This window comes from Papaver somniferum, chromosome 3, assembly GCF_003573695.1.
Source record: "Papaver somniferum cultivar HN1 chromosome 3, ASM357369v1, whole genome shotgun sequence".
Taxonomy (NCBI): Eukaryota; Viridiplantae; Streptophyta; class Magnoliopsida; order Ranunculales; family Papaveraceae; genus Papaver; species Papaver somniferum.
The window spans coordinates 74876763-75020941 of NC_039360.1; the positions used below are offsets into that span (position 1 = coordinate 74876763).

General features: G+C 36.4%; 9 protein-coding genes, 2 long non-coding RNA genes and 4 pseudogenes across 42 annotated transcripts; 7 read left to right on the forward strand and 8 right to left on the reverse strand.

Annotated features, from left to right (window-relative positions):
- Nucleotides 1-14581: 14581 nt before the first annotated feature.
- Nucleotides 14582-19118, reverse strand: LOC113356509 (serine carboxypeptidase-like 42). 2 transcript variants are annotated; one of them, XM_026599665.1, is made up of 10 exons: nucleotides 18338-19118; nucleotides 17597-17704; nucleotides 17387-17479; nucleotides 17077-17169; nucleotides 16796-16881; nucleotides 16376-16654; nucleotides 16158-16291; nucleotides 15490-15582; nucleotides 15273-15386; nucleotides 14582-14965 (listed from the first exon to the last, which is right to left on the reverse strand). In XM_026599665.1, exons 1-10 carry the CDS (start codon nucleotides 18588-18590, stop codon nucleotides 14941-14943), a joined length of 1278 nt encoding a protein of 425 aa, XP_026455450.1. In that variant the 5' UTR covers nucleotides 18591-19118; the 3' UTR covers nucleotides 14582-14940. The 2 variants fall into 2 exon arrangements, with proteins under 2 accessions (XP_026455450.1, XP_026455449.1); XM_026599664.1 differs by having other exon boundaries at nucleotides 14582-14960; nucleotides 15269-15386; nucleotides 18338-19115.
- A 698-nt stretch (nucleotides 19119-19816) lies between these two features.
- Nucleotides 19817-21349, forward strand: LOC113359618 (guanosine nucleotide diphosphate dissociation inhibitor 1-like). The gene is made up of 7 exons (XM_026603220.1): nucleotides 19817-19822; nucleotides 20046-20126; nucleotides 20212-20274; nucleotides 20428-20529; nucleotides 20617-20741; nucleotides 20857-21067; nucleotides 21245-21349. Exons 1-7 carry the CDS (start codon nucleotides 19817-19819, stop codon nucleotides 21347-21349), a joined length of 693 nt encoding a protein of 230 aa, XP_026459005.1.
- Nucleotides 21350-27439: 6090 nt separating this feature from the next.
- Nucleotides 27440-30028, forward strand: LOC113359619 (annotated as a pseudogene).
- A 759-nt stretch (nucleotides 30029-30787) lies between these two features.
- Nucleotides 30788-33190, reverse strand: LOC113359620 (very-long-chain (3R)-3-hydroxyacyl-CoA dehydratase PASTICCINO 2A-like). Its single transcript, XM_026603222.1, has 9 exons — nucleotides 33133-33190; nucleotides 32955-33021; nucleotides 32264-32375; nucleotides 32065-32172; nucleotides 31934-31987; nucleotides 31735-31805; nucleotides 31554-31635; nucleotides 30951-31051; nucleotides 30788-30854 (listed from the first exon to the last, which is right to left on the reverse strand). The coding sequence occupies exons 1-9, from the start codon at nucleotides 33188-33190 to the stop codon at nucleotides 30788-30790; spliced, it is 720 nt and encodes a 239-aa protein (XP_026459007.1).
- Nucleotides 33191-35168: 1978 nt separating this feature from the next.
- Nucleotides 35169-39729, reverse strand: LOC113356510. 23 transcript variants are annotated; one of them, XR_003363028.1, is made up of 8 exons: nucleotides 39288-39729; nucleotides 39064-39088; nucleotides 38778-38828; nucleotides 38358-38546; nucleotides 36609-36664; nucleotides 36354-36409; nucleotides 36203-36263; nucleotides 35169-36051 (listed from the first exon to the last, which is right to left on the reverse strand). It is a non-coding gene; the product is annotated as an uncharacterized LOC113356510 (long non-coding RNA). The 23 variants fall into 23 exon arrangements; XR_003363024.1 differs by having other exon boundaries at nucleotides 38766-38828; XR_003363022.1 differs by having other exon boundaries at nucleotides 38358-39088; nucleotides 39328-39417; nucleotides 39521-39729.
- Nucleotides 39730-40467: 738 nt separating this feature from the next.
- On the forward strand, nucleotides 40468-43501 carry LOC113356512. The gene is made up of 4 exons (XR_003363030.1): nucleotides 40468-40817; nucleotides 40996-41026; nucleotides 42763-42927; nucleotides 43248-43501. It is a non-coding gene; the product is annotated as an uncharacterized LOC113356512 (long non-coding RNA).
- A 3400-nt stretch (nucleotides 43502-46901) lies between these two features.
- On the forward strand, nucleotides 46902-78092 carry LOC113359621 (annotated as a pseudogene).
- An 821-nt stretch (nucleotides 78093-78913) lies between these two features.
- LOC113359622 lies at nucleotides 78914-81191 on the reverse strand (annotated as a pseudogene).
- Nucleotides 81192-81336: 145 nt separating this feature from the next.
- Nucleotides 81337-91914, forward strand: LOC113359623 (annotated as a pseudogene).
- Nucleotides 84177-89036, reverse strand: LOC113356513 (very-long-chain (3R)-3-hydroxyacyl-CoA dehydratase PASTICCINO 2A-like). 3 transcript variants are annotated; one of them, XM_026599668.1, is made up of 8 exons: nucleotides 86076-89036; nucleotides 85866-85970; nucleotides 85671-85778; nucleotides 85543-85596; nucleotides 85347-85417; nucleotides 85165-85246; nucleotides 84529-84623; nucleotides 84177-84431 (listed from the first exon to the last, which is right to left on the reverse strand). In XM_026599668.1, the coding sequence occupies exons 2-8, from the start codon at nucleotides 85959-85961 to the stop codon at nucleotides 84359-84361; spliced, it is 579 nt and encodes a 192-aa protein (XP_026455453.1). In that variant the 5' UTR covers nucleotides 85962-85970; nucleotides 86076-89036; the 3' UTR covers nucleotides 84177-84358. The 3 variants fall into 3 exon arrangements, with proteins under 3 accessions (XP_026455453.1, XP_026455452.1, XP_026455454.1); XM_026599667.1 differs by having other exon boundaries at nucleotides 84177-84425; nucleotides 84523-84623; XM_026599669.1 differs by having other exon boundaries at nucleotides 84177-84429; nucleotides 84523-84623; nucleotides 86076-89031.
- A 3500-nt stretch (nucleotides 91915-95414) lies between the features above and the next one.
- Nucleotides 95415-112056, forward strand: LOC113356514. 7 transcript variants are annotated; one of them, XM_026599675.1, is made up of 7 exons: nucleotides 95415-96057; nucleotides 96166-96242; nucleotides 96349-96419; nucleotides 96678-97527; nucleotides 97659-98181; nucleotides 98298-98413; nucleotides 102532-103226. In XM_026599675.1, exons 5-7 carry the CDS (start codon nucleotides 97860-97862, stop codon nucleotides 103081-103083), a joined length of 990 nt encoding a protein of 329 aa, XP_026455460.1. In that variant the 5' UTR covers nucleotides 95415-96057; nucleotides 96166-96242; nucleotides 96349-96419; nucleotides 96678-97527; nucleotides 97659-97859; the 3' UTR covers nucleotides 103084-103226. The 7 variants fall into 7 exon arrangements, 6 of the variants coding, with proteins under 6 accessions (XP_026455460.1, XP_026455455.1, XP_026455456.1 ...); XM_026599670.1 differs by having other exon boundaries at nucleotides 96678-98181; XM_026599671.1 differs by having other exon boundaries at nucleotides 96683-98181.
- LOC113356515 (very-long-chain (3R)-3-hydroxyacyl-CoA dehydratase PASTICCINO 2-like) lies at nucleotides 103594-105994 on the reverse strand. Its single transcript, XM_026599676.1, has 8 exons — nucleotides 105637-105994; nucleotides 105420-105531; nucleotides 105225-105332; nucleotides 105097-105150; nucleotides 104901-104971; nucleotides 104719-104800; nucleotides 104081-104177; nucleotides 103594-103983 (listed from the first exon to the last, which is right to left on the reverse strand). Exons 1-8 carry the CDS (start codon nucleotides 105705-105707, stop codon nucleotides 103913-103915), a joined length of 666 nt encoding a protein of 221 aa, XP_026455461.1. The 5' UTR covers nucleotides 105708-105994; the 3' UTR covers nucleotides 103594-103912.
- On the forward strand, nucleotides 108981-109442 carry LOC113359624 (uncharacterized mitochondrial protein AtMg01250-like). Its single transcript, XM_026603223.1, has one exon. The coding sequence runs from the start codon at nucleotides 108981-108983 to the stop codon at nucleotides 109440-109442; it is 462 nt and encodes a 153-aa protein (XP_026459008.1).
- Nucleotides 112057-112306: 250 nt separating the features above from the next.
- LOC113356516 (very-long-chain (3R)-3-hydroxyacyl-CoA dehydratase PASTICCINO 2-like) lies at nucleotides 112307-114840 on the reverse strand. The gene is made up of 8 exons (XM_026599677.1): nucleotides 114373-114840; nucleotides 114157-114268; nucleotides 113962-114069; nucleotides 113834-113887; nucleotides 113638-113708; nucleotides 113456-113537; nucleotides 112820-112916; nucleotides 112307-112722 (listed from the first exon to the last, which is right to left on the reverse strand). Exons 1-8 carry the CDS (start codon nucleotides 114441-114443, stop codon nucleotides 112652-112654), a joined length of 666 nt encoding a protein of 221 aa, XP_026455462.1. The 5' UTR covers nucleotides 114444-114840; the 3' UTR covers nucleotides 112307-112651.
- A 2478-nt stretch (nucleotides 114841-117318) lies between these two features.
- LOC113359625 (probable E3 ubiquitin-protein ligase LOG2) lies at nucleotides 117319-120740 on the reverse strand. Its single transcript, XM_026603224.1, has 2 exons — nucleotides 120538-120740; nucleotides 117319-117589 (listed from the first exon to the last, which is right to left on the reverse strand). Exons 1-2 carry the CDS (start codon nucleotides 120738-120740, stop codon nucleotides 117319-117321), a joined length of 474 nt encoding a protein of 157 aa, XP_026459009.1.
- Between the last annotated feature and the right edge of the window lie 23439 nt (nucleotides 120741-144179).

Genomic DNA, 144179 nt, shown 5'->3' on the forward strand with positions numbered 1-144179 from the left:
ATATTAAGAGTTCGTCTGAGAACATAGAATAGAAAAATACTAGGCGTGCAATGTGTTAGCAAATAATGCCGGTAATAGATAAAATTCACATAATATTTGGGATTGCTATTACACGCACCATTCTGAGTGAATTTCATACATATATTGCTCAATGAGCGAAGAGGTGTTTTTGCACTCATCACTTTTAAATGGCTTTATCCCCTTGCAGGGAGACAGCGCATTAAATCCAGGGTTTTATAATTTTAGCCCTGAACTAAAAACCACCATCAACAGGAACCCAAAAGGTTGAGTTTGCGAACCTAGTGAAGAAAAAAAATCTCTTGTGACTTTTTGAATATTCGAACCTAAAGGCTTGAATATTTCCTATAACTTTGTTTACATTTGAGTTCGCAAACCTACAACTATTTTGAATTTTATTTTCTCTCTTATGTGCTCACGAAATCACTGCTTGAGTTCGCAGAACTAAAACCTTAACGTGTCAACCTAATACACTATTGGGTTTGGACCCATTCATTCTTCTTTAATTTTATAGGCGAACTTTTGCACACGCTTACAAATTTCTTTTTCTTAGATAATTCGTTCGTATGGAAAGTTTTAATCTAAGAATCTTCCTAGCTCGAGATTCAAACTTTTAGATATTTTCACACTGTTGACTCTTTGTACACATTGTCTATTCTTAGTAGGTTGGAGTTATCTTTAGTAGTAATTTTTTTCATTGAATTTACTTGAATTAACAATTGTCTACAAATTCAAATTATGGAAAGAACCTCACTGCAAGTCTAACTCTTTCCAAAATAATATTTTTTTGTATTTAAGGAAACAACTTAGATTCAGCAATCGAGAATTAACTTTGGTTGTCAGAAATTCATTATTTACACCTTATGCGTCCCATCCTTGATTGAATATTATAAAAATACTGAAAACGCAATCCCTACACTTTCGTATCTTGTTTGCAAAAAAAAAAAATCCTCAAAATACCCAGGATGTTCGTCATCTAAGGTTCGACTTAGAAAGATACATGAAGACAGATAATTTAATTTTTGTTTGTTTTATTCTTTATTCTAAGGTCCTTGTCTTATGATATAAGGCCTTTCAAGAATTATTGATCAAATACATTTGATAGAAAAACTTAAAATACGATTGAGTATAAATTTATCTATTGAAATCGTTTTTGTAACTTTTCCATAAGAATTCATCTTGGACTTTGATCAATATTTATCTTCTTGTGGAAATAGTTGATTTGGTATCCTTATAACTTTTGAAGAGAATAACTCTTATCTTGGAGATTTAGATTCATCCAAATCAGGGAATAGATTTATGTTATTTTGATCTAGCATCATAAAGGAAATAATCAGGCGTCATGTTGGAGAAAGGTTAGTGATGGTCTTCTCGACGAACTATGGAGAAACTCTTAGGTGTGTAAAGGACATCAGTTAGGGGAATCAAGTGCGCAAGTTCTTGCGAGAATCAAGAGAAGTAGGGCATAACTATAGCAAAGTAGCTTGGATAGTTTATTTTTTTCTCGACAACATTCCAAAATAAAGTCAAATAATACACTATATCTTTAACCTGGATGAGGTCCTGTTTTTTTTTTTTTGTCGTTTGGTGTGTGCTTTGCTTTACTTTTAATTTAAGTATCATATTGGTTTTATCTTTATAATAAAAAGTACAAGTTGTACGTCAATCCTCATGATTCAAGAATATTTTACTAAAATTATTCTAGGAGTTTCTTGTTTGCTTTACTCCTGACTAAGGTTCAAGCAAATATACTTGTGACCAAAGCAAGTTCGTGAACTAGTTTCTATGTTTAAGAATTACTTTGACCCCCAAGCAAACTAAAGTTCTCAACATAGGTTAATTTTAAAAAATGGAAACCTTGTAAGCACGTGAGAAGTTTTCCTTGTAATACAAAAAAAGAATATGCACTTGTGTATTTGTCGATTAAGAAACCGTGCATAAAATTTAAGTCATGAATAACCAAGTATGGTTCATCAACCATCAAGCAACGTTGGGTTTCGATAACACCAAAAAATAGACCAGTTCGTGAACTAAGATAAGTGATTCGTGAACTCAATACGTTTGTAGTGTCCAAGAACATACTCAATTTTAGTGGCGTAAACATGAGCCATTTTTACGGCGATCAGAACAGCAACAAACGACAGCGGACAAAAGTTTGCTTAAAGTCAAATTCATAAAACCTCATTCTTTTCACCACAATTTGGATCGAGGCACCAACGTACTTGTGAGATATGATCAAAAAAATCAGAGCCCTACTACGATCTATTTTGCATCATACAAACCACCACATTTATGGAGAGGCCAACCAGGTGACGGATACACTAGCAAATCAGGCGGCAGGCAGAAGTCAACAAAAATCTTCTAGTGGCATAATATAGTAATATTCATCTATTTCTGATGAATTTACAGGAAGAGCTGATATCTAATTTTTTTTGCTTAATACAATGAATTCTAGTGCTATAAAGTGCACAAAAGTACATGACTAAATGTGATTGAAACGTCATTCAATTACAACTATATAGTATGACTATCTACCACTATATAATTAAGACCACTAAACATAAAATTTTGGGCCCTAACAAGTAACAATGTGAGTCTCTAAGCAATAGCCTAGCTGGCCTGGTCCATAAGAAGGCTCTGTATATATAGATATGTTCTTTAAACTGTTACAACTGCAACAAGCATTTTTAATTTTGTTTCTTGATGCTATAATATCAATGTGTGTGGTTTGTTTAAAGGATGAAAATGGATCTTGAAGCGGAATCCAGCATCTACATTTCCTACATTTTTTTTGATCGGCAAAGAAATACATTTCCTACATTTTGGTTTGTGTATCTGTTGAGCGACCTTTTTATATAGTTTGATTGAGAGAATTGGAAATCTAAGGTTTATAAAAAATGTCTCAACTGATTTGAGCTAGTCTGTAGGGATCTATTGAGTAAACATCAAAGGAAACAAGGGTCGTTTGTTAATTGGAAAAACTGGCCTGGGAAGGTATCTATCTCTATGTCATTTGGTTATGGATAATATCATCCTATGCTTAGTAATTCTTCTATTGCAGGCAATTCAAACTCATGATTATCATTTAAAGAATGCATTGGTTTTGCACCTAACATTGAGATTTATGCTCTCTGGGTATTTACAATGTCTATGACAAATGATTGCATTCTGAATTTCAGTCCAGTTATCAGTCCAAGTTTTACAATATCTATGACAAAGGAATGCATTCGTTCAGTGGTATAGGGAAATCATGGACAAGTTGCAAATGAAGAGAGCAAATATGAAGTAAAAGCTGCTTAGCACCAAAAATAGCTGGTGGAACAATACTACTCCCTCCGTTCTTTTTTAATAGGCCAGTTTTTTTTTTAGCGAAATTTAAGAAAATTAAGAGAACTAATCATTGAAAGTGGTCCTCGTGACACTTGTCAATAAAAGAAGTGAAGTGAAATGGTCCCCATGACACTTGTTAGCAAAAGAAGTAAAGTGAAGCGGTCCACATGACACTTGTCATCAAAAGAAGTTAAGAGAAAAGTGGTCCCAAAAAATAAAAATAACATTTGACTTTCCCAATTAGGAAACTGGCCTATTTTTTTGAAACTTTTATTTATATAAACTGGCCTATTAAAAAAGAACGGAGGGAGTACATTGAATCTGTGTGGACACAATTTGGTTCAACCAAACCAAACCAAACGGAAACCCAAATTGTCAAGCTTAAACTGATCAATTATCAGATGATTGTTTAATCTCATTCAAGTTATTAAAGTAACTACTTCTTGTCCTTCTATCTCACACTTGTTTTTGCACATGATTGTTTAATCTTCACTGAAGCAAATCCAGCTCAAATAAGTAATCTCAACTCTATTATTGAGAATTTTAGCAAAATTTTAGGACGAGCTATTAACTTTGATAAATCAGAACTAGCATTCAATCCCAAAACTAATAGTCAATCTATCAATACTATTACTAATACTCTTAATATTAAGAGATTAGGTCTTCAGGACAAGTATTTAGGAGTTCATTTGCTTCTGCAAGGAAATAAAATTGAATCCTTTAGTGGTATGATTTTGAAATTAGATTAGGTAATTGGAGATCCAAACATTTAAACCTTCTTGCTAGAACTATTTTAACTCAAACAGTTTTAGGATCTCTTGCTATTCATCAAATGTCAGTTTTTCCTATACCTAAGAAACTGACAGACAAGATGGACATCATTCAAAAGAGGTTTTTATGGAACAACGCTAGTAATTCTAGAGGTGTTCCCTTAATTACTTAGACAACTACTTCTGGTCCAAAATGTAAAGGGGGTCTCAATATTAGGCAGTCTGTTATTTTTAATAAGCCTCTGTCGACCAAACTTGCATGGAGAATGCTTAATGAACCCGATTCTTTATGTTTCATTATCCTTACGCATAAATATTTCAATAAGTTTGACCCTTTAACTGATGATGTTAGCTCAAATGGATCTTGGATTTGGAGATGCATCAGTCAAAGTTTAGAGGTAATTAAGAATCACTACTGTTGGGAAATTGCTAATGGTAAAAGTATAAACATCTGGAAGGATGTTTGGATACCAAGCCTAGTGCTAGAGTCAATTCCAGATTTAGCAGTTTAGGTATGGTTACTGTAGAACAACTCATTGATAGTGATACCAAAATTTGGGACATGAATATATTGAATTCTTTGTTCTCTGCTATTTTGTGCATGCAATTACTAAAATTAGTATTCCTATGATTGGCAAAGACCAAATTAGATGGACATGATCTAGAGATGGTAAATTTTCCAGTTAAATCTTCTTATAATGTGTTACTTAATAAAGGTCTGGATAGAAACAACTCTTCTAATAATAATATTTTTCCTTGGAATAGATTATGGAAGATGCAAATGTTAAAGCATATCTCGGTCGACCTCGCGTGCGTTGCTATCTCAAGCATGTTTGTCAATGTTAGTGATTAAAACTATAAGTCTTGATTTCTAGTCTACTATAGCTAAGTCTCGGGCTAGGATAGAAATTTTAGTTGAGCTCAAGGACTTCATGGCGATTCATCATACAACGACGAAGACCTACTCAAGGAACCGGTGGAACTTTATCAACAAAAAGGTATTCGGAGACTTGAACTTATCTATCACTCAAAAGTCTATGTATCTCTATCTCCTACTTCTTGAGAGAAAAGTCGTGGCTATATACACTTTATTATACACACTTGGTATTTCGAGCCGAGTATATATCGCCTATCTATATCTCTAAATATTTGTTGGTAAGCGTTTCGCTTCGATCACGTTTATCTTTACCTAGTGACGAAAGTCATGAAACGTTTCAATCATCTTGAAAATTGCTTTGACGAGAAATGGTGTAACAACTATATAACGTCCTCTAAGAATGTTCCAATGATTGGAATGAGAGTTTAGGTGACATAACCATTGATGGATATAAGCATTTTTGTGGAAACACATATATGCATAAGTCTTATTCCTTGATCCAAAGTTTGCGAACTTTGTTGATCGAGAGAAACCGGAGGAATTGGCTCAGCCAAGTCCGCGAACTCAGTTTGCGAACTCAGTCCAAGAACTGACGGAAGTTCCCTTCCCGAGAATTTCTGCTGGAGTTTCAAATTCGTTTGCGTGAGTACCATGTCCGCGAACTGGCGGAAGTCTCCTAGCCGATATTTTCTGCTGAGTTTGGAAACTCTGCCCGATTGTCTTTAGGTCCGCGAACTTGTTTGTGAACTTGAGAAAGGTTATGTATCTAAAGATGACCTTTGAACTAATCTTTAAAGACTAAGGAATGCAGTATGCAAACCGTGGCTATAAAGTTCATGAGACGATTCAAGTGAATCAAATCATCTTTGCTTCAATTGTGTCTTGTGTAGTACATGAGATTTCCTTGCAATTGAACAACTCTTAACTAGTTCGTTTGAAGTTAATTGAACTACTTATGGTGAAGAAGAACATGGTTGATATGAAATGATCATATGTCTAACCATTTTGGTTGACTATGTTAAACCAACAAATGTACACGTTTGGGTGTGTTTACACAAACCTAGAAGCCTATGTTTTTGTGTGTATAACAAGCTAAGTTTTCGATCTAACGGTTGACAAATATTAGATTGAATCCAAATCAGGTTTTAATTTAACGGTGAATATTGAATGCTTTGTTACTAAGTAACCTAGATTTCAAACCCTGATTTGAAAGACTATATAAGGGGAATTCTGGCTCTTGTGAAAAACTAATCCCCACACGCCTCGTGTGATACTAGTGCACTTGCTAGAGTAGATTCTCCATTAACCTTTGGTTTTCTTCTCTGAAACCAGGTTAACGACTTAAAGACTTCATTGGGATTATGAAGCCAGACCGATACTACTTTTATCGTAGTTGTGTGATCTGATATTGCATCTTCTATCGTACGAGTACAATCTTTGATTGGCTTGAGATTTATCTCTGATAGGCAAGATAAAGAGGTCACAAACATCTTCGACTCACTGTTTGTGATTCCTCGACGTCCTCCTGTTTTATAACGAGTAAGATTGTTGTGAGGTGATTGATTAATCTAGATTTTTCTTCGGGAATATAAGACCGTATTATCAATTGGTTCCTGTTCACCTTGATTTCATATCTTAAGACGGAGCAAAACCTTAGGGTTTATCTGTGGGAGACAGATTTATCCTTTGATAGACTTTTCTGTGTGAGACAGATTTGTTTATTGTTAAGCATGCGATTTTGGATCGTAACAACTCTTAGTTGTGGGTGAGATCAGCTAAGGGAATCAAGTGCGTAGTATCCTGCTGGGATCAGAGACATAGGGAGCGCAACTGTACCTTGGATCAACGGGAGATTGATTGGGGTTCAACTACAGTCCAGTCCGAAGTTAGCTTGGAGTAGGCTAGTGTCTGTAGCGGTTTAATACAGTGTGTGTTCAATCTGGACTAGGTCCCGAGGTTTTTCTGCATTTGTGGTTTCCTCGCTAACAAAATTTCTGGTGTCTGTGTTATTTCAATTTCCGCATTATATTGTTTTATCTTTATAATTTGAAATAATACAGGTTGTGCGTTTAAGATCAATCAGTTGGAAATACGACCTAACGGTTGTTGATTGATATTGATTGACACTTGGATATTGGTCTTTGGTACCATCCAAGTTATTCCTTGTGTTTGATTAAAGACTCGTTGATTTCTATTAGCTCGAGTAAATCAAAACAAGATAGAGATATTAACTCCTTGAGATACTTTTTACTAGATTGAGTCTGACTGTCTAGTTGATTCTCTAGCAAAGTATTTCAGAGTTAGTCCATACAGATTGATAAGCGAAATATTAGGTGGTGGTGTTAGACCCCCCGCTTTTTCAATTGGTATCAGAGCACGCAAACACGTTTAAGACCTAACAAGTCTGTATTTGTAGCGATCTGACTCTATGGACAGAGGTGCTATCTCTACTAACGTACCACCAGTCTTCGATGGCTCTAATTACTTATGGTGGAAAATTGTTATGCGAGCTCTCATTCAATCGCGTGATTTTCAATCATGGGTATATGTTGTTAATGGCTATGATGCACCTGTTGTGGCAGTTGGAGACGGAATCGTTCCCAAGAATATTGGTGAATATAATCCTGTCGAGGTTCTTGCTGCAAAGAAAAAATCCGAAGGTTTAAATGCTATCATACATGCCATTACCCCAAATCTTCAGCACCATGTGTCTAATTGCAGTCGGTCTAAAGATGCTTGTGATATCTTAGAAAGCGTTTTTGAAGGTAATTCCAGTGAAAAGGAAGCTAGGATTCAAAACCTTAATTTCGATTGGGAAAACCTTCGTATGGCACATGAAGAGTCATTTGATGAGTTTAATCACAAAGTGTCTGAAATTGTTAATGCATCTTTTGCATTGGGTAAGACTAATCCTGAAAAGGACATTGTGATGAAAATTCTCAGATCGCTGCCATCTAGATACGAGTCTAAGAAGCATGCCATCGTTGAAGGAAATAACCTTGATAATCTTTCCAGGAACACCTTGGTTGGAAAGCTAAAGATCTTTGATCATGAGCATACATCCAAAATTGGTAAGGATGTCGCCTTCAAAGCACAAAAGAACACGAAATTGCTTGAGAAAGGCAAAAGTGTTTATGTCTCTGGGGATGATCAGTGTGAGGATGATTTTTCGGATGAAGATCTCGATAAATCTGTCTCCTTGATCACAAGACAGATTAGAGATCTTCTACTGAAGAGAAGTAAACGGTTTTCAAGAGACAGGCCTAAGTCGTCAGTTAAACCTCACAACCACGCTCCTCCTAAATATAGGGATGCTGACGAGGCTGATGACGAGGATATGCCACAGTGCTTTAAGTGTAAAGGTTTTGGTCATTTTTCAAACGAATTCCCTAATCGCAGAAAATACACTGGGAACAAAGGTCTTGCTGTTACACTTGATGAGATGTCCGAAACCTATGAATCTGATGAAGATAGGAAATCAAGTGTCGGTCTTCTATGTAAAAATATTGATTTTGATAGTTGTATAAATACATATATCAACCTTTATGGTTTCGTTTAAGAAGAGAATCCAATAAAGCTGGAAGATTCAATTAATCCACTGCCTGGAAACTCCGTTTATGATGTTTCAGGATCCACGATGTGCCTAGCTGCTTGAACAACTCAGATTCCTGAACACTATCCAAGATTGACGTGCTCGTTTTGTTCGATGAAGGGACACGAACTATCAAGGTGTTACAAGTACAAACATCAAGTGAGGCACGCCAACAAACTTCAGCGAAGAGCAAATCAACTAGCAAGGAGGCTTAAACTCGCCCAGAAGACTGCTGAGGTATGTAGGATTTTATCTTCGCCTAAGAAGTCAGTTTCCATGGACAGAACAAGACCATTTTAGAAGAAAGTATGGTCAAGTCGTTTTGATAGACAAACGTCAGAGGATTCCTCTAATGAGGAAAATGGTGGACAAATTGTCGTTCACCACAACGCAGCCTGATTGTTTTGTATATCTTGTCTCATGTGTCTGATCAAAAGAGACAAGATCCTGTACCGTCCAGGCTTTAGGAAAAGTTTTTTGTTCTTTTCTTAGGTTTTTTTTTTTTGTCTATCAAATAAGGGGTTATTATCGACAATTCTTCTCTTCATAGGGTTTAGAGTTGGACGTCTACGAACCTATTAAAAGGTTGCGAACCCTACATTCCTTTTTCCTTTTGATATTCTTTATACTTTAGACTGCTTGTGAAGTTTGTGTTTTCATCACACGAAACCAGGTGCTCATTGTTGTTCTCCAAGCGTCATGTATCTAGATTGTAAAGATGTCAACATGATTGTTAAGCCATCAATCAAGGAAAAAGAAAAATCTCCAGTTTCTCCGTCCCGGAAAAGAAAGAGGAGGAATACAAGAAAACCAAGGGCTGTTCCATCTAACTCTCAGAAGTTTTCCAATGTTCTTTATGAGTTAAAGGAAATAAGAAGGGAGATTTGTGAAATAAAGGCTTTTGTGTCAAAATCTTTGGAAATTCATAGGACCCTAATTCGACCTCTTCAACCAAGACAGTTCGTGGGTATTGACACTTATCTTCGTGAACCTTATGTCCCGATGGTTGTTGATAAAAAGGAGTTCGGGAATGATAAAGAATTTCTCAAAGGAATCGTTGCCTAGTATGTCTTCTTTCTGGCTTAGTTGGAAGAATAACTAGTGTTTGAATAGCCATGATTGTGACTACACATAGCTATTATTTTCATCTTATTTTTTTTTAGGTTTATTTGGTTTTATATTCTAAAAAACTTTTTGAGATGATGGTTGCAGTATTAATCTTCATGGTTTGGTATATTGCAATATTTTTATAGGATATGTATGTTTGCGTCCGTGAACTTGAAGGTCCCATATTTTTGTCAAAATTAAAGTCGTTCATAAATTGGTATTCGTATTGTTGAAAGGACGAATAGACTTTTGACATATACAAAAGTTAATTAAGCCTATATAATCAATTCTTTGATGGAAGATAGGTTAAAATCTTTTGTGTACAAGGATGATGTCTATTATTGTTATGCAAAATAATGATTTAAGATAGAATAAATCCTTGTATATTCTGCAGTATTGATCTTCTCTGGATCCATATATTATGTATATACTGCAATACTCCGTAAGGTTCTCCTTTTGTTGAGTATATGAACGGCTATGCTAATCATGTTCTATTGGTTGGATTAGTCGTATATTCCGTAAGGTTCTCCTTATGTTGAGTATATGTACGGCTATGCTAATCATGTTCTATTGGTTAAATTAGTCGTATGCTCCGTAATTTCTCTTATGTCGAGCATATTCAATTAAATTGATCACTTTTTGTGTATTAATTTGGTTGTGTATTCCGATTAAATTAATCATTGTTTTACTTGTGGTTAATTTGATTGAGATTTCGGATATAGAAAATCATTTCTTTGGTTTTTGGTGTCCAAATAAAAATCCTTCTTTTCTTTCGAAATCAAGGTCGCTCTTGCTGTTCTTTCGGGAATGACATCAAATGGGGGAGAGTTCTTTTGAACTTGTGCTTAATGGTAATATCTTGCGGGGTGTGCGGCTGTGGAATATTATAGGGGTTATCTTGTATCTATAAACTCCTTGATGAATGCATTTAGCTTCGGATTTATGATTGCATCTAAATTAGTTGGTATGTATTCTTCTTTTTAGTCTATGAAACGTCTCTTTCGGAAATTTCATTAGGATCTCGTTCTTGTTCCTTTGTCAATTTTATTGACAAAAAGGGGGAGAATTAATATGTAGTTCACACTATGTGTACATATGGTTTTCGGATCATTGTGTAAGGGGGAGTGGTTTCTATGTGAGGTGGAGTATTGACTAAGGGGGAGTAATACATATCACCATAGTGTTATTGTCAAAGTTGTGATGCAATTGGACTTTGGTGTAATATAATAATGTTATGACACTGTATAACAATGATCGAGAACTTTGTTTTCTCATTGTTATAGCTACGGATCTTCAACAACGGTGATGCTAAACTTACAACCTTTGGGATCATTGGAGTACTTGGAAGCGACGAAGATTTCGAGTAATGTTGAAGATTAGACATGTAGATATGAGCTATTTAAGTTTCATTATCTTTTTTGTATTCCATATGTATGGGTAGTTTTATCACTAAAATTTACAAAGGGGGAGATTGTTAGAGCATAGCTCGGTCGACCTCGCATGCGTTGATATCTCAAGCATGTTTGTCAATATTAGTGATCAAAACTATAAGTCTTGATTTCTAGTCTACTATAGGTAAGTCTCGGACTAGGATAAAAAGTATAGTTGAGCTCAAGGACTTCATGGCGATTCATCATACAACGACGAAGGTCTACTCAAGGAACCGGTGGAACTTCGTCAACAAAGAGATATGTGGAGACTTGAACTTATCTATCACTCAAAAGTCTATTTATCTCTATCTCCTACTTCTTGAGACAAAAGTCGTGGCTATATGGACTTTATTATACACACTTGATATTTCGAGCTGAGTATATCTCGCCTATCTATATCTCGGAATATATGTGTTGGTAAGCGTTTCGCTTTGATCATGTTTATCTTTACCAAGTGACGAAAGTCATGAAACGTTTCAATCATCTTGAAAATTGCTTTGACGAGAAATGGTGTAACAACTATATAACGTCCTCTAAGAATGTTTCAATGATTGGAATGAGGGTTTAGGTGACATAACCATTGATGGATATAAGCATTGTTGTGGAAACACATATGTGCATAAGTCATATTCCTTGATCCAAAGTTTGCGAACTTTGTTGATCGAGAGAAACCGTAGGAATTGGCTCAGCCAAGTCCGCGAACTCAGTTTGCGAATTCAGTCCGCGAACTGACGGAAGTTCCCTTCCCGAGAATTTCTGCTGGAGTTTCAAATTTGTTTGTGTGAGTACCAAGTACACGAACTCATTCCGCGAACTGGCGGAAGTCTCCTAGCCGAGATTTTCTGCTGAGTTTGGAAACTCTGCCCGATTGTCTTAAGTCCGCGAACTTGGTTGTGAACTTGAGAAAGGTTATGTATCTAAAGATGATCTCTGAACTAATCTTTAAAGACTAAGGAATGCAGTATGCAAACCGTGGTTATAAAGTTCATGAGCCGATTCAAGTGAATCAAATCATATTTGCTTCAATTTTATCTTGTGTAGTACATGAGATTTCCTTGCAATTTAACAACTCTTAACTAGTTCGTTTGAAGTCAATTGAACTAGATATGGTGAAGAAGAACATGGTTGATATGAAATGATCATATGTCTAACCGTTTTGGTTGACTATGTTAAACCAACAAATGTACACGTTTGGGTGCGTTTACACAAACCTAGAAGCGTATGTTTTTGTGTGTATAACAAGCTAAGTTTTCGATCTAACGGTTGAGAAATATTAGCTTGAATCTAAATCAGGTTTTCATCTAACGATGAATATTGAATGCTTTGTTACTAAGTAACCTAGATTGCAAACCCTGATTTGAAATACTATATAAGGGGAATTTTGGCTCTTGTGTAAAACTAATCCCCACACGTCTTGTGTGATACTAGTGCACTTGCTAGAGTCGATTCTCCATTAACCTTTGGTTTTCTTCTCTAAAACTAGGTTAACGACTTAAAGACTTCATTGGGATTGTGAAGCCATACCGATACTACTTTTATCGTAGTTGTGTGATCGGATCTTGCATCTTCTATCGTACGAGTACAATCTTTGATTGTCTTGAGATTTATCTCCGACAGGCAAGATAAAGAAGTCACAAACATCTTCGTCTCATTGTTTGTGATTCCTCGACGTCCTCTTGTTTTATAACGAGTAAGACTGTTGTGAGGTGATTGATTAATCTAGGCTTTTCTTCGGGATATAAGACTGGATTATCAATTGGTTCATGTTCACCTTGATTTCATATCATAAGACGGAACAAAACTTTAGGGTTTATCTGTGGGAGACAGATTTATCCTTTGATAGACTTTTTTGTATGAGACAGATTTGTTTATTGTTAAGCCTGCGATTTTGGATCATAACAACTCTTAGTTGTGGGTGAGATCAGCTAAGGGAATAAAGTGCGTAGTATCCTGCTGGGATCAGAGACGTAGGCACCGCAACTGTACCTTGGATCAGTGGGATATTGATTGGGGTTCAACTAAAGTCCAGTCCGAAGTTAGCTTGGAGTAGGCTAGTGTCTGTAGCGGCTTAATACAGTGTGTGTTCAATCTGGACTAGGTCCCGGGGTTTTTCTGCATTTGCGTTTTCCTCGTTAACAAAATTTCTGGTGTCTGTGTTATTTCAATTTCCGCATTATATTGTTTTATCTTTATAATTTGAAATAATACAGGTTGCGCCTTTAAGATCAATCAGTTGGAAATCCGACCTAACGGTTGTTGATTGATATTGATTGACACTTGGATATTGGTCTTTGGTATCATCCAAGTTATTCCTTGTGTTTGATTAAAGACTCGCTGATTTCTATTAGCTCGAGTAAATCAAAACAAGTGAGAGATATTAACTCCTTGAGATACTTTTTACTAGACTAAGTCTGACTATCTAGTTGATTCTCTAGCAAAGTATTTCGGAGTTAGTCCATACAGATTGCTAAGCGAAATATTGGATGGTGTTGTTAGACCCTCGCTTTTTCATCAATTACCTCCTGGAGTTCAGCATTTTCTGTGGAAGTGCATTCATAATGGTCTTCCAACTTGGGATAGATTTATTAGATATTTGAGTAATTATGAAACTGTCTGTCCTTTGTGTGATATCCATGAGGAAACTATGAACCATTTACTCATTCAGTATGATCTAAGTAAGAGAATATGGTTTGCTATGGATAACAATTTTACTATGACTATGAGTAATATTAACTTGTTGGACTGGTTTGATCAAATGTTCATGTCTCCTGTTTTTCATGATAAAATTGTTCATCAAAGAATCAGGTTTGTTTCTTACATTATCTGGTATATATGGAAACTCGGGTGTTCCATTATGTTTGAAAATAAACAGTTTAAACAAGTTGAATTTATCTCTGCCTTAAATCAATTCATATATGATTGTGAGTCTTCAATTGTTCCAGCTCAGCAGCAATCAGGTGATGTGCATAGAGCCTCTGATGTGATCGGATGGAATCCTCCTTGTTTAAATTTTGTCAAAATAAACTTTGATGTGTCTTTTATAGATGGAACTACTCCTAGTGGAATTGGCCTAATCTTGAGAAGTTGTATAGGAAAATTTGAAGGAGCCAAAGCGGAAAGGATTCAGGTAGTCAATGAAGAACAAGAAGAAGTTATTGCTGCTTTAGAGTCAATCAGATGGGCTATGGAGTAGGGAATAAAGAATTTGAATTTAGTTTGTGATAATAAAAATGTAGTTAATGCCGTTAATGGCAATCTGAACTATATTAGCTGGACTACAAATAGTGTAGTTCGGGAATGTCTTTTCCTGTTAAAAACTTTTGAGAATTGGTCTTGTTCTTTTGTTAAGACTTAAGAGGGATGCAAACTCGGTAGCAAACACCCTGGCAAAACATGTTAGAGCCAATGGTAACGGTCTCTGGTACCTTGTTCCTCCAAATTTCCTTCATGGAGATTTAAGGAACGATCTATTTATTGATCTGCTAATACCAAAACACACTATTACCCATCTAAAACAGGTTGCATTGCAGGATCTGTTCTTTCATGAAACTATTTGACTATTTCTCATTTTACCTTCCACAAAAAAAAATGAGAATTTTTTTCTCGTTTGCTTATTCATAGAAAAAAATGCTGATAAACAAGATCATGTTTGTGTTGCGATATGTTTAAGCTTTTTAGTCATCAGATGGTTCAGAAACAGGCAATCTTCTTCCAGAGATAAAAGAGCTAAACAGATGCAAAGCTCTTGATGGTTGTGCATAAGGTACCATATGAGAGGCGCCTCTGACAGTTGCAAACGTCAATAAGTTCCCGTACTCAGTTACCCATCCTCCAACCTGTTCACCAAGCAAAATACCAAAACAAAATACGGATTCATGTTTTATACTACATATAACTGTATGAATTCAGGGCGCACAATTGTTCTATCGATTAAATCTCCTTTTATAGTAAAAATTTTGGTTTATGTGTTAATGAAACACAACTACTCACTGCTCATTTTAAATACTGAGTTACATGTATATTGTTTGTAACACATCCATAATACTTGTCGTGAGAGATCTAGGGATCTAGGTTCCAAATGAGGGATAAAGTTGTCAAGGATACCACCAAGATGAAAAGATAGAAGAGAGGACATAAAGCATACCTGTTTTTTGTGAAACCAAGCACTGTAGGGAAGAGTGATCTTGAAGTTCAAATCTTGAGCAAGCTCGCGGACAAGTGTTCGGGAACCCAATAATGGTACAACAGAATCCTGATCTCCGCTGTAGTTTAAACAGAACATTATTTGATCATTTACCATAAAGAATTAAAGATACTTAAGATTGTGCATTTACCTATATCATCATAAGATTCAAGAAAACTCACCTGAAAATCCAAACAGGTATATGGTGTTGAATTATCCTTTTGAGAATGGGAAGGATGTCGATGTTGCCATCAGTGTCACTATAATTAAGTATACTGCATTTGCACAAAAGGAAAAACTTGTCATGAATGGCATTGAACGTCACCTAAGGACTACTCTAAGGATCAGGCTCTTCTTTGCCATGTAACAGATTACTTCTAGAAAGGACAAAAAAACAAGAGAAATTTTGTTTGATAACTTTGTGTGAGATAAATTATTGAGAACGGTTCTCAGCAATGAGATACCTGAAAGCCCAAGATATACTTTAGCATAAAAATTACTATTGTCTATTAGTAATAAAGCAAGATCTAACTGCAACACATAATCTAACTGTCAATCTTCGTGAATCAGGACCCACAAACAGAACAACAGCTTAAGTTTCAAAATATAGTGATAAAAAACTGCTACACAATCTAACTGTCAATTTGCATAAGCACCCACGAGGAAACAGGATATTTGGCAAGCATATATTTTCGTTAGTAGGTAGGAAGTTCAGAGAACTTTTTACAGATTACAAGCGATAATGAACATGAGAAGAAAAATAACCTATTGAAGAACTTCTGATAGCTCAAGTGACATGTAAAAGAATAAAAGGATTCATATCTATTATTTGCTCAGAAAGAATAGTTACCTACTACACATACTCCAGCTATAATTCAAACCAGTCCGATTTGCATGAAGAGCATGCTGAACCTCGGGAAGGTTGAAGTAGTAGCGTCTTTCATAGCTCATGCACACATCAACTCCAACACTGATTTTCGTAGCCTGCAAGGAACGTTAAAATTAGGCACACAACTTATCCAATTCGCGTACATTTGAGAGCAATAATATAAAGAAGAAAACATGTACCATTTTTCGCAGGCGTAGCTCTTGCTCTACAAGGGACGGGTAGCAAACATCAAGTATGACGTCGTAATTGTCAATATAATTACCAACAATTGCATTTGCTTCGCCAATAGCAGAAATGCATGATTTGCTCACATTGTGAGGACTATCGAACGTATAATCATCAAAACTGCATTCGTTCATGATTGTAAGGCCGACCTCATCAGAGATCATCCCATGAGACCAAAAGTACTCGTACGTTGCAGGGACATCCTTGTCAAGGTTGAGAAGTGGATTTCCAATCTATTTGGAAGAAAAAATGATAGACCAGGATCAAGGACACAGTAATTCAGTAAGTCTGATAAAATAATGGATGCTGAAATAAAAGTTTCAGTAAAACATTATAAAGAATTCGGGTGAAACAGTTTGTCAAGTATTTCTTACAGCTAATCCTTTGATATTGAATTTGAAGTCACTTGAATACTTATTGTGGTCCAGAAGAGCATTAGCCAACTGTGGTATGTAATGTCCTGCAACATAAGCACCGCATTAAAGAAAAATTGGAGATGAAATTCTCAACAAGTTTCAACAAAAAAAAAATCAGCAGAAAAATGTTATAGCGCAATATTCTTATAAATTTGGCACATACTTGCATTCATTTATTCATTTGGATTCTTTACAAAAGATTTGAAAAATGACGACAAAAGGTGTATAGAGATTTAAACCTGCATAACTTTCTCCGGTAAGATACAAGTCTCTGGACTTGAGTTCTGGAAATTTTTCGAACCACCCCATTAGAAATAGATGCATATCTCTAGCTGCAAAGGAAAATTCAAAAAAGGTTGAGGCATTACTTGTCTAAACTAACTTAACCCACACAACAGATACTTTTCATTGACATTTAAGGTTCCTTGAAACCGGCTTCCAACTTAACAAGCAATAACTCTTCCAACTTTGTCTTTTTTCACTCTTAAATGTTGATTGTTAGCAAACAAGAACTGAAAATCTAATTGTGCAAACATCATATTCACATACCAGTGGCAGCATCCCCAGTAGTATAATCCGAAGTAGTATTTGAATAAGACCATCCAACCCCAGCAGGTGATTCAACAAAGAGAAGATTTGATGCTATAAATTGCAAAATACTTCACTCAGTTAGTATTCAAAACTCCGGCTAACAGATATAACCATAAACCTTAAATTGTCTGATTAAGCAGAACCATTATAAACATTAATTACTCAAACCTTTGTTCCATGATTTTGGATTTCTCCTTAGTGCCCGACCGTCTCCTCTGGGAAAAAATGGGCCTAATTCGGTAAATGCACCTCCTCCCATTGAGGAGCATCCTGGGCCTGTACATAAGATTGTTATATTTGTCACTCATTCCCAAGAATCTCATTCTTATAACTTTTAGTTCCATGAAAGCTAAAATATGGGTTACAAAAATCAAAACAAATACTTTTCTTGTTTTCGAGAAACTAAAACATGGATTGTCTAAGATATCAGTGATTTCCTTTCAAAGTGATAAGCTAATTGGTTAGTTGATTTCAGCTACCAGTCAATTTAAAATCTTGCCCACAAAAAGCATATAGATGAATTCAATCTTTGAACCCTTTTCTCTAGTTAACTTGTTATCCCTCAGGGTGGGTTTCTGATTTCTATTAACAATTGGCACTATAGTAAAGAAATACCGCTATAGTTTAATCTACAAATAACCATACATGAAATTAAAAATCATAATCAATGAAGTCAAATAAAAGATTCCAAATTAACATCTTTTTCTACTAGTTTCAAGAGGCAAGAATCAAATAACCCAAAATAGAAGAAAACACAAGTCTACATAATCAAGAAAGAGCTGCAGATTATAAAACAAGAATATACCAAAATCTCCAAACCCCAAGAAAAAGAAATCATTTAAGATACTACTAATAGAAGCACATGGAGAACTACACTAGCAAAATATAAAGAACAGAAAAAAGGCAAACCTCCATTCAACCAGAGAGTAAGGGGTTTTTTAGCTGCATCTCCTTGAGCTTCAACATAATAGTAAAACAAACTCTTCCCAGTTTTGATATCCACATCGATGTAACCAGCAAACTGTCTGAAATCAACCTTTGGTTGCCCAGGCAAATTCACCACAAGATCTTCCATTGGGTACCCATTTACAACATTACCAATACTGATAAAAAACAACACTCCCAATCCCAGAAGAAGAACAGCAATATCCCTACTACCCATCTCACTCAAAACACAAAATCCAGAGAGTGAAGCACAAAAAATCAATGAAGCAACTAACAGATCCTATCTATCCAGTATATTTATAACAAAAACAAAAAAGAAAAGAATTGTTTAAAGTAAGTTATCTATATGAAAAATTCAATCGAGAAACGTGAAACGTGAAATCCGCATTATTTCCTCATATAAAATGAAATTCTCATTTTCTTTTAAAGACTTTAACTGAAGAGTTTTAGAATTATTAGCTGCAGCCTCTCTTTCTTCTCTCACTCAGAAAACAGAATCAATCTAATTTTGGCTCAAAATCAAAAGAGGCGGAAAAGAAAGAAACTTTGTTCCTGTATTGTGGGGTAAAGTCGGGTCAGCTACTGCTGCAACTCCACAGTGGGTAGCAGTGAGGATGAATATTCATCATCTTCTCTCTGGAGCTACACCTTAGAGTTGTTGTCAGGAGAGATGGGGAGGAGGAGCTTTTAAAGTTTGAAATTTTAACTAAAAGGAAAAAGTTGGAGATCAGAGACGCAAATACTGACTGAAATCGTGAGATGGTGCTCTCTCGAACATGTCGCCCATCTTGATTTTTGTACACCCACGTTAAAGTGAGTGGGAGATAAAATTTAGCGTCTATTTAAATGGAATCAGTGGTGGAACTAGTGGTAGGGGCTCCGGGCAGGTCCATGATACGCACTCGAGACAAAGGCACAGTGGGCCGCTTCCATTCTACACTGGATCATTTTTGTCTCCGTTATTAAACCGTTAAGACTGGAGAAGAGCACATACAGTTGGGGCATGGGATCGTGTCCTAGTACAATTGTCATACGATTGTGATTGTGATTGTGATTGTGATTGGACACTGTTTTATTCTGGTTTTACTATCTCGTAACTACTTAGTTACGGTGATTTCTTCATATTTAACACATCATTTATATGCGCTTAGCACTTTAATTTCGTTTTTTATTTAATTTTGTGAGTTCTTATTAACGTTTGCATGTCATTTCGATCTCATATTTTATTTAATTTTATAATAAGAGACAAGGTTTTAGTGTAAAATAATACGTTGATTACTTAACTAAACAAACAAGAATGTCTAGTTGGTATTCATTAAAAGAGCACGCATAAAATTTGATTTGGTCTCTTTCTTGAGGAAGAAAGATATTGGAAAAAAAAACACAAACATAAAAGGAGGATATAGATTGTGATTTAAACTTTATCAGGGCAACTCTTATGGTATGGAGGTCAGGGGCGGAGCCAAGAATCAAGGGAAGGGGGTGCAAAAATGTACTACGGGGAACAAAAAAGAAATTAGGGGTGCAAAAAAGAAAAATTGGACTTACATATACAAAAAAAAAAATTTGATTGGGTCTAAAATAGGCTTTGGAGTCAGCTGGGCAGGGGTGCAAGTGTAACCCCTGTGTAGTTTGTACTATACTGATTCTTTTTTTTTCATGTGGCTTTAAGCTTTATGCAGAGTCATTGGCACGTTTTCAAGGAGGATCTCCTTATATCTATCCACTTTATGGTTTGGGTGAACTCCCACAGGTTAGTGTTGTCTGTAGTTGATACGGATTTGTCAGGAAATGATAAAGCTTAGGATTTAACACTGTATATGCATCTTAATCTCCAGGGATTTTCTCGTCTTAGTGTTGTTTATGGTGGAACTTACATGCTTCACAAGCCCGAATGCAAGGTACAATTTGTCACTGAAGTAAATTGTGGATTGCAAACTCTTGTAATAAAACATAAAATATATGAATGCATTTAGACTCGTTGAAAATTCAGCAATGCCAACTAATACCTGAACATGAATAACATTGATTAGTACCTTACGCGCAAATAACAGGTAGAATGCGACGGTGATGGGAAAGCATACGACGTGACATATGAAGGGGAAACGGTTAAAGGCAAGAAAATTGTATGCGACCCTTCGTATTTTACTGACAAGGTATATGTCAATACCCGATCTTCAAATATTTTTCCCGTCAACAGTCTCGCATAACAGGTTCTGAAATTCCATGTATGATGCAAACAGGTTAAAAAGGTCGGAAGAGTCGTGCGTGCAATTTGCATAATGAGTCATCCTATCCCAAACACCAGTGATTCTCACTCAGTTCAAGTGATTCTGCCTCAGAAGCAACTTGGGCGTAAATCAGATATGTAAGTTTAACTTCTCTTTCTTTGTTTCTTGGCGCTAAACTTAAGTCACCAAGTACTCAGATATGTCACTGGAACTTTAGGTCTCTTAGAAATGTGCAAATAATCGTTGATGCAGGTACCTCTTCTGTTGCTCGTATGCGCACAATGTTGCACCAAAGGGAAAATACATTGCTTTTGTATCAACTGAAGCAGAAACTGACCATCCCGAGACAGAACTGCAGTCTGGAATCGAACTACTTGGACCTGTTGATGAAACATTTTTTGACATTTATGACAGATATGAACCCACTAATAAGGACATAGATGACAACTGCTACATATCTACTGTAAGTATGCAAAATATTTTGCGGACGGATAAACGCATTTCCACCTCTATCTCACCTTTTCTCTTATTGCATCAAAACTAATAGAAAAGTGAATATCAAGTACCCCTAATGTTCCACATTTCGTGAAAGTTGATTTACGAAAAACTAATCATATGCTGAAATTTCAACCTTTTACAGAGTTATGATGCAACGACACACTTTGAGTCTACGGTCACTGACGTGATTGCAATGTACAATCGAATAACAAGGAAGGTAATGTTTTCTTGTAATTTGGTAATGTAAATTGTCCATAGTTATCAAGATTTTCTGAGGATTATTTAACTTGATTACTTGTTTTCAAGAAAACATGAGTAATATCCATCGAATATCTTCATCACATTCTAATATCGCCAACTCAAGAGAAGCCTAGAAGGACGCTCAAATTTTGTTTCTGTCAGTCCCCTTGTCATTTTTTTTTCTTTTCCTGATATTTCTTCATGAAATTTTTTTGAATCAACAAGTTACAGGAAGGATAAATCCTTTACTCGTCCCTGTTTCTAGCGCCATTATGTAGTTGCAGGAAATCCTACAACACACCCTTTGTATTATCATGACTATGATTTCTAGATCTAAACTTATTTGATATGAAAATAAAGATAAAGATAATGAAAATAGAAAATAAGACACAAGATTTACGTGGTTCGATCAATTTGATCTACATCCACGGGGTTAGGTTTTACTATGATTATTTGTAATTACATCTTGATTACATGGAGACTCCATTAATGAGTATTTGGATCTCTAGGTTCTTGAAGGAGGAAGAAGAAGGAGATAATAATAATACAACCAATTCTACTTTCTCTCTCTACAGAATGTATCCTCTCCTAAAGTGTGTCTCTCTTTCTGATTATCTATCCTTTCTATCTCTTGCCTTTCTCTTTATATAGGATTCTACCTAGTGGGTGAAAGCTCATATGTAGTGGAGTACAGCTCATATTATCTCGCGCCAAAACTACATTCTCGCAAGCTCTCTCTATAACTTCGCAGGCTCTATCCAAAATTTCGCAAACTCTTACCGTTGTGAGATATTTGGATCCTACATCTTGCCTCTTTTTCCTTGAATATTGCTTGAAGAGCGATCTTTAAGGAAAAATCCACTTTGTAGTAGTAGTTGTTGGAGGAACGAGCGAAAGAATATTGGACTTGAAAAGTACGTACTTGCCTCTACTATTTTGTGAAGTTCCGGAACGTTGCGAAGTAAATAAGAAGTATCATCTCTTTAAGTATGCGAAGTATGAAGTATCCTTGAAGAAGTATAAGAAGTACTCAATCCTCGAAATATAATAAGAACTCTGCGAAGTAAATAAGAAGTATCTGTCCTTGAATAATAAGTATTGCCTCTATTCGTGCGAAATTATTACTTCATTTTTGGTGAGGATTCTTGTTGTTGTACGTCCACTTTGGAAATGATTCTTGCCGAGGAGATAAAGAACATAAAATGTTTTCTTGGTAATCCATAGTTGCCTCTGTTCTTTATCTATGAAGGTAGAATCCTTGAGAAAATGTTGAATGTGCGAATTGTTTCCTCATTCTTATCTTGCCTCTGTCTCATGTGTTGTGCTCATGCGATAGTATAATCTCTTCAAGTTTCTTATAATTTGTGTGAAATAATTGAGCGAAATAATCATATCGTTCGGAATAATCACATTCTGCAAAATTCTGACACATTCTGCGAAATTCTGAATCACTATGCGGAATTCTGAATCACTATGCGAAATTCTGAAAAATCCTGCGAAATTCTTAACAATTCTGCAAGATTCTGAATAATCCTGCGAAATTCTGAATAACTCTGCAAAATTCTGAATAATTCGGCGAAATTCTGAACAATTCTGCGAAATTCTGAATAACTCTGCGAAATTCTAAACAATTCTGCGAAATTCTGAACAATTCTGCGAAATTCTGAATAATCCTGCGAAATTCTGAACAATTCTGCGAAATTCTGAACAATTCTGCGAATCTAATGCTTATGTGATGATTATGTTAAAATGTGTATGCGATGTTTATGCCATGAAATGCTTGTGCAATGCTTTTATGATGCGAGTATGATGCTTGTATGATGAGAATGCTTATCTATTGCAATGTAGAGTTAATGTTTGCGTTACTTATCTCATTTTGCACGCTAAAATTGATGTAGCTTTAAATTGCCTCCATTCTCTATTTCTCTGGCTTTTTCTTTAGTGTATGCATTCCTCTTCGTGTAGTTATTGTTCCTCACAAGTTCTTACTTGTGTTTCATCTTTCTTTTTTCCTGCACTATTAGTATCTTATAACAGTATGATCATAATATCAAGTCTGCGCCATTTTCACTGCCTCAGTTTCATTTCCATATACATATTCGCAAGCTTGTTTGCTTACATATAATCATTATCGCAAGCTTACTTGCTTACTCATTTTCTTATGTGGTCTTATTTTGCCTTCCTAGTTAAAGGTCTTATTTTGCCACCTCTTGTCATTGCGACAAAATCGCAGGACGTCTTTTCACTTTCATGCAAACACCCATTGATTTTGCCTTAACTTTCTCTTTTGTATTATTGCCTCTTCAGGATTGTTGCGACAATATGACAGGCCTAAATATTCTTGCGAAAAGAAAGCCCCATGACATTGCTGTCTTGCGACGAAATCGCAGGACGTCTTCACACTTTCATGTAATGACCCATTGATCTCGTCTTATCTTTTTCTCTAGTATTATTGCCTCTTCAGGATTGGTGCACAAATATGACAAGCCTTAATACCTTTGCGAGTAAAAAGCCTCATAACATTTGCGTCATAAGACACTTATCAGCTCCCTAATGGAGGGTGTCGCCCTTATCTCCCCCCTGGTTGCCCCTTCAAGGAGGCGTACTTCTACCATACAAGGTTAGCTCCTCCCATCCAGTCTTAACAACAACCAGTTGTTTTCGCAGCCTCTTATCCCTTTTACCTATAAGGCTTATGGTTACGAGACTGCACCCTAAGTGGGGTTTTCTTCGGGCCGAGTGCAGTATAAGCCAAGACTTGTGAAGAATGGAAAGGTACGCTCCAGACGCCCCTGGCACTCTTGACTCAACCGTGTACCTCGGCGCCTTGATCAGATTTCGCACTCCTTGGGAGAGTCCTTATTACCTTAGTCGCCCAACCTAAGTCATATGCTTAAGATGAGAATCCAAGATGCCTCTCCCGGATGGGCTTTATTGACCCCAAATCTCCATGATTCAGGTTCCAGGGGCGGTGTAACCTTTTCCCTGAGTCATGCTACAGGTACCCCCTTCTATGACGTACTTTAGGTCTTACATTTGCCTCTTGCGAAATTTTATTCGCGAACTAGGGTGTACGCCATAAAGGTTGGCCCCATTCTAATCTTAGATTTTTATGGATCGTAGATTGTCTATTGCGAAATTTTCGCGTTTCTTTGTTCTTTTATTCTTTCATTCATTCTTTCATTTCTGCCATCTCTTTCATTCATTCTTTCATTCTCATAATATCATATCATTTGAATCAAAATAAATATTCAAGAGAAATTACAATACATGGTAACTCTGAGAACTTTGTAGTTGTGAAATCTTTGTAATTCTGCGATTCTATCGCGTTTTGTAAATCAAATCAAAAATCTTTTTATTCTCTGTAAAAGAAATTTTCTAGAGAAATATATAAATTGAATCTTCTTAGTTTTCTGTAATTTTGAAATCTCGCAATCTTTGTAATTTGAAGTCTTTGTAATCTTGAAATCTTAGTAATCTTTATAATCTTTGAAATCTTGAAATCTTTGTAATCGTGCGATTGAATCGCTTTTTGTAAATCAAATCAAAAATCTTCTTATTCGTTCCTAGTATAAAGTAAAAATGTTCAAGGAGGTGGTACTTATCTTTCATATGAGTCGCTGTTGTTGTCAAAGAAGTGAATAAATGCCTTGAAATGTATGAATTTCGCGCAGCAAAAAGAAGTGTGAGAAGTGATACTTGAACCCTTGATCTGCTTCTTGGATTTCCTCGCACCATACCAACTGTGCTAAGCCTCTTTTGTGAAATAATCAAAGTTCTTGCGAAGTAATCAAATTCCAACTGTGTAAGAGGCAATTCTGTATAAATTTCGCATAATAAAAATAAACATGCGAGAAGCAATAATTGATCCCGCGACCTGTTGCTTGCATTCATGTCTCCTGACCAACTGTGCTAACCCTCTCTTGCAAAATAATCAAAGACTGTGCGAAGTAATCAAATATCAACTCTGCGAAATGAATATTTGCGAAGCAAAAATTATTTGGTCACAGGGAGAATCGAACTCATGTCCTCTAGTTTGCATACTCTTTCTCTGACCATCTGCGCTACTTGTTGCTTGCGAAAGAAACACACAATGTTGTACTTTATTCCATTTCTTCTCCTTTAGGATTTCAAAAATGTGCGAAAAATTAAGCTTGATGAGGGATTCGAATTCGAGTCTTACAAATCACTCTAGCGAAGCTTGACCAACTGTGCTACCTCTTTTTTGAGAACTAATGAAACAATACTGCGCAATTATTCATTTTTTCGCTATCTGTAAAAGGAAGAAAACTATGCTCGCATGGAAGTTCGAACTTGCGACCACGAACGTACATATTGTTCTCTTGACCAACTGTTCAAGAATCTCTTTACGAAATAAACGCACAATGTTTTTCTCTTATTCTTTTATTCTCCCATGCAAATGAGAAGAAAATGAAAAATATGTGTCTATGTGAAATTCGAACCCGTGACATATCGCTTACTCGCTCCTGCTCAAACCATCTGTGCGAATTTCTGTTTGTAATAGAAATTGCAGCATCTTCCTCTTATCTTTTCTTCGTCCTTCCTTAACTTCTTTCACATTTGCCTTCTTCTCCTGAACATGAAAATCTTTCACTGAAACTTCCATTTCTCCTTAAATTTCACCACAACAACTAATTTTTCTCTCACTCTTTTCGTGTCTTTGAATTGTTGATGATGTTTACTCCCTGAAAGTGTGATTTCTTACATAAAATTTCCATTTTTGAACCTAAATTTTGTAAATCTAGAAAAATATGAACATTAGCTAATCTTCATGAAAATTTTTTGAATCAACAAGTTACAGGAAGGATAAATCCTTTACTCGTCCCTGTTTCTAGCTCCATTATGTAGTTGCAGGAAATCCTACAACACACCCTTTGTATTATCATGACTATGATTTCTAGATCTAAACTTATTTGATATGAAAATAAAGATAAAGATAATGAAAATAGAAAATAAGACACAAGATTTACGTAGTTCGATCAATTTGATCTACATCCACGGGGTTAGGTTTTACTATGATTATTTGTAATTACATCTTGATTACATGGAGACTCCATTAACGAGTATTTGGAGCTCTAGGTTCTTGAAGGAGGAAGAAGAAGGAGATAATAATAATACAACCAATTCTACTTTCTCTCTCTACAGAATGTATCCTCTCCTAAAGTGTGTCTCTCTTTCTGATTATCTATCCTTTCTCTCTCTTGCATTTCTCTTTATATAGGATTCTACCTAGTGGGTGACAGCTCATATGTAGTGGAGTACAGCTCATATTATCTCGCGCCAAAACTACATTCTCGCAAGCTTCGCTACCTTCTCGCAAGCTCTCTCTATAACTTCGCAGGCTCTATCTAAAATTTCGCAAACTCTTACCGTTGTGCGATATTTGGATCCTACATTATCTCCATTATAGCTGCAGTTTGAGCAAGTAACAGAGGCTTTTCAACAGCATTATAAACATGCTCATGACCTGATTCTTTCAAAGTCATCAAAGCCATATACAAAACTTGAAACCTATAAACAAATTCACATACAAAAAGTCAGATTCGAAACTACCAAGATCTCAACAAAAACAGAGAATTCTATTAAAAAGTTACAAAATCAGATAGAAACAGATTTAAATTACCAGCTAACGAAGATAGTTCAATTGTAAATAGTAAGGTAGATACGTTTCAGAACTGATAAGAAACCTGCTATTATTAACAGTTGGATTTTTTTCTAGGGTTTACAGGAATTGGAAACGGGGATTTTAATTTAGTACATATAATAACAAACAAGTGATGTAAATAAAGGAATGCAATTAATTAATTTAGGTGTGAAGATCCAACTACTTTCTACTAATGCTAATATACTACTACCAGTATGAAATTGGTCTTCAATGTTCTAACCATCAGTAAGTGAAGGGAACAACGGATTTTAACTGCAACGGGTGGAGAAGTAAATGTGGGTTTTGCGATATTAGAACCTTTGTTTTGGATTGAGAATAGACTATGGTGGACCAAATCTAAAAAGGATGGAGTAGTAAATAGTTTTCGGAATGGTTAAAAACTTCCGGTGCTCTCTGGTCTAGTCCGTGATAATGGTTACATTAAGGGGCTCATGCACATTGTCCAGTATTTTTGTTCCTGATTTCATGGATTTACATTGTGCATTTCTTGTATGTGAGGGTTAAAACTTTGATTACTCACCAGAAATTTGTTTGTCACACATTTAGTATTTGAGACCAATCACAAATGTTGATCTTCATGTGACACATTGTTGTCATGAGAGAAACTCACTATTGACGGTTCATTTATTTATAAACAAAATGAATTCTTCACCTATCTAATCTTCATTGATGTTTATAATCGTTTGAATGGAGCTTTTGTAGTTACTTCCGGATGGTGTTTACTAGGCCATAAAGAACGGACAATAATAGGTTACTCCTTACAAAGTTCTTTATGTATGTGCAATATTACGAGGAGAATGATCCATAATCTCATGAAGGGATTGATCTGAACAAAGTTACATCACAAGAAGTTATTTTGTATATATCTCAATCTCACTCTCTTTTTCTTGAACTGTTTTTTGTTTACTCAAGTTAGAAACTCTAGTAGTTCTTATCAAGCGCAATTGTATTATCCTGAAATTTGTACTTTCGTGTAGGAAATATGTATTATAAGATAATACGGTTGACTTTATTGGCCACGCTTTGGCACTACATAAAGATGATAGCTACTTGGATGAACCTGCTATGGGATTTGTCAAGAAAATGAAGGTAAACTTTTTTTATCTTGAGAAACCTACCAAGTTGGTTTTTGCGGTACAGACATCCATCCAACTCCAACTATATAGTCTACCTTTGCCTCTTGAGTTTCTATCTCAGTTTTGTGCTAATGAAGAAAAGATGATTTGGTAGTTAGTGCACTGAAAATGTTTCATGTGAGGGGAACAGTAGGTGTTGAATGAAAGAGTCCATGGACCATTCATTTTAGAAACACAAATCTTAGGACCACAACATAGGACCGTCGCATGCTGTAGTTTTCAGTAATCGGAATAATGATTCACTCACTTTATGGTTTCAAATGTAAGGCAATACAGAAACAAAACAACGTACATTCAGACGAAACACTGACCATGTACTAGTTATCTGTTCCAACCTCAATGTCTCAATGGCTACAATTTATCAGTGTAGTTTGTACTACTACTGATTCTTTTTTTTTTATGTGGCTTTAAGCTTTATGCAGAGTCATTGACACGTTTTCAAGGAGGATCTCCTTATATCTATCCACTTTATGGTTTGGGTGAACTCCCACAGGTTAGTGTTGTCTGTAGCTTATACGGATTTATCAAGAAATGATAAAGCTTAGGATTTAACATTGTATATGCATCTTAATCTCAAGGGATTTGCTCGTCTTAGTGTTGTTTATGGTGGAACTTACATGCTTCACAAGCCCGAATGCAAGGTACAATTTGTCACTGAAGTAAATTGTGGATTGCAAACTATTGTAATAGAACATAAAATATATGAATGCATTTAGACTCGTTGAAAATTCAGCAATGCCAACTAATACCCGAACATGAACAACACTGATTAGTACCTTACGCGCAAATAACAGGTAGAATTCGACGGTGATGGGAAAGCAAACGGCGTGACATCTGAAGGGTAAAATGCCAAAGGTAAGAAAATTGTATGAGACCCTTCGTATTTGCCTGACAAGGTATATGTCAATACCCGATCTTCAAACATTTTGCCCGTCAACAGTCTCGCATAACAGGTTCTGAAATTCCATGTATGATGCAAAGAGGTTAAAAAGGTCGGAAGAGTCGTGCGTGCAATTTGCATAATAAGTCATCCTATCCCAAACACCAGTGATTCTCACTCAGTTCAAGTGATTCTGCCTCAGAAGCAACTTGGGCGTAAATCAGATATGTAAGTTTAGCTTCTCTTCCTTTGTTTCTTGGCGCTAAACTTATGCCACCAAGTACTCAGAGATGTAACTGGAACTTGAGGTATCTTAGAAATGTGAAAATAATCGTTGATACAGGTACCTCTTATGTTGCTCGTATGCGCACAATTTTGCACCAAAAGGTAAATATATTGCTTTTGTATCAACTGAAGCAGAAACTGACCATCCCGAGACAGAACTGCAGCCTGGAATCGAACTACTTGGACCTGTTGATGAAACATTTTTTGACATTTATGACAGATATGAACCCACTAATAAGGACATAGATGACAACTGTTACATATCTATTGTAAGTATGCAAAATATTTTGCGGACAGATAAACACATTTCCACCTCTATCTCACATTTTCTCTTATTGCATCAAAACTAATAGAAAAGTGAATATCAAGTACCCCTAATGTTCCACATTTCATGAAAGTTGATTTACGAAAAACTAATCATATGCTGAAATTTCAACCTTTTACAGAGTTATGATGCAACGACACACATTGACTCTACCGTCACTGACGTGATTGTCAATCGAATAATAGGGAAGGTAATATTTTCTTGCAATTTGGTAATGTGAACTGTCCATAGTTATCAAGATTTCTGAGGATTATTCAACTTGATTACTTGTTTTCTCATTCTGACAAATGTTGAATACTAATCGCTTCCCTTTGTTCTTCATTTTGCAGGAACTTGATCTTACAGTAGACCTAAGTGCTTCTGCCAATGAATAAAATCCATCGAATAACTTCATCACATTCTAATACCGCCAACTCAAGAGAAGCCTAGAAGGACGCTCAAATTTTGTTTCTGACAGTCCCCTTGGTCATTTTTTTTTCTTTTCCTGATATTACCTCAATTTAAGTAATGAAATATTCATTTATTTTCCCTTGAAGAAGTTTTTTCATCCTAAAACTTATAAGGTTACTGTACTCCAGAACTGCTTGTTATCCTCCTCTTATGTTTGTCGTCTGAGTTTGTGGAATGTTCCACTGTTTTATCAGTAATGGTAAGATACAAAATTAATATAAATCATCTTATTTTCAAAGATTAACATAAAATGGGTGTTTCACCATTGGTTGTGAGCACATGAAGTTCAAAATAACTCCACCGAAATTCTTTGAGAATGTTTCTGTAAAGGGACGAAGGAAGAAATGAAACCGATAATTACTTGGGAAAGAATGTCAGGTGAGACGAATTTATGTTGTTGAGATGACGAGAACATTTCAAAAATACAAAAACAAAATCTACAAGGGGAGAATGTAATAGATTGAGCCCTCAATAACCAATGCATTAAATTATCAACCTTCGGATACAAAGAGATTGTTACAGATGAACAAGTACAAACCAATAAGATAAATCAAGAAAACACAATAAGGAAAAGAAGAAGAGCTGAGCTGGATACAATGTTAATCTGGCAAACCATATTCCTTTTCTTTTGACAAGTGATCTGGTTAACCATTTGATCGCTATAAAAGATCTTTACGGCTTGTTTACTCTCTCTTAGATTTGGCGAGAGCTTTCTTTCTCTGCCCAAGCATATATGGATGCATATGTGGACTACCTGCAATAAGATCAAATTGCAAAATTATGTCTCAGTCATTAATCTACAAGGAATAAAACAGCTCGAGTCTGAAGGAGTTAATTTGTGATTACGTGCCTGGGACATAGATACCGAGGGCAATAATTGCAGCATAGAAGTAATCAAATGAGAAGTTAAATTGGTTTGGCATCCTGATGCAGTATTTCTCACATTCCTGCAAAAATTATCAAAAAGATTGAGGTGAAGAAGATACCGAACAAAATTAAAACCCACTGTTTTGACAGTTTAACACAAGTAAGCGAGGATATAAAAAGGCCTGTTGTATTATACACCTGACTGTCAATCATCGACTACGTAGACACTGATATATGTATTGATAATGCAGTAGGACATTTTATTTTTTTTATGGAAAGTAGGACAAATTCTTAATTCTTGGAGATTAGGCAATATGACAAACTTTTCTAATCCTGAGTTATGGTAGTTTTCTCTATTTTGCATGACTAAAAACTAGACTTGTGGCAATGAGTTTAGATATCAAGGAAGTTTTCTTAGCCGTGTCAGTTCATTTTAGGAATCTGCAAAGGTCTCTCTAGAAGATCATTACATTGTCAACAACTAAGAGGTTTACTTTCTTGATAAATGAAAGTTTACAACTAAATTTTACGGCAAAAATTGATACATTAAACATGCAGAAGAGACCTGATTAAATTCATTACCTTTATGTACTGCAGGCCGATATATATTAGACCAACTTCGCTGGTAATTCCAGTTGGATACAATACCAGAAAGGTGCTATACCTGCACAAGCATCAATGTACTGAATGAAATGATGAAATTTTCCTAGAAGAAAGGGAAGAACGATATATGTCATGTTTATAATCGAGGAATTGATTATACCTGAGCCACAACAACCATGAAGGTGCAAAACCAAGTGCCTCTGTTGTACCAAAGAAAGAGTATCTGATAATCTACACTCAACATGAAACATTACAAAATTAGAAAGATATGCAAAAAACAAGCACATGTCAAATAATTGAATGCAAGTATGAAATAATATTGATTATTCTTGCACATTCCAATCATGTAGAGCTCATACCTCGGTAATCGACCAACTTATTACCAAAGAACTAACTAGCACATGCGTTCGGTTCTGCAAACCAAAACATTTACTCTGTCAACTTCTAATATACAATAGTTTAGCTATAAAATGATTGTAAATCTGAATACCTCAGGAAAACTCCACAAAATTCCCCAAGTTACAAATAATCTTGATCCGATCTGTGGCAAAGTTGTTGTAATTGGAGATCTTACCAAGCCTACGAGACCATGAAGAATCTATCAACAAGGCAAACAAACTTATCAAAGAAATTCCAAAAATACAACCAAAAATGAATCTCTTTTTACACCAGAGTTCGTTTAAGTTTACCTCCATTACAGCTGCAGTTTGAGCAAGTAACAGAGGCTTTTCAACAGCAATATAAACATGTTCATGACCTGATTCTTTCAAAGTCATCAAATCCGTATACAAAACCTGAAACCTATAAACAAATTCACATACAAAAAGTCAGATTAGAAACTACCAAATTAATATAAATCATCCTATTTTCAAAGATTAGCATAAAATGGGTGTTTCACCATTGGTTGTGAGCACATGAAGTTCAAAATAACTCCATCGAAATTCTTTGAGAATGTTTCTGTAAAGGGACGAAGGAAGAAATGAAACCGATAATTGCTTGGGCAAGAATATCAGGTGAGAGGAATTTATGTTGTTGAGATGACAAGAACATTTCAAAAATACAAACAAAATGTACAATTGTTTTCTTTTTTGCTTGAGGAAATTCAGTAGAAAAAGATTTTCTAAAATCAGCATCAAGGGGAGAATGTAATAAATTTAGCCCTCAATAACCAATGCATTAAATTATCAACCTCCGGATACAAAGAGATTGTTATAGATGAACAAGTACAAACCAGTAATATAAATCAAGAAAACACAATAAGGAAAAGAACAAGAGATGAACTGGATAAAATGTTAATATGGCAAACCACCTTCCTTTGCTTTTGACAAGTGATCAGATTAACCATTTGATCGCTATAAAATTCCTTTACGGCTTGTTTACTTTCTCTTGGATTTGGCGAGAGCTTTCTTCCTCTGCCCAAGCATATATTGATACATATGAGGACTACCTGCAATAAGATCAAATTGCAAAATTATGGATCAGTCATTAATCTACAAGGAATAAAACAGCTCGAGTCTGAAGGAGTTAATTTGTGATTATGTGCTTGGGACATAGATGCCGAGGGCAATAATTGCAGCATAGAAGTAATCAAATGAGAAGTTAAATTGGTTTGGCATCCTGATGCAGTATTTCTCAGATCCCTGCAAAAATTATCATAAAGATTGAGGTGAAGAAGATACTGAACAAAATTCAAACCCACTGGTTTGACAGTTTAACACAAGTAAGCAAGGATAAAAAAAGGTCTTTTACATTATACACCTGACTATGTTCAAAACAATTAAAATAGATAAATAAAATAAAAACCTAATTATTTACAAAATCAGAAATACTAATTACAATATTCCACAGCCGCTCCCCGAAAGCGGCGCCAAAAATTGATAGGATCCGGAGATGCCTATATGTTATAAACTGCAATCGCACGATGTCCAACTAGTAGACAGAGGCAAGTACGGGTCGTTCCCACAAGGAGCGGTGGAAATATCAATAATCAATATCTCTAATCGACTAACACGAACGATGTTTTTAGATTTTTAGAATCGAATAATAAAGATAATTAAAAAGAATAACTTAAATGCAATGAGAAAGGGAGTCGGTAACCAGGGTCTAAGGTATCCACCATTACTTCTATTTGGTACTGAAAAGAATTCGTAATCCGAAATATGCATCTACATCTTTGTTCTATTGCAACACCTATTATCAGTATACTTTCTCTAATATGACTTGTATCTCCTAAGTATAACCCATCAAAGTATTCCAAGCATGGGATATCAAATTATAATGACAAGAAAATTATTGAAAGATAATTCGTAGGTCCACAATTGTTATTTGCCTCTTCTAAGCGTAACCCATCAAATGATTTAACCTAAGCATGGATTATCAAATACGATAACAAATAAAATTGCAAAACTAGACATATATGCACTTAGGCTATTTGTCTCGTACAAAGCCGATGAAGCAACAACGAATATTCAACATCAAATCAATAGAGAATAAGTATAGAATTATTTGAATTAATTCATAATTACCTTAAACCAAATATCATCAATTTAATCATGATCTATTGCTAAAAAATGGTTTCAACTAAAGAATCCTAGTTACAAAATTCTAGCTAGACATGGCTTTCTCAACAGCATAAATATATATAAGATAATCGCAAGCAAGTCAAAACGGATGAGAAATTATCAAACTTCAAACCCTAGCCGAGCCGTAGCCGCAACCTTCTTTCGTCCCTGTCTGTCACTGACAGGATTCCTCCCCACTCCAGGCGGCCTCCCTTCCTTTGTTTCTGTTCTTCTCAATTAGATTTTGTGCCCGTGCTACGCTCGGGCATTTTTGTTCTTTTAGCCATATTTTTTTTTATCAGGTGTCGTGTGATTTCATCCCACCCCATCACGGTATATTTTTTATTAGGTGTGGCTCGGCTTCGACACCGCCTCGCCCAGTCCCGATGCATTTTTGATTTGGTGTTGCATGGCTTCGCCCCGTCCTTCGCGATGCTTTTTGATTAGGTGTGGCTTTGCCTCGCCTCGCCCTGTCCTGATTTGATTTGGTAAAGCTCGGCTTCGCCTGGTCCCGTCCCGATTTGATTTGGTAAAGCTCGGCTTTGGCTTCGCCTCGCCCCATCCCGATTTGATTTGGTGTGGCTCGGCTTCGCCTCGCTCGTCGCTATCATTTTTGATTAGGAGTGACTTTGCCTCGCCTCTCCCCGTCCTAATTTGATTTGGTAAAGCTCGGCTTCGCCTCGCCCCCTCCCAATTTGATTTGGTAAAGCTCAGCTTCGGCTTCACCTCGCCCCATCCCGATTTGATTTGGTGTGGCTCGACTTCGCCGCGCCCTATCCCAACGCATTTGATGAACCTGGTAATCGATAATGCCAGTAGCAACTTCTCGTGGGACATCACAATCTCGACTGTGTGGCTTTAGTTATGATGCATCAAAATTCTAACTTTCATATAAATTACAGAAAACTAAACTGACTTTAGAAAATCAAAAAATGAAAATGAATGCAGGTTTGATAAGCAAATTAAAGGCCGTGTATAAATGAAGAATGAGCCAAACCTGCTTATACTGGAAATTTTGTTTTGAATTGGAGTCAATAAAATGTGAAAGAAAAAAGAATCATAAAAGAGACAGTAATAAAACTAATAAGAACTTAGACATTATACTCTCTCCAAATATACATTTTCAGAGCTTAGGGATTAAGTATACGGTATACATAATGATTCTATAATTAATATCCTTAAATGTATTGAAGTTTGATTGGCTGTGATATGGCTTCAAAAAGGTGTCTTCCTTCATCACTGAAAAAAGTCGATCCTTTTCTTGCACATGGGCATCTTTCACTCTCTGCATGAATACCCTAGCCAGTAATTTATGGCAAAGAGACTATACAACTTACTATTAAATCATTATGAGAATTAACGTCGCTAGTGTTTCCAAAGACGTAAAAAGGTGTCATGAGAGGAACAATCAGAACGCACCAAAGACTGCATTGCACAACCCTGATGCCGACATTTAGTGTGCAAGTTCTGCAAGTAGACGCATCATCTATAAAATATGAAAAAAGCTAGGAAACCCACATGTTATGCTTCCAGAAGCAAATGCAATGCCATTAACATTTACCAACTTACTAAACTTGGTCCATAAAACCACATTTTCATCTGCTACTCTTCTATTCTCCTGCTCCAAACTTAGTCTTACACCTTTTCTCAAACGTCTCAAGATTTCTGTACTACTTTTGGCATTCAGTCTTGTATCCATTGTAGAGGGCTTTGTCCCTTTTGTGAAGCCCAGTGAGTACCTGTCTGCCAATTGCATAAACACGACTGATATAAGAACTGAGAGCTAAAGTGATTTGTTCACAGTTTTATTCTCGTACCGACATTAAATTGTAAACACCCTTGGGGTACACTTTACTGGAGTGAGTATGGACATATTTGAATTAAGGTAAGCTTGATTTCCAACCTTCTTTTTCCTTCTGAATGAGCAAAGATGATAGATCAATAAATCAATGAAAACCCGATTCAGAAACTGTGAAAACTAAAGTAAACATCGGATATACATAACGAATCTATGTTAACTATGCATAGAATATTTGATAACCTATCTTGTATAACTGATCTTTGTACCTCTTCTCAACTTCTTCCAGATTTATCACGTCTTTGTGGTACTTACATACGATACACAGATCTGCACACAAAGTCAAGGACCTAGATTTAAGTCTGCAAAGAAAAAGAAAGGAACCTTAAAAAAACTGCAATCAAGTGTGTAGTTTTTTACCAATATAAAAGGTATGCAAAGTTGCATAGAATGACATTTCAGTGAGATTAATAGATCTGCAAGGTAACCACATCAATATCAGAATATCAGAAAATATGCATGCTTATGATAAGGTCCAGATATATATGGTGCATTAATGCTCCATCAGTGTTGGAAAATATAAGATATCATGAAGGAATATTGGTTGTAATACTCATTGGCATTCCATAATATGGCTGCATCAACGATAACCAAAATGACATTGTGGGCACGTACTCAAAGTAGTTCATATATTAGCGTAGTAAGAACCCTCTCTGTAATCTGCACCACATCTAAATAAAAATGAAAGAAGATAAGTAACTAACCTTAAAAAAAAAAAAAAAAAAAAAAACAATTGCAAAAAAAAAACAAATGGTTGCGTAGTAAGAACCCTCTTTGTAATCTGCACGGGCTCAGATTCACCATCCAAAGAAAAGTCGAAGTTGGGGTTTTCCTTTTATGTACGCCAAAAAAGTTGGGGCTTTGCTTTATGTACCCCACAAACACTATTCTTTCATGGTTAATTTTGAGAAACAGTGTCGCTAGCGTTGAGCAGATTCGAGAAATACATTAGACTTCAGACGTTTAATTTATTAGTACAATCTAAATTGAAATAAGTGCATGGCGTTCTTTTTCTGGCGCCTACTGGAAATATGCTATATATAGCGCTAGATACCACATTAGATGTCATGACAATCAGTTTGTTCCTAAACAATGCTCTCCTTACGTATGAAGAAAGCCAAGAATTAGGCAAAGGGAAAGAGTACATATGACCAAATTTTTATCTCAACTACTCAACCTAGTGCATTGTCATAAGAAGCAACGAAGAATCAATCAATAAAACAATTTAGTTTTAAATTAGGCCTATGCCTAATCGTACATGATATGCAAACACACCTACAGGCTACAAAACCTTAATACCCATAAAATAATTAACAGAGTTAAAGAGCACATGATTGCTAGATTAAGGAAGTAAATTTCAGATTTCCACTACAATTAAATTACCCATTCAGGGAGTAATTACAGGAAAAGAGACATGCTGATATTGATTGTTTGTTGAAAGATGTTTAGGTAAATATTTAAAGTAATAGTAAATCTTTCAACTGCATTCAGTGGAAAGATGCACATACTCAGAAATGAAAACTAAGAAAATAATGGAAATCAACTCGATGTTTAGGTAAATATTCCCTGTCTAATTTAGCCATTGGAAGACACTAAGAGATACTCTAAAAATGTTTATTTTGATTGTGTAAGCAGACCACTATATTGTTACTTTAAAAAAACATAGCAATACCAAGTACAAAAGTACTTCAACTCTCAATCACACTGTTCAGAACCGATTTTTACTTGCTAAATCAGTATGAAAATCAAACCAAAATTTGTTTATTATGGGTATAGACTATAGATGAACATTGAGATGACTGCTACATAAAAAACATATGACTAATTACCTTTACTTGAAGCTGAAGCTAGCTTAGCAGCAGTATAAACTGGAATTTTATTAGTTTTCCTAGCTTGAATTGGTTTAGCATTAATACATCTAAAGAAATATGTTTTCCAATGCAACAAACTTTAGATGTACAAATGCTAACCAAGTTCAGTCAAGAGCAGCAGTTTTTTTTCTCTGCAGCAGGGAGAGTTGAGCATGAATGAATGAGAAAGTGTTTCTCCCTCAGTCAGCAACTAGATTACTAAATTTTTCTCCCTTGGTCAGCAAAAACAAAAATCCAATCACTTTTGGTCCAATAAACAGTTTTCCACTTTTAGTCTTAATAAATTAACCATAAGTGAAGCTTAGAATTTGGCTATACCTCACATGAAAAAGCATTATCAATATCCCCTGGCTAGTCGTACTACCATCTGACATGCTACGTACGTAGTGGAGATACCAAACATGCTTGTGGTCTTGAGTTTCATATAAATGTTAAAATATGTGTTGAACCAAAAATGAGTGTTCATACCAAATTTACATAGATTTTGATATACCTTCATCTACGTTCCTTATATTTGCCTCTCTAAACACAACACAACTTGTAGCAGCAATCATTGCTCCAAATCAGTTCTTGCCAGCTCCCTCATTGCTGCAACCAATAGCACATGGACCCCAATTCTCTATTATCATATGCGCTCCCATTCCCGCAGCCATTAGTACAAATTAGTACGCTTTCAAGGTACCTACAAAGCAAAAATATCTTGATCCTGCTAGGAGACCTAATTCAGTCCTGACAACGTTATGTTTAGCAAAACTAACTAACTATACACAAAAGAGTTTGCACATAACAATCACGAAGACTAAATTTTTTAGCAAACATCTATAGTATAGATATCACTACATCTACATACACTATCCAGGTGACTTGATTTCTATCACCCATACAGAAAGTGTAAACTTACAGGAAGTCCTACCAAGATCCTCCTAGTTGCCAGCATAAACCTCAAGTCAACGTTCAATTCAATCTAAGATGGTAAACAGGCAAAGTAAATCAGGAAAAAAAAACAGTAAAAAATGCTTGATGGAGATACTTTTCCTTGGCTCCGTTCTATTGGAAGCTGCATAATACACAGTACATAAAGCTATTTTTGAACTTAATATTATTGACCAATAACCCCAATTAAAGACCCTAATCCTGTCCATTGCATAATTTACATTATTCAAACAAACAAACAAAGAAAATCAAAAGCAAATTCGTACCTGGTTGAGAATTCTCGTTTCGCAGCTGTTAACAAATCAATAAAACAGTGAATCAATACCACAATATACGAAGAGGAAAATAACTCAATTGGCAGAAAGAAAAAGAAAGCAGAACGATTAAAAATAGGTAGAAGCCGGGAGGGGACTAAGAAAGAGCGAGGAAGATGAAGGGATGCGGCGGATAAAATAACTGGAATAGATGCTTTTTTGAGAAAATAACTTACCTCGAAAATAAAATCAACACACATTAGGGTTAGGCTTTACCAACAAATTATGAATCGTATCTGATCCTTTTGAGAATTGCATGGCAAAATAATTACTCCCTTTTTCAGATTCCCTATCAAAGTATATCGGCTGCGACAGAAAAACAAAATAAATCAATAGTAAATCAGAAAAAAAGAAGAGAGAATCGAGAAGAAGATAGACGGAGAAGTGATTAGGGTTATGGAGATTCAACTTCGTTCAACAGGAAACTTGTTTTTTTTCTTCTTTCTGAAATATATATCTTAGATGTAGGTTTTGAGATCACATGAGTTGGGAACTATGGTTATGGAGAAGAATCAAAACAAATACGATGAACAAAGAGATGGAGAAGGAAGACAAAGCTAGAAAGAATTTGTTTTGCGGGACTCTTCTTCGTGTTTTTTTTTTGTTTTCGTGTTTTTTTTTGTTTGTCTTGTTTTTTTTGTTGCGATAAATACAAAAAAAAATTTATCTTGTGAAAAAAATATCCTCCCGAGAAAAAGTGAAACGGATCAATTCTATGAGTGAGTGAGGGTCATCATCGAAGGAGGAGGTAGGTATTCCCACAGCGCGACGCATGGCCTCGAATGGCTTAGAATTTTAAAGGTTTAGGTTCTGTTTATATCATCTGCTGCGGAGAGTCTAAACTCTAAGCAAGGCCCAGTCCAGACATACCAGCGATATCCAAGTCCAGCCCATCACCACTGGCTCCTTTGGTCCGTGCAATCTTCTTATGTGAAAAATACTATAAACCCCCTTCTATATGGGTTCAACATATAGAAGCCCCACTAAATGAACCATACATTGTCAACTCCATACTTTCAGAAAATGACATTACCAGACCCAAAATATCAAATTTTCTTCAGATCTGGTCCATAATTGATTATTATAAATTTAAGTAATGACAACACTACCCTTTAGTATATATACAAGAGGAATATCATAAGATAATTTTCATTTCTCTATTCTCTTTCTCTCTCTTCTCCAACCTCTTTTTCTCTCGACTCCAGGGAAAATAATTTCTAGGGTTCTATGATTTTTAATTGTAAATCGATTTTAATTCAATAAGTTGATTCAAAAAAGTTCATGTAAGATTCGAGTTAATTTTAGGTCCATTTAATTCTGATCTAATATTGTTTAGGTTGATTTTATTCAGATCGGGGAAGAAGAGAGAGATCTGGATTCTTTTTTGGTTTAAGAAATATGATTTTCCATGAATCAATCGATTCATGTGTTTTGAATCTAGGCACGTTGATTTGATTCAGATAATTATAATCTCAATTAACAAGTCCAATCAACAAATATTTTATTATTTCATTTTCTTCCTTTCTTCTCTCTTCTCTGCAACTCACATAGATGTTAGCGTTTGAAGAAATTTTCAATCTCGTCTTGACACGATTCGGCTTTAATGTACATCATCTTAGTATAAGTTCCATATTCACTGAAACCAGATCTAATATTTATGTCAGAATTGAAGATTTTTGAGATCGAGATATTCAATCAAATATCAAGTAATTATCATCTTAATAACGACTTTAATTAGTTTTCGTCCTATGATTTGTTAATTTGATCAACAGTTCTTTTTCTTCATTTTAATGAGTTAAGGTTTTCATGTTTTGATCTAGTTTATTTTCGGTTTTAAATTAATTGGAATACTAATCATTTTTTTTATCTCCTTATTCATTACAGGGACAGTCTTTTACACAATTTGGACATGATGGTAAACTCAATAAACATTTTCGTTGAATTTTTTTATTGTGTTTTTGGTACTTGATGTGATGATTTTTCAGATGATTTTTACTTTTGGGTTTATATCTTTCTTTGGTTGATTTTTTTTTTTTTTTTTGTAATAAGTCTTGGTCTACTGTAGTACTGTCACATGTAATGTTTACCACTCGTGTACTGTGAGAAAGTATGAGCTTATCTCATACTTTTTTTAGTTAATCTATTACCAATCAAATTTGAATATGTAGAGAAACAATCAAGTTTTAGATTTTTAATTGATATGATGGGACACACGTACAACCATACTTTATCATATGATACCATATTGATATTATTTAGTTACTGCAATAGTTTGTCTCTTTGTAAACTGCCTGGAACTTCATTTCGCATAAAGTATGTCGTGTTCTTTTATTAGTTTCATTTATGTTGCTTCTAGACACTGGCCAATCTTTTCAATGCAGCTGATGCAAGTTCATTAGTCCAACAAGTAAGGAAATATGCAGATGACGAATTGGAAAAACTAGGTGTGATAATTATTCATATGTGTATTTATATTTTTCGTCATTCCAGTGGATTCTCTTAACATGCCTGGTCTAATTTTAAGTTCCAAAATTAGATTTTTAGTTTGTGTACTTATAAGGATGAAATTAGCCTTTTACTTTGTGTATATTAAGATCTTATTTCAACTCTGTAGCAACCGTTGGGTCGATTTGCGAATCGAAAGGAACCATTACATTAGAATAGTGATCTTTAGGACGCCATCAATTCCCTGCATTTTCTGTTCACTATAGATGCTTTGAATTAGTACTAGTATAATAATTTATTAGTTGTGGCATAGTTCAATGAATATGATTGTGAAATGTACATTACTGTATTTTGGTTAATTTTATGACAAGACGAGCGCATCATGTTTGAGAAATTAGATCCAACAAAAAAAATTGTTTCAATGCCTGGATATATTTAATAGGTGCTAAAGAAACAATATTGTTATCTAGTAGATATATTTTGTGTTTTAACGTTTATAGATATCCGAGTTTTGTTGATAATGGATGCCAATATGCATGTGTAACCGCTGATTACACATGCTAATATGCATGCGTAACTGTTGATTACACATTTATTCTCTTGCCATGATGTTGGTTCATCGATGTCTATATTTTCTCAATGTTGGTTTGTTGGTGTCTTCACATAATGTTTTGTTCATTAACTGCGGAAGATATAAATCCTAGAAAATAAATTAATCATATGCATGTGTAACTGAACGTTACACAAGTCAGATGCATGTGTATCTCCTAATTACACATGTTATATTCATATGTAACTCTCAGTTACACAAGTTATCTGGTGTGTAACTAAATATGAAGTTTATGTATAAATCTGATATTCAGTGTTTATAGAGTTCAATGAAAAGTGTATTTCACTTTGATTGTTTGATTGTTATTGTAATGTTATTGGTTGAATCTTTTTAATGGATTTGTTCTTTGTTCTGATTCTTTAAATGGTTTTGTCATTGAAAACCATGAGAATAGATTTTGAGATGAACAATTTGTTTTTCCAATATAGATTTTACTTTATGAACTATACGCATGAGATTTACAGGTGAACCATTGTGCCATTTCTTAGCCGTGTCATTTCTAGTTGGGATGTTGGCTAATACTTTGTAAGCATGACTTCTTGACATCTCAGGTTGTTTCTTAAAGTAGTAAATGAATCCTGAGCTCGTTATTGTAGGCTGAAAGTGAGAACTTTCGAACTGAAGCTCAAGTTGCTTAATGCTAGTGGACCAATCTTTTGCTAGTTTCTCGACAGAATCGGGTCACTTGCCAAGTGAAGTGCAGTTATCTGATATAATCTTTCCAGACCCTTTATATTTATCAGATACAAAAGAGGCCGATGGTGAGCTCCTCCCAGACTTAGCTCCATTATACTGATTTTTCGTTTTTTGTACTATCTAATTTGTTCTTGTCTTGTTCCTCAATTTTTACTCATTTTCATGAAGCATATAGATATTTTGACATGTCGTTCGACACAAATTAGGTCTGCTAAATCTGTAGCTTCTAAAAGTTCATATGAACAGATGTGTAATTTCTAGTTACACAGGTTAATTAGATGTGTAACTTTTACTTACACATACTGATTGAATGTGTAACTTCTAGTTACATAGATTTTACTTACATATAGTAATGGAATGGTTGTTAATATCATCAATTTGACAGGAAGTGATGCTGGTAGAGAATGATGATATGAGCCATGGTGGTAGTTGTAGCTGGTAGGATAAATGTTGTTGAAGGTGTGCACAGTGCTGTTGGACATGATGTGAAGTTACAGGTGCTCATAGTGGTCCTGGTGAAGTGCAGATACAATTGGAGTTGCTGGTTTAGATGCATGTTTATGACAGCGAAGTGCAATAACAGGTATTTGTGATTCTTAGTTTGCAGCTGGTTGGTTGTACGGGTGCTAGGAAGATATAGATGTGGTGGCTGTGGTAGGCAGTGCAGGTGATGGTGCTTAGAGAGTTATGGCAGGTGTTATACTGAAGAATGGTTGCATCTGCTGGAGTGCCTACCACAGCCACCACACCTGATATGACATGTGTAACTGTTGATTACACATTTCATATGCATGTGTAACTCCAAACTACACATGCATTTTTATGTGTACTAGTGGATTATTTCTAGGATTTTTCCATATCTAGTGTTTTAATTCGTTTATTGTGTTCAAACAACCAATTACTATAATTGTAGTAATTGATGAACGGACAAATTATTGTAAATGGAAAATTAAAGTAATACATGTATTTTATGATGAATAACTTGTAGATAACCTGACATATAGCATGTGTAATAAATAATTACACATGCATATGGATGTGTAACTTGTAGATACACATGCCATACGCATGTGTAACTTATGCGTACACACATGTAACTACAAAGTACATATCTATGTACAAATGTAGCTTTGTGTATTGAATGTGTAACTTCTGGATACACATGTCATATGCATGTGTAACTTCTGTGTACACATCCATATGTTGGTGGTGGTCGGCAGTGGTTGTTGGCGGCGACGGTGGTGGTCAGAGGTGGCTGGTGGTGGTGGTCGGAGGTGGTTTGACTGACGGTGGTCGGAGGTGGCTGGCGGTGGTGGTCGAAGGTGGCTAGTGGCGGTGGCGGTCGGAGGTGGTTGGCGGTGGCTGTGGTGGTTGGAGGTGGTTGGAACATCATCACATAATATTTCAATAATTTTGGGCCTAATTTTAAATTTTATTTAATTATGGGCTTGACAAGATGCATAAGGGTATCAAGGTCTTTTAATATTTTGGGGCCTAAATTTAAACTTCTTTTAATTAAGGGTCTGATATTATGAGTTATCCATGGGTTGGACCTTAACCAAAGTTTCCCTCTTCTTATTCCTTGACCTGCCAAATCGTGTCACCACCAATCACGAAACAACTTACTGCCAATAATCATGGATGATTCCACCTGTATTCCTGGCTGCGAACTGACCAGACAACCACCAATACCAGCAAACTCTTCTAACATTTCTGTGAGCCATTCTGTCTTAACCATTCTCAATCCCATTGAACAGACACGCATCTTTACTTCTTTACAGTTTCATTTCTTCATTGAGAATTTCGATTCGTCTCCAACTCGGATTACATTTCAGCCATTAGCTCACAACTGCAACTCGACTGCCGCCTCAAACAGTTGTGTGCAAAACCAATTCAACAAACTCAAGATCTGCAGCTAATTCTTTCTTCATCGAGTATTCATTCAAGGACATACGGCCATCACACAAAGTCCATCTCAGAAACGAGCTCAAACAGCAACCACCAGCTGCAGCCAACAAATTCTCGTCAATCTCCGTGTTCCCATTGCAGTCGAAACTCATGTTAGAGATACCAACCATTCATACACAGCAAACCCCAGACTCCATATTCTTCTCAATCATCAGCTGCAATCAATCCATGCCTGACCCCAAAACAAAGTGTGAGTTCACAGTAAAGACCAATCTCCCTTGTAGACAAAAATCCGTCTCCACCAGTCGACACATCTTCATTGCTCCACAGATTGGAACCAGCTCAATCAATCAAATCCATATTTCAGTTGCAGTCGTTGTTTTATCTCCACCATCATCACTGCCCGTTTTTCCAGCCACCACCATTGACTGCAATACGTCAGTTATCACAAAACCAGCCAACATACGAAACCCTTCTCCATCTCATTTATGAACTTCTAGCCACCAAAACTCATTGTAGGTACCTGTGGACACCAACACAACTCCTTGGCTTTTAGCATTTCAACAGTTCAACTCAATCACTTCCATGGTCATCTAGATCTCGACATCCACCGAACGCACAACACACAGCGTTTCCACTCCTTGTAGCCTCAGCATCAGCGTCGTTCGTTTCCGTTCAACTAAATGTCACACTTTTATCAACTTAACCACCATGTTAACGGGTCCATCCTCATCACCACTGCACAACTCGATTTAATACCATCCATTCGCAACATAAAGACCCTGGCTTCGCTGTCGTTTGCTGCCATCTCCGCTGCTGCAACCTGAATTGCCCACAGACCACTTCGCAGTATGAACCAAAGGTTAGCTAGCTCCCTGACCACTTCGGTTCTTCCCAGACTCGGCTACAGCAAGCACTAATTATTTCTCCTTCATTTGATACACACCAGCATACACATCTTCGAAATCTTCTCTTTGTTCTTTCTCGAAAACAGCCTCGGCAACCATCCATGCAATTTCTTCTTAATTCCGGCAGTATAGCTCACTTGAGGCATCAGCAAACACCACCAGCTGCAATTTCTTCTCGAACGCCAACTGCAGACGCCACCAACTTCTTAATTCCGGCAGTATAGCTCCACTCGAGTCTTCACCATCTTCTTGTTTACCCTCTGGTGGATTACACGAACTTGCTTGGGCAAAGACAATTTGTTGTACCATATGATTGTTGTCGTGACATGGCTTTGGTGTAATGGCAAATGAATATTATAGTGGCTGTCTTTTTCCGGTGCCGTGAGTGACATAATGCTTGTTGCAAACGCCGGTTTAGCTTCTCATTTAGCCATTTGTTTCCACATGATTGGATTCACATGCCCTTTCTATAAAAGCACTAAAACAGAGTGATTGGTCAAAAATACCGAGTTCTAGCTAATATAAATATGAGTATAAAATGTAGCATTTTTGTGTTTATCAACTGTCAATCATCAACCACGTGAACAATATATGTATTGAGAATGCAGTAGGACATTTTATTTTATTTTATTTAATGGAAAGTAGGACAAATTCTTAATTATAGGAGATTAGGTAATAGTACAAACTTTTCTATTCCTGAGTTATGGTAGTTTTCTATATTTTGCATGACTAAAAACTAGACTTGTGGCAATGAGATATCAAGGAAGTTTTCTTAGCCGTGTCAGTTCATTTTAGGAATCTGCAAAGGTCTCCTTAGAAGATCATTACATTGTCAACAACTAAGAGGTTTGCTTTCTTGATAAATGAAAGTTTACAATTAAATCTTACAACAAAAATTGATACATTAAACATGCAGAAGAGACTTGATTGAATTCATTACCTCTATGTCCTGCAGGCCGATATATATTAGACCAACTTCGCTGGTAATTCCAGTTGGATACAATACCAGAAAGGTGTTATACCTGCACAAGCATCAATGTACTAAATGAAATGATGAAATTTTCCTAGAAGAAAGGGAAGAACAATATATGTCATGTTTATAATCGAGGAATTGATTATACCTGGGCCACAACAACCATGAAGGTGCAAAACCAAGTGCCTCTTTTGTACCAAAGAAAGAGTATCTGATAATCTACACCTTTGTTTTGGATTGAGAATAGACTATGGTGGACCAAACTAAAAAGGATGGAGTAGTAAATAGTTTTCAGAATGGTTCCAGACTTCCGGTGCTCTCTAGTCTAGTACGTGATAATGGTTACATTAAGGGGCTCATGCACATTGTCCAGTATTTTTGCTCCTGATTTCATGGATTTACATTGTGCATTTCTTGTATGTGAGGGTTAAAACTTTGATTACTCGCCAGAAATTTGTTTGTCACGCATTTAGTATTTGAGACCAATCACAGATGTTGATCTTCATGTGACATGTCGTTGTCATGAGAGAAACTCACTATTGACGGTTCATTTATCTAGAAACAAAATGAATACTTCACCTATCTAATCTTCATTGATGTTTATAATCGTTTGAATGGAGATTTTTTAGTTACAGCCGGATGGTGTTTACTAGGCCGTAAAGAACGGACAATAATAGGTTACTCTTTATTAGGATGTCCGTAAAGAACGGAAAATAATAGGTTACTCCTTACAAAGTTCTTTATTTATGTGCAAGATTACGAGGAGAATGATCCAAAATCTCATGAAGGGCTTGATCTGAACAAAGTTACAGCACGAGAAGTTATTTCGTATGTATCTCAATCTCACTCTCTTTTCCTTGAACTGTTTTTTGTTTACTCAAGTTAGCAACTCTAGTAGTTCTTATCAAGCGCAACTGTATTACCATGAAATTTGTACTTTCGTGTAGGAAATATGGATTAGAAGATAATAAGGTTGACTTCATTGGCCACGCTTGGCACTACATAAAGATGATAGCTACTTGGATGAACCTGTTATGGGATTAGTCAAGAAAATGAAAGTAAATTTTTTTTTTATCTTGAGAAACCTACCGAGTTGGTTTTTGCAGTACAGTCATCCATCCAACTCCAACTATATAGTCTACCTTTGCCTCTTGAGTTTCTATCTCAGTTTTGTACTAATGAAGAAAATATGATTTGGTAGGTAGTGTACTGAAAATGTTTCATGTGAGGGGAACAGTAGGTGTTGAATGAAAGAGTCCATGGACCATTCATTTTAGCAACACAAATCTTAGGACCACAACATAGGACCATCGCATGCTGCAGTTTTCAGTAATCGGAATAATGATTCACTCACTTTATGGTTTCAAATGTAAAGCAATACAGAAACCAAACAGCGTACATTCAGAAGAAACACCGACCATGTACTAGTTAAATGTTGCAACCTCAATGTCTCAATGGCTACAATTTATCAGTGTAGTTTGTACTATTACTGATTCTTTTTTTCATGTGGACTTAAGATTTATGCAGAGTCATTGGTACGTTTTCAAGGAGGATCTCCTTATATCTATCCACTTTATGGTTTGGGTGAACTCCCACAGGTTAGTGTTGTCTGTAGCTGATACGGATTTGTCAGGAAATGATAAAGCTTAGGATTTAACATTGTATGTGCATCTTAATCTCCAGGGATTTGCTCGTCTTAGTGCTGTTTATGGTGGAACTTACATGCTTCACAATCCCGAATGCAAGGTACAATTTTTCACTAAAGTAAATTGTGAATTGCAAACTCTTGTAATAGAACATAAAATATATGAATGCTGAAAAAACGGGGGTCTAACAACACCACCCAATATTTCAATTAGCAATCTGTATGGACTAACTCCGAAATACTTTGCTAGAGAATCAACTATATAGTCAGACTCAATCAAGATAAAAAGTATCTCAAGGAGTTATTATCTCAATCTCTCAATTTGATCTTTACTCAAGCAAATAGAAATATGCGAGTCTTTATAAAAGAGAGATAACTTGGACGGTACCAAAGACGAATGTCCAAGGATCAATCAATATCAATCAACAACGAAAGGTTGGATTTCCAATTGATGATCTTTAACGCACAACCTGTATTATTTCTATTATATAAAAAATATAATGCGGAAAAGAAATAACACAGACACCAGAAGTTTTGTTAACGAGGAAACCGCAAATGCAGAAAAACACCGACACCTAGTCCAGATTGAATAGACACTGTATTAAGCCGCTACAGACACTAGCCTATTGCAAACTAACTTCGGATTGTACTATAGTTGAACCCTTATCAATCTCCCACTGATACAAGGTACGGTTGTACTCCTACGCCTCTGATCCCAGCAGGACACTGCATACTTGATTCCCTTAGATGATCTCAGCCACAACTAAGAGTTGTTGCAACCCAAAATCACAGACTTGAAAATAAACAGATCTATCTCACACAGAAAAGTCTAACAATGGATAAATCTGTCTCCCACAGATAAACCCGAGGTTTTGTTCCGTCTTTTGATAAATCAAGGTGAACATGAACCAATTGATAATCCGGACTTATATTCCGGAAGAACAACCTAGATTAATCAATCACCTCTCAACAAGCCTTCCTGACTACACAGGCGGTTTGCCGAGGAATCACAAACAGTGAGACGAAGATGTTTGTGACTTCTTTATCTTGCCTATCGGAGAACTCTCACGATCTCAAGCCAATCAAAGATTGTACTCGTACGATAGAAGATGCAAGATCAGATCACACAACTACGATAAAAGTAGTATCGGTCTGGCTTCACAATCCCAATGAAGTCTTTAAGTCGTTAACCTGATTTTAGAGAAGAAAATCAAAGGTTGATGGATATCGACTCTAGCGAGCGCACTAGTATCATACAAAACGTGTGGGGATTAGTTTTGCTCAAAGCTATATGTCTCCTATATATAGTCTTCAAACCAGGGTTTTGCCTTAGTTACAAAGAAATCCTTATTCACCGTTAGATGAAAACCTGATTTAGATTCAAGATAATATTTCTCAACCGTTAGATCGAAATCATAGCTTGTCACACACACTTAGGTATACGTTTACTGGGTTCGTGAAAACCATGCCCAAACGTGTACGTGTATGTTGGTCCAACACAGTAAACCAAAATGTTAACCCTATGATCATTTCATATTAACCTTGTTCGTCTTCACCATAACTAGTCCAATTGACTTCAAATGAACTAGTTAAGAGTTGTTCAATTGTTATGAGATCTCATGTATTACACAAGACACAATTGAAACAAAGATGATTCGATTCGATTGAATCGGCTCATGAACATTATAGCCAAGGTTTGCATAAAGCATTCCTTAGTAATTTAATGATTCATGTTCAGAGCACATCTTTAGATCATAACCTCTTAAGCTCACAAACAAGTTCGCGGACTTAAGTACAATCGGTTGAGTTATCCAAACTCAACAAAACTTCTCGGAAAGAGAACTTCCGCCAGTTCGCGGACTGAGTTCGCGGACTTAGCACACAAACGAGTTTCGGAAAATCCAGCAGAATTTCTCGGTCGAGAACTTTCGTCAGTTCGCGGACTGGGTTCGCGGACTTGGAAGGCCAATTCCACAATCCTACCGATTTATCTTGATCAACAGAGTTTGAAAACTTCGGTTCAAGGAATACATGGTTACGTAATCTAAACTCTCATTCCAACCATTGAAACATTCTCAGAGGACGTTATTCAGTTGTTATTCACAAACCTTTCTCATCAAAGCAATTGAAATGTTTCATGACTTTCTTCACTAGGTGAAGATAAACTTGATCAAAGCGAAAAGCTTTACCAACACACGATTTCGAGAAAAAGATAAGCATTGAATACTCAACTCGAAATATGAGTGTGTATGATCCAGTCTATATAGCATACGACTTTTGTCTCATAAGAAGTAGGAGAAGAATAGATAGACTTTTGAGTGATAGATACCACATACCTTTTTGTTGATGAAGCTCCACGGTTCCCTGTGTATATCTTCGTCGTTGTATGATGAGTCGCCATGAAGTCCTTGAGCTTACTACACTTTCCTATCCTAGTCCGAGACTTAGCTAATAGGCTAGAAATCAAGACTCATAGTTTTGATCACTAACATTGACAAACATGCTTGATATAGCAACGCATGCGAGGTTGACCGAGCTATGCTCTAACAATCTCCCTCTTTGTCAATTTTAGTGACAAAACTATTATACATATGGAATACAAAAAATATAAACTTTAGTGGCTCCTATTCCATAGTGTAATCTTCAACATTCCTTGAAATCTTCGTCCTTCCAAGTACTCCAATGATCCCAAAGGTTGTAAGTTTAGCACCATCGTTGTTGAAGATCCATAGCTACAACAATGAGAAAACTCGAGATTCTCAATCATTATTATGCAGTGGACATCAAAGTCCAATTGCATCACGACTTTAACAATAATACTACGGTGATATGTATCACTCCCCCTTAGTTAATAGTCCATCTCGATCATGGAAACCACTCCCCCTTACACAATGATCCGAAAACCATATGTATTTGTAGTGTGACCTACAATATTTCTCTCCCTTTTTGTAAATAAAATTGGCAAATGTACAAGAACGGGTTCATAATGAAATTTCCACAAGAGACATTTCATAAACTAAAAGAGAAAAATACACACCAACTGAATTTAGATGCAATCATAAATCCGAAGCTAAATGCATTCACCAAGGAGTTTTAAGATACAAGATAACCCCTTTAAAATTCCACATCCGCACTCCCCGCAAGATATTACCGTTAAGCAAAAGTTCAAAAGAACTCTCCCCCATTTGATGTCATTCCCGAGATAACAACAAGAGCGACCTTAATTTCGAAATATAATAAGGATTTTTAATTGGAAACCAAAAACCACGCGAATGATTTTTTATATCCAAAACCAAACCCATGATTAATTTAATTAAAATACGCAACTAAATCAAACCACAAAAGTGATCAATTTAATTGAAAGTGCTCAACATAAGTAAACCTACGGAGCTACGACTAGGTTAATCATATGGAGGTGACTAACTTAACCGTTCAAATACTCAACATAAGGAAAACCTTACGGAATATGAGAATACTCAACATAAGGAAAACCTTACGGAATAAGTGAATACTCGACATAAGGAAAACCTTACGGAATATATGACTACATTAACAAATAGAACATGATTAGTATAGCCGTTCATATACTCAACACAAGAACTTGTGGAATATATGAAAACTCAACTAGATTAATTACAAGAGAACCTATAATTAATCTAATCGGAATACGAACAACCAAACTAATCACCGAAGTAATCAATTTAATTATTTTGGGCTCAACATAAGAGAAATTATGGAACCCCAACTAAGATTACCATAGAACATGACAACCTTAACCGTACATGTACTCAACATAAGAAGGAAAACTTATGGAGTACAAACTAAATAACCAAACTAGTTGATTAATTTAGTTTCTAATGCTCAACATATATAACATCTCACGGAACAACCAACAAAGCCAATAAGAAAAATCGACTTAGTCGTATCGTGCTCAACATAAGACACACAATGGAGCCTTCACGGTAATACATAATAAAATGGATCAATAAAGATCAATACCGCGTGGATAACATACAAGGATCTATTCTATCTTCCATCATTATATGCATAACAACATAATAGACTTTATCCTTGTCAAAACAATAGATTTCATCCTATTTTCCATCAAATTCATGACTGCATAGGCTTAACTTTTGTATATGTCAAAAGTCCATTCGTCCTTTCATCAATATGAATACCAATTCATGAACGACTTTACTTTTGACAACATATGGGACCTTCAAGTTCACGGGCGCAAACAATACATATCCCATAAAAATACTGCAATATAACAAACCAAGATTAATACTGCAATAACCATCATCCTCCAAATATTTTTAGAATTTAAAATCAATAAACCTAAAAAATAACATAAGAAGATGAACACAAAAGATAGCTATGTGTCACAATCATCGTTATTCAAACGCTAGTTATTCTTCCAACTAATCCAAAAAGAAGACATCCTAGGCAACAATTCCTTTGAGAAATTCTTTATCATTCCCGAGCTCCTTGTCATCAACAGCCATCAGAACATAAGGTTCACAGAGATAAGTGTCAATACCCACGAACTGTCTTGGTTGAAAAGGTCGAATTAGGGTCCTCTGAATTTCCAAAGATTTAGACACAAAAGTCTTTATTTCACAAATCTCCCTTCTTAATTCCTTTAACTCATCAATAACATCGAAAAACTTATGAGAATTAGAAGGAACAGCCCTGGGTTTTCTTGTGCTTCTCCTTTTTCTTTTCAGGGACTTAGACACAGGAGATTTATCTTTTTCCTTGATTGAAGGATTAACAATCATGCTGACATCCTTTTCTTCTGACGACATAGTGCTTTGAGAACAGTTATTAACAACTGGATTTGTGTGATGTAATCACTTAACTCAACAAGAAACATATAAAGGATGTCAAACAGGAAAAAGGAATGTAGGGTTCGAGACCTATTGATAGGTTTGTACACGCCCAATTCTAAAACTCTATAAAGAGTAGAATTGTCGATAATAACCCTTTGTTTTATCTAATAGACAGAAAATAACAAAATTACGAAAAGAAGAAAACTTTTCTGAAGCCTGGATCAGTTCTCGATCTTGTCTCTTTTCAACTAGGCACATGAGACAAGATTTTCCCAACAACACAATCAAGTTGTGTTGCGATGAACAACAATTTGTCCATCTTTTTCCTCATGGGAGGAATCCTCTGATTTTTGTCTATCAAATCGACTTGACCATACTTTCTTTTCAAATGGTTTTCTTCTATCCCTGGAAACCAAATTCTTAGATGAAGATAAGATCCTACATACCTCTGCGGTCTTCTGAGCAAGTTTCAGCCTCCTTGCTAATCGATCTGGTCTTCGTTGAAGTTTGCTGGCGTGCCTTACTTGATGCTTGTACTTGTAGCACCTTGATAGTTCGTGTCCCTTTATCGAACAATATGAGCACGTCAAAGGATAGTATTCAGGCATCTGCTGTGTGCAAGCATCTAAACAAACAGTTGATCCTGAACTATTGCTGACAGGGTTTCCAGTTATCGGATTCAAGGAATCTTCCAGCTTGATTGGGTTTTCTTCTTCTCCGAACCCATTGAGGTTGATATATGTATTGCTACAAGTATCAAAATCGATGTTTTCACCAATGAGACCTACACTTGATTTCCTATCTTCTTTGGAATCATAGGTTTCAGACATTTCATCAAGTGTTACAGCTAGATCTTTGTTCCCATTGTATTTTCTACGATTTGGACATTCGTTAGAAAAATGGACACAACCTTTACACTTAAAGCACTGATGCATGTCCTCGTCATAAGCCTCGTCAGCATCCCTATTTTTAGGAGGTACGCGACCGCGAGGTTTGTCTGATGACCTAGGTTTGTCTCTTGAAAACCGTTTGCTTCTCTTCAATAGAAGATCCCTAAACTGTCTTGTGATTAAGGAAACCGAATTGTCAAGGTCTTCATCTGAAAAATCATTCTCAGACTGATCATCCTCAGAGACATGAACACTTCTACTTTTGACCATTAACTTAGTGTTCTTCTGTGCTTTAAAGGCAACATCCTTTCCGACTTTGGATGTATGCTCATGGTCAAAGATCTTAAGCTTCCCAACCAATGTGTTTCTGGAAATATTATCTAGGTTATTACCCTCAACGATGGCATGCTTCTTAGACTCGTATCTAGATGGCAGCGATCTGAGAATTTTCATCACAATGTCCTTTTCAGGAATAGTCTTACCCAACGCAAAAGATGCATTAACAATTTCAGACACTTTGTGAAAACTCATCAAATGAATCTTCATCTGCCATACGAAGGTTCTCCCAATCGGAATTAAGGTTTTGAAGCCTGGCTTCCTTTTCACTAGAGTTTCCTTCGAATACGGTTTCTAAGATATCCCAAGCATCTTTAGACCGAGTGCAATTACACACATGGTGCTGAAGGTTTGGGGTAATGGCATGTATGATAGCATTCAAACCGTCGGAATTTTTCTTTGCAGCAAGTATCTCGGCAGGAGTATATTCACCAATAGGTTTGGGAACGTTTATATCGCCAACTTCCACAACGGGAGCATCATAGCCATTAACAACAAATACCCATGATTGAAAATCACGTGCTTGAAGGAAAGCTCGCATAACAATTTTCCACCATAAGTAATTGGAGCCATCGAAGATTGGTGGTACGTTAATAGAGATAGCACCTCTGTCCATAGAGTCAGATCGCTACAAATACAGACTTGTTAGGTCTTAAATGTGTTTGCGTGCTCTGATACCAATTGAAAAAGCGGGGGTCTAACAACACCACCCAATATTTCTCTTAGCAATCTGTATGGACTAACTCTGAAATACTTTTCTAGAGAATCAACTAGACTCAGACTCCATCTAGATAAAAAGTATCTCAAGGAGTTATTATCTCAATCTCTCAATTTGATCTTTACTCAAGCAAATAGAAATCTGCGAGTCTTTATCAAAGAGAGATAACTTGGACGGTACCAAAGCCCAATGTCCAAGGATCAATCAATATCAATCAACAACCAAAGGTTGGATTTCCAATTGATGATCTTTAACGCACAACCTATATTATTTCTATTATATAAAAAATATAATGCGGAAAAGAAATAACACACACCAGAATTTTTGTCAACGAGGAAACCGCAAATGCAGAAAAACACCGACACCTAGTCCAGATTGAATACACACTGTATTAAGCCGCTACAGACACTAGCCTACTGCAAACTAACTTCGGACTGGACTATAGTTAAAACCCTATCAATCTCCCACTGATACAAGGTACAGTTGTACTCCTACGCCTCTGATCCCAGCAGGACACTGCGTACTTGATCCCTTAGTTGATCTCAGCCACAACTAAGAGTTGTTGCAACCCAAAATCACAGACTTGAAAATAAACAGATCTGTCTCACACAGAAAAGTCTAACAATGGATAAATCTGTCTCCCACAGATAAACCCTAGGTTTTGTTCCGTATTTTGATAAATCAAGGTGAATAGGAACCAATTGATAATCCGGACTTATATTCCTGAAGAACAGCCTAGATTAATCAATCACCTCTCAACAAGCCTTCCTGACTATACGAGCGGTTTGCCGAGGAATGACAAACAGTGAGACAAAGATGTTTGTGATTTCTTTATCTTGCCTATTGGAGAACTCTCACGATCTCAAGCCAATCAAAGATTGTACTCGTACGATAGAAGATGCAAGATCAGATCACACAACTACGATAAAAGTAGTATCGGTCTGGCTTCACAATCCCAATGAAGTCTTTAAGTCGTTAACCTGAGTTTAGAGAAGAAAATCAAAGGTTAATGGAGATCGACTCTAGCGACCGCACTAGTATCACACAAAACGTGTGGGGATTAATTTTACTCAAAGCTAGATGTATCATATATATAGTCTTCAAACCAGGTTTTTGCCTTAGTTAAAAAGCAATCCTTATTCACCATTAGATGAAAACCTGATTTAGATTCAAGCTAATATTTCTCAACCGTTAGATTGAAATCATAGCTTGTCACACACACTTAGGTATACGTTTACTGGGTTCGTGAAAACCATGCCCAAACGTGTACGTGTATGTTGGTCCAACACAGTAAACCAAAAGGTTAACCATATGAGCATTTTATATTAACCTTGTTCGTCTTCACCATAACTAGTCCAGTTGACTTCAAATGAACTAGTTAAGAGTTGTTCAATTGCTATGAGATCTCATGTACTACACAAGACACATTGAAACAAAAATGATTCGATTCGATTGAATCGGTTCATGAAAATTATATCCACGGTTTGCATAAAGCATTCCTTAGTAATTTATGATTTATGTTCAGAGCACACCTTTAGATCATAACCTCTTAAGATCACAAACAATTTCGCGGACTTAAGTACAATCGGTTGAGTTTTCCAAACTCAGCAGAAATTCTCGGAAAGAGAACTTCCGCCAGTTCGCGGACTGGGTTCGCGGACTGAGTTCGAGGACTTAGCACACAAACGAGTTTCGGAAAATCCAGCATAAATTCTCGGTTGAGAACTTCCGTCAGTTCGCGGACTGGGTTCGCGGACTTGGCAAGCCAATTCCACAATCCTACCGATTTTTCTTGATCAACAAAGTTCGAAAACTTCGGTTCAAGGAATACATGGTTACGTAATCTAAACTCTCATTCCAACCATTGAAACATTCTCAGAGGACGTTATTCAGTTGTTATTCACAAACCTTTCTCGTCGGAGCAATTTCCAAAGAAATTGAAATGTTTCATGACTTTCGTCACTAGGTGAAGATAAACTTGATCAAAGCGAAAAGCTTTACCAACACACGATTTCGAGAAAAAGATAAGCATTGAATACTCAACTAGAAATATGAGTGTGTATGATCCAGTCTATATAGCATACGACTTTTGTCTCATAAGAAGTAGGAGAAGAATAGATAGACTTTTGAGTGATAGATACCACATATCTTTTTGTTGATGAAGCTCCACGGTTCCCTGTGTATATCTTCGTCGTTGTATGATGAGTCGCCATGAAGTCCTTGAGCTTACTACACTTTCCTATCCTAGTCCGAGACTTAGCTAATAGGCTAGAAATCAAGACTCATAGTTTTGATCACTAACATTGACAAACATGCTTGATATAGCAACGCATGCGAGGTTGACCGAGCTATGCTCTAACAATCTCCCCCTTTGTCAATTTTAGTGACAAAACTATTATACATATGGAATACAAAAAATATAAACTTTAGTGGCTCCTATTCCATAGTCTAATCTTCAACATTCCTTGAAATCTTCGTCCTTCCAAGTACTCCATTGATCCCAAAGGTTGTAAGTTTAGCACCATCGTTGTTGAAGATCCATAGCTACAACAATGAGAGAACTCGAGATTCTCAATCATTATTATACAGTGGCATAGTATTATTATGAACATCAACGTCCAATTGCATCACGACTTTAACAATAATACTACGCTGATATGTATCACTCCCCCTTAGTTAATAGTCCATCTAGATCATGGAAACCACTCCCCCTTACACAATGATCCGAAAACCATATGTATTTGTAGTGTGACCTACAATATTTCTCCCCCTTTTTGTCAATAAAATTGGAAAATGTACAAGAACGGGTTCATAATGAAATTTCCACAAGACGCATAATAAACTAAAAGAGAAAATACACACCAACTTAATTTAGATGCAATCATAAAGCCGAAGCTAAATGCATTCATCAAGGAGTTTTAAGATACAAGATAACCCTTTAAAATTCCACAGCCGCACTCCCCGCAAGATATTACCATTAAGCAAAAGTTCAAAAGAACTCTCCCCCATTTGATGTCATTCCCGAGATAACAACAAGAGCGACCTTAATTTCGAAATATAATAAGGATTTTTAATTGGACACCAAAAACCACGCGAATGATTTTTATATCCAAAACCAAACCCATGATTAATTTAATTAAAATACGCAACTAAATCAAACCACAAAAGTGATCAATTTAATTGAAAGTGCTCAACATAAGTAAACCTACGGAGCTACGACTAGGTTAATCATATGGAGGTGACTAACTTAACCGTTCAAATACTCAACATAAGGAAAACCTTACGGAATATGAGAATACTCAACATAAGGAAAACCTTACGGAATAAGTGAATACTCGACATAAGGAAAACCTTACGGAATATATGACTACATTAACAAATAGAACATGATTAGTATAGCCGTTCATATACTCAACACAAGAACTTGTGGAATATATGAAAACTCAACTAGATTAATTACAAGAGAACCTATAATTAATCTAATCGGAATACGAACAACCAAACTAATCACCGAAGTAATCAATTTAATTATTTTGGGCTCAACATAAGAGAAATTATGGAACCCCAACTAAGATTACCATAGAACATGACAACCTTAACCGTACATGTACTCAACATAAGAAGGAAAACTTATGGAGTACAAACTAAAAACCAAACTAGTTGATTAATTTAGTTTCTAATGCTCAACATATATAACATCTCACGGAACAACAACAAAGCCAATAAGAAAAAGACTTAGTCGTATCGTGCTCAACATAAGACACACAATGGAGCCTTCACGGTAATACATAATAAAATGGATCAATAAAGATCAATACCGCGTGGATAACATACAAGGATCTATTCTATCTTCCATCATTATATGCATAACAACATAATAGACTTTATCCTTGTCAAAACAATAGATTTCATCCTATTTTCCATCAAATTCATGACTGCATAGGCTTAACTTTTGTATATGTCAAAAGTCCATTCGTCCTTTCATCAATATGAATACCAATTCATGAACGACTTTACTTTTGACAACATATGGGACCTTCAAGTTCACGGGCGCAAACAATACATATCCCATAAAAATACTGCAATATAACAAACCAAGATTAATACTGCAATAACCATCATCCTCCAAATATTTTTAGAATTTAAAAAATAAACCTAAAAATAACATAAGAAGATGAACACAAAAGATAGCTATGTGTCACAATCATCGTTATTCAAACGCTAGTTATTCTTCCAACTAATCCAAAAAGAAGACATCCTAGGCAACAATTCCTTTGAGAAATTCTTTATCATTCCCGAGCTCCTTGTCATCAACAGCCATCAGAACATAAGGTTCACAGAGATAAGTGTCAATACCCACGAACTGTCTTGGTGAAAAGGTCGAATTAGGGTCCTCTGAATTTCCAAAGATTTAGACACAAAAGTCTTTATTTCACAAATCTCCCTTCTTAATTCCTTTAACTCATCAAGACATCGAAAAACTTATGAGAATTAGAAGGAACAGCCCTGGGTTTTCTTGTGCTTCTCCTTTTTCTTTTCAGGGACTTAGACACAGGAGATTTATCTTTTTCCTTGATTGAAGGATTAACAATCATGCTGACATCCTTTCCTTCTGACGACATAGTGCTTTGAGAACAGTTATTAACAACTGGATTTGTGTGATGTAATCACTTAACTCAACAAGAAACATATAAAGGATGTCAAACAGGAAAAAGGAATGTAGGGTTCGAGACCTATTGATAGGTTTGTACACGCCCAATTCTAAAACTCTATAAAGAGTAGAATTGTCGATAATAACCCTTTGTTTTATCTAATAGACAGAAAATAACAAAATTACGAAAAGAAGAAAACTTTTCTGAAGCCTGGATCAGTTCTCGATCTTGTCTCTTTTCAACTAGGCACATGAGACAAGATTTTCCCAACAACACAATCAAGTTGTGTTGCGATGAACAACAATTTGTCCATCTTTTTCCTCATGGGAGGAATCCTCTGATTTTTGTCTATCAAATCGACTTGACCATACTTTCTTTTCAAATGGTTTTCTTCTATCCCTGGAAACCAAATTCTTAGATGAAGATAAGATCCTACATACCTCTGCGGTCTTCTGAGCAAGTTTCAGCCTCCTTGCTAATCGATCTGGTCTTCGTTGAAGTTTGCTGGCGTGCCTTATTTGATGCTTGTACTTGTAGCACCTTGATAGTTCGTGTCCCTTTATCGAACAATATGAGCACGTCAAAGGATAGTATTCAGGCATCTGCTGTGTGCAAGCATCTAAACAAACAGTTGATCCTGAACTATTGCTGACAGGGTTTCCAGTTATCGGATTCAAGGAATCTTCCAGCTTGATTGGGTTTTCTTCTTCTCCGAACCCATTGAGGTTGATATATGTATTGCTACAAGTATCAAAATCGATGTTTTCACCAATGAGACCTACACTTGATTTCCTATCTTCTTTGGAATCATAGGTTTCAGACATTTCATCAAGTGTTACAGCTAGATCTTTGTTCCCATTGTATTTCTACGATTTGGACATTCGTTAGAAAAATGGACACAACCTTTACACTTAAAGCACTGATGCATGTCCTCGTCATAAGCCTCGTCAGCATCCCTATTTTAGGAGGTACGCGACCGCGAGGTTTGTCTGATGACCTAGGTTTGTCTCTTGAAAACCGTTTGCTTCTCTTCAATAGAAGATCCCTAAACTGTCTTGTGATTAAGGAAACCGAATTGTCAAGGTCTTCATCTGAAAAATCATTCTCAGACTGATCATCCTCAGAGACATGAACACTTCTACTTTTGACCCATCTTAGTGTTCTTCTGTGCTTTAAAGGCAACATCCTTTCCGACTTTGGATGTATGCTCATGGTCAAAGATCTTAAGCTTCCCAACCAATGTGTTTCTGGAAATATTATCTAGGTTATTACCCTCAACGATGGCATGCTTCTTAGACTCGTATCTAGATGGCAGCGATCTGAGAATTTTCATCACAATGTCCTTTTCAGGAATAGTCTTACCCAACGCAAAAGATGCATTAACAATTTCAGACACTTTGTGAAAACTCATCAAATGAATCTTCATCTGCCATACGAAGGTTCTCCCAATCGGAATTAAGGTTTTGAAGCCTGGCTTCCTTTTCACTAGAGTTTCCTTCGAATACGGTTTCTAAGATATCCCAAGCATCTTTAGACCGAGTGCAATTACACACATGGTGCTGAAGGTTTGGGGTAATGGCATGTATGATAGCATTCAAACCGTCGGAATTTTTCTTTGCAGCAAGTATCTCGGCAGGAGTATATTCACCAATAGGTTTGGGAACGTTTATATCGCCAACTTCCACAACGGGAGCATCATAGCCATTAACAACAAATACCCATGATTGAAAATCACGTGCTTGAAGGAAAGCTCGCATAACAATTTTCCACCATAAGTAATTGGAGCCATCGAAGATTGGTGGTACGTTAATAGAGATAGCACCTCTGTCCATAGAGTCAGATCGCTACAAATACAGACTTGTTAGGTCTTAAATGTGTTTGCGTGCTCTGATACCAATTGAAAAAGCGGGGGTCTAACAACACCACCCAATATTTCTCTTAGCAATCTGTATGGACTAACTCTGAAATACTTTTCTAGAGAATCAACTAGACTCAGACTCCATCTAGATAAAAAGTATCTCAAGGAGTTATTATCTCAATCTCTCAATTTGATCTTTACTCAAGCAAATAGAAATCTGCGAGTCTTTATCAAAGAGAGATAACTTGGACGGTACCAAAGCCCAATGTCCAAGGATCAATCAATATCAATCAACAACCAAAGGTTGGATTTCCAATTGATGATCTTTAACGCACAACCTATATTATTTCTATTATAAAAAATATAATGCGGAAAAGAAATAACACACACCAGAATTTTTGTCAACGAGGAAACCGCAAATGCAGAAAAACACCGACACCTAGTCCAGATTGAATACACTGTATTAAGCCGCTACAGACACTAGCCTACTGCAAACTAACTTCGGACTGGACTATAGTTAAAACCCTATCAATCTCCCACTGATACAAGGTACAGTTGTACTCCTACGCCTCTGATCCCAGCAGGACACTGCGTACTTGATCCCTTAGTTGATCTCAGCCACAACTAAGAGTTGTTGCAACCCAAAATCACAGACTTGAAAATAAACAGATCTGTCTCACACAGAAAAGTCTAACAATGGATAAATCTGTCTCCCACAGATAAACCCTAGGTTTTGTTCCGTATTTTGATAAATCAAGGTGAATAGGAACCAATTGATAATCCGGACTTATATTCCTGAAGAACAGCCTAGATTAATCAATCACCTCTCAACAAGCCTTCCTGACTATACGAGCGGTTTGCCGAGGAATGACAAACAGTGAGACAAAGATGTTTGTGATTTCTTTATCTTGCCTATTGGAGAACTCTCACGATCTCAAGCCAATCAAAGATTGTACTCGTACGATAGAAGATGCAAGATCAGATCACACAACTACGATAAAAGTAGTATCGGTCTGGCTTCACAATCCCAATGAAGTCTTTAAGTCGTTAACCTGAGTTTAGAGAAGAAAATCAAAGGTTAATGGAGATCGACTCTAGCGAGCGCACTAGTATCACACAAAACGTGTGGGGATTAATTTTACTCAAAGCTAGATGTCTATATATAGTCTTCAAACCAGGTTTTTGCCTTAGTTAAAAGCAATCCTTATTCACCGTTAGATGAAAACCTGATTTAGATTCAAGCTAATATTTCTCAACCGTTAGATTGAAATCATAGCTTGTCACACACACTTAGGTATACGTTTACTGGGTTCGTGAAAACCATGCCCAAACGTGTACGTGTATGTTGGTCCAACACAGTAAACCAAAAGGTTAACCATATGAGCATTTTATATTAACCTTGTTCGTCTTCACCATAACTAGTCCAGTTGACTTCAAATGAACTAGTTAAGAGTTGTTCAATTGCTATGAGATCTCATGTACTACACAAGACACATTGAAACAAAAATGATTCGATTCGATTGAATCGGTTCATGAACATTATATCCACGGTTTGCATAAAGCATTCCTTAGTAATTTAATGATTTATGTTCAGAGCACACCTTTAGATCATAACCTCTTAAGATCACAAACAATTTCGCGGACTTAAGTACAATCGGTTGAGTTTTCCAAACTCAGCAGAAATTCTCGGAAAGAGAACTTCCGCCAGTTCGCGGACTGGGTTCGCGGACTGAGTTCGCGCACTTAGCACACAAACGAGTTTCGGAAAATCCAGCATAAATTCTCGGTTGAGAACTTCCGTCAGTTCGCGGACTGGGTTCGCGGACTTGGCAAGCCAATTCCACAATCCTACCGATTTTTCTTGATCAACAAAGTTCGAAAACTTCGGTTCAAGGAATACATGGTTACGTAATCTAAACTCTCATTCCAACCATTGAAACATTCTCAGAGGACGTTATTCAGTTGTTATTCACAAACCTTTCTCGTCGGAGCAATTTCCAAAGAAATTGAAATGTTTCATGACTTTTTCACTAGGTGAAGATAAACTTGATCAAAGCGAAAAGCTTTACCAACACACGATTTCGAGAAAAAGATAAGCATTGAATACTCAACTAGAAATATGAGTGTGTATGATCCAGTCTATATAGCATACGACTTTTGTCTCATAAGAAGTAGGAGAAGAATAGATAGACTTTTGAGTGATAGATACCACATATCTTTTTGTTGATGAAGCTCCACGGTTCCCTGTGTATATCTTCGTCGTTGTATGATGAGTCGCCATGAAGTCCTTGAGCTTACTACACTTTCCTATCCTAGTCCGAGACTTAGCTAATAGGCTAGAAATCAAGACTCATAGTTTTGATCACTAACATTGACAAACATGCTTGATATAGCAACGCATGCGAGGTTGACCGAGCTATGCTCTAACAATCTCCCCCTTTGTCAATTTTAGTGACAAAACTATTATACATATGGAATACAAAAAATATAAACTTTAGTGGCTCCTATTCCATAGTCTAATCTTCAACATTCCTTGAAATCTTCGTCCTTCCAAGTACTCCATTGATCCCAAAGGTTGTAAGTTTAGCACCATCGTTGTTGAAGATCCATAGCTACAACAATGAGAGAACTCGAGATTCTCAATCATTATTATACAGTGGCATAGTATTATTATGAACATCAACGTCCAATTGCATCACGACTTTAACAATAATACTACGCTGATATGTATCACTCCCCCTTAGTTAATAGTCCATCTAGATCATGGAAACCACTCCCCCTTACACAATGATCCGAAAACCATATGTATTTGTAGTGTGACCTACAATATTTCTCCCCCTTTTTGTCAATAAAATTGGAAAATGTACAAGAACGGGTTCATAATGAAATTTCCACAAGAGACATTTCATAAACTAAAAGAGAAAAATACACACCAACTTAATTTAGATGCAATCATAAAGCCGAAGCTAAATGCATTCATCAAGGAGTTTTAAGATACAAGATAACCCCTTTAAAATTCCACAGCCGCACTCCCCGCAAGATATTACCATTAAGCAAAAGTTCAAAAGAACTCTCCCCCATTTGATGTCATTCCCGAGATAACAACAAGAGCGACCTTAATTTCGAAAGAAAAGAAGTATTTTTAATTGGACACCAAAAACCACGCGAATGATTTTCTATATCCAAAACTTGACCAAATTAATCACAAGTAAACCCATGATTAATTTAATTAAAATACGCAACTAAATCAAACCACAAAAGTGATCAATTTAATTGAAAGTGCTCAACATAAGTAAACCTACGGAGCTACGACTAGGTTAATCATATGGAGGTGACTAACTTAACCGTTCAAATACTCAACATAAGGAAAACCTTACGGAATATGAGAATACTCAACATAAGGAAAACCTTACGGAATAAGTGAATACTCGACATAAGGAAAACCTTACGGAATATATGACTACATTAACAAATAGAACATGATTAGTATAGCCGTTCATATACTCAACACAAGAACTTGTGGAATATATGAAAACTCAACTAGATTAATTACAAGAGAACCTATAATTAATCTAATCGGAATACGAACAACCAAACTAATCACCGAAGTAATCAATTTAATTATTTTGGGCTCAACATAAGAGAAATTATGGAACCCCAACTAAGATTACCATAGAACATGACAACCTTAACCGTACATGTACTCAACATAAGAAGGAAAACTTATGGAGTACAAACTAAATAACCAAACTAGTTGATTAATTTAGTTTCTAATGCTCAACATATAACATCTCACGGAACAACCAACAAAGCCAATAAGAAAAATCGACTTAGTCGTATCGTGCTCAACATAAGACACACAATGGAGCCTTCACGGTAATACATAATAAAATGGATCAATAAAGATCAATACCGCGTGGATAACATACAAGGATCTATTCTATCTTCCATCATTATATGCATAACAACATAATAGACTTTATCCTTGTCAAAACAATAGATTTCATCCTATTTTCCATCAAATTCATGACTGCATAGGCTTAACTTTTGTATATGTCAAAAGTCCATTCGTCCTTTCATCAATATGAATACCAATTCATGAACGACTTTACTTTTGACAACATATGGGACCTTCAAGTTCACGGGCGCAAACAATACATATCCCATAAAAATACTGCAATATAACAAACCAAGATTAATACTGCAATAACCATCATCCTCCAAATATTTTTAGAATTTAAAACCAATAAACCTAAAAAATAACATAAGAAGATGAACACAAAAGATAGCTATGTGTCACAATCATCGTTATTCAAACGCTAGTTATTCTTCCAACTAATCCAAAAAGAAGACATCCTAGGCAACAATTCCTTTGAGAAATTCTTTATCATTCCCGAGCTCCTTGTCATCAACAGCCATCAGAACATAAGGTTCACAGAGATAAGTGTCAATACCCACGAACTGTCTTGGCTGAAAAGGTCGAATTAGGGTCCTCTGAATTTCCAAAGATTTAGACACAAAAGTCTTTATTTCACAAATCTCCCTTCTTAATTCCTTTAACTCATCAAGAACATCGAAAAACTTATGAGAATTAGAAGGAACAGCCCTGGGTTTTCTTGTGCTTCTCCTTTTTCTTTTCAGGGACTTAGACACAGGAGATTTATCTTTTTCCTTGATTGAAGGATTAACAATCATGCTGACATCCTTTCCTTCTGACGACATAGTGCTTTGAGAACAGTTATTAACAACTGGATTTGTGTGATGTAATCACTTAACTCAACAAGAACATATAAAGGATGTCAAACAGGAAAAAGGAATGTAGGGTTCGAGACCTATTGATAGGTTTGTACACGCCCAATTCTAAAACTCTATAAAGAGTAGAATTGTCGATAATAACCCTTTGTTTTATCTAATAGACAGAAAATAACAAAATTACGAAAAGAAGAAAACTTTTCTGAAGCCTGGATCAGTTCTCGATCTTGTCTCTTTTCAACTAGGCACATGAGACAAGATTTTCCCAACAACACAATCAAGTTGTGTTGCGATGAACAACAATTTGTCCATCTTTTTCCTCATGGGAGGAATCCTCTGATTTTTGTCTATCAAATCGACTTGACCATACTTTCTTTTCAAATGGTTTTCTTCTATCCCTGGAAACCAAATTCTTAGATGAAGATAAGATCCTACATACCTCTGCGGTCTTCTGAGCAAGTTTCAGCCTCCTTGCTAATCGATCTGGTCTTCGTTGAAGTTTGCTGGCGTGCCTTATTTGATGCTTGTACTTGTAGCACCTTGATAGTTCGTGTCCCTTTATCGAACAATATGAGCACGTCAAAGGATAGTATTCAGGCATCTGCTGTGTGCAAGCATCTAAACAAACAGTTGATCCTGAACTATTGCTGACAGGGTTTCCAGTTATCGGATTCAAGGAATCTTCCAGCTTGATTGGGTTTTCTTCTTCTCCGAACCCATTGAGGTTGATATATGTATTGCTACAAGTATCAAAATCGATGTTTTCACCAATGAGACCTACACTTGATTTCCTATCTTCTTTGGAATCATAGGTTTCAGACATTTCATCAAGTGTTACAGCTAGATCTTTGTTCCCATTGTATTTTCTACGATTTGGACATTCGTTAGAAAAATGGACACAACCTTTACACTTAAAGCACTGAGGCATGTCCTCGTCATAAGCCTCGTCAGCATCCCTATTTTTAGGAGGTACGCGACCGCGAGGTTTGTCTGATGACCTAGGTTTGTCTCTTGAAAACCGTTTGCTTCTCTTCAATAGAAGATCCCTAAACTGTCTTGTGATTAAGGAAACCGAATTGTCAAGGTCTTCATCTGAAAAATCATTCTCAGACTGATCATCCTCAGAGACATGAACACTTCTACTTTTGACCATTAACTTAGTGTTCTTCTGTGCTTTAAAGGCAACATCCTTTCCGACTTTGGATGTATGCTCATGGTCAAAGATCTTAAGCTTCCCAACCAATGTGTTTCTGGAAATATTATCTAGGTTATTACCCTCAACGATGGCATGATTCTTAGACTCGTATCTAGATGGCAGCGATCTGAGAATTTTCATCACAATGTCCTTTTCAGGAATAGTCTTACCCAACGCAAAAGATGCATTAACAATTTCAGACACTTTGTGATTAAACTCATCAAATGAATCTTCATCTGCCATACGAAGGTTCTCCCGATCGGAATTAAGGTTTTGAAGCATGGCTTCCTTTTCACTAGAGTTTCCTTCGAATACGGTTTCTAAGATATCCAAAGCATCTTTAGACCGAGTGCAATTACACACATGGTGCTGAAGGTTTGGGGTAATGGCATGTATGATAGCATTCAAACCGTCGGAATTTTTCTTTGCAGCAAGTATCTCGGCAGGAGTATATTCACCAATAGGTTTGGGAACGTTTATATCGCCAACTTCCACAACGGGAGCATCATAGCCATTAACAACAAATACCCATGATTGAAAATCACGTGCTTGAAGAAAAGCTCGCATAAAAATTTTCCACCATAAGTAATTGGAGCCATCGAAGATTGGTGGTACGTTAATAGAGATAGCACCTCTGTCCATAGAGTCAGATCGCTACAAACACAGACTTGTTAGGTCTTAAATGTGTTTGCGTGCTCTGATACCAATTGAAAAAGCAGGGGTCTAACAACACCACCCAATATTTCTCTTAGCAATCTGTATGGACTAACTCTGAAATACTTTTCTAGAGAATCAACTAGACTCAGACTCCATCTAGATAAAAAGTATCTCAAGGAGTTATTATCTCAATCTCTCAATTTGATCTTTACTCAAGCAAATAGAAATCTGCGAGTCTTTATCAAAGAGAGATAACTTGGACGGTACCAAAGCCCAATGTCCAAGGATCAATCAATATCAATCAACAACCAAAGGTTGGATTTCCAATTGATGATCTTTAACGCACAACCTATATTATTTCTATTATATAAAAAATATAATGCGGAAAAGAAATAACACAGGCACCAGAATTTTTGTCAACGAGGAAACCGCAAATGCAGAAAAACACCGACACCTAGTCCAGATTGAATACACACTGTATTAAGCCGCTACAGACACTAGCCTACTGCAAACTAACTTCGGACTGGACTATAGTTAAAACCCTATCAATCTACCACTGATACAAGGTACAGTTGTACTCCTACGCCTCTGATCCCAGCAGGACACTGCGTACTTGATCCCTTAGTTGATCTCAGCCACAACTAAGAGTTGTTGCAACCCAAAATCACAGACTTGAAAATAAACAGATCTGTCTCACACAGAAAAGTCTAACAATGGATAAATCTGTCTCCCACAGATAAACCCTAGGTTTTGTTCCGTATTTTGATAAATCAAGGTGAATAGGAACCAATTGATAATCCGGACTTATATTCCTGAAGAACAGCCTAGATTAATCAATCACCTCTCAACAAGCCTTCCTGACTATACGAGCGGTTTGCCGAGGAATGACAAACAGTGAGACAAAGATGTTTGTGATTTCTTTATCTTGCCTATTGGAGAACTCTCACGATCTCAAGCCAATCAAAGATTGTACTCGTACGATAGAAGATGCAATATCAGATCACACAACTACGATAAAAGTAGTATCGGTCTGGCTTCACAATCCCAATGAATTTTTTAAGTCGTTAACCTGAGTTTAGAGAAGAAAATCAAAGGTTAATGGAGATCGACTCTAGCGAGCGCACTAGTATCACACAAAATGTGTGGGGATTAATTTTACTCAAAGCTAGATGTATCATATATATAGTCTTCAAACCAGGTTTTTGCCTTAGTTAAAAAGCAATCCTTATTCACCTTTAGATGAAAACCTGATTTAGATTCAAGCTAATATTTCTCAACCGTTAGAGTGAAATCATAGCTTGTCACACACACTTAGGTATACGTTTACTGGGTTCGTGAAAACCATGCCCAAACGTGTACGTGTATGTTGGTCCAACACAGTAAACCAAAAGGTTAACCATATGAGCATTTTATATTAACCTTGTTCGTCTTCACCATAACTAGTCCAGTTGACTTCAAATGAACTAGTTAAGAGTTGTTCAATTGCTATGAGATCTCATGTACTACACAAGACACATTGAAATAAAAATGATTCGATTCGATTGAATCGGTTCATGAACATTATATCCACGGTTTGCATAAAGCATTCCTTAGTAATTTAATGATTTATGTTCAGAGCACACCTTTAGATCATAACCTCTTAAGATCACAAACAATTTCGCGGACTTAAGTGCAATCGGTTGAGTTTTCCAAACTCAGCAGAAATTCTCGGAAAGAGAACTTCCGCCAGTTCGCGGACTGAGTTCGCGGACTTAGCACACAAACGAGTTTCGGAAAATCCAGCATAAATTCTCGGTTGAGAACTTCCGTCAGTTCGCGGACTGGGTTCGCGGACTTGGCAAGCCAATTCCACAATCCTACCGATTTTTATTGATCAACAAAGTTCGAAAACTTCGGTTCAAGGAATACATGGTTACGTAATCTAAACTCTCATTCCAACCATTGAAACATTCTCAGAGGACGTTATTCAGTTGTTATTCACAAACCTTTCTCGTCGGAGCAATTTCCAAAGAAATTGAAATGTTTCATGACTTTCGTCACTAGGTGAAGATAAACTTGATCAAAGCGAAAAGGTTTACCAACACACGATTTCGAGAAAAAGATAAGCATTGAATACTCAACTAGAAATATGAGTGTGTATGATCCAGTCTATATAGCATACGACTTTTGTCTCATAAGAAGTAGGAGAAGAATAGATAGACTTTTGAGTGATAGATACCACATATCTTTTTGTTGATGAAGCTCCACGGTTCCCTGTGTATATCTTCGTCGTTGTATGATGAGTCGCCATGAAGTCCTTGAGCTTACTACACTTTCCTATCCTAGTCCGAGACTTAGCTAATAGGCTAGAAATCAAGACTCATAGTTTTGATCACTAACATTGACAAACATGCTTGATATAGCAACGCATGCGAGGTTGACCGAGCTATGCTCTAACAATCTCCCCCTTTGTCAATTTTAGTGACAAAACTATTATACATATGGAATACAAAAAATATAAACTTTAGTGGCTCCTATTCCATAGTCTAATCTTCAACATTCCTTGAAATCTTCGTCCTTCCAAGTACTCCATTGATCCCAAAGGTTGTAAGTTTAGCACCATCGTTGTTGAAGATCCATAGCTACAACAATGAGAGAACTCGAGATTCTCAATCATTATTATACAGTGGCATAGTATTATTATGAACATCAACGTCCAATTGCATCACGACTTTAACAATAATACTACGCTGATATGTATCACTCCCCCTTAGTTAATAGTCCATCTAGATCATGGAAACCACTCCCCCTTACACAATGATCCGAAAACCATATGTATTTGTAGTGTGACCTACAATATTTCTCCCCCTTTTTGTCAATAAAATTGGCAAATGTACAAGAACGGGTTCATAATGAAATTTCCACAAGAGACATTTCATAAACTAAAAGAGAAAAATACACACCAACTTAATTTAGATGCAATCATAAAGCCGAAGCTAAATGCATTCATCAAGGAGTTTTAAGATACAAGATAACCCCTTTAAAATTCCACAGCCGCACTCCCCGCAAGATATTACCATTAAGCAAAAGTTCAAAAGAACTCTCCCCCATTTGATGTCATTCCCGAGATAACAACAAGAGCGACCTTAATTTCGAAAGAAAATAAGGATTTTTAATTGGACACCAAAAACCACGCGAATGATTTTCTATATCCAAAACCAAACCCATGATTAATTTAATTGAAATACGCAACTAAATCAAACCACAAAAGTGATCAATTTAATTGAAAGTGCTCAACATAAGTAAACCTACGGAGCTACGACTAGGTTAATCATATGGAGGTGACTAACTTAACCGTTCAAATACTCAACATAAGGAAAACCTTACGGAATATGAGAATACTCAACATAAGGAAAACCTTAAGGAATAAGTGAATACTCGACATAAGGAAAACCTTACGGAATATATGACTACATTAACCAATAGAACATGATTAGTATAGTCGTTCATATACTCAACACAAGAACTTGTGGAATATATGAAAACTCAACTAAATTAATTACAAGAGAACCTATAATTAATCTAATCGGAATACAAACAACCAAACTAATCACCGAAGTAATCAATTTAATTATTTTGGGCTCAACATAAGAGAAATTATGGAACCCCAACTAAGATTACCATAGAACATGACAACCTTAACCGTACATGTACTCAACATAAGAAGAAAAACTTATGGAGTACAAACTAAATAACCAAACTAGTTGATTAATTTAGTTTCTAATGCTCAACATATATAGCATCTTACGGAACAACCAACAAAGGCAATAAGAAAAATCGACTTAGTCGTATCGTTCTCAACATAAGACACACAATGGAGCCTTCACGGTAATACATAATAAAATGTATCAATAAAGATCAATACCGTGGATAACATACAAGGATCTATTCTATCTTCCATCATTATATGCATAACAACATAATAGAATTTATCCTTGTCAAAACAAAAGATTTCATCCTATTTTCCATCAAATTCATGACTGCATAGGCTTAACTTTTGTATATGTCAAAAGTCCATTCGTCCTTTCATCAATATGAATACCAATTCATGAACGACTTTACTTTTGACAACATATGGGACCTTCAAGTTCACGGGCCCAAACAATACATATCCCATAAAAATATTGCAATATAACAAACCAAGATTAATACTGCAATAACCATCATCCTCCAAATATTTTTAGAATTTAAAACCAATAAACCTAAAAAATAACATAAGAAGATGAACATAAAAGATAGCTATGTGTCACAATCATCGCTATTCAAACGCTAGTTATTCTTCCAACTAATCCAAAAAGAAGACATCCTAGGCAACAATTCCTTTGAGAAATTCTTTATCATTTCCGAACTCCTTGTCATCAACAGCCATCGCAACATAAGGTTCACGGAGATAAGTGTCAATACCCACGAACTATCTTGGCTGAAAAGGTCGAATTAGGGTCCTCTGAATTTCCAAAGATTTAGACACGAAAGTCTTTATTTCACAAATCTCCCTTCTTAATTCCTTTAACTCATCAAGAACATCGGAAAACTTCTGAGAATTAAAAGGAACAACCCTGGGTTTTCTTGTGCTTCTCCTTTTTCTTTTCAGGGACTTAGACACGGGAGATTTATCTTTTTCCTTGATTTAAGGATTAACAATCATACTGACATCCTTTCCTTCTGACGACATAGTGCTTTGAGAACAGTTATTAACAACTGGATTTGTGTGATAGAATCACTTAACTCAACAAGCAACATATAAAGGATGTCAAACAGGAAAAAGGAATGTAGGGTTCGAGACCTATTGATAGGTTCGTACACGCCCAACTCTAAAACCCTGTAAAGAGTAGAATCGTCGATAATAACCCTTTCTTTTATCTAATAGACAGATATGTAAGTTTAGCTTCTCTTTCTTTGTTTCTTGGCGCTAAACTTAAGGCACCAAGTACTCAGAGATGTCACTGGAACTTGAGGTATCTTAGAAATGTTCAAATAATCGTTGATGCAGGTACCTCTTCTGTTGCTCGTATGCGCACAATGTTGCACCAAAAGGAAAATACATTACTTTTGTATCAAGTGAAGTAGAAACTAACCATCCCGAGACAAAACTGCAGCTTGGAATCGAACTACTTGGACTTGTTGATGAAACATTTTTTGACATTTATGACAGATATGAACCCACTAATAAGGATATAGATGACAACTTCTACATATCTACTGTAAGTATGCAAAATATTTTGCGGACAGATAAACACATTTCCACCTCTATCTCACCTTTTCTCTTATTGCATCAAAACTAATAGAAAAGTGAATATCAAGTACCCCTAATGTTCCACATTTCATGAAAGTTGATTTATGAACAACTAATCATATGCTGAAAGTTCAACCTTTTACAGAGTTATGATGCAACGACACACTTTGAGTCTACGGTCACTGACGTGATTGCAATGTACAGTCGAATAACAGGGAAGGTAATATTTTCTTGCAATTTGGTAATGTGAACTGTCCATAGTTATCAAGATTTTTGAGGATTATCCAACTTGATTACTTGTTTTCTCATTCTGACAAATGTTGAATACTAATCACTTCCCTTTGTTCTTCATTTTGCAGGAAATTGATCTTACAGTAGACCTAAGTGCTGCAAGTGCTGATGCCGATGAATAAAATGCATCGAATATCTTCATCACATTCTAATACCGCCAACTCAAGAGAAGCCTAGAAGGACTCTCAAATTTTGTTTCTGACAGTCCCCTTGTCATTTTTTTTTCTTTTCCTGATATTTCTTCAGTTTAAGTAACGAAATATTCATTTATTTTCCCTTGAAGAAGTTTTTTCATCCTATGACTTACAAGGTTATTGTACTCCAGAACTGCTTGTTATCCTCCTCTAATGTTTGTCGTCTGAGTTTGTGGAATGTCCCACTGTTTTATCAGTAATGGTAAGATACAAAATTAATATAAATCATCATATTTTCAAAGATTAGCATAAAATGGGTGTTTCACCATTGGTTGTAAGCACATGAAGTTCCAAATAAATCCACCGAAATTATTTGAGAATGTTTCTGTAAAGGGACGAAGGAAGAAATGAAACCGATAATTGCTTGGGAAAGAATGTCAGGTGAGAGGAATTTATGTTGTTGAGATAACGAGAACATTTCAAAATTACAAAGACAAAATCTACAATTGTTTTCTTTTTTGCTTGAGGAAATTCAATAGAGTAAGATTTTCTAAAATCAGCATCAAGGGGAGAATGTAATAGATTGAGCCCTCAATAACTAATGCATTAAATTATCAACCTCCGGATATAAAGAGATTGTTACAGATGAACAAGTACAAACCAGTAAGATAAATCAAGAAAATGATTGTAAATCGGCATACCTCAGGAAAAATCCACAAAATTCCCCAAGTTACAAATAATCTTGATCCGATCTGTGGCAAAGTTGTTGTAATTGGAGATCTTACCAAGCTTACGAGACCGTCGAAGAATCTATCAACAAGGCAAACAAAATTATCATAGGAATTCCAAAAATTCAACCAAAAATGAATCTCTTTTTACACCAGAGTTCGTTTAAGTTTACCTCCATTATAGCTGCAGTTTGAGCAAGTAACAGACGCTTTTCATGCTCATGACCTGATTCTTTCAAAGTCATCAAATCCATATACAAAACTTGAAACCTATAAACAAATTCACATACAAAAAGTCAGATTAGAAACTACCAAGATCTCAACAAAAACAGATAATTCTATTAAAAATTTACAAAACCAGATAGAAACAGATTGAAATTACCAGGCAACGAAGATAGTCCAATTGTAAATAGTAAGGTAGATACGTTTCAGAACTGATAAGAAACCTGCCATTGTTAACAGTTGGATTTTTTCTAGGGTTTTCAGGAATTGGAAACGGGGATTTTAATTTAGTACATATAATAACAAACAATTAATGAAAATAAAGGAATGCAATTAATTAATTTAGGTGAGCAGATCCAATTACTTTCTACTAATGCTAATATACTACTACCAGTATGAAATTGGTCTTCAATGTTCTAACCATCAGTCAGTGATGGGAACAACGGATTTTAACTGCAATGGATGGAGAAGTAAATGTGGGTTTTGCGATATTAGCACCTTTGTTTTGGATTGAGAATAGACTATGGTGGACCAAAACTAAAAAAGATGGAGTAGTAAATAGTTTTCGGAATGGTTGTAGACTTCCGGTGATTTGTGGTCTAGTCCGTGATAATGGTTACATTAAGGGGATCATGCACATTGTCCAGTATTTTTGCTCCTGATTTCATGGATTTACATTGTGCATTTCTTGTATGTGAGGGTTAAAACTTTGATTACTCACCGGAAATTTGTTTGTCACGCATTTAGTATTTGAGACCAATCACAAATGTTGATCTTCATGTGTCACATTGTTGTCATGAGATAAACTCACTATTGACGGTTCATTTATCTAGAAACAAAATGAATTCTTCACCTATCTAATCTTCATTGATGTTTATAATCGTTTTAATGGATCTTTTGTAGTTACTACCGGATGGTGTTTACTAGGCCGTAAAGAACGGACAATAATAGGTTACTCTTTATTAGGATGTCCGTAAAGAACGGACAATAATAGGTTACTCCTTACAAATTTCTTTATTAATGTGCAAGATTATGAGGAGAATGATCCAAATTCTCATGAAGGGCTTGATCTGAACAAAGTTACAGCACGAGAAGTTATTTCGTTATATATCTCGATCTCACTCTCTTTTCCTTGAACTGTTTTTTGTTTACTCAAGTTAATAACTCTAGTAGTTATTATCAAGCGCAGTTGTATTATCCTGAAATTTACTCAAGTTGGCACTACATAAAGATGATAGCTACTTGGATGAACCTACTATGGGATTTGTCAAGAAAATGAAGGTAAATTTTTTTTTATCTTGAGAAACCTACCGAGTTGGTTTTTGCGGTACAATCATCCATCTAACTCCAACTATATTGTCTACCTTTGCCTCTTAAGTTTCTATCTCACTTTTGTATTAATGAAGAAAAGATGATTTGGTAGTTAGTGCACTGAAAATGTTTCATGTGAGGGTAACAGTAGGTGTTGAATGAAAGAGTCCATGGACCATTCATTTTAGCAACACAAATCTTAGGACCACAACATAGGACCGTCGCGTGCTGCAGTTTTCAGTAATCGGAATAGTGATTCACTCACTTTATGGTTTCAAATGTAAGGCAATACAGAAACCAAACAGCGTACATTCAGAAGAAACACCGACCATGTACTAGTTAACTGTTGCAACCTCAATGTCTCAATGGCTACAATTTAGCAGTGTAGTTTGTACTACTACTGATTCTTTTGTTTTTCATGTGGCTTTAAGCTTTATGCAGAGTCATTGGCACGTTTTCAAGGAGGATCTCCTTATATCTATCCACTTTATGGTTTGGGTGAACTCCCACAGGTTAGTGTTGTCTGTAGCTGATACGGATTTATCAGGAAATGATAAAGCTTAGGATATAACACTGTATATGCATCTTAATCTTCATGGATTTGCTCGTCTTAGTGATGTTTATGGTGGAACTTACATGCTTCACAAGCCCGAATGCAAGGTACAATTTTTCACTGAAGTAAATTGTGGATTGCAAACTCTTGTAATAGAACATAAAATATATGAATGCATTTAGACTCGTTGAAAATTCAGCAATGCCAACTAATACCCGAACATGAACAACATTGATTAGTACCTTACGCGTAAATAATAGGTAGAATTCTACGGTGATGGGAAAGCATACGGCGTAACATCTAAAGGGGAAACTGCCAAAGGCAAGAAAATTGTATCCGACCCTTCGTATTTTCCTGACAAGGTATATGTCAATACCCGATCTTCAAATTTTTTGCCCGTCAACAGTCTCGCATAACAGGTTCTGAAATTCTATGTATGATGCAAACAGATCAAAAAGGTCGTAAGACTCGCACGTGCAATTTGTGTAATGAGTCATCCTATCCCAAACACCAGTGATTCTCACTCAGTTCAAGTGATTCTGCCTCAGAAGCAACTTGGGCGTAAATCAGATATGTAAGTTTAACTTCTCTTCCTTTGTTTCTTGGCGCTAAACTTAAGCCACCAAGTACTCAAAGATGTAACTGGAATTTGAGGTCTCTTAGAAATGTGCAAATAATCGTTGATGCAGGTACCTCTTATGTTGCTCGTATGCGCACAATGTTGCACCAAAAGGAAAATACATTGCTTTTATATCAACTGAAGCAGAAACTGACCATCCCGAGACAGAACTGCAGCCTGGAATCGAACTACTTGGACCTGTTGATGAAACATTTTTTGACATTTATGACAGATATCAACCCACTAATAAGGACATAGATGACAACTGCTACATATCTACTGTAAGTATGCAAAATATTTTGCGGACAGATAAACGCATTTCCACCTCTATCTCACCTTTTCTCTTATTGCATCAAAACTAATAGAAAAGTGAATATCAAGTACCCCTAATGTTCCACATTTCATGAAAGTTGATTTATGAACAACTAATCATATGCTGAAAGTTCAACCTTTTATAGAGTTATGATGCAACGACACACTTTGAGTCTACGGTCACTGACGTGATTGCATTGTACAGTCGAATAACAGGGAAGGTAATATTTTCTTGCAATTTGGTAATGTGAACTGTCCATAGTTATCAAGATTTCTGAGGATTATCCAACTTAGTCAAGCTAGGAGTGAGTGGCAACCGGCAGTGCCCACCCGATTTTATATAATTACTTGTTTTCTCATTCTGACAAATGTTGAATACTAATCGCTTCCCTTTCTTCTTCATTTTGCAGGAACTTGATCTTACAGTAGACCTAAGTGCTGCAAGTGTTTCTGCCAATGAATAAAATCCATCGAATATCTTCATCACATTCTAATACCGCCAACTCAAGAGAAGCCTAGAAGGATGCTCAAATTTTGTTTCTGACGGTCCCCTTGGTCATTTTGTTTTCTTTTTCCTGATATTTCCTCAGTTTAAATAATTAAATATTCATTTATTTTCCCTCGAAGAAGTTTTTTCATCCTAAGACTTACAAGGTTACTGTACTCCAGAACTGCTTGTTATCCTCCTCTTATGTTTGTCGTCTGAGTTTGTGGAATGTCCCACTGTTTTATCAGTTATGGTAAGATACAAAATTAATATAAATCATCCTATTTTCAAAGATTAGCATAAAATGGGTGTTTCACCATTGGTTGTAAGCACATGAAGTTCCAAATAACTCCACCGAAATTCTTTGAGAATGTTTCTGTAAAGGGACGAAGGAAGAAATGAAACCGATAATTGCTTGGGAAAGAATGTCAGGTGAGAGGAATCTATGTTGTTGAGATGACGAGAACATTTCAAGAATACAAAAACAAAATATACAATTGTTTTTTTTTTTTGCTTGAGGAAATTCAGTAGAGTAAGATTTTCTAAAATCAGCATCAAGGGGAGAATTTAATAGATTGAGCCCTCAATAACCAATGCATTAAATTATCAACCTCCGGATACAAAGAGATTGTTACAGATGAAAAAGTACAAACCACTAAGATAATTCAAGAAAACACAATAAGGAAAAGAAGAAGAGCTGAACTGGATATAATGTTAATCTGGCAAACCACATTCCTTTGCTTTTGACAAGTGATTTGGTTAACCATTTGATCACTATAAAAGTCCTTTACTACTTGTTTACTCTCTCTTGGATTTGGCGAGAGCTTTCTTCCTCTGCCCAAGAATATATTGTACATATGTGGACTACCTGCAATAAGATCAAATTGCAAAATTATGGCTCAGTCATTAATCTACAAGGAATAAAACAACTCGAGTCTGAAGGAGTTAATTTGTGATTACGTGCCTGGGACATAGATGCCGAGGGTAATAATTGCAGCGTAGAAGTAATCAAATGAGAAGTTAAATTGGTTTGGCATCCTGATGCAGTATTTCTCAGATCCCTGCAAAAATTATCAAAAAGATTGAGGTGAAGAAGAAACAAAACAAAATTTAAACCCACTGCTTTGACAGTTTAACACAAGTAAGCGAGGATATAAAAAGGTCTTTTGTATTATACACCTGACTTTGAATCATCAACCACGTAAACACTGATATATGTATTGAGAATGCAGTAGGACGTTTTATTTTATTTTTATGGAAAGTAGGACAAATTCTTAATTCTAATAGATTAGGCAATAGGACAAACTTTTCTATTCCTGAGTTATGGTAGTTTTCTCTATTTTGCATGACTAAAAACTAGACTTGTGGAAATGAGTATAGATATCAAGGAAGTTTTCTTAGCCATGTCAGTTCATTTTAGGAATCTGCAAAGGTCTCTCAAGAATATCATTACATTGTCAACAACTAAGAGGTTTGCTTTCTTGATAAATGAAAGTTTACAACTAAATATTACAACAAAAATTGATACATTAAACATGCAGAAGAGACCTGATTGAATTCATTACCTTTATGTACTGCAGGCCGATATATATTAGACCAACTTCGCTGGTAATTCCAGTTGGATGATATACCAGAAAGGTGTTATACCTGCACAAGCATCAATGTACTGAATGAAATGATGAAATATTCCTAGAAGAAAGGAAATAACGATATATGTCATGTTTATAATCGAGGAATTGATTATACCTGAGCCACAACAACCATGAAGGTGTAAAACCAAGTGCCTCTTTTGTACCAAAGAAAAAGTATCTGATAATCTACACTTAACATGAAACATTACAAGATTAGAAAGATATGCAAAAAACAAGCACATTCAAATAATTGAATGCAAGTATGAAACATTATTGATTATTCTTGCACATTCCAATCATGTAGAGCTCATACCTCGGTAATCGACCAGCTTATTACCAAAGAACTAACTAGCACATGCGTTCGGGTCTGCAAACCAAAACATTTACTCTGTCAACTTCTAATCTACAATTTTTTAGCTATAAAATGATTGTAAATCTACATACCTCAGAAAAACTCCACAAAATTCCCCAAGTTACAAATAATCTTGATCCGGTCTGTGGCAAAGTTATTGTAATTAGAGATCTTACCAAGACTACGAGACCGTGAAGAATCTATCAACAAGGCAAACAAACTTATCAGAGAAATTCCAAAAATTCAACCAAAAATGAATCTCTTTTTACACCAGAGTTCGTTTAAGTTTATCTCCATTATAGCTGCAGTTTGAGCAAGTACCAAAGTCTTTTCAACAACATTATAAACATGCTCATGACCTGACTTTCAAAGTCATCAAAGCCATATACAAAACCTAAAACTTATAAACAAATTCATATACAAAAAGTCAGATTAGAAACTACCAACATCTTAAAAAAACAGAGAATTCTATTAAATAATTACAAAATCAGATAGAAATAGATTGAAATTACCAGCTAACGAAGATAGTTCAATTGTAAATAGTAAGGTAGATACGTTTCAGAACTGATAAGAAACCTGCTATTATTAACAGTTGGATTTTTTTCTAGGGTTTACAGGAATTGGAAATGGGGATTGTAATTTAGTACATATAATAACAAACAAGTGATGAAAATAAAGGAATGCAATTAATTAATTCAGGTGAGCAGATCCAACTACTTTCTACTAATGCTAATATACTACCAGTATGAAATTGGTCTTCAATTTTCTAACCATCAGTCAGTGATGGGAACAATGGATTTTAACTGCAACAGATGGAGAAGTAAATGTGGGTTTTGGGATATTAACACCTTTGTTTTGGATTGAGAATAGACTATGGTGGACCAAAACTAAAAAGGATGCAATAGTAAATAGTTTTCGGAATGGTTGTAGACTTTCGGTGCTTTCTGGTCTAGTATGTGATAATGGTTACATTAAGGGAATCATGCACATTGTCCAGTATTTTTTCTCCTGATTTAATGGATTTACATTGTGCATTTCTTGTATGTGAGGGTTAAAACTTTTATTACTCACCAGAAGTTTGTTTGTCACGCATTTAGTATTTGAGACCAATCATAAATGTTGATCTTCATGTGAAACATTGTTGTCATGAGAGAAATTCACTATTGACGGTTCATTTATCTAGAAACAAAATGAATTCTTCACCTATCTAATCTTCATTGATGTATATAATCGTTTGAATGGAGCTTTTGTAGTTACTGTCGGATGGTGTTTACTAGGCCGTAAAGAACAAACAATAATAGGTTACTCTTTATTTGGATGTCCGTAAAGAACGGACAATAATAGGTTACTCCTTAAAAAGTTCTTTATTTATGTGCAAGATTATGAGGAGAATGATCCAAAATCTCATGAAGGGCTTGATCTGAACAAAGTTACAGCACGAGATGTTATTTCGTGTATATCTCAATCTCACTCTCTTTTCCTTGAACTGTTTTTTGTTTACTCAAGTTAGCAACTCTAGTAGTTCTTATCAAGCGCAATTGTATTATCCTGAAATTTTTACTTTCGTCTAGAAAATATGGATTAGAAGATAATACGGTTGACTTCATTGGCCACGCTTTGGCACTACATAAAGATGATAGCTACTTGGATGAACCTGCTATGGGATTTGTCAAGAAAATAAAGGTAAATTTATTTATTTTTTATCTTGAGAAACCTACCGAGTTGGTTTTTGCGATACAGTCATCCATCCAACTCCAACTATATAGTCTACTATTTCCTCTTGAGTTTCTATCTCAATTTTGTACTAATGAAGAAAAGGTGATTTGGTAGTTAGTGCACTGAAAATGTTTCATGTGAGGGGAACAGTAGGTGTTGAATGAAAGAGTCCATGGACCATTCATTTTAGCAACACAAATCTTAGGACCACAACATAGGACCGTCGCATGCTGCATTTTTCAGTAATCGGAATAATGATTCACTCACTTTATGGTTTCAAATGTAAGGCAATACAGAAACCAAGCAGCGTACATTCAGAAGAAACACCGACCATGTACTAGTTAACTGTTGCAACCTCAATATCTCAATGGATACAATTTAGCAGTGTAGTTTGTACTAATACTGATTCTTTTTTTTCATGTGGCTTGAAGCTTTATGCAGAGTCATTGGCACGTTTTCAAGGAGGATCTCCTTATATCTATCCACTTTATGGTTTGGGTGAACTCCCACAGGTTAGTGTTGTCTGTAGCTGATACGAATTTGTCAGGAAATGATAAAGCTTAGGATATTTAACACTGTATATACATCTTAATCTCCAGGGATTTGCTCGTCTTAGTGTTGTTTATGGTGGAACTTACATGCTTCACAAGCCCGAATGCAAGGTACAATTTGTCACTGAAGTAAATTGTGGATTGCAAACTCTTGTAATAGAACATAAAATATATGAATGCATTTAGACTCGTTGAAAATTCAACAATGCCAACTAATACCCGAACATGAACAACATTGATTAGTACCTTACACGCAAATAACAGGTAGAATTCGACGGTGATGGGAAAGCATACGGCGTGACATCTGAAGGGGAAACTGCTAAAGGCAAGAAAATTGTATTCCTGTCAAGATATATGTCAATACCCGATCTTCAAATTTTTTGCCCGTCAACAGTCTCGCACAACAGGTTCTGAAATTCCATGTATGATGCAAACAGGTTAAAAAGGTCGGAAGAGTTGCGCGTGCAATTTGAATAATGAGTCATCCTATCCCAAAAACCAGTGATTCTCACTCAGTTCAAATGATTCTTCCTCAGAAGCAACTTGGGCGTAAATCAGATATGTAAGTTTAGCTTCTTTTCCTTTGTTTCTTGACGCTAAACTTAAGCCACCAAGTACTCAGAGATGTCACTGGAACTTGAGGTCTCTTAGAAATGTGCAAATAATCGTTGATGCAAGTACCTATTTTGTTGCTCGTATGCGCACAATGTTGCACCAAAAGGAAAATACATTGCTTTTGTATCAACTGAAGCAGAAACTGACCATCCCGAGACAGAACTGCAACCTGGAATCGAACTACTTGGACCTGTTGATGAAACATTTTTTGACATTTATGACAGATATCAACCCATTAATAAGGACATAGATGACAACTGCTACAAATCTACTGTAAGTATGCAAAATATTTTGCGGACAGATAAATACATTTCCACCTCTATCTCACCTTTTCTCTTATTGCATCAAAACTAATAGAAAAGTGAATATCAAGTACCCCTAATGTTCCACATTTCATGAAAGTTGATTTACGAAAAACTAATCATATGCTGAAATTTCAACCTTTTACAGAGTTATAATGCAACGACACACTTTGAGTCTACGGTCACTGACGTGATTGCAATGTACAGTCAAATAACAGGGAAGGTAATGTTTTCTTGCAATTTGGTAATATGAACTGTCCATAGTTATCAAGATTTTCTGAGGATTATCCAACTTGATTACTTGTTTTCTCATTCTGACAAATATTGAATACTAATCGCTTCCCTTTGTTCTTCATTTTGCAGGAACTTGATCTTACAGTAGACCTAAGTGCTGGAAGTGTTGCTGCCAATGAATAAAATCCATCGAATATCTTCATCACATTCTAATACCGCCAACTCAAGAGAAGCTTAGAAGGACGCTCAAATTTTGTTTCTGACAGTCCCCTTGGTAAATTTTTTTTCTTTTCCTGATATTTCCTCAGTTTACGGATTTGTCAGGAAATGATAAAGCTTAGGATTTAACACTGTATATGCATCTTAATCTCCAGGGATTTGCTCGTAATTCTATTCATAGACTCCTAGACTCCCTAAAACTTGAACCAAACGCGTTGTAAAGAGAACCTTTGCAGGGAAAAGGGACTAAGGAAGAAAAAGAAACTGATAATTGTTGTTGAAATGACAAAAACTTTTCAAAAATACAAAAACAGAATTCACAGCTTTTCTTTCCACAAGAGTAAGATTCTTTAAAACAGCGTCAAGAGGATGCTAAGCAAACCATGCCCAAAATGTAATAGATTGAGCCCTTAGTAACCAATCCATAGATTATAAACCTTCAGATACAAAGAGATTGTTACAGATGAACAAGTACAAACCAGTAAGATAAATTAAGAAAATACAATAAGGAAAGAAGAAAAGATGAACTGGATACAATGTTAATCTGGCAAACCACATTCTTTTCCTTTTGACAAGTGATCTGGTTAACCATTTGATCGTTATAAAAGTCCTATATGGCTTCTTTACTCTCTCTTGGATTTGGCGAGAGCTTTCTTCCTCTGCCCAAGCATATATTGATACATATGTGGACTACCTACAATAAGATCAAATTGCAAAGTTATGACTCAGTCATTAATCTACATCGAACAAAACAGCTTGAGTCCGAAGGAGTTTAATTTGTGATTACGTGGCTGGGACATAGATTCCGAGGGCAATAATTGCAGCATAGAAGTAATAAAATGAGAAGTTAAATTGGTTTGGCATCCTAATGCAGTATTTCTCAGATCCCTGCAAAAATATCAAAAATATTGAGGTGAAGAAGATACAGTACAAAATCGAAACCCACTGCTTTGACAGTTATCACAAGTACTGAAAAATGCTTCAAAAAAGAAGTACTGAAAAAAAAAATTCTACCTAAAAGCGAGGATATGAAAAGGTGTTTTGCATTATACACCTTACTGTCAATCATAAACCATGTAAACACTGATATATGTATTGAGAATGCAGTAGGGCATATTCTTAATTGTAGGAGATTAGGCAATAGGACAAACTTTTCTATTCCTGAGTTATGGTAGTTTCCATGTTTGCAATTAGCCATGGACTTCTTGCATGACCAAAAACTAGACTTGTGGCAATGAGTTTAGATATCATGGAAGTGTTCCTATCCATGTCAGTTCATTTTAGGAATCGGCAAAGGTCTCTCTAGAAGATCGTTACATTGTTAACAACTAAGAGGTTTGCTTTCTTGATAAATGAAGGTTTACAACCAAATCTTACAGTAAAAATCGATACATTAAACACGCAGAAGAGACCTGATTGAATTCATTACCTTTATGTACTGCAGACCGATATATATTAGACCAACTTCGCTGGTAATTCCAGTTGGATACAATACCAGAAAGGTGCTATACCTGCACAAGCATCAATGTACTTAATGAAATGGTGAAACATTTCCTAGAAGAAAGGGAAGAACGATATATGTCATATTTATAATCGAAGAATTGATTATACCTGAGCCACAACAACCATGAAAGTGCAAAACCAAGTGCCTCTTTTGTACCAAAGAAAGAGTATCGGATAATCTACACTCAACATAAAACGTTACAAAATTAGAAAGATATGAAAAACAAGCGTAAGTCAATAGTTGAATGTAAGTATGAAACAACATAGATTATTCTTACACATTCCAATCATGTAGAGCTCATACCTCGGTAATCGACCAGTTTATAACCAAAGAACTAACTAGCACATGCGTTCGAGTCTGCAAACCAAAATATTTACTTTGTCAACTTCTAATCTACAATTGTTTGTCTATAAAATGATGGTAAATCTGACCTCAGGAAAACTCCACAAAATTCCCCAAGTTACAAATAATCTTGATCCGATTTGTGGCAAAGTTGTTGTAATTGGAGATCTTACCAAGCCTACAAGACCATGAAAAATCTATCAAGAAGGCAAACAAACCAACTTATCAGAGAAATTCCAAAAAAGTTCAACTAAAAGTGAATCTCTGAGTTCGTTTAAGTTTACCTCCATTATAGCTGCAGTTTGAGCAAGTAGCATAGGCTTTTCCACAGCATTATAAACATGTTCATGGCATGATTCTTTCAAAGTCGTCAAAGTCATAAACAAAACCTATAACAAATTCACATACAAAAGTCATATTAGAAACTACCAAGTTCTCAACAAAGACAGATAATTTTATTAAAATTTACAAAATTAGACAGATATCGAACTTACCAGCCAATGAAGATAGTCAAATTATAAATAGTAAGGTAGATACGCTTAAGAACGGATAAGAAACCTGCCATTGTTAACAGTTGGATTTTTTTTCTAGGGTTTATAAGAATTGGAAGTGGGGATTGATAATTTAGTACATATAACTAGATTACTGCTACAACAGTGGGGGCCGACCAAAAAACAAAAATGATGCAAAATAAAAATAACTTATCTTTTTCGGCGAGTTGCTATAAATTGTCCATTTGTTTTTATTAAATAGACTTCAAAATGTTTCAACTTTTAAAATACTCGTCTCACATCCATGCATATCCTATTCTACACTCATAAAAAAAAACAATAATCAATGTGTGATAAAATGGAGACCTCAATCTTTTGAAATGGAGCCATCAATAATCTTAGTGTAACAAAAGAAAATGCAGTGAGAGAGATGACCATGATATACTATAACGTTGCATTTGATAGCTCTCTCAGTCGCTCTTCTTCTTTGTGTCTTAATGGAAGGCCACGTCATGTACTAATTCTTGCAATTCTTTCGAAAGTGAACATGGGACTGAACACAAGGTCTCGTAGTTTTCTTGTCCTTGACAATGCCACGAATGTCAAACCGAGATTCTCTTTCGGTCCTATATCCACCGCCGCCCGATCAAGAGTCAATCCTTGACTTTTGTGGACCGTCATTGCCCAACACAAAATAAGCGATATTGGATTCTTTGACATGTGATTCCTGATGTTGACATCCAATTTGTTTTTTGCGGTGTGATTGGAATCACATTTGATCTCGAATATAATTTAGGACCAGTATACTTATCAAAGTCTACCATAACAACGATAGGCATATCAGTAGGAGGCTTCTCTCCATTTTTATAAACAATATCCACCACCACTCCTCTGGAGCCATTAACTAAACCGTATTTTGTTGATAGTTTCTTTCTCAACATCACCCTGGATCCCTTTGACAATAACAAAATTTCTTGTAACCCTTTAGCTTCATCGGACTTTAGCAATCTTGGTTGTTTCGCAATTATTCTTCGATATGATTCTTGCAACAGGATTCCCAAGATCTTTGAGGCGTTCATGGTTGTATCTGGATGCATCATATTTGGTAGGAAATAGACGAAGAGCATGCTTGAACTTGTTTTGTTCCTCAATTGTCAACAATGAATAATCTCTAGTGCTAAACAATTCCCAATTTGTAAGAGTAGACTTGCCATCACTGAGTCGTAGTAATGCGTCTCTAAAAGCTAACTCTTCATCACCTGACTGTCAGAATACTTCTTCAAGTCGGACACAAGGATCAAACAAAGAATAAGATATGGAACCATAAAGTTGAAGAGTACTTTTCCCGCCTTGAACATACAATGGAGTGTCAAAAACAGGTGGCAATTGTCGCATATAACCCACAAGCATAACAGAAGCATTTCCAAAAGGCTCATTGTTTGCAAAAATATCTCTTCATCGAAGATTAATATTTGCAAACATCTTTCTGCCAATCATACTGTACTCGTCGATCACAATAAGTTTGGTATATTTAAAATCCTTTTGCATGTGCCCACATTGTACATGGTCCAAACTTTTGTACGAATGATCTTTGTCTACCGATATAGCAAGTTCATGGTGGATAGTTGCACCACCGATGTTAAAAGCAGCTACACCAGTTGGTGCCATGATCCTAACAGCTTTAATTTTTTGAAACAATTCTCTTGTAGAATGGACAATGACATTGATAAGAGTGGACTTACCTGTGCCTGCTCCTCCACTAATAACCAAACGTATGGTAGAACCTTCTCTCATTGACTGTAAAACCATATCATGTGCTGCTTTTTGTTGTGGAGACAAAGAACTAAGAGGAACATCTAGACGGGTAGGTACATATTCTTCACTTTCCTCTTGCTCTGCTTGTCCTAATATGTGTACAAATCTTCTGTCATCATCTATGGATGGGTAATCATTCCAAGCTTCAGACCAATTATGTATCAGATCGCAAGTCCGTGATCCAAGTTCAATGTCACATACCGGTGCAACATTGGGAGCCATTGCTGATAACATCATCCAATCCTCAAGTGGTTCCTCATCTGGATCATTTTGATCTTCAAAGTCATCATCAATTGTGGCAATATGGATAGGTTGATTTTCAATGCCACGATAAATATTGGCATAACATTCAGACCACGAATTGAAACCTCGCCTTGCTTCTATGATACTTCTGTAACAACTATTTAACAACACTTGTTGTCGACAAAATGATTCCCATTTTTCAGTATTTGGCGTGATATTACTTCCCAATTCAGGTAAAACCCTAACTACATCCTCAACCTTGAATGTGCACCATCTTTTACGAGCGTAGTAGTGTTTTTTTGCCATTTCAATAAGTGGGATGTCTTGGAAAGTTTCTGGTCTTTCCAAATATCTTCCAAAGAAGCTGGGGTCTGTTTCTCGTCGTTCTACGTCATCATCATTTCGTCTCCGGCGCAATTGTGAGTTGAATAATTTATTCTCACTCAAGTTCAGAAGGACAAATCTCCTTGATGAATCAGTCAAGTGATAACTCATTAATAAATGACAAACCTCCTGTGCAGATATGTCTCTTTCTCTTTCCGATGCATTTTTGATCAACAATCGTTTTATGGCTGAAGTTGAATCACGACATGGTCTCCTTTCATCATTATAATTCCATCCATAATCTCAGTGAAATTCTTTGATGCCGATTCAGACTTTGCAGCATATTTACCAATGTAATGAACAACAGTCAGGGGTAATCACACCTGACCAATCTATGTTCGCCCGCCAAGTTTGCAAAACGGATCGATTATGAGAATTTACCAATGGATCATTTCTTCTTCCCATAAACAGATACATATTACTATTTGGTGGCTCCTCTACGATTTTAGATTCAAATAGAATCTCCATTGGAAATATAAATCGGCACACTTGTTGCCCATTTGTCTTGCTTTTCCTCAAGCAATAGTTTCCACATCTAGAATGCTGCATAACACAATTGACAAGAGATGCATAGTCATCGTCATCATCTTCTAAATTGGATTCTAAAGAGATTTTCTTCGCACAAGGATGATTTTGCATGCCCGTGAAGAATGATGGGATTGGATTTAAGGTGCAGATTATGTTGTCAAAGTATTGGCAGATTAAACGACGTACCTGCTCATCCGTTGTAATATTTTAAACATTGGTTTATCCTTCATCCAGAAAAATCCATGGACATGACTGCTTCCTCGGTTTTGCCACTAAAATCTATACCAATGATCAACCACATCAAACTCCTTTTTCAGATACTCTTTGAAAAATATATGCACTCTTTTCTGAAAAAACCACGAGGCAATCATTGGATTCTCATTTAGGAGCCTAGCCCTTTCTCGCCTCTTTTCTGTTGGATCTAGAGTTTCCAATGTATTGTCAGGGTCAAGAAGTGCATATAGCTCAGGCCACTGTAAGTCAGCTGCACTAAGTGTGAAGAACAGAGTAGGTGGCCCTAATTGTTTCACCATTGCTATAAGTTCCTTTAATCTGTTGTACCAGTAAGCTCTGGTTCCACGAATTTGATGTGCGCAATAAGATACACGAGAAGCTAACCTGGTATCCCCTGATAAGACCATTTCTCGAATTCTTTCAATCGAAAGATTACCATCTTGTGGATTGTTGTTGACATAAACAGATTCTAAATACAATGCACGCCACCTAGTCAATGAATTTAGTGCAAAATACCTGAATCTCGAGTCCCGTGCGAAGCGCCCATCCTTGTATTTCATTAGGTATTGAAAATACTGGCATTCACAGACTTTTCTAGGCCTCAATTGTCGCAAATCAGCAGTACCATAAGGAAATAGAGTCGGGAACGCCATGGTGATATAACCTTTTGTTGTAAACTCATCGATAACTTCACCTGTAAACAAGCACAATATATAAGAAGACTTGATGATAAGCTTCAGAGATAAAAAAAAGAAGTTAAAGAACATCGACAAAATTAGCTTTTGATATTAATAAGAAAAGATAGGCACAACATTATGAAAGGACGAAGCTGCGATACACCTTTTTCCCCTTTTTTGCTGTGTTTCAATAAACTATTTAAGATTCCAGTACTTGTTGTCAGAGAGGTATTTGCATTTCCTTAACTAATAAATTATGATCAAAAAGCATGTCATGTGTAGGTTGATGTTTCTTTGACTGATCTGGTTAACTGATTTGATTTTTTATGGCGGTATTGAAGTTGGGACATCAACAGACAGATACAGTAACACATGCTACAAAAATATGATTAAGTTAGAAGTGTTCATGTCAGCATGGTAAGTTTGTTAAGAACCTAACAGAGAGAGATATTGAGCTCACCTGTAAACGACATGTCTACAATGGTTTGATCTCCCTCGGCGCTCTCCAAAGCTCTTATGATACGATCGCTCTTAAGTTTGTTGATATGGTTGTACGATTGCTCCAATTGTGCCAACAGTTTCAAACTCATTCATATGAAAACTCTGGTCTTGCAACTCCGCAGGTCCATTGTACCCGTCCTCATTGCTTTGTGTTAGAATATGGGCATCCAACTCAAAATCAATTGGCAATGAGTGGAGCGGCCCTAAGAGATTATATAAACCGCAGGATCTTAATTGCCCATACAATATGAGACTAATAATCTCAACACGCCCCCTCACGTGTAGCCTCGTAGGGTCTAACACGTGGACAATAAATCGGGTGACGCGGAGTATAGGTGCGGTCAATGACTCGACACAAATAACATGCTCTGATACCATGTTAGAATATGGGCATCCAACTCAAAACCAATTGGCAATGAATGGAACGGTCCTAAGAGATTATATAAACCGCAGGATCTTAATTGCCCATACAATATGGGACTAATAATCTCAACACTTTGTTCCCCGAAGAGACTATCGTTTTTTTGTTGGTCTTCATTTCCACCCATACCCGGAAGGTCATCGGGAATGCCATTCTCAAGTAATTCATTGATGTTTCCATCACTGATAGATATACCATGGTAATATGTATGATTTTTTTCCAGCCACAATAGAGCTTCCCGTACATATTCCCGCCGCACAACAAACTCTTTGGTTGAATTCATTCTGGTCCTCTTTATAATTAAAACTGCAGACAATTCTTTTGGTTTGTGTGGAAGAACACTAGCGATGACATTAACATCTTGCACAAAGTGAATGACATTTCCCCCACATCTGTACTGTTGGCCTTTAACCCTATATACTGATATCGTCGGGTGCACACATGCTATAAGCAAACTCTCAAGATTTGTTAATCGTGACAACTCAATTGGTACCCTGCCTGGATCCATCAAATTTCTTGCACTGAACAATGAACCTTCAGGGTGTCTCTCCTTGTCTTTCTTGCAGAAATTGCAAAGTCCTTTAGCTGACATGTCCGGGAACTTCCTGTTGCATTCTAAACACCATCCCCACTCTAGTTCATTCATAGCTTTTATGAAATGCTGGGCGTTTGAATTTGGAGTTTGTCTTCTACTACCACGCGAACTTTGATGTTGTAAGGTATTAATAGAACGCGCTAGAATAATTTGCTGAAATTTCAACCTTTTACAGAGTTATGATGCAACGACACACTTTGAGTCTACGGTCACTGACGTGATTGCAATGTAAAGTCGAATAACAGGGAAGGCAATGTTTTCTTGCAATTTGGTAATGTGAACTGTCCATAGTTATCAAGATTTTCTGAGGATTATCCAACTTGATTACTTGTTTTCTCATTCTGACAAATGTTGAATACTAATTGCTTCCCTTTGTTCTTCATTTTGCAGGAACTTGATCTTACAGTAGACTTAAGTGCTGCAAGTGCTGCTGCCAATGAATAAAATCCATCAAATATCTTCATCACATTCTAATACCGCCAACTCAAGAGAAGCCTAGAAGGACGCTCAAATTTTGTTTCTGACAGTCCCCTTGGTCATTTTTTTTTGTTTTCCTGATATTTCCTCAGTTTACGGATTTGTCAGGAAATGATAAAGCTTAGGATTTAACACTGTATATGCATCTTAATCTCCGGGGATTTGCTCGTCTTAGTGTTGTTTACGGTGGCACTTACATGCTTCACAAGCCAGAATGCAAGGTACAAATTATGAATGGATTGGTATCCGCAAAAGCAAATGCAAACTCTTGTAATAGAACATATGATATGCACTTATGAATCGTTGAAAACTTAGCAATGCCAACTAATACGCCAACATGAACAACAGTGATTAGTACCTTACACACAATTAATAGGTAGAATTTGACGGTGATGGGAAAGCATACGACATGACATCTGAAGGGGAAACTGCCAAAGGAAAGAAATTGTGTGCGACCCTTCGTATTTTTGCCCGTCAACTGTCTCGCATAATAGGTTCTGATATTCCACGTATGATGCAAACAGGTTAAAAAAGTCGGAAGAGTCGCACGTGCTATTTGCATAATGAGTCATCCTATTCCAAACACCAGTGATTCTCACTCAGTTCAGGTTATTCTACCTCAGAAGCAATTTGGGCGTAAATCAGATATGTAAGTTTAGCTTCTCTTCCTTGGCGCTAAACTTAAGCCACCAAGTTCTCAATAATGTCACTGGAACTTGAGGTCTCTTAGAAATGTGCAAATAATGGGTTGATGCAGGTACCTCTTCTGTTGCTCGTATGCGCACAATATTGCACCGAAAGAAAAATATATTGCTTTTGTATCAACTGAAGCAGAAACTGACCATCCTGAGACAGAACTGCAGTCTGAAATCGAACTACTTGGACCTGTTGATGAAACATTTTTTGACATTTATGACAGATATTAACCCACTAATAAGGACATAGATGACAACTGTTACATATCTACTGTAAGTATGCAAAATATTTTGCGGACAGATAAACGCATTTCCACCTCTATCTCACCTTTTCTCTTATTGCGTTAAGACTAAAAGAAAGTGAATGTCAAGTACCCCTAGTGCTCTACCTTTCATGAAAGTTGATCCAAAGCCCGGTTCTGGGTTCTCTTTCACATTATCGTTTTACAAACTAATCATCTGCTGAAATCTCAACATTTTACAGAGTTATGATGCAACGACACACTTTGAGTCTACGGTTACTGACGTGATTGCAATGTATAGTCGAATTACAAGGAAGGTAATGTTCTCTTGGAATTTTGCAGAGTTATCAAGATCTTCCTAGGATTATTCAACTTGATTACTTGTGCTCAACTTGATTACCTGTGCTCTCTTTCTAGCAAATGTCGAATACTAATGGCTTTCCTTTCGGTTCTTCATTTTGCAGGAACTTGATCTTACGACCTGAGTGCTGCAAGTGCTGCTGCCAATGAATAAACCATCGAATGTCATCGTATTCTAATAGCATCAACACGAGAGAAGCCAAGAAGGACGCTCAAAATTTTGTTTTTCTGATAGTCCTCTTGGCCATTTTCCCCTTTCCAGATATTTCCTCAGTTTAAGTATTGAATATTCATGAATTTTTGCGTTGGTATTTTTCATATCTCAAGACTTACAGTTACTGTACTCCAGAACTGCTTGTAATCCTCCTCTATGTTTGTCGCCTGAGTTTGTGGAATGTCCCACTATTTTATCACTATTGGTAAGATGGAAAATTGGTAATAGTAAAACACCACAAGATTCTCCACAGAAATGAAGTTCAAAATAACTCGACAGAAATTCTCTAAGAAAGTTTCTGTAAAAATACACTAAGCGCGCGTTTGGTTCAAATTGTTGGATGCCTAGGAATTGGCCCAATTACCCCGAACCAAACACTCGATATTCTCTTGGAATTGGATTCCGAGGGAATCCAATTCCCTCCAAATCCCTCTTTTCCATTCCCTCACCACATCGACGAAAAAGAATCTGATTACAGCTAAAAAGAACACGGAACAAAGGAAATGTCGAAATTGACCTTCAAACAAGACTAGTTGGACGACGACCAAAGGGAGGAGTCCCTAAGTGATGAAAAATAACCAAAGTTGCCCGTCACAAAATTTGTGCAGAGAAACTAAAATTGAATTTTTGATTCACTAATTAAGATTAAATTTGAGACAATCATACAAATTGATCGAAAATTTTGATCAATGACAGTCAAATAAACAAATTACATGTTCATACTTCTCTAAAATATCCAATAACTCGATCATAATGAATCAATTTCTTCTTCAAATAATTCAAAAACCAAAAAAAAAATCTCTACTGATTTTGTAAACTTCATCCAGCTAAACCTTTTATACTACAATCCGTTGATTTGTAGCTTGAAAAATAGTAAAATTTTATTGATTGAAGTAGTAAACACCCTAATGTAGAATTGCGGTTGCAGAGAATCGAGTGAAGAATTTCAAATCTGTAAAAAGAACAAAAAACAGAGTAAACAGAAAGCTAACAGAGATTTCGCGCCGATATCGAGTTGGTCGCGGGTGATGAAGACGGAGTGACGGGTCGCCTAAACTTTCGTTCCCCCACCGTTTCAGCCCCGTAGTTCACCTTACAAACTTTTTTTTTCTGAATTTTGATAATAACTCCAAAATTTACTTCCATTTTAATCACAAAGACCAACAAATGTTAAAGTAATTGAATCTCTTAGTTGACTTGACTCAATTTCAATCGAAACTCACATTTGCAAATAATTTTCGCTGCTGCAAAAGAAAAAAAAAAAGAAGAAGAAGCAAGAACAGTATATTCTCATTGTTCTTGCTTAGAGCGTCCACAGTGGTGCGAGTATAACTAAAGACCAAAGACTAAAAAAAAAAAAGACCAAATTTGGGTTTAGTCCGTCCTGTGGCGTAGCGGGTGACGAGTAAATTTGGTCGCGCGTTGATATAAAGTCCGCTTCATCGTCCAGCGTAGATAAAGATTACGCCTGGCATGGGGCGTTGATAAAGATAACGCCTGGTATGGGGCGTGAACTATAGCAACGCCTGGTGTATGGGACGGAGTTTTAAAACTTTAGGCGTTGACTATATAAACACCTGTTGCCCGCGTTAACTTTACGTACGCCCGACGGGGCGTACATTTAACCAACGCCCCATCCAGGCGTACATTTTACCAACGCCTGTTCGTTGGGCGTTAACTATACGAGTGCCTGATGAGTGGCGTAGACTATATCAACGTCCGTGGTGTAGGCGGAGATTATATAAACGCCAGACTATATTTTGGTTTGGTCTTGGTCGCCGACCAAATTTGGTCTGGTTTTTACTCTTTGATCAAATTTTGATCGATAGTCGCGTCAGCCCACTGGACCAAATATTTGGGTTTACTCGTCCACTGCAGTTGCCGTTAGGTATGACTTTCTATCTTTTTCCCTCGGAAAGCAATCTTAATCATATCAACAATCAAAATTACAAACCCATTTTTTCAAATCGAAAAAAAAAAACGTACCCATGTCAAGATTTAATAAAAAAAAATGGATGACCAAACATTCATGATTCAAGCCGAATCAATGAAAAAAACTTGGGTTTTGAAGCTGTTGTTCATCTCTCACCATCACGAGTTAAATCTGCACATAAGCTAACAAAACCATCATAAAGAATCGGGTGCTATCTTTGCGCTAATCAATAAAGACCTTGACTGAAAATCTTAATATAAACAGCGTAAGAATTGGTGATGGTAATGGTTGAGTTGTTTTTGGAAGAAGAAGGGAAAGTATGGAGGACTGTGCAAGCCGTCATCGTTGTGGAGTTCGATTCATATATCTATAGCTTTGATCAAGCCGCTTTCTTCGTCGGCCCCCCACTGCTATAGCAGTAATCTAGTAAATCTAGCGGATTCCCACATTTTCTTTCTGAAATCGAAATCGAAATCGAAACCGAGAGACGAAGAGAACGAGGAGAGAACGAGAGAAGAGAAGAAAACCTAGAAAAATCATGGAAATCAACCATGATTTAGGAATTGATGCCTGTTAATCGTTGCTTCTTCTTCTTCAACGGGAAACAGTATTAGCAATTTCCAGAGTGTAATCGCAGTAGCAGGAATTGGGGATTTAGGGTTCAGAGTAATTCCTCACCTCTCTCTGCTTCTCTTTGATTAATTCTTCTCATTTTTGTGATTTTAATTTGATTCTTACTATTTTTCTAAGCTCTGGATCTTGATGATTTTGCAGTTTGGAGAAGAAAAACTTCAATCCTCGAAATTGTTTCAGGAATCTCTCTCTCATAGTTGTTCCCATCACTCCTTCAGGTAATTTCTCTTCGTCTGTCATTATCATGATCACGTTACAATTTAGGGTTATAAATAATCAAAAATGAGGGTTTTTTTTTTTTTTAATTTCTTATTTGTGCTGTAGAAATGGCAAATGGTTTTAGGGGTTTTGCTAGGATGTTGTCTACTGCTAAGAATTCCCTCAAAATTCAAAAGGTCTGTTTTTTTTTTTTTTATTCCATTCACTTTTTTTATTTAAAAGAAGAATCATTTTACTTGTTTATTTCTGATTTGTATCTTCTTATATTTGATTTTCTTGATTTTCTCTCATCTCTTATGCAGTTTTCCTTCTTGTTAATAATGTCTTAAAGTGCTTGTTATCTTTTTCTTTGTAAGCACAACTGTTGTTTCATTCTTTACTCACTTTTTCATTCTTTACTAACATCATGTTTTAATTTTTTTCTTCCTCTGTAGTTCAGTGGGAGCGATGTCTTGGGCTGAAGCTCGTTTGCGACTCCGTCGAGTATTTCTCATGAAATTGAGTAGTGGTTTCCTTCACGGGGCGATTTGGATCGGAATGTTAGGGTATAGTTTTCACATTTCACGCCTTCTTTCAGGGTTAATGTGGAACCGGATATTTTTTACCATTAAGTCAAAAGTCCAAATCATCTATCCAACTGACATATGGGCATGCATGCAACTGAGAGAGTGTTTTTTACTTCCCATCGTCACACTGCTTTTACTACACTTTGCCACCTTGGATTTCTTTGACGAAGCATTTATTACATTCTTTTGCTGTGCGTTTTTCACTTATCATCATCACACCGCTTTTACTCAAATTTGTCACTTTGGATTTCTTTGTAGAAGCATTTATTACATTCCTTTGCTACACTGCTTTTTACACTATCTCTCATTTGTGTTTTTACGAAATTTGTCCACCTTGAGTTTTACTGTTTATGTGCACAGCTTTTGGTCAGATTTATCCTTACAGATGGCAATAATTTGTTATCCTTGTCGACTACGCGTTTCAAATCAATATTACCCATTACCGTCTCTTCTCAGCTATAAATTCACTCACTTGCAAGCTATACAACATATTCTTATCACTCCCTTTCTTTCTTATTTCATCTTACTTCTGTAATTTAATACACTTTCTCCCCTGAACATCATCATGTCTGACATTCCTTCCAACGCTTACATTAATCATATTAGTCAAACACTGCACGATAATGAAGCTTTTGCAGAGGTCCTTTTCGTGAATATCTGGAGTTTATGCGACTTGCTGCAATTGCTATTCAGGGTGGCAAATATCCAAGGCTAGTGGGTAAGCTTTATACAGAAATCAAACCTGACGATGATCCCAGAGGATTTCGTGTTGATGAAATGTCTTATGCAATAAACTTAATTTGGTCTCCTGTTGGACGAGTAATCATACGAAAAACACCGGATCCGCAGGTTTTTGTTTTTCGCTTTACTACAGCGGGTGATTTTGCAACAGCCGTTTATGAAAATCCTAGTAGAGTGCACGGGAAATTGCTGACTCTCAGATTTTGGTCTGCCGATGTTAAGCCACATCTTCTCGATTTCACTGTTCATGATTTCTGGACTAAGTTTTCTTTGCGAGCAGATTTGGTGAAAAGAGGATATGTAGCAAAAATGGTGGCTGATAAGGTTGGTGAAGTTCTAGCTATGGTCGGTCCTGTTGATAAGGCTGGTCTCTATAAGGCACACGTTTTGGTAGACCTCACTGCGCCACTTCGTCATAAAATCCGTATCAGATATGAAGATTTTGAAACACTGGATGTTAAAGTCTACTTTGATAGCCTTCCTCATGCCACCTGTCGATATTGTTGGAATATTAATCATAATCAGCTAACTTGCTCTGATAGTCAGCTTCATCATCGACGTAATATTCCTACAGTTATATTTGAAGATGAAGAAAACGCAAGGATGATTATCGGCGGCCGCAGAGTACAAGGTAGACGTACTACTCATGGACTAGCCTCTGCCGTATCTGGGCTGCAGAAAGTGTTCTTCCAAATGATGATATTGCTATGTTAATCAACTTTGTTAAACGAGTTTATCGTCTTCCAGAAGATGCCCCATCTACATCTGCTGCATGGGAAACCACTACTCAAGATCGTGGAGATATGGATGGAGTCGCTGCCGAAGTTCCAGCCCAAACATTGAATTCCATTGATGCTATAGAGGTACTTATTTTCTTACTCTCCTTCTTAAACGTATTAGTATTCTGCTTTCATTTCTCTTCGGTTTAATTGGGCTTTCATGTTATCTTAAATTTAGGTTAAATTTCGTTTTTCCCTGCAACTTTTTTCTCCCTCTTATTATTGGAAGTTTTTCAATTATGAGTTCACCTGCTTATCAATCTCTATATGATATTGGGATCCTCTCCTGGAATTTGCAGGGCATTAGATCTCCCTTAAAACAGGATCACTTAAATGACTTGATAAAGACACATAATGATATTCTCTTCTTAGTAGAAACTAAAGCCAAAATTCCTTTCATGGAGCCAAAGATTGGTTATTAATTCCTTCTGTTGGTAAATCAGGTGGCATTGCAATTGTCTGGTTTTCTAACATTTCTGCTTCTTTGATTAAATTTCAAGATAATGTTTTCCATTTTCAAGTTTTGAAAACTAATGCCAGATTTAATATGTCTTTTATATATGGTGCCTTAGATAATCATTTAAGGATTAGGCAATGGGATTTTATCTATGCTTTTAATGATCCTACTATCCCATGGGCAGTAGTTGGTGATATGAATTTTATCCTGAATGCATCTGAAAAGGAAGGTGGCAATTCTGTTACTTCTAGTAGTTATGCTTATGTATATAGCTGCATCCAAAAATTAGGTCTAATTGATTTGAATTATGCTGGTTTGCCTTTTACTTGGACTAATAAGAGATCTGGTACTGATCACATTCAAGAGAGACTTGATAGAGTCTTTGTTAATCATAAGTGGTTAGAATTTTTCCCTAATTCTCTTAACTCTCATCTCACTAGAGTTGTTTCTGATCATGCTCCGATCATGTTACAGACAACTCATTTTGGTGAAAAACTTTATAAACCTATGCGATATATGAGATGTTGGCAACACCATAGTTCTTATGAATCTGTTGTACAACAGTCAATTTGGACTAGTCAGAATAAACTTAGTAGCTTTACTAGCACTATGACTCATTTGCATCATACTCTTAGGAATTGGAATAAACATGAATTTGGTAATATTTTTAAAAATATCTCCGATATTCTTTCTGCTATTGATGTGCAAAATGCTTCACCACCCACTGTTGAAACCAAATCCGCTTTGACTGGTTTACATAATGATCTTGAATCATGGTATGCTATTGAGAAAACTTATTGGAGTCAGCATGTTAAGGATAAATGGATTAAAGAAAACGATCATAATACTCAATTTTTTCATCAGCATGCTTCTGAAAAAAGACGAATTAATCACATTTATACTTTACGAGATGCTTCTGGTTTATGGATTGAAGGTCAGTCTCCACTTAGTAATCTTCTAACTAATCATTTTAAACATATTAGTCAATCTATTAACCCTTCTATTGATCCTTTATTTTCTTCTATTTTTGCGAAAGTTTTGATAACTTAGTTCTGTGTCAAATCCCTGATGAGCATGAAATAAAATCTGCTTTATTCATGATGAACTCCTGGGGGGCGCCAGGACCTGATGGATTTTCCCCTGGGTTTTATCAGCATCATTGGGATATTGTCAAGTATGATTTAATTTATTGGGTACAACAAGTCTTTAGAACTAAGTCTTTGGACTCCAGTGTTAATCACACTTTTATTTCTTTAATCCCTAAAGTGCCAGTTCCTACTACTCCAGGTGATTTTCGACCCATTAGTTTAAGTAATGCTCTTTATAAAATTATTGCCAAAATTTTAGCCAATCGTATAAAACCTTATTTAGATAGACTGGTTTCCCAAAATCAATCAGCTTTTATTCCTAATAGGCAAATTACAGATAATATTGTGCTAGCCATGAAGTTCTGCATGCTATGAAAACTTGTAAACGTAAGATAGGCCATATGGCTATTAAGTTAGATCTTTCAAAAGCTTTTGATCGAATGGAATGGTCGTTTATTATTCATGTTTTTCGGTTACTTGGTTTCTCTGATGATTTTTGTGATCTAATCTACATGTGTATATCTACTGTAACTTATTCTGTGTTGGTTAATGGATCTCCTGGCGACAGTTTTACTCCTTCTAGGGGAATTCGTCAAGGAGATCCATTGTCTCCTACTATTTTTATTCTATGTATGGAAGCTCTTTCCAAGTTACTATTGCATGCGGAACAACAAAAATTAGTTACTGGTGTTAAGGTTCTTACTGGTAGTCCTTCTGTTTCGCACTTGTTCTTTGCCGATGATGCTTTTTTATTCACTAATGCCACTATCGTTCAGGCTAGGAACTTGCTGGATATTCTTAATATGTTTAGTCTTACATCTGGTCAGACTGTTAATTACCAGAAATCTGGTGTTTACTTTAGTAAAGGCGTTCCGAATAAGCATTGTAAAATATTAGCTAGGATTCTTAGGATTGGTAAAATTACGAAAACTGATAAATATTTAGGTACCCCTTTATTTTTCATCGATCTAAGAGTTTTAATTATCAATGTATGTTAGATAAATTTCATCACAGAATTAAAGTTTGGAAGGCTCAATTACTTTCACAAGCTGGCAGAGCTGTGTTGATTACTTCTGTTACTAGTGTAATGCCCATGTATCAAATGATGTGTTTTGCTTTACCTCATAAAACATTAGATAGATTGAATGCTCTACAACGGGATTTTTGGTGGAAACGTAAAGAAGGTTCCAAGGGCAGCTACATTAAGGCTTGGGATTTTCTGTGTAAAAACAAGGCTAGTGGGGGTTTAGGATTTGGAAATCCACATAAATTTAATCTAGCTTTGCTTACCAGGTTAGCTTGGAGGCTCAGAGACTTTCTGTGTATAATCAACACTAACACCAGTTCTTGGCACAGGACAAGTACCATTTGGTAACCATTTGTCCGTCCAAAGTTTGATATTAATACCATCTCCTATTGCCCAACAATGATTTAACTTAATAACCTCAATGCCTCTACAAATACTAGTCCATATCCAGGATTTAACCGTTTTCTTCTTATAATGCATGGATCACTAAGCTGTGTGACATAAATAATATGCACCATGTAACTGTTCCCTAATGTTAATATATGTTTGTTTATCAAAAAAAAAAAAATTGATTCTTACTGGAATTTTTCCGTTTTGATACCCCTTTTCTCTAAATCAAGGTCACTTGACCTAGAAGAATACTATTAGGTATCCATAATTTGGAAAATTTTAATTGCATTTTTGTGTAACAATTTTTGAATTAGGATGTGGTTGTTCCTCTACTGTATTCTGTAGTATATATATATCAGTTTAGTTTAGTTTAACATTTTTTTTGTATGCCTGGTGTTGTTGATTATGTTGAGCTGTTGTAGTGTTCAATAATTTGCCTGAATCAGTTTTGAGTTTATGAGGTATTTGGCTATCTTTCCAGTAGAATGAGTATCGTTGTAGTGTTCGGTAATTTGCCTGAATCAGTTTTGGTTTATGAGGTATTTGGCTATCTTTCACAATTATGATTTCTGCAATTGAATTTTCTACTTGTCAATTTAGTAGTACTGTTAGTTGTTGTAGGCATGGTTTGTCTCAATATCCACGATAATGAATTAGGAACACGAATATGTGTAGGTTGTTGTTCAATGCTGGGTTTTGGCAGATTACTGCAAAATGGTTTTGAAGTTGTTAATTAGTAGTACTATGTGCCGGGCAGCTGGGAGTTTGTGAAAATGCCAAAATATTTAAAATACAATATATTTGCAGCACAGCTTGATTAGTTTAGGCTGTCTGTTCATATTATGCAACATACGAAACCATATTTTAGTAACCCAAGAATGACAAGAATAACGTATAATTAAGAACCATAGTGAGTATATGCTAAAAAATCTTTACCTTTGGGCTCATCATTGGTTTGATTACTCAATGATGGTTTGGTTATTACTTGGTGATGAGTTTGTTTATTGGTGTTTGCTAATTAGTAGTACTATGATTACACATAGGCTACTAATCTGCATCGGTTTAGAATCACTGATTTTGATTGCTTTGCTGTATTCTGTATATGTGCATTATATTCTGTCTGAATGTAGCATTATATCGGTTTAGAATCACTGATTTTGATTGCTTTGTGGTATTCTCAACTTTGCTATGATTTTGATTGCTTTGCTGTTTGTTCTTGCAATCTCATACGAATGCAAAGGGACTGTATGGGAAAGCATTCCCTCATTTAGATGCATTAGTTGAGATATTTGCTGAAGATAGGGCAAATGGCAAAGGGGCTGCTTCACTTGTTGAAGAGCTAGAAGAGATAGAGAAAGAAGACGAACAAGAAAAGGAAGAAGAAAATCAGCATAATACTGAACAAGAAAATGATCAACAGCAAAGTAATCAATCCGAGTCAAACAGTGGTAAAGGTAGAAGGAAAAGGGTACGTTCATCATCCTTTGACATTGTATCTGGTGAATCAAGTGGAGATTCAAATGGGCTTAGTTTGATGGCTAATTCGTTTAGCAAATTTGTGACGGGTACACTTGATCACTTTGAAGCAGTTCGTGAGTCACTTACTCAAGAAGCCGATGTCAATAAACACTTGTTTGAGGTGTTGAATAAGATGGAAGGGCTGACAGAAGATGAGGTGATAGATGCCGTATCTATTATACTCGATTCATCTACAAAAACAAAAGGTTTTCTTCGGCATGGGGGAAGAAAAACGAGCCAACTATGTGAAGAACATGATTCTAAATGTTGGTAGATACTGATATTGCATGATCTTAGTAATTCTTTAGCTACTACTAGCTCATATGTGCCAGGACAAGGTTGCATAGTTTTTATGCAGTAATTTTCAGTCTTTGATTTTATGATGATGACTATATACATCATCTGTTTTAGTATTACAACTTGTTTGTTTAGAATTTTTTGAAATTGAATGATGTGGAACTACTTGAAACAGTATTTTGGTTTAGAAATTTGAAATTCAAACTTTTAGAATTGGTTTGTTTTTAGGTATAAATTTTTTCAAAGGGGAAGGGTACTTGACAGATTTGGCATTTATTGATCACCCTGCAATTGGATTATGTCAACCAAATAATAATATTTGAATCAGGAATCCCATTCCTAGGAATTGGATTACCTTGTAATTGTATTCCTAGACACCCTAAAACTTGAACCAAACGCGCTGTAAAGAGAACCTTTGCAGGGAAAAGGGACGAAGAAAAAGAAACTGATAATTGTTGCTGTTGAGATGACAAGAACTTCTCAAAAATACAAAAACAGAATCACAGTTTTTCTTCCCACAAGAGTAAGATTCTCTAAAACAGCGTCAAGAGGATGCCAAGCAAACCATGCCCAAAATGTAATAGATTGAGCCCTCAATAACCAGTGCATAGATTATCAACCTTCAGATACAAAGAGATTGTTACAGATGAACAAGTACAAACCAGTAAGATAAATTAAGAAAATACAATAAGGAAAGAAGAAAAGCTGAACTGGATACAATGTTAATCTGGCAAACCACATTCTTTTCCTTTTGACAAGTGATCTGGTTAACCATTTGATCGCTATAAAAGTCCTCTACGGCTTCTTTACTCTCTCTTGGATTTGGCGAGAGCTTTCTTCCTCTGCCCAAGCATATATTGATACATATGTGGACTACCTGCAATAAGATCAAATTGCAAAGTTATGACTCAGTCATTAATCTACAGCGAACAGAACAGTTCGAGTCCCAAGGAGTTTAATTTGTGATTACGTGCCTGGGACATAGATTCCGAGGGCAATAATTGCAGCATAGAAGTAATCAAATGAGAAGTTAAATTGGTTTGGCATCCTAATGCAGTATTTCTCAGATCCCTGCAAAAATATCAAAAAGATTGAGGTGAAGAAGATACAGTACAAAATCGAAACCCACTGCTTTGACAGTTATCACAAGTACTGAAAAATGCTTCAAAAAAGAAGTACTGAAAAAAAAAATTCTACCTAAAAGCGAGGATATGAAAAGGTGTTTTGCATTATACACCTGACTGTCAATCATAAACCATGTAAACACTGATATATGTATTGAGAATGCAGTAGGGCATATTCTTAATTGTAGGAGATTAGGCAATAGGACAAACTTTTCTATTCCTGAGTTATGGTAGTTTCCCTGTTTGCAATTAGCCATGGACTTCTTGCATGACCAAAAACTAGACTTGTGGCAATGAGTTTAGATATCAAGGAAGTGTTCCTAGCCGTGTCAGTTCATTTTAGGAATCGGCAAAGGTCTCTCTAGAAGATCGTTACATTGTTAACAACTAAGAGGTTTGCTTTCTTGATAAATGAAGGTTTACAACCAAATCTTACAGTAAAAATCGATACATTAAACACGCAGAAGAGACCTGATTGAATTCATTACCTTTATGTACTGCAGGCCGATATATATTAGACCAACTTCGCTGGTAATTCCAGTTGGATACAATACCAGAAAGGTGCTATACCTGCACAAGCATCAATGTACTTAATGAAATGGTGAAACATTTCCTAGAAGAAAGGGAAGAACGATATATGTCATATTTATAATCGAAGAATTGATTATACCTGAGCCACAACAACCATGAAGGTGCAAAACCAAGTGCCTCTTTTGTACCAAAGAAAGAGTATCGGATAATCTACACTCAACATAAAACATTACAAAATTAGAAAGATATGAAAAACAAGCACAAGTCAATAGTTGAATGTAAGTATGAAACAACATAGATTATTCTGGCACATTCCAATCATGTAGAGCTCATACCTCGGTAATCGACCAGCTTATAACCAAAGAACTAACTAGCACATGCGTTCGAGTCTGCAAACCAAAACATTTACTCTGTCAACTTCTAATCTACAATTGTTTGTCTATAAAATGATGGTAAATCTGACCTCAGGAAAACTCCACAAAATTCCCCAAGTTACAAATAATCTTGATCCGATCTGTGGCAAAGTTGCTGTAATTGGAGATCTTACCAAGCCTACGAGACCATGAAGAATCTATGAAGAAGGCAAACAAACCAACTTATCAGAGAAATTCCAAAAAAGTTCAACCAAAAGTGAATCTCTGAGTTCGTTTAAGTTTACCTCCATTATAGCTGCAGTTTGAGCAAGTAACAGAGGCTTTTCCACAGCATTATAAACATGTTCATGGCCTGATTCTTTCAAAGTCATCAAAGCCATATACAAAACCTGAAACCTATAACATATTCACATACAAAAGTCAGATTAGAAACTACCAAGATCTCAACAAAAACAGATAATTTTATTAAAATTTACAAAATCAGATAGATATCGAGCTTACCAGCCAATGAAGATAGTCCAATTGTAAATAGTAAGGTAGATACGCTTAAGAACGGATAAGAAACCTGCCATTGTTAACAGTTGGATTTTTTTTTCTAGGGTTTACAGGAATTGGAAGTGGGGATTGATACTTTAGTACATAATAATAAGAACAAGTGATGAAAATAAAGGAATGCAATTAATTAATCTAGGTGAGCAGATCCAACTACCAGTATGAATATTCTACTACCAGTATGAAATTGGTTGTTCTAACCATCAGGCATTGATGGGAACAACGGATTTTAACTGGAGCGGATGGAGAAGTAAATGTTGGTTTTCCGATATTAGCACCTTTGTTGTTGATCGAGAATAGACTACGGTAGCCCGGTGCTCTCTGGTCTAGTCCCGTGATATTGGTTACATTATGGGCCAGATGCACATTGTCCAGCGTTTTGCTCCTGATTTTGTGGATTTGTGCATTTCTTGTGCGTGAGTTTCAAAAACTTAAGGTCCTGTTTGGTATAATTTTCAAAAACAGTTTTCTGTTTTTAAAAACAGAGAAAACAGAAAACAGGAGAAAACGCGTTTGGTAAGGACATTTTCAGAAAATGTTTTCTATCTGTTTTCTGTTTTTAAAAACAAAAAAATGAAAACAACAAATTATTGTTTTCTGTGTTTTCTCTTTTTTTCTTTTCTTTATTCTTTTCTTCTTTTCAGAACAAAGTAAGAGATGGGGAATGACTGCAAGTGAGTCATGGCTAATATCACTATCTCTTAGACGAATCTTTACATTTGATCCGATTTAGTTGGTTTTCCTTGTTTTCAAAAACAGTTTACCAAACAATTTTTAGAAAATGAAAACAAGGAAAAAAGGGTATGTTTTTAAAACAGTGGAAAACTATTTTTGAAAACTGTTTTTCAAAACTGTACCAAACAGGCCCTAAAATTTTGATTCATCGGTTAGGAATACTCACCAGAATTTTGTTTGTCATGCTGAATGTAGTCGATTTCGGCCATGCTGAATGTATCTTGGCCGAAATCTCGCCGGAAATTCCGTTTTCGGCTCTCAATGTAGCGAAAAATATGATTCCGTCCAGACGGAATTCAGCCAAAAAACTCTATTAACTCGTCCGGAATTTGGCCTGGAATTGCCTAAAATTTCGGTATCTCGAACCTGAATTCAATTTACAGAGAAGTATACTACCAATTTTAAGACGTTTCAAATCAACTGCTTCAATCAATTTGACATAATACTAAATACTAATTTAACACAGGTTGTCCAAAGCAGAAAGTGTTCTTCCAAATGATGATATTGCTATGTTAAGAAACTTTGTTAAACGAGTTTATCGTCTTCCAGAAGATGCCCCATCTACATCTGCTGCACGGGAAACCACTACTCAAGATCGTGGAGATATGGATGGAGTCGCTGCCGAAGTTCCAGTCCAAACATTGAATTCCATTGATGCTATAGAGATACTTATTTTCTTACTCTCCTTCATTTTTAAACGTATTAGTATTCTGCTTTCATTTCTCTTCGGTTTAATTGGGCTTTCCTGTTATCTTAAATTTAGGTTAAATTTTGTTTTTCCCTGCAATTTTTTTCTCCCTCTTATTATTGGAAGTTTTTCAATTATGAGTTCACCTGGTTATCAATCTCTATATGATATTAGGATCCTCTCCTGGAATTTGCAGCGCATTAGATCTAACTTAAAACAGGATCATTTAAATTACTTGATAAAGACACATAATATTGATATTCTCTTGTTAGTAGAAACTAAAGCCAAAATTTCTTTCATGGAGCAAATATTCTATAAACTACATGCCAAAGATTCGTTATTAATTCCTTCTGTTGGTAAATCAGGTTGCATTGCAATTGTCTGGTTTTCTAACATTTCTGCTTCTTTGTTTAAATTTCAAGATAATGTTTTCCATTTTCAAGTTTTGAAAACTAATGCCAGATTTAATACGTCTTTTATATATGGTGCCTTAGATAATCATTTAAGGATTAGGAATTGTGATTTTATCTATGCTTTTAATGATCCTACTATCCCATGGGCAGTAATTGGTGATATGAATTTTATTCTGAATGCATCTGAAAAGGAAGGTGGCAATTCTGTTACTTCTAGTAGTTATGCTTATGTATATAGCTGCATCCAAAAAATAGGTCTAATTGATTTGAATTATGCTGGTTTGCCTTTTACTTGGACTAATAAGAGATCTGGTACTGATCACATTCAAGAGAGACTTGATAGAGTCTTTGTTAATCATAAGTGGTTAGAATTTTTCCCTAATTCTCTTAACTCTCATCTCACTAGAGTTGTTTCTGATCATGCTCCGATCATGTTACAGACAACTCATTTTGGTGAAAAACTTTATAAACCTATCGCAATATATGAGATGTTGGCAACACCATAGTTCTTATGAATCTGTTGTACAACAGTCAATTTGCACTAGTCAGAATAAACTTAGTAGCTTTACTAGCACTATGACTCATTTGCATCATATTCTTAGGAATTGGAATAAACATGAATTTGGTAATATTTTTAAAAATATCTCCAATATTCTTTCTGCTATTGATGTGCAAAATGCTTTACCACCCACTGTTGAAACCAAATCCGCTTTGACTGGTTTACATAATGATCTTGAATCATGGTATGCTATTGAGAAAACTTATTGGAGTCAGCATGTTAAGGATAAATGGATTAAAGAAAATGATCATAATACTCAATTTTTTTCATCAGCATGTTTCTGAAAAAAGACGAATTAATCACATTTATACTTTACGAGATGCTTCTGGTTTATGAATTGAAGGTCAGTCTCCACTTAGTAATCTTCTAACTAATCATTTTAAACATATTAGTCAATCTATTAACCCTTCTATTGATCCTTTATTTTCTTCTATTTTTGCGAAAGTTTTGACTCCTTCTGATAACTTAATTCTGTGTCAAATCCCTGATGAGCATGAAATAAAATCTGCTTTATTCATGATGAACTCTTGGGGGGCGCCAGGACCTGATGGATTTCCCCCTGGGTTTTATCAGCATCATTGGGATATTGTTAAGTATGATTTTAATTTATTGGGTACAACAAGTCTTTAGAACTAAATCTTTGGACTCCAGTGTTAATCACACTTTTATTTCATTAATCCCTAAAGTGCCAGTTCCTACTACTCCGGGTGATTTTCGACCCATTAGTTTAAGTAATGCTCTTTATAAAATTTTAGCCAATCGTATAAAACCTTATTTAGATAGACTGGTTTCCCAAAATCAATCAGTTTTTATTCCTAATAGGCAAATTACAGATAATATTGTGGTAGCTCATGAAGTTCTGCATACTATGAAAACTTGTAAACGTAAGATAGGCCATATGGCTATTAAATTAGATCTTTCAAAAGCTTTTGATCGAATGGAATGGTCGTTTATTATTCATGTTTTTCGGTTACTTGGTTTCTCTGATGATTTCTGTGATCTAATCTACATGTGTATATCTACTGTAACTTATTCTGTGTTGGTTAATGGATCTCCTGGCGACAGTTTTACTCCTTCTAGAGGAATTCGTCAAGGAGATCCATTGTCTCCTACTATTTTTATTCTATGTATGGAAGCTCTTTCCAAGTTACTATTGCATGCGGAACAACAAAAATTAGTTACTGGTGTTAAGGTTCTTACTGGTAGTACTTCTGTTTCGCACTTGTTCTTTGCCGATGATGCTTTTTTATTCACTAATGCCACTATCGTTCAGGCTAGGAACTTGCTGGATATTCTTAATATGTTTAGTCTTACATCTGGTCAGACTGTTAATTACCAGAAATCTGGTGTTTACTTTTAGTAAAGGCGTTCCGAATAAGCATTGTAAAATTTTAGCTAGGATTCTTAGGATTGGTAAAATTACGAAAACTGATAAATATTTAGGTACCCTTTTTTTTTTCATCGATCTAAGAGTTTTAATTATCAATGTATGTTAGATAAAGTTTATCACAGAATTAAAGGTTGGAAGGCTCAATTACTTTCACAAGCTGGCAGGGCTGTGTTGATTACTTCTGTTACTAGTGTAATGCCCATGTATCAAATGATGTGTTTTGTTTTACCTCATAAAACATTAGATAGATTGAATGCTCTACAACGGGATTTTTGGTGGAAACGTAAAGAAGGTTCCAAGGGCAGCTACATTAAGGCTTGGGATTTTCTGTGTAAAAAGAAGGCTAGTGGGGGTTTAGGATTTCGAAATCCACATAAATTTAATCTAGCTTTGCTTCCAGGTTAGCTTGGAGGCTCAGAGACTTTCTGTGTATAATCAACACTAACACCAGTTCTTGGCACAGGACAAGCACCATTTGGTAACCATTTGTCCGTCCAAAGTTTGATATTAATACCATCTCCTATTGCCCAACAAGGATTTAACTTAATAACCTCAATGCCTCTACAAATACTAGTCCATATCCAGGATTTAACCGTTTTCTTCTTATAATGCATGGATCACTAAGCTGTGTAACATAAATAATATGCACCATGTAACTGTTCCCTAATGTTAATATATGTTTGTTTATCAAAAAAAAAAAATGATTCTTACTGGAATTTTTCTGATTTGATACCCCTTCTCTCTAAATCAAGGTCACTTGACCTAGAAGAATACTATTAGGTATCCATAATTTGGAAAATTTTAATTGCATTTTTGTGTAACAATTTTTGAATTAGGATGTGGTTGTTCCTCTACTGTATTCTGTAGTATATATATATATATATATATCAGTTTAGTTTACTTTAACATTTTCTTTGTATGCCTGGTGTTGTGGATTATGTTGAGTTGTTGTAGTGTTCGATAATTTGCCTGAATCAATTTTGAGTTTATGAGGTATTTGGCTATCTTTCCAGTAGAATGAGTACCCTTGTAGTGTTCGGTAATTTTCCTGAATCAGTTTTGGTTTATGAGGTATTTGGCTATCTTTCACAATTATGATTTCTGCATTTGAATTTTCTACTTGTCAATTTAGTAGTACTGTTAGTTGTTGTAGGCATGGTTTGTCCCAATATCCACGATAATCAGTTAGGAAAACGAATATCGGTAGGTTGTTATTCAATGCTGGGTTTTGGCAGATTACTGCAAAATGGTTTTGAAGTTGTTAATTAGTAGTACTATGTGCCGGGCAGCTGGGAGTTAGTGAAAATGCCAAAATATTTATGCAACATATTTGCAGCACATCTTGATTAGTTTAGGCTGTCTGTTCATATTATGCAACATACGAAACCATATTTTAGTAACCCAAGAATGACAAGAATAACGTATAATTAAGAACCATAGTGAGTATATGCTAAAAAATCTTTACCTTTGGGCTCATCATTGGTTTGATTACTCAATGATGGTTTGGTTATTACTTGGTGATGAGTTTGTTTATTGGTGTTTGCTAATTAGTAGTACTATGATTACACATAGGCTACTAATCTGCATCGGTTTAGAATCACTGATTTTGATTGCTTTGCTGTATTCTGTATATGTGCATTATATTCTGTCTGAATGTAGCATTATATCGGTTTAGAATCACTGATTTTGATTGCTTTGTTGTATTCTCAACTTTGCTATGATTTTGATTACTTTGCTGTTTGTTCTTGCAGTCTCATACGAATGCAAAGGGACTGTATGGGAAAGCATTCCCTCATTTAAATGCATTAGTTGAGATATTTGCTGAAGATAGGGCAAATGGCAAAGGGGCTGCTTCACTTGTTGAAGAGCTAGAAGAGATAGAGAAAGAAGACGAACAAGAAAAGGAAGAAGAAAATCAGCATAATACTGCACAAGAAAATGATCAACAGCAAAGTAATCAATCCGAGTCAAACAGTGGTAAAGGTAGAAGGAAAAGGATACGTTCATCATCCATTGACATTGTATCTGGTGAATCAAGTGGAGATTCAAATGGGCTTAGTTTGATGGCTAATTCGTTTAGCAAATTTGTGACGGGTACACTTGATCACTTTGAAGCAGTTCTTGAGTCACTTACTCAAGAAGCCGATGTCAATAAACACTTGTTTGAGGTGTTGAATAAGATAGAAGGGCTGACAGCCGATGTCAATAAACACTTGTTTGAGGTGTTGAATAAGATAGAAGGGCTGACAGAAGATGAGGTGATAGATGCTGCATCTATTATACTCGATTCATCTACAAAAACAAAAGGTTTTCTTCGGCATGGGGGAAGAAAAACGAGCCAACTATGTGAAGAACATGATTCTACATGTTGGTAGGTAACGATATTGCATGATCTTGGTAATTCTTTAGCTACTACTAGCTCATATGTGCCAGGACAAGGTTGCATAGTTTTTATGCAGTAATTTTCAGTCCTTTACAACTTGTTTGTTTAGAATTTTTTGAATTTGAATGGTGTGGAACTACTTGAAACAGTATTTTGGTTTGGAAATTTGAAATTCAAACTTTTAGAATTTGTTTGTTTTTAGGTATAAATTTTTCAATGGGGAAGGGTACTAGACAGATCTGGCATTTATTGATTACCCTGCAATTGGATTATGTCAACCAAATAATAATATTTGAATCAGGAATCCAATTCCTACCTTGTAATTGTATTCCTAGACTCCCTAAAACTTGAACCAAACGCGTTGTAAAGAGAACCTTTGCAGGGAAAAGGGACTAAGGAAGAAAAAGAAACTGATAATTGCTATTGAGATGACAAGAACTTCTCAAAAATACAAAAACAGAATTCACAGTTTTTATTCCCACAAGAGTAAGATTCTCTAAAACAGCGTCAAGAGGATGCCAAGCAAACCATGCCCAAAATGTAATAGATTGAGGGTTTGCCCAAAATGTAATAGATTGAGCCCTCAGTAACCAATGCATAGACTATCAACCTTCAGATACAAAGAGATTGTTACAGATGAACAAGTACAAACCAGTAAGATAAATTAAGAAAATACAATAAGGAAAGAAGAAAAGCTGAACTGGATACAATGTTAATCTGGCAAACCACTTTCTTTTCCTTTTGACAAGTGATCTGGTTAACCATTTGATCGCTATAAAAGTCCTCTACGGCTTCTTTACTCTCTCTTGGATTTGGCGAGAGCTTTCTTCCTCTGCCCAAGCATATATTGATACATATGTGGACTACCTGCAATAAGATCAAATTGCAAAGTTATGACTCAGTCATTAATCTACAGCGAACAGAACAGCTTGAGTCCGAAGGAGTTTAATTTGTGATTACGTGCCTGGGACATAGATTCCGAGGGCAATAATTGCAGCATAGAAGTAATCAAATGAGAAGTTAAATTGGTTTGGCATCCTAATGCAGTATTTCTCAGATCCCTGCAAAAAATATCAAAAAGATTGAGGTGAAGAAGATACAGAACAAAATCGAAACCCACTGCTTTGACAGTTATCACAAGTACTGAAAAATGCTTCAAAAAAGTACTGAAAAAAAAATTCTACCTAAAAGCGAGGATATGAAAAGGTGTTTTGCATTATACACCTGACTGTCAATCATAAACCACGTAAACACTGATATATGTATTGAGAATGCAGTAGGACATATTCTTAATTCTAGGAGATTAGGCAATAGGACAAACTTTTCTATTCCTGAGTTATGGTAGTTTTCCCTGTTTGCAATTAGCCATGGACTTCTTGCATGACCAAAAACTAGACTTGTGGCAATGAGTTTAGATATCAAGGAAGTGTTCCTAGCCATGTCAGTTCATTTTAGGAATCGGCAAAGGTCTCTCTAGAAGATCGTTACATTGTTAACAACTAAGAGGTTTGCTTTCTTGATAAATGAAGGTTTACAACCAAATCTTACAGTAAAAATCGGTACATTAAACACGCAGAAGAGACCTGATTGAATTCATTACCTTTATGTACTGCAGGCCGATATATATTAGACCAACTTCGCTGGTAATTCCAGTTGGATACAATACCAGAAAGGTGCTATACCTGCACAAGCATCAATGTACTTAATGAAATGGTGAAACATTTCCTAGAAGAAAGGGAAGAACGATATATGTCATATTTATAATCGAAGAATTGATTATACCTGAGCCACAACAACCATGAAGGTGCAAAACCAAGTGCCTCTTTTGTACCAAAGAAAGAGTATCGGATAATCTACACTCAACATAAAACATTACAAAATTAGAAAGATATGAAAAACAAGCACAAGTCAACAGTTGAATGTAAGTATGAAACAACATAGATTATTCTTGCACATTACAATCATGTAGAGCTCATACCTCGGTAATCGACCAGCTTATAACCAAAGAACTAACTAGCACATGCGTTCGAGTCTGCAAACCAAAACATCTACTCTGTCAACTTCTAATCTACAATTGTTTGTCTATAAAATGATGGTAAATCTGACCTCAGGAAAACTCCACAAAATTCCCCAAGTTACAAATAATCTTGATCCGATCTGTGGCAAAGTTGCTGTAATTGGAGATCTTACCAAGCCTACGAGACCATGAAGAATCTATCAAGAAGGCAAACAAACCAACTTATCAGAGAAATTCCAAAAAAATTCAACCAAAAGTGAATCTCTGAGTTCGTTTAAGTTTACCTCCATTATAGCTGCAGTTTGAGCAAGTAACAGAGGCTTTTCCACAGCATTGTAAACATGTTCATGGCCTGATTCTTTCAAAGTCATCAAAGCCATATACAAAACCTGAAACCTATAACAAATTCACATACAAAAGTCAGATTAGAAACTACCAAGATCTCAACAAAAACAGATAATTTTACTAAAATTTACAAATCAGATAGATATCGAACTTACCAGCCAATGAAGATAGTCCAATTGTAAATAGTAAGGTAGATACGCTTAAGAACGGATAAGAAACCTGCCATTGTTAACAGTTGGATTTTTTTTTCTAGGGTTTACAGGAATTGGAAGTGGGGATTGATAATTTAGTATATATAATAAGAACAGGTGATGAAAATAAAGGAATGCAATTAATTAATCTAGGTGAGCAGATCCAACTACCAGTATGAATATTCTACTACCAGTATGAAATTGGTTGTTCTAACCATCAGGCATTGATGGGAATAACGGATTTTAACTGGAGCGGATGGAGAAGTAAATGTTGGTTTTCCGATATTAGCACCTTTGTTTTTGATCGAGAATAGACTACGGTAGCCCGGTGCTCTCTGGTCTAGTCCGCGATATTGGTTACATTATCGGGCAGATGCACACTGTCCAGCGTTTTGGCTCCTGATTTTGTGGATTTGTGCATTTCTTGTGCGTGAGTGTCAAAAACTTAAAACTTTGATTCATCGGTTAGTAATACTCACTAGAATTTTGTTTGTCATGCTGAATGAATGTAGTCAATTTCGGCCATCTTGGCCGAAATCTCGCCGGGAATTCCGTTTCCGGCTCTCAATGTAGCGAAAAATATGATTATGCCCAGACGGAATTCAGCCGAAAAACTCTATTAACTCGGCCGGAATTTGGCCTGGAATTGTCTGAAATTTCGGTATCTCGAACCTGAATTCAATTTACAGAGAAGTATACTACCAATTTTAAGACGTTTCGAATCAACTGCTTCAATCAATTTTACATAATACCAAATACTAATTTAACACAGGTTGTCCAAAAGCAACGCCAAATATTACCTTTACAAAATGAAACTAGCTATAAATTTGGGTTTTCCTCAAACACAAAATAAAAAATCAAATCGATTAAGCTGGACTTTAAATTTTGGTTCACCACCAAAATACTGAGTACGGACTTATGGTATTCTTCTTCTTCGTTATGGTGAAGGAGAGAGTGCGGCATGTAATAGTTTCTGTGATGGATGAGAAGAAAATAAAGAAGAAAGGAAGAGGTAAAAGAAAAGAAGAAAATTGGGCGTTGGTTTTGAGTTTGGACACGTGAGTACATAGGTATCTTATTAAAGACAAGTAGAGTGCACGTGTGTTGCACGTTGAGTTTTAAATATACTAATCCAGTTAGACAATTCCATGTTACCGAAGAAATAACGGAGAAAGCAAGTCACCCAAAAGTTCTCTTGTAACTAAGAGACTGCAAAATTCCAAAAGCATGTTTTTTGAAAGTTCCGTTCTTACTGCAACATTATTTTTATTCATCCACATTCACACCATCATGATTCTGTAGCATTACACTTATAGGTTGGATGTTGGCTTTAAAGTACTCAAGCAAACAAAGTCTTGAAAAAAAATTGAAGGTCAAAGAAATGACAATAACAATACATTTCTATGCATACAGATAGAAAAAGAACAAAAATTCAAAATTATCGGACTTCCTTCGACATTAATCAACAATACAAAGACCGAAGAGAGTTCAAAAAATCTTACCAAAGTTATTGTACTGCTAACAATCAAAGGCACGATTCATTATCAAAAACACTCAAATGGATAGCCATATCAAATTTTATGTTGAATCATAAAGTAGAATCATAAGCTTTAAAGAATGAGAACAATATCTCGTTCAATTCATCAAACAACAATCAGTAAAAATTTACAAATTTGTAGGCATAAGGGCAAACGAAGTTGACAGATCTCTCAGGCTCACTACTAAATGATAAACAATGTCCAACTTTATTTTCACCAATCTAGCAAATAGAATCACTTATGCTCAATATAAGATCTCGATAGAGAGCTTAAATCATATCAGATCCATAAACAAAAATCCAAATCAATGCACAGACAACCAAGATCTAAACCCCAATCAATTTTGAAATTAAATCCAACACAATAGAAATCATAAGATAGATTATAATTATTACCAGCGCACGATTAGAAGAATCAGTACAATTTGACGATGAAAAATCACCGTTTCTGCAACTATAGAAGAATCTCTCGGGGAAGGAGAGAATAAATCATTTTTTTTTACGTTTCTGGTCCTTTAGAGCAACTGCAATGGTACGACTATAACAAAATATCAAAGACCAAAAACAACGACCAAATTTGAGTTTAGTCTGTAGTGTCACGCTACGGTAGGGGAGTATATTTAGTCGAGCGGATGTATAATCTATGTTTGCTTGTGGAGCGTAGTTATAAAGTTCGTCCCGTTGAGGCGTAGGTATAATTTACGCGGGTTGTGGGGCGTTGGTAAAGATTACGCGGGTTGTGGAGCGTACATATATTCACGTCGGGACAAGGGACAAAGGTATAATCCACACCTGTTAGGGCGAATGACAAATTGAACGCCTGAAGCCCGGCGTACATATAATCTCCGCTCAACTTCGCACACGTAAAAAACAAGTGTGGCGTTAACTATATTTATCACATTATTAAATTAGCCGACTTCTAAGTTAGAAATATGACCCGATCAATCATTATGTAATTAATTTCTATTGTTTCATTAATACTCATATTACAATGATAAACAAGCATTTCTACAACGTCCACCGATGTTCGCTCAACTTTAGGGCATGAATATTTTCAACATCAAAATCAAAGACAATACTTTGAGTTTGATAGTACTGCCGTCAATCGAACTGGTCGCTAAAGGAAGTAAGACGAAATTACCATGTGTCGGTAGGGGAGAACAGTTGTGTCCCGTGGTTCTGATAAGAAAATGACACACTCTTTCCCTGGGTCATTTCCATCGAAATCACTCTCAACAGAATTCCCAATACCATATATCTCTTGTAACTTGTATCTCATTCTATTCACCCATAAGATCGGTTTCATCACTTTGACCTGGTACTCGCCTTTCTCCTTCTCGAACACTGCCTGAGTAATTCGAGAATTTATCGATCTAGTCCTTGGGGTTTCCCTCCTCTGATCCACTACAATCTAATGGAGATGCTTCTGCCTTTACTGCAAGTAGATACACTTCCAGATCACTACCGCTATTCAGTAATTCTGCTTCTTCCAGTGTTGACAAGTCAATTCCAGTTCCTGAAGGCTTCTTGAACAACTGAGCTAGGCCTTTCTGGAACGTTAACGTGACTGGTTCAAGCATGCCTTCCTTTACTGGCTTGAGATTGCAATCTGCACCTTCTTTCGCGAAGAACAGAACAGAGAGGCTGTACCACAATTGATGTGAAAAGGACACTCTCAACTGGGGCGGAGGTTATAGGTCCGCTCAACTTCAGGCGTGAACCATATGCACGCCGGGTTGGGACGTTAACTTTATGAACGTCTGACTGAGGCGTACTATAATGTTCGTCTGATTGGGGCGAATCTATAGTCCACGCCTGGCATGGGGCGTAAATTTCAGCAACGCCCGAACGGGCGTACATTTCACCACCGCTCCATTGAAGCGTAGTTTATAAACACGCCTGATCATGGGACGAGGACTATACATGCGCTTCATGTGAAGCGTAGTTTATATACACGCCTGATGACAAACGTACATTATACGTTTGCTCGACTATATATAGTTTTGGTCTTGGTCTTAGACCAAATATAGTCTGGAATTTGGTTTTAGTCCAGCTTTTAGTCTTTACCCCGTCCCGCTGTGTCTCGTCTCAAGACCATATTTTTAGGTTTGATCGTCCATTGTGGTTGCTCTTAGAAATATATAAATAGTATTTTATTTTTAATCCTCACAGTTCTTGCTTATTTACAAAGAGATCCATATCGATCAAACGACTGAGTTTTAAGAACTTGAAATCGCACGTCAGAAATCAAACGTATGTGGGTACACGAAGAATACGTGCGGGAGGCGAAAAATACGTACGGAATACCAAAAATAGCTAAGGATTTTGTTTCCCTTGCTCTCATTAAAAGGGGGTGATGAGTGCCAAATATTGTATATATTTATCCCTTTTTGTTGGCATTTTAACTCATCTTTTGTGCATTAATTCTACATTTTATCCCATATTCTGTATTTTCATTGTTTTCAAGAATAAATATTTTTATTAATTAATTTTGCATTTTTAGGTAATAAATAAAGTTCGAATGAGTCGCAGAGCGAAAAGAGCAGAAAAGTAGTGAAAAGCCGGGAGAAATTACGCAAGGAAGCCGCGAAGAATGGTGCGCACAACCTCATTTTCTACACACAAAAGCGCCTCCGTTCTCAGCCATCAGATCAGTTCTCAGAAGCATCCGACGGTCGCTCCTTCATAGAGCATCAAAATCTGAAGTCTCTGCCAAGCACCACAGCGCTGAAATTCCAAGCCTTCAGATCAGATGGTAGTTGAATCCAACGGTTGCTCCCTTGCTGTTCATCAACGTTTGATATCTCCGCCTTACACTACAACACATAACCCCATCTAGAGCCGTTAACTTCGTTGTATCAAAAAAATCTGACGGTCGCTCCTCGCTTGCCTCCGCATCACCATCTGATCTACCTACCATCTTCGCATCTCGCAGCTCAGAGTCACAGAACATCAAGACTCGATGAATTCGCTCAACACTCTAGCAACCGAACCTATACCAGCTAACCAAACATCACCCTTCTCCCAAACCATCGAGCCCCTTTCTTCTCCACATTACCCTGCTGCAAACCACCATTACCCTGCAACCGTACCACCACCTTCTTCACCTCCACTGTCACCACCACACCGCCACCAAACACCATCAAACCAACCCTAAACCTAAACCCATCACTACTATCATCACCCCCCTCTTTCTAGCCCCCTATTTGATTGATTTTTCTTCTCACCTTTCTCTGAAACCCTAGAAGAAAAATCAATCGATTAGGCGAGTCTAGAGTAGCAATTGGCGCGTGGGAATGGAGCAGGAGAGTCAGAGGAAGGATGGGTCGACGTCAATTTGAAGATTAGGTGAGTTAATTTCACTGTTGGAATTTGGGGATTTTTCTATAAACCCTAATTGTATAATTTAGGGATTTGGGGGTATAAATAGACTGTGGTGTTGTTGTAAAATACATGTTTGGACTAGCCTGCATCCAGAACTTTCAAGTTCTGTTAAATGATCATTTGTTTGTGCTGTTAATGTTGTGTTCATGTGTAAATGTAACATCCTGTTGTGTTCTGTGAGTGATTGTATTATCCATGTTATGTTTGTGTTAATTAGTTTGTGTGTTTTGTTTCTACACATGATCCTGTAAGTCCCCTGTTTAACTCACATGTTCTTATTCTGAGTCTTAATGCTTGACAACCATGAGGACTCTTAACTGCAACATGTTCTGATTCCCCACTAGGGTGAGAAAACAACTGAACCATGATGGTTAGCTATTAGGATGGTTTTTGCTGAACTTAAAATAGCTTAGGCTAGTTAGAATCCTAAAAGCCCAACTGATTTGTGATTAGTGGTGCTGTAAGAAGACCACTAATGCTAGGGGTCAGTGGTGGCTCTAAGGAATTAATCAGCTACATTAGTTAGTAAGCCACTGCCTAGTTAGTCTGTGATTGGTTGTGCCTTAAACAGACAGCCAATACTAGGGGTTAGCTAAGGCTGTAAGGTTGGTTAACTAGACATTTGACAAAAACTTAACCTAGGTGAACTGGCTAGGTAAAGGGAATTCTCACCCATCTCCTTGCACTCCCCATCCACAATTTCTTTCCCATGTTTTGTTTTGATTAAATTGTTCTTGAATTGTCTTTGTTTACTTCTCCTTCACTGCCTTTGGTTATTTGCTGAGCTTCCCTGCCCTTGGCTCTCTGCCTTGGTCTTTCTCTTGCTTCATTTTTATTGCTTTTGTAAATACCATTTTCACTGCCCCTGTAAACACCATCTTATTCATGCTTCAGTGCTTTGTCTCTTAACTTCACTACCTGTCACTAGCTCAGACTAGCTAGAAAACTTCAATAGCTCCCTCCAAGTCCCTGTGGACAAACCTTTTCTTCCCATCACTAACTACAATTGACCCTGTGCACTTGCAGGTCAGTTTGTAGGTTTCTTTCAAAACCCACCAAGTTTTTGGCGCCGCTGCCGGGGACTCGGTAGCGGTGCTGTTGCTGTTTGATCTTTATCTCTCTTATTTCTCTGCATTTTACTGCATACTTTTCATTGTCACTGCATAACTGCATCATTCTTGCATTTTCTTGCACACTTTGCTTATTACATTATCTTGCATTTTCCTGCATTGCAGCTTTGCTGCTGCTGTTGATATTTTACTGTGGTGCTGAGAAGCTGCTGGTGCTGAGGACTTGCAGCTGTGCAACCTGCTGGAACTTTGGAGATGTTGGTGCTGGAGCTGTAACTGTTGTACTGCTTCCTGCTAGGCTGCCCTGGTGCAGTTGGAGTGAACCTGGTGCAGCTAGCCATTCTTGCTGGTGCTGCCTTCTCCAAGCTGCCTGTTGCTGTTGGGTTGACCCAACTGGGCTTCTGTTGTAAAGCCAAAGGAAAGCCAAAGCCCAACTGGGCTGTAAGCTGCACAAGTTGAACCAAAGCCCAACTGGGCTGTAAGCTGCACAAGTTGAACCAAGCCCAACTGGGCCTCAACAAAGACCAAAGCTTAGGATGATCCAAAGCCCAACTGGGCTTTTGCAACCTAACTGAGCAGCTGGGCTGTGCTTAAGCAAGTAAGCCTAAACCCATTAAGAGAACCCAACCTGTGGGCTTCCATTTTTCATTTGTGGGCGTGTAATAATTTTTTCCATTTTTTTTGTTGGGCTTGTAATCTTAATTACTTGTGGGCTTGTTTGTTTAATTGCTTGTGGGTTTGTGATGTTAGACTGATTTGGGCCTGTAGTTTTAAATTAGAAAAACTGAACTTTGAAAGCCCAACTGGGCCTCCGACCAAACAAGCAACAGTTAGGCTATTTCAAAAGCTACATTGGGCTTCAGTTTGCATACACATTGTGGGCTTAGTTCACCTTCCCTTGGCAACACAATTTCTCCCACCAATGTGGGCTTGCTCCCAACACTAAAACCAAAATTCTTGCTCCCAACACTAAAACCAAAATTCTTGCTCCCAATAAACCAAAGTGTTTTCTTTTCCCATTAGGTCCAAATTTTCTAAAACCCATTAAAAACCAAATTTCTTTTCAAACCCGACAAAACCAAATGTTACCCATAAAAACCAAATTCTTCCCAAAAATCCAAACCCATTAAAAACCAAATTCTGAGCTTTGTACATTCTTTACTTAGCTTTTGAGCCAATCATGTCTAGATCTTGGTCTACAGTTGGGGAATACAACAAATCCCTTAGAGAACTTGCGTGTGGACAAACTTCACGTTATGCACCTCCCATAGACCATGATGTCAATAGTCATAGGAATTATTATGGACATTTTCAAAGTCCCGAGCCTCAATACATGAACCCTAATGACTATTCACACATGCATCATTCGCCACAACGTGAAAATGAACATTTTGCTAGTGCCTCACTCACACAATCATCACTGATCGATCAATTAGAAGCTCGAATCGCAGCTTTAGAAATGCAATCACATGAGGAATCTGTCACATCTAATTTTCTTAGGCAACCTGAAATCTATGCATGTCCCGCATGTGGTAGTTTAGACCACCCTGTTGAGAATTGTCATATTTTGCATAATTTTAGGCAATCTAGAGAAAATCCAAGGTATGAAATTCCCATAAATTGTGAGAATGGTAGTCATTGGGACCATAATCAATCCTTTGAGGGTTGCGATCAATCTTTTATAAACCCTAATGACCATGCATACATGTACCAATCACCACAATTTGAACATGAAGAATTTTGTACTCCCATGAATTTAGACTCCACCACAGAAGCTTTCAGACTCAGTGAGCAAAACTTCGATAGATCTACATCACGAATTCAGGCATATTTAGATCAGATTTTGCTTCACCTACAAAAGGAGGAAATTCATGAGGAAATGTATGTTGTCCCTAATGAAGTGTCTAGTCCCATTCATGAAAATGATGTTGAATATGAACCTAATTTAGTGGAACATGAATCGACTAACGACACCACCACTTTTAATGAGGACCAATATGCATGCTACCATGATGATGATTATGATGATTATGATGATGTAGAAGAACATGAAAATATTGTGGAACCTGTTGGTTCAATAACATATGGCTTCTCGCCCTCAACCTTCATGAATGTTGTTCTTTCTAATACTCATTGTAATTCATATGATTTTGATATTGACATGGGATTCGTACAATTATTCTGTGAAGATGAGCATGACATAGGAATAGTTGAATCTTCTGTAGACACCAATATGCATGAAAATATAAGTGATGTGTTTGATTCTCTACCTAGGTCACATTGTGATATTTCTCCTGATTTGCCGATGCATGAGAATGAATTTGTTGATGATGTTGATGATTCTGAGTGTGAACTTGCTAATTTGATTGATGATTGTGAGCATGATGTGACATGTGTAGATGATTTAGGAGATTTTGATTTGATTAATAATGATGTGCCTATCGTCCTACATAAGTCACAATCTGATGGCCTTCCACCCAACCTAGATTTGGTTTGTACCCATATTGTCAAACCGACTTTTCTGAGAGTCCCTAATCTAGGTTTGGAACTGTGTGCTTCCCAAGTCCTCTTGGACTATTTTGCTTCTAAGTATAATACATTTGAGGAACCACAGTTGGAATTAGCATGTTTGCCCGTCCCTAGCACAGTTCATTTCGAGCTAGACCTTTTGCATGATGAACCCCCGAAACTGCGCGATTTTGTTTTCAAAATTATATCTTCTGTAAAATCCAGGTTTGGGGGTAGCTCATTTTGTTTCACAGTTTCACTTGCGTTTCTTTCCTGTTATATATGTGTGAAGCTGTTGAAATGTCTACACTTTGTCTTTTGGGTTGATCCTCAACTCTTTAGATTGTTAGTGTATGGTGAATTTTTTGTATATAATCCAGTAGTTAAAATTTCTTAAAAACCCTTTTGTTACTTTTGTATATATTTTGCTAATCCAATATGATCTCGGCTGAAATATGTTGGATTTTTGCCTTGAATAAACGGAGTTTTAATTCTGCTTTCGCCGAAATCGGGTATTCTCTCTCCTTTTACTCTACTCAGCATGTCCCTTTCCATATGTTGCATTTTAATTCTTTCCATATTTTGAAACATTGAGGACAATGTTTAGTTTAGGTTTGGGGGTATAGAGTAGATACCATGATAATATGCTATAATTGAAAACGAACTCCTTCTTATTTTTGAAAAAATTGAAAAATTTCAAAAAAAAAAAAATTAAAAAATCATAAAAATGGAGCTCATTTACCTTGAAATGTTGACTCTTGTGCAAATATGTAATTATTAGGAGTCTTAGTCTAGATATTTAGGCACCCTGATTCTAGCACAATTCACATAGTGATAAGAAATTTGCACGCGCACGATCTACCAATACATGTATGGCCTCGATCTTCAATGTGTTTGATAGGAAGTTACGATTGCCAATCACTTTAGAATACTGAACGAAACTTGACTAGCTTGTTCTTTGGTTGGTTGGGATAGAAGGTGGAGGTTACATTAAGAAAGACAACCATCGAATTTAACTGGGTGCATCAAAAAGGGCTACCTCTTGCAAAGTGTCATGTAATTTTTGTTTCTTTTTGTTCTGTATCAAAAGTGTTTCCTTGTTCTAAAAAAAAAAAAAAAAAAAAAAAAAAAAAAAAAAAAAAAAAAAAAAAAAAAAAAAAAAAAAAAAAAAAAAAAAAAAAAAAAAAAAAAAAAAAAAAAAAAAAAAAAAAAAAAAAAAAAAAAAAAAAAAATCAAGTATTTATCAATTCCATCATCTCTTGTTCCAAAAATAAAAGAGAGTAGTCAATGTAAATAAGAGTCATGTAATTTGTCATCTTTTGTTGTTTCTTTGTAATAAGCAAGGAGGGTGTATGCCATTGATGTACAACGCGAGCAATTGTGAAATACCTCCAACTCATTCACAATTCTCGTAAAGTCCGGACAGCTAGCTAGATTTCGATCTCAGTTCTTAGCCTGAGAAACTATCTCTTGGTGATTAGTAGTCATAACTTCAGATCTTTCTTTACACATGTGTAGATACACTTTACACTCTTATCACATGTCTTTTTTTGTTATCAGTGCTAGGATTGTGCCTTTGATAGCTAGATTGACATCTCCATTTTGCTGTGAGCTTAACTGTTTTGCACATGTCACATTTGATGGAATCTGAGCTCATATTTTGTCCTTAGGTTTTGTAGGCACACCTCTGGTAAACCTTCACGAGACTTCAACTCGTCCACTAGGGACACTTAGTGGTTTAAAAGGCTTAGTGCATACGCTAAATGCATTCGAGAGACCAGCGACAGTGGTATAGTTAGGATTTCCTTAGTTTTGTTTTACTTGAGGACAAGTAAAATTCAGGTTTGGGGGTATTTGATGAGTGCCAAATATTGTATATATTTATCCCTTTTTGTTGGCATTTTAACTCATCTTTTGTGCATTAATTCTACATTTTATCCCATATTCTGTATTTTCATTGTTTTCAAGAATAAATATTTTTATTAATTAATTTTGCATTTTTAGGTAATAAATAAAGTTCGAATGAGTCGCAGAGCGAAAAGAGCAGAAAAGTAGTGAAAAGCCGGGAGAAATTACGCAAGGAAGCCGCGAAGAATGGTGCGCACAACCTCATTTTCTACACACAAAAGCGCCTCTCGTTCAGCCATCAGATCAGTTCTCAGAAGCATCCGACGGTCGCTCCTTCATAGAGCATCAAAATCTGAAGTCTCTGCCAAGCACCACAGCGCTGAAATTCCAAGCCTTCAGATCAGATGGTAGTTGAATCCAACGGTCGCTCCCTTGCTGTTCATCAACGTTTGATATCTCCGCCTTACACTACACAACCCCATCTAGAGCCGTTAACTTCGTTGTATCAAAAAAATCTGACGGTCGCTCCTCGCTTGCCTCCGCATCACCATCCGATCTACCTACCATCTTCGCATCTCGCAGCTCAGAGTCACAGAACATCAAGACTCGATGAATTCGCTCAACACTCTAGCAACCGAACCTATACCAGCTAACCAAACATCACCCTTCTCCCAAACCATCGAGCCCCTTTCTTCTCCACATTACCCTGCTGCAAACCACCATTACCCTGCAACCGTACCACCACCTTCTTCACCTCCACTGTCACCACCACACCGCCACCAAACACCATCAAACCAACCCTAAACCTAAACCCATCACTACTATCATCACCCCCCTCTTTCTAGCCCCCTATTTGATTGATTTTTCTTCTCACCTTTCTCTGAAACCCTAGAAGAAAAATCAATCGATTAGGCGAGTCTAGAGTAGCAATTGGCGCGTGGGAATGGAGCAGGAGAGTCAGAGGAAGGATGGGTCGACGTCAATTTGAAGATTAGGTGAGTTAATTTCACTGTTGGAATTTGGGGATTTTTCTATAAACCCTAATTGTATAATTTAGGGATTTGGGGGTATAAATAGACTGTGGTGTTGTTGTAAAATACATGTTTGGACTAGCCTGCATCCAGAACTTTCAAGTTCTGTTAAATGATCATTTGTTTGTGCTGTTAATGTTGTGTTCATGTGTAAATGTAACATCCTGTTGTGTTCTGTGTGTGATTGTATTATCCATGTTATGTTTGTGTTAATTAGTTTGTGTGTTTTGTTTCTACACATGATCCTGTAAGTCCCCTGTTTAACTCACATGTTCTTATTCTGAGTCTTAATGCTTGACAACCATGAGGACTCTTAACTGCAACATGTTCTGATTCCCCACTAGGGTGAGAAAACAACTGAACCATGATGGTTAGCTATTAGGATGGTTTTTGCTGAACTTAAAATAGCTTAGGCTAGTTAGAATCCTAAAAGCCCAACTGATTTGTGATTAGTGGTGCTGTAAGAAGACCACTAATGCTAGGGGTCAGTGGTGGCTCTAAGGAATTAATCAGCTACATTAGTTAGTAAGCCACTGCCTAGTTAGTCTGTGATTGGTTGTGCCTTAAACAGACAGCCAATACTAGGGGTTAGCTAAGGCTGTAAGGTTGGTTAACTAGACATTTGACAAAAACTTAACCTAGGTGAACTGGCTAGGTAAAGGGAATTCTCACCCATCTCCTTGCACTCCCCTTCCACAATTTCTTTCCCATGTTTTGTTTTGATTAAATTGTTCTTGAATTGTCTTTGTTTACTTCTCTTTCACTGCCTTTGGTTATTTGCTGAGCTTCCCTGCCCTTGGCTCTCTGCCTTGGTCTTTCTCTTGCTTCATTTTTATTGCTTTTGTAAATACCATTTTCACTGCCCCTGTAAACACCATCTTATTCATGCTTCAGTGCTTTGTCTCTTAACTTCACTACCTGTCACTAGCTCAGACTAGCTAGAAAACTTCAATAGCTCCCTCCAAGTCCCTGTGGACAAACCTTTTCTTCCCATCACTAACTACAATTGACCCTGTGCACTTGCAGGTCAGTTTGTAGGTTTCTTTCAAAACCCACCAGGGGGGAGATAAGCCACCAGTACATCTAAGAGAATCTAAACACTCCGGAAACTTGGCCGGTATTTCGTTGGAATATCGGTGTCTCGGTGTTTCGGACCTGGACGAGACATCCCGAGACACGAGATTAGATACATTGGTCTCATGCATTGAGTATTTGAGACCAATCACAAAAGTTGATCTTCATGTGACACATTGGTGGCATGAGAAAAGCTCACTATCGAAAGTTCATTTTATCTAGAAACAAAATAAATAGTTCAACTATCCGAATCTTTACTTATGTTTGTGATTTTTTGGATGGAGTTTTTGTACTTTCTGTCGTGTGGTGTTTATTATACCAGAAAGAAGAGGTTATTGTTTATTGGGATGTGGGAGCAAACTGAGTGCTTAAACTTACAATTCTAGGGTTTCAGCAATGGAAACCCTATTAGGAATATTTAGTATTGTAAAAGCCAAGTCAATTGACTTTGACTATATGGGTCAATTTTCCTTTGTCTTAGATACATTAAATATCTCTGAAACTCTCTTGTCTTGTATTTTTCCTACACATTCAATACTGTAATAATTGTTCTCTCTTCATATGTTTTCTTCTTTGAAAATCATTCTTCAATATCATGAGAAGTACACAAATTCTCATGGTATCAGACTAGTAATTGATCCTCATCAAAATCAAGCTCAACAATTTTTAGCTTTCTGGGTAATAATCATTCAAAAAGTTTTTCCCAACTTACTTCTACGGTTTTCAATCAAATTTTATGGTCTCTACAAGATCTGGAAAAATTCGTAACACCCAAATCAACAACAATAAAAAGAATAGCAAGAACAACAACAACAACTCAGTAATTCAAAATCTGCATCAAGAAAATACTTCACATCAAGGAATTATGTTGACTTCCGCAGGAACTGGTAATTCTTGTTCTCTTCCCTTTAACAACATCATTAAGTTTGTGTCAATGAAATTAGATGGATCCAATTATTTGTTATGGCGTGACCAATTTGAAGGACTTTTGATCTCCACTGATATTTTTGGATATGTTAATGGTGAGTTAGTTGAACCACCACAGAAGTTAATGGTCAATGGGGTTGAAACTATTAATAAAGAATGGATTTTTTGGAGAAAGTTAGATAGATTTGTCTCTACATATCTTAAATCAACATTTACAGAAACAATTAGTGGTGATGTTCTTGGTCTTGGTAGCCGCTGTAAAAATTTTATCCGCATCTCTGGAGGAACCAGACAGATTCCTTACCTTCGGGTGGGTTGCATCTAGGCCTGCAGGAAGTCGGTGTAAAAATTTTAGCCACATATCTAGAGATAAGGTCGTTACGCGGCTTATATTTGCTCGGACCCGGTACTTGTTACTGGAAGACGATCTCTGGTTCTGTTTCTGGTTCTTGGTCTTGTTCTTGGTACTTCAAAAGAGATATGGGATTTCTTGCAAACTAGCTTTAGAACTCAGTACCTTGCTAGGAAAAATATGTTAAGAACTCAATTATATGGAATTAGAAAGGGTAATCAGTCGATTGTGGTATATCTCAAAAGATCAAGTCAATTACTGATTCTTTAGCTGCAAATGGAGAAAAAGTCAATGATGCAGACTTGATGATGTTTGTCATGATTGGTTTGGGTCATGAGTATGATGTATTTGTCATATCTTCACAGAACAGAGAGACCCCATATATTTTTGGTGAATTAAAAGTAAAACTCTTGTCCCATGAACAATTTTTGAGTGAAAGGCAACATCAACATACTAATGTCTATGATAAACAGAATGCTACGACTATGTATGCAAGAAATAATTCAAATAGTTATAACAGAAGAAGTGGCAATGGAAATAGTGGAAATTATAAGAACAGTCAATATCTACATGGTTATAGCTCACATGGTTCTACTGGTTCAATTTCAACTACTAATGGAAGACCTTACATTGACTACTCAAAAATGTTCTGTCAGATATGCAAGAAGAAATGTCATTTGGCTACCAGATGCTTTTTTAGATATCCACCACCAACTGGATCTTAAAAAACTTCTACTCAAGCACATTATGCACATTTATCCATATGGTTATGAGATAAGAAGTTTGAAAGATCATGTTTTGTTAGTTCAAGGAAAAATGATAAACAACTTATATCCCATTACCTCTACTATGATGCAATTTGCTTTTTCATCTCTTGTAGCTTCTTTAGATACTTGGCATAGTAGGCTTGGTCATCCATCTTTAAAAATTATTCAAAATCTTAATACCCATAAAAATATTGTTCTTAAAAATTCTATTTTTTCTTCTTTATGTCATCCTTGTCAACTTGCAAAACGCAAAAAAATTTCCTTTTCAATTATCTTTATCTCGTGCTTCTTCTCCACTTGATTTAGTTCATTGTAGTGAGTGGGGTCCTGCTCCTGTCACCTCATTGGCAGGATATAGATACTATATTCTTTTTGTTGATGATTTTAGTAGATTTCATTGGATTTATCCAATACAGCTTAAAACTGAGTCTTTACTATGCTTTCAGCATTTCAAAAACTTATCTGCGAATCTTTTTAAAACAAAAATAGTAGCTTTTCAAACTGATGGTGCAAGTGAGCTAGTTAAAGGAGTTTTTAAAACTTTTCTTGAAACATTTGGAATTCAGATACAAATTTGTTGTCCTAAAACTCCAGAGCAAAATGGTCTTGCTGAGAGAAAGCATAGACACATTACTGAAATGGGTAATACTTTGTTATTTACTGCTTCTTGTCCTAAAGAGTTCTGGTATGATGCTGTTTTAGCAACTACTTATTTAATAAATAAAACTCCTACTCCAACTCTTAATGATCAATCTCCTTGTCAAGTCTTATACAATGAATGTCCAGATTATTCTTTTTTAACAGTTTTTGGATGTATTTGCTATCCTTTCTTGGGAAATTCTAGACCTGACAAATTATCTCCCAAATCTGTGAGATGCATCTTTATAGGATATACTACTTTACATATAGGGTATAAGTGTTATAATCCTGTTACTAAGAAAACTTATACTTCAAGACATGTGGTTTTTGCAGAAAGTGAATTTTATTTTTCTCTTGCTCTTAATTCTTCTCCAATAATATATCTGAAATTTCTTCTTCATGTTCTGAGCCTGTTCCTTCTTCTGTTATAGTCACAAGATCAAAAAGTGGTATTTCAAAACCAACATCTTTTCCTGATTATGTTTTACATCACTCTACTACTCATCCTCTTCCTACTGCTTTTTCATCTTTACTAAATACTCCTTCTGCTCCATCAAGTTTTAATATTCCCATTCAAATTCCAGATTGGCAAGATTCTATGAAAGATGAAAATGATGCATTACAAAGAAATGGTGCATGGGATTTAGTTGATCCAGAACCTCACATGAATATTCTAGGCTGTAAATGGGTATACAGGGTTAAAATGAAATCATATGGTACTGTTGATAAGTTAAAATCAAGATTAGTGGCTCAGGGTTATAATCAGCAAGATGGTATAGACTATGGTGAAACTTTTAGTCTTGTAGTTAAGTCAACTACAGTCAGAGTTGTTTTATGCATTGCTGTTAATAAAGGTTGGCCAATAATGCAATTGGATGTGTCAAATGCATTTTTACATGGTGATTTAACTGAAAATGTTTACATGAAGCAGCCACCTGGATGTGTCAGTAAAGAGTTTCCCAATATAGTTTTCCATTTAAAGAAAATTTTATATGGATTGAAACAAGCACCAAGAGCTTGGCTTCAAAAGTTTAGTTCTGCTTTGATTTCTTTTGGATTTGTGATAACTGTGTCAGATTTCTCTATGTTTGTTTATTTGCTGGCTCAGACATGATGGTGTTATTATTATATGTTGATGACATCATTTTAACTGGTTCTTCAAATATTCTACTTGATAAATTGGTTCAATTTCTGGGTTCTTCTTTTGCAATGAAGCAGTTAGGTGTGCAATACTTCTTAGGATTAGAAGCTGTAAGAACATCAGATGCTATAAAGTTAACATAGTAGAAATACACAGTTGAGCTATTATCCAAAGCTAAAATGACAGACTGTAATCCATGTAGTACTCATGTAGCTAAAGGACCAAGAATTTCAGTTAATGATGGTATTCTTTTGACAGATGTTTCAGAGTATAGAACTATAGTAGGTATGCTTCAGTATCTCTGTTTAACAAGACCTGACATCTGTTTTGGGGTTAATTATGTAAGTCAGTTCATGCATGCTCCCACTGACTTACATATGCAGCTAGTGAAGAGAATACTAAGATATCTTAAAGGAACAATTAGTTATGGTATTACTTTGAGAAAAGGAGATGTTAACACATTAACTGCTTATACAGACTCTGATTGGGAAAATTGTCCTGAAACTGCAAGGTCAACAAGTGGTTATGCTGTATTTTTAGGTTCTTCTTTGATTTCTTGGTCTGTAAGAAGCAAACTACAATATCTAGATCAACAGCTGAGGCAGAGTACAAGTGTCTTTCTGCTGCTACAGCTCAACTGGAATGGTTATCATCACTATTTAGTGAACTGCACACTATATTGAAGCTGCCAATTACTTTGTATTGTGATAATACCAGTGCTATATATTTTTCAGCTAATCCAGTTTCTTATTACAGCACCAAGCACATAAAAATCCATTATTATGCTGTCAAGGAGCTTATTGCAGATGATTTTCTCAATGTTCAGCATATAGCCTCAGTACATCAACTTGCTGATTTGTTTACAAAAGGATTATGTGCTCCAGTATTTTCTTCCCTGCTTCAACAACTACTTGGTTCATCTCTTGTGTCTGCAATACGTGAAGAATCTATTTCTTCTTCTACTGATACTTCTTTTGAAAATTGTCAGCTTGTTGTGTCTTGCAATTCTCTTACAAATACTTGTGTTGATGTCATATAATAACTAGTCTTTTTTGTTTTTCAGTTTATTTTGAAACTGATAAGTGTCTGCAATTATCAATTTGAGGGGGCTATTAGGAATATTTAGTATTGTCAAAGTCAAGTCAATTGATTTTGACTATATGGGTTAATTTTCCTTTGTCTTAAACACATTAAATATGTCCGAAACTCTCTTGTAATTGTCGTCTTGTATTTTTCCTACACATTCAATACTGTAATAATTGTTCTCTTTCATTTGTTTTCTTCTCTGAAAATCATTCTTCAATATCACGAGAAGTACACGAATTCTCAAACCCCCATTCTTGGTGATATTCGTATTAGTGCCCCATCGTCGGCATTATGGTCGACTGTTCAAACGCTTAGTTAGCCATCAAAAGGTGTAACTTCAATTACTACTATCATTTAAATTCCAATTTTTTTGATTTTACGTTTACAACTAACCATTCATTTTTGGTCCACCTATCGAGACCCTGAAGAATCATCCCAAGAGGTTTCGGAAAACCACCTTGAAATTGTGATATTCCTGTCGATTCCCCATCGACCGTCCGACGCTTGGTAAACTATATTCTAATGAAATGATTAGCATTTTGAAGTCTGAAATTTTGAACCCCTGCAAATTGTAATATTTAACCATTTTTTGAAAATTGCTGAGTTTTGTTCTAATGTTTATCCAATATGTGATGTATGTATAGAACTATAGATGCTTATGAAACTACATCTTTAAAAAAAAAAAATTGCCAAGTGTTTCAAGATTTTGGGAAACAAAGCGATGACGTGACATGGTGAAATTTTGAAGATTTTCAAAATCCCGTTTTTGCTTTCGTTTTGATATGGAGAGGCAATCTTGTTTTGATTCTCAGCCTGTATTAAGATCAAATTAGCTCAATGGTGAAGTAAGAACATCGATACAAAAGAAACAAACTTGGGGTCAGTCAATTTCCCGTCTCTGAAGGAATCTTATGGAGCTGACATCAAAATAGTACTCATTTGGGTTAAGATTTTCGGAACCCCTCTGCATATGTGGGATAAGGATGGTCTAAGCCCAATCTCTAGTTTTCTTGGCAAACCCATGCTAGATGATGAGCACTATCAAAAAAATCTAGATTGGCATATACAAGTATTGGCATGAAAATATATACAGCTTTTTCTTACCCGGAAAGCATATCATTATTCGTTGATGAAAAGTTTGCTTTTGATCTCCGTGTGGCATACTTAAGAAAACTCCCTAAATGTGATAGGTGCATGATTTGAACGATTTTTTTGAGGACTACTCAAAAAATGGGGGACTACTTTGTGATGCATATATCCACCCTACATTATAAGGGGTGTCCTAAAAGATTAGGGAAGACTAATCTGCCCTTATTCTAATTAAGGTTATAATTAATCCTATTAACCCACTAATCTAACCCATTACCCACTAATCTAACCCACTAATTAAAACTTAAAGTCAGTTTCAAAATTGATAAAAAAAAATTCTTCTTCTTCATCTTCTTCTTGTTCTTTTCTTTTCCTCTTCTGCAAACGTTTCGAAAAAAATTCATCGTCGATTAATCCATCTTTATAAGCAATGCGTACCAAGCAAACACCCAGACTTCCAGGATTGAGTCCGGGACTCCCGCATATAGTGAATCTCCCAAAACAATTGCTCATTCAAAAACAACTAGAACCACTGTTCAGAGGAAAAATCGATCATCCAACAACAACCAAGAATTCTGATTCAAGTGAAATGCAATCTGCGGGTAATTTCCTTCATACCCATTCCTTTTAATTCTTTATTTGTTGAAGAAATCGATTAGAAATCATGAAAACTCATTAAAAATGCTAGTTACAGTTGACAGTTCGGCTAGGAGAATTTTTAAAAACCTTAGTTTTTTTTGTAACCGAACTTTCATACGAAGAACACTTCGGTAATGTCGCAAGTTTTATGAATTTTTAGGTTACCGAACTCCCTAGTTCGGTAAGCTCGCATGAAAAATTTGCGCAACCGAACTCTTTCTTTGTATGTGAAATTAGAGTTCGGTGTAGTCGATAAATTTATATAGGTACTCGAACTTTGATATTATACAGTCTGGTGACCGAACTACATAATTCGGTGTGCTCGCAAAAAAATGTTTCATACCGAACTCACGTTGTCCTTTGAAATAATGAGTTCGATTTTGTCGACAAATTTTTAATCTAACCGAACTTTTGAAATATGTAGTTCGGTTAACTCTCTAATTTTATCAGGTCACCGATCTTGTGAAATATCTAGTTCGGTTACCTCGCAAATTTTTTCAGGTAACCGAACTATAGTCTGTTATCTCCAGATGTTGTGTTTACTTCATTCTTTAGTTCTGTTTGATTTGATAACACAATATTCTCTTATGTTTAGCTAATACTTTGGTTTTTGTTCATTAGGAAAAAAGGAAAAAGATTGAGACTACAACTAGATGAGGATTTGAAAAATTCCCACCCCAAGTTGTTGATTGACAACATGAAAACTACAATTACCATCCGGAGGAACGTCGTCGGTGGATATAACGTATTCTTTAATGTATAGAGGTAGCTCATTCAAATAGTCTTGATTTCGAGCCTTAAGCTTCACGTCGCCGGAAGATGGTTGTATGGGGCACATTGGAGACTTAAGCTTCACATCACCGGAAGATGGTTGTCTTGGTTTTGATGGACACATCAGACCCTTTTACTTCAAATCTCGCTCACTAGTTTCACCTTTCTCTTCAATACTCCTACCCCGTTTCTTGGTTTTCTCCAAGTACATTGCCGCGGTATATTCATGGCCACACGGATCTCTAGTATTTGAGTTTTGCTCACTTTTATTCTTACGTAACACCTTTGCATATTCTCGTAGTTGCTTTTTAGTTTCTTTTTTGCTTGTTATAGGTGTCTAAAACACCTAATTTTATATCTAGTATTTATGCTTTCTTTGCTATTATCCTTGTGAATTGCGTCTCTTATGTTTAGTTTTGAGTTATTAGGTGCAATGGAGTCACTATGAGCAAAATAAGGAGAAAACGTCAATTTGGAGCGTAAAAGGCAAAGAGGTCAATTCACAGGCGAGCTATATTTGAACCGGCAAGGTCGCAAGAAGGAGTGAGGAATGAAATGTCAGTTTTCTGAAACTGACAGGTCAAATAGTGATTGGATAGCCTTATCTAAGTCACTGGGTGCCTATATCAATTGTGGTTACTACCTGGCCCTAAATCTCAGATTTCTCAATCATTCTCTCGAATTCAGATAAATGTGAAATAGAGGCGCTGGTGTCTGAGAGCTTAAACTGATTCCCGTCTCAAATTGAGTGATGAACTGAGAGATTGATGGGAGATTTTATTCGATTGTGTTACTGATGAAGTTGATTCATTAACAAGAAGAAGAAGTTGATGATGCTTTTGGGTCTGTTGGTAAAGGTAGAGATTCAGATGCAGATATGGGTAAACAATTGAGGTGATGTTGCTGTTGAAGAAACCAGATCTGATTGAGGAAGAAATTGATGCTCGAATTGGAGATGGGTTTGCTCATTCAAGATGGCAGGAATTGAAATGATTTGGGTTTAGGTTGAATCCATATGTGGGTTTCTGAAATCTACAAGAACAGACAAGATATGGGTTGAGTTAATGGTTGAAGAAAGAGATTCAGTAAGGAATAAATGGAGTTAGGGTTCTGAACTTTGGGGGTTTGATTCTGATCGGAAATTGATGACGATTGAAGGAGGACTTGTATGTTGTTGTTGAGCAGAGAAGAGATGAACTAGGCTTTTGAGTCTGTTGATGTTCAAGCATTTTGATGGATTCAGGAATGGAGATTCGAGTTAGTGTTTGAGCTCATGAGAAGATGGGACGATTTGATTAATGTTTCTGCAGATGGGAATGAGGTGGAATTTGATTCTGAAGCAGCTAGGAGGTACAGTTATTGAAGGATTACAGGGTTTTGAGTTGAAACAAGAATTCAAGCCATGAATTGGTTGGATGCAGTTGCAGTTTTAACTGTGGAGTTGTTGCGGTTGAGACATTGCAGGTCATGGGTTCTGCCAGAGATTACAGGGGTTTTGTCGAAGTTAATGGAGGCTCAAATGAGATGTTGTTGGTGGTACTGCTGCCATGGTTGTGTTAGTATGGTGGAATTGTAGCTGTTGCTAAGATGTCTAGGCTGAAAGAGTATTGGTTCAGGTCTGTGATGTGCAATGTTTGAATTGGTGGAAGTAAGGCACTGGTGGAGATGAAGGAAGGTTGAAACTGAAGTTTGTGATGAATATAATTAATTAGATGAATGTATAAGAAGATTTCAGCAGCAAGGAGTTGGTGCTGCTGTTGCAGGTACAGATGCTTGTGCTAACTGAAGCTGCAGAATGGAGTAACAGCTGCAGTTGCAAAGAAGAGCATTGAGCAGAGGTGGTGTTAGTGAGATATCTGATTGACTCACTGCAGTTGAATACGAAGAAAATGAGTTTGTGTGTTTGATTTCTGTAATAGCATTGCAAATGCAGTTGGTGATGGAGAAGTTTGAGTAGCTGCAGATGGGTTTGGTAGAATAGTTTACAGGGAATTACTTTGCAGGAAAAAGTGCAGCTGCAGTTGCAGAACTGATGTTGTTCAAGGTTATGGATGTGGCAGTGGTGGTTAAACTGGAACTGCAAGAAGAGTAGGTGTTTGCTGCTATGATGTTGTGATTGGAGACTTTGGAGAATGAAATTTTGGGTTGTGAGAGTTGCAGCTGTTACAGAAGCTACAGAAGAGGGAGATGCAGATGCAGTTGAGCAAAGTTGGAGCTGTGAAGCACAATGATGGTGCAACACAACTTATGGGCTATGCAAACTGCAAATGGCTTAGGCCAGGCTGACTAGAGCCTGACTCAGTCTACCGTTATTAACCGTTAGTCAGCCGTTAACTTTAATGGTTGACTGTTATGTTAGACCGGTGACCGGTTTGACTTTGCCGGTCACCTGAGCTCTTTTCCGACGAATTTTCCGGCCAATTCCCGGCACTTTCACCAGTTTTTGGGCGGCCACTTTTGGCAAGATTTTTACATGGGTTCTTCACACACATGGGTTGGTGGACTTCATGGTGATGGGCTTTTGAAGACTTGACCTAAGAAGAGCTACAAAAAGAAAAGTTTTCTACTTTCTTTGAAAATCATGTATTATTTTCTACTTGGAACTTGGGAGAGCGGCTACAACTAGGGTTTGCTTTCGCTTATTTTTCATCTTCTTCAATTATTTTATGATTATGATTATGATGAACTCCATTATTATGAGTCACTAAACTCAATTATTGGTTATGGGATAAAAGTTGATTTTCAAGCATGTTATTTAAATCAATGAATTAGTTTTGTCTCAAAACTTTATTGTTTATGATTCATGGTTGATATTGTTTTATGATTTGAATGCTAGTTTGTTTGAGTCCGGAATCAATTAGATTAGTCTTCATATCTATTGCTAGATTAGGATTTTCAATACGAAATAGTTGTTTATCCCTGATTCTAAGTAGCATAGTGCCATTATTACTTGTAGTGATACATCTTTATAATAGCATATGAATCATAACCTTTGTTAAAACGAATTAGTGCTTTTACACGTTTGTTTGCATTGATTAGTCTTATTTCATAGAATTTATTGCTCTTAGGGAGTTAAAATTAATTGTGCTTTTACACTTTAGGTTTCTTTCTAGGTAGATTTCACAATAGCATCTTTTAATGTTGTTTGTGATAAAATCGGGAAATAAACGGGATACTCTTGCGATCAAGATATCCTAGGACTTTTAGTAAATGAGAGATTAAAATTTCAATTCTAATCATTGATGAAAATACATGTTTGTGAATGATACGATCCCGTGACCAATATCTTCTCCTTATTGATTATTACAATTACTTTATTGCTTTCAATTAATTTTATTGCTTTGTTTATTTAGATAAAACAAAAAAAAAACCTTGGTTACTAAGAAACTGAAAATTGATAACAACAAAAGCCTCTCTGTGGGAACGAACTCTTTATTATCACGTAATATATTTATATCTAGTTGAGTGAGAAAGTGAATTATATTTGCACGGCTGACAACCGGTCAAATTTTGGCGCCACTGCCGGGGAGGCATACGGCTTGTTATTAAGTTTTTAGTTTCTTATCATCATTTCTGCTTTCATATTTGCTTTTTGTTTTCTTGTCTTGTTTCTCACTTGTTTGCGAGAATTGTTTTCAGGTACCTAATCCCTGGCTTCTAAAGATTGGAACTATCCAAGGTGCGGGATAGCTACTCGAAGAGGCACAATACTCCAACCAAGTCAAGACACGACGGTAGAACAAGAGTTAGAAGTGGAAGAAGAATTACAACTATAAGAAGAACAAGAGGTTCCATTTTTAGAAGAACCACTAGTTGAAGAAGAAGAAGAAGCAATGGGTGATGCAAATCGTACACTCAAAGACTTGGCTTCTCATAGGCTTGATGCACAATGGTGGTGTATTGAGACAAACTCAACCTTCGAGATCAAGCCAGGGTTGATTAGAGAGTTACCGAAGTTTCATGGCATGGCGAATGAAGATCCAAACAAGCATCTCATGGATTTCCACAACGTTATCATGGCTATGCTTCCACCAGAGACTTATGCGGATGGAGCAATGTTGAAAGCTTTTCCGTTTTCTTTGGCGGACAATGCTAAGGAGTGGTTGTATTATTTACCATCCGGAAGTGTCACTACATAGAACGGGTTGAATAAACTCTTTCTAGAGAGGTATTTTCCTGCGTCAAAGGCTACTCAAATTCTCAAAGACATTTGTGGGATAAATCAACACGTAGGAGAATCGTTGTATGAATGTTGAGAGCGATACAAGAGATTGGTGGCAAGCTGTACACACCACCAATTTAGTGACGTGATGATGATACAATACTTCTACGAAGGTCTCCAAACAAGTGATAGATATCTTCTTGATGCAGCGGGTGGTAATGCACTAGTGAACAAGACGGTGGCCCAAGCTACCGAGTTGATTGAAAGCATGGCTGCAAACTCGCAACAATTCTACACAAGAGGTGAACCAATGGTTAGGCGAGTGCATGAAGTTACGGATTCATCATCACATCGTGATCAAAGGATGGATAACATGGAGAAAATGATGCAAAAGATGGCTGCGGTTATTTTACCTTCATATGGTGAAGAGTTGGAGCAATCTAGTGCGGTCTTTCCAAATCAACAAAGACGGTATGATCCCTACTCCAACACTTACAATCCGGGATGGAGAGATCACCCCAACTTTAGCTATGCAAACAAGCAAGACGCGGTTCAACAACCTACATTCAACCGTTCGGGTGGATTTCAACCACAACAACAACAATTCCAGCCGCAACAACAACAATTTCAGCAACCACAAAAATCGATGCAAAATCAAGGTTCCGATATCGATGCAAAGCTTCAAACTTTTATGCAAGGCATTTCTACCATGTTTAAGGAAAGTCAACAAGAAACTAAGAGTGCTATCAAGGAGTTGCAGACACACACAAATGGGCTCCATGGCGGTTGATATAAACAAATTGAAGGCACAAAATAGTGGGAAACTCCCTTCTCAACCTATTAACCCAAAAGAGGGTGTCAATGCTATTACGTTGAGAAGTGGTACAGAACTTGTGCAACCCAAAGTTACTGATTCAGGCAAGGTGGAAACACCAAAGGAACCTGTTTTGGAGGAGAAGAGTGATGATTCTCCCCAAACTTCTGAGGTACCTATTCCTAACTCTAAAACTCTGGTTTCTACTTATGTTCCTCCTTTACCTTTCCCTCGCAGATTTGCAAGTTCCAAGAAGGCGGAACTAGAAAAGGAGATTTTAGACGTTTTAAAGAAGATTCATGTGAACATACCACTCATTGATGCGATCAAGCAAGTTCCCAAGTATGCGAAAGTGTTGAAGGACTTGTGTACCAATAAGCGAAGGCTCAACGATAATGAAGTGCTAAGTGTGGGGAAGAATGCTTCGGCAATCTTACAACACAAACTCCCACTGAAATATAAGGATCCCGGTAGCTTTGACATTCCAGTCACAATTGGTAACACCACATTTAACAAAGCTATGTTGGATTTAGGTGCATCCGTTAATGTTAGGCCTGCATATATGTACATTTCACTTGAGTTAGGTCCTCTTAAAAAGGATGGAATTGTATTGCAATTAGCCGATCGCTCTAATGATTACCCAATGGGTATTGTTGAGGATGTTCTTGTGCAGGTTAATCAACTTGTATTTCCAGCTGACTTTTGCGTGTTAGAGATGAATGAAGGGTCACCGGACTCGTCTCTTCCATTGCTACTTGGGCGTCCCTTCATGAAAACGGCGAAAACCATTATTGACGTGGATAAAGGAACGCTAACTATGTAATTTTATGGAGAAACAATACGTTTCAACATTTTCGAGACGATGAGATATCCTAGTGATGTCCACTCTTGTTTCTCCATTGATGTTATGGATACATTGGCACAACAAGTATTTGAATTCAATGGTAATGATGTTTTGGAAACCTTTTTGACTACATCCATGGATAATGGTGTAGAGTGTGGTAATGAAGTCAAGGAAGCCCTTGGTGATCTTATTTCACTACAAGGATGCCCGGAAACTCATAATATCTCTTTTATTTCTTTACCATGCAGTGATGAAAAGCTTGTACCTTCCATTGTTAAATCTTCAAAGTTAGAATTGAAACCTCTTCCCGATCACCTAAAGTACTTATACTTGGGTGACAAGGAAGATTTACCTGTGATTGTTTCTAACAAGCTTAGTGAATTACAGGAGCAAAAACTTCTAAGGGTGCTAAGGAAGTACAAGACGGCCATAGGATGGACAATTTCCGATATCAAGGGTATAAGCCCTGCCGTGTGTATGCACAAAATCTGTTTGGAGGACGATGCAAAGCCTACAAAGGAAGCGCAATGTCGTTTGAACCCTCCCATGATGGAAGTTGTGAAAAAGGAGATACTAAAGCTTTTGGACGTGGGTGTTATCTACCCCATATCCGATAGCAAGTGGGTGATCCCGGTACAAGTAGTACCAAAGAAATCAGGTGTGACGGTGGTGGAGAATGATAAGAACGAACTTGTCCCAACTCGTGTGCAAACCGGTTGGAGGGTTTGTATTGATTACAGGAAATTGAATGCCACCACTAGGAAGGATCATTTTTCATTGCCTTTTATTGATCAAATGCTTGAACGTTTAGCTGGACATTCTTATTATTGCTTCCTTGATGGTTATTCAGGTTACAATCAGATTATGATAGCGCCGGAGGATCAAGAGAAAACCACTTTCACTTGTCCTTTCGGTACTTTTGCTTATAGAAGGATGCCTTTTGGCTTGTGCAATGCTCCAGCTACCTTTCAAAGGTGTATGGTAAGTATCTTCTCAGAATATGTTGAAAACATAATCGAAGTGTTTATGGATGAATTTAGTGTCTTTGGTGATTCATTTGACCTTTGCTTGCATAACTTGTCATTAATCCTTGAACGATGTGTTGAAACAAATCTTGTTCTAAATTGGGAGAAGTGCCATTTCATGGTAACTCATGGCATAGTTTTAGGCCATATAATATCTTCTAAAGGATTGGAAGTCGATAAATCTAAAATATACCTTATTCGTGCTTTAACCCCTCCCACTACGGTGAGGGAGATGCGCTCTTTTCTTGGTCATGCAGGTTTTTATCGTAGATTTATCAAGGATTTTTCCAAGATAGCATCACCACTTTGCAACTTATTGCAAAAACATGTGGTTTTTAACTTTGATGAAAAATGTATGGCGGCATTCAATCGTTTGAAAGAACTTTTGATTTCAGCCCCTATCATTAAACCACCGGATTGGAGCAAGCCTTTTGAGCTCATGTGTGATGCAAGTGATTATGCGGTTGGTGCGGTGCTTGGGCAATGTGTGGGGAAGATACCTCATGCTATTTATTATGCTTCTAGAACGTTAAATGAGGCCCAACAAAACTACACAACCACTGAAAAAGAGTTATTAGCTATTGTTTTTGCTTTGGAAAAGTTTCGCTCTTATCTAATTGGTACAAAAGTTGTTGTCTTTTCTGATCATGCAGCGCTTAGGTACTTGCTTATGAAAAAAGAGGCGAAACCGAGGCTCATATGATGGATTCTTCTTTTGCAAGAGTTCGATATTGAAATCAAAGAGAAGAAAGGAATTGAGAACACCATTGTGGATCATTTGAGCCGTCTTGTTGTGGATAAGGAAGCTATCCCATTGCGTGAAAGTTTCCCGGATGAGCAACTATTCTCAATTGCCTTTGGAGAACCATGGTATGATGACACTGTGAACTACTTGGTGTCTAAAAAAATCCCAAAGAACTTGTCTCGCGCTGAGAGGGACAAACTTAAGAGGTTAGGCAACCAATACATATGGGAGGATCCATACTTATGGAAACAAGTTAGTGACCAAGTGTTACGAAGGTGCGTTCCCGAATATGAATTTAATTTTATCTCGTCTTTTTTGTCACTCCTATGCTTGCGGAGGACATTTTGGGAGTAAGAGAACCGCTTACAAGGTACTTGAAAGCGGTTTCTATTGGCCAACCTTGTTTAAAGATGCATATATATTTTGTACAACTTGTGATAGGTGCCAAAGAACAGGCAATCTAGGTGCCCGAAATCAAATGCCACAAACTTTTATTCAATTTATTGAAGTTTTCGATGTATGGGGTATTGATTTTATGGGTCCTTTTGTCAACTCTCATGGGAATTTTTATATATTACTTGATGTTGATTATGTCTCCAAATGGGTGGAAGCTAAGGCCTCCCCGACTAATGATTCTAAAGTGGTTTCAGATTTTTTGCAAGCTAATATCTTTGCAAGGTTTGGAATTCCAAGAGCCGTAATTAGCGATGGGGGTTCTCAATTCAAAAACAGGATCTTACAAACCTTGTTGAAGAAGTACAATGTGTCACACAAGATTGCAACACTTTATCATCCCCAAACAAATGGACAAGCCGAGGTGTCCAACCGGGAGGTGAAATCCATTCTTGAGAAGACGGTGAACCCAACAAGGAAAGATTGGAGCATGCGACTTAATGATGCTTTGTGGGCTTATAGAACCGCATAAAAGACACCTATCGGTATGTCTCCCTTTAGGCTTGTGTATGGTAAACCTTGTCATTTACCCGTTGAAATTGAGCATAAGGCGTTTTGGGCTATTAAGCAATGCAATATGGAGATGGATGGGGCTGGAAAGCAAAGGAAGTTACAACTCCAAGAGCTAGAGGAGCTCCGCAATGATGCATTTGAAAGCTCGCGCATTTATAAGGAAAAGAAGAAAGAATTTCATGATAACATGATTTCTAGGAAACAATTTTGCATTGGGAATAAAGTGCTTTTGTTTAATTCTCGCTTGCATTTATTTCCGGGTAAATTAAGGTCACGTTGGATTGGACCTTTTATTGTTACTAATGTGTTTTCTCATGGTGCAGTGGAAATTCGTAGCATAGCTACAGGAAAGGAACTTAAAGTTAATGGGAACCGATTGAAACCATATTATGAGAATTTCACTTCTGAAGTGGTGGAAGGAGCTAACTTTGTGGATGCACTCCCTCTGGAGGAGGCATAGAAAGCAAGGAAATAGCCGGGCTGACGACTTTAAACCCAGCGCTAAATGGGAGGCAACCCATAGGATGAGTATTTCTTGTCTTGTTTTTAGTTATTCTTGTCTTGTTTTGCATTTACTTTTTCTGATTTATTGTCATTATCATGTTAGAATTTCCCACCTTTACTTTCTTTGGACGATTCAATTTACATTGAGGACAATGTAAAGTTTAAGTGTGGGGGAGTGGTTAAGCATTTGCATTGTAAAATTTTCAATTTTTTCAACTTTTTTGTAAAATAGTGAATAAGAAAACTCCAACTTGTAGTTAGTTTAGAGTCACATAGTATACATGTCGGTAAGATTACATCGAGATTCTCATAAGAGTGACTGAACTTAGAGATGACAGAGAACATGATCGGGTTTCTTACTTGTATGAGAGTTAAAGTTGGATTTAACCATCCCAGTGGCAAATGAGGTGCAGAATGAATTCGGTATTAGATTTTTGATCCCCTATAGTGGAGACTACCCATGTTACATCATGAGAGGCACCGACCTTCAATTCTTTGTACCTGTCTAAATTTGTGCTTTTAGAGTGTGTGTCATTGTACGTAACTTACATACCACTTGAGTGTGCTACGCAACCTCTCACCAATAGAAGCACTATTTTGATCTCTTGAGTGTTATTTTATCAATCATGAATGGTGACATCGAATTGCTAACTTACATACCACTTGTAATCTTGTTCGCAGTTAGCACCATCCACTTTATCTCTCTCTACACCAACAGGTCCATAGAAACACTATCATCATCAACAAGAGGAGCATCATAAATTCGAAGGAAAGTTGAAGACGTTTAAGGTTTACAAGCAACAGTACAGAAATGAACAGATTTCAGATTCAAGTAAAGCAACAAGACA

What these genes read in the sequence shown, in the direction of transcription:
- LOC113356516 (XM_026599677.1), bottom strand. Translation starts at nt 114,443, where the DNA reads ATGGCAGGTTTCTTATCCGTTCTTAAGCGTATCTACCTTACTATTTAC. An exon ending in TGGACTATCTTCATTGGCTG is followed by an intron (nt 114,269 to 114,372) that starts GTAAGTTCGATA and finishes AATTTGTTATAG; the next exon opens with GTTTCAGGTTTTGTATATGG. An exon ending in AAACTGCAGCTATAATGGAG is followed by an intron (nt 114,070 to 114,156) that starts GTAAACTTAAAC and finishes CCTTCTTGATAG; the next exon opens with ATTCTTCATGGTCTCGTAGG.
- LOC113359620 (XM_026603222.1), bottom strand. Translation starts at nt 33,190, where the DNA reads ATGCCAAACCAATTTAACTTCTCATTTGATTACTTCTATGCTGCAATT. An exon ending in TTTTGTGGAGTTTTCCTGAG is followed by an intron (nt 31,988 to 32,064) that starts GTATTCAGATTT and finishes TTTGGTTTGCAG; the next exon opens with AACCGAACGCATGTGCTAGT. An exon ending in TCGGCCTGCAGTACATAAAG is followed by an intron (nt 31,052 to 31,553) that starts GTAATGAATTTA and finishes TAATTTTTGCAG; the next exon opens with GAATGTGAGAAATACTGCAT.
- LOC113356514 (XM_026599670.1), top strand. Translation starts at nt 97,476, where the DNA reads ATGCGACTTGCTGCAATTGCTATTCAGGGTGGCAAATATCCAAGGCTA. An exon ending in CGGCGGCCGCAGAGTACAAG is followed by an intron (nt 98,182 to 98,297) that starts GTAGACGTACTA and finishes ATCGTCTTCCAG; the next exon opens with AAGATGCCCCATCTACATCT. An exon ending in ATTCCATTGATGCTATAGAG is followed by an intron (nt 98,414 to 102,531) that starts GTACTTATTTTC and finishes ACGAATGCAAAG; the next exon opens with GGACTGTATGGGAAAGCATT.
- LOC113356513 (XM_026599668.1), bottom strand. Translation starts at nt 85,961, where the DNA reads ATGACTTTGACGACTTTGAAAGAATCATGCCATGAACATGTTTATAAT. An exon ending in TCATGGTTGTTGTGGCTCAG is followed by an intron (nt 85,247 to 85,346) that starts GTATAATCAATT and finishes ATGCTTGTGCAG; the next exon opens with GTATAGCACCTTTCTGGTAT. An exon ending in GCCCTCGGAATCTATGTCCC is followed by an intron (nt 84,432 to 84,528) that starts AGCCACGTAATC and finishes TGATCTTATTGT; the next exon opens with AGGTAGTCCACATATGTATC.
- LOC113356509 (XM_026599664.1), bottom strand. Translation starts at nt 18,590, where the DNA reads ATGGGTAGTAGGGATATTGCTGTTCTTCTTCTGGGATTGGGAGTGTTG. An exon ending in TCAATATCAAAGGATTAGCT is followed by an intron (nt 16,655 to 16,795) that starts GTAAGAAATACT and finishes TCTTCCAAATAG; the next exon opens with ATTGGAAATCCACTTCTCAA. An exon ending in CTTGGTTTCACAAAAAACAG is followed by an intron (nt 14,961 to 15,268) that starts GTATGCTTTATG and finishes CTTGGTGAACAG; the next exon opens with GTTGGAGGATGGGTAACTGA.
- LOC113359618 (XM_026603220.1), top strand. An exon ending in GTTTGGGTGAACTCCCACAG is followed by an intron (nt 20,127 to 20,211) that starts GTTAGTGTTGTC and finishes CTTAATCTCCAG; the next exon opens with GGATTTTCTCGTCTTAGTGT. An exon ending in CTTGGGCGTAAATCAGATAT is followed by an intron (nt 20,742 to 20,856) that starts GTAAGTTTAACT and finishes TCGTTGATGCAG; the next exon opens with GTACCTCTTCTGTTGCTCGT.
- LOC113356515 (XM_026599676.1), bottom strand. Translation starts at nt 105,707, where the DNA reads ATGGCAGGTTTCTTATCCGTTCTTAAGCGTATCTACCTTACTATTTAC. An exon ending in AAACTGCAGCTATAATGGAG is followed by an intron (nt 105,333 to 105,419) that starts GTAAACTTAAAC and finishes CCTTCTTCATAG; the next exon opens with ATTCTTCATGGTCTCGTAGG. An exon ending in TAAGCTGGTCGATTACCGAG is followed by an intron (nt 104,972 to 105,096) that starts GTATGAGCTCTA and finishes TGTTGAGTGTAG; the next exon opens with ATTATCCGATACTCTTTCTT.
- LOC113359625 (XM_026603224.1), bottom strand. Translation starts at nt 120,740, where the DNA reads ATGGCTAGCTGCACCAGGTTCACTCCAACTGCACCAGGGCAGCCTAGC. An exon ending in GCAGGAAAATGCAAGATAAT is followed by an intron (nt 117,590 to 120,537) that starts GTAATAAGCAAA and finishes ATTGTGGTACAG; the next exon opens with CCTCTCTGTTCTGTTCTTCG.
- LOC113359624 (XM_026603223.1), top strand. Translation starts at nt 108,981, where the DNA reads ATGGCTATTAAATTAGATCTTTCAAAAGCTTTTGATCGAATGGAATGG.